The following is a 137970-nucleotide window of genomic DNA, read 5'->3' as shown; positions in this document are numbered from 1 at the left end:
TATTGGGAGGTGGTCCCTCTTCCTCTATTTTTGGAAAGAGTTGGTATAAGATTGGTGTTACTTTCCCTTAAATGTTACACAGAATTTACCAGGCCAGCAATTTGAGCTGACCTGGAGTAATCTTTGTTAGCATGTTTTTAAATTTCAAATCGAATGTGTCTCATTGATACAGGACTATTTCAGTTTTCTATTTCTTTCTGTGTTAGTTTTGCTGAATTGTGTATTTGGAAGAATATGTCCGTTTTATCTCAGTTGTTGAATCTATTGGCATTAAGTAGTTCCTAATACTTCCTTATTGTCTTTTTATGTATAGGATCTGGAGTGATGTTCCCTTTTGCGTCCTGATATTGGTAATATTCGCTATTTTCTCTTTTCATTCTTGCTAGCAGAATGAAGAAAGAACTTTTTAAAAATATTCATTTGTTTAAGTAATCTCTACGCACAACATGGGGCTCAAACTCATGTCCCCAAGACCGAGAGTTGCATGCTTTACGGATTGAGCCAGCCAGGCACCCCAAAGAACCAACTTTGACTTTTTATGGTTCTGTATTATCTGTTTTCCATTTATTATTATTTTTTCCCACTTACTCTGGGTTTAATTTTCTCTTCTTTTTTTAGCCTTTTCATTTATTTTCACCTTTCTTCTTTCTAATATGAGCATTTAAGCCTGTAAATTTCCTTGTAAACACCACTTCAGCTGTATCACATAAATTTTGATGCATTTTGCCTTTTTTGTCCTTATCATTCAACTCAACATTTTCTAATTTCTATTCCTATTTCTTCTTTAATTTATGGCTTATTTAGCTGTCTGTTGTTTAATCTCCAAACGTTTGGTAATTTTTAAAAGTATCTCTCTTTTATGGTTTTCTAGTTTGATTGAATTTTGATCAGAAACATAATCTGTATGATTTCAATCCTTTGAAATTTGTTGAGATTTATTGTGTGATCCAGAGTAGGGTCATTTTTGGCAAATCATTCCTATGAACTTGAAAATCATGTGTATTCTGCATGTACATTCTATATGTGTCAATTGAATTTAGTTGGTTAACAACTTTGTTTAAATCTTCTATATCCTTACCAAATGTTGTGTGACTTTCTGAGAAAAGTGTGTTAAAATTTTCACTTGTGCTGGTGCATTTGTCTATTTCTGTTTTTGGTTTTTCTGTGTTAGTTGATTAGTGTATAATTTTGATTTGTGTATTTTTAAGCTGTGTCATTTTGTGCATACAAATTTAGGACCGTTACATTTTCCTGTTAAATTGACCTTTCATTATCATAAAACATCCCTCTTTATTGCTAGTAATGCTTCTTGTCTTAAGCCTATTTTATCTGATATAATATAGTGACACTAGCCTTTTAAAATTGAAATTAAGGGGTGCCTAGGTGGCTCAATCAGTTAAGTGTTTGACTCCTGGTTTTGGCTCAGGTCATGATCTCACAGTTCGTGGGTTTGAGGCCCATGTCAGGCTCTGCACTGACAGCAGGAAGCCTGCTTGGGATTCTTTCTGTCTCTTTCTCTCTGCCCTTCCCCCACTCGTTTTCTCTCTCTCTCTCTCTCTCTCTCTCTCTCTCTCTCTCCCCCCCCAACTCTCAAAATAGATAAATAAACTTAAACACTTTTTAATTAAATTAAATTTAAATTAAAATGGTGTATCTTTGGGGGGCACCTAGGTGGCTCAGTTGGTTAGGCTTCTGACTTTTAATTTGGGCTCAGGTCATGATCTCACGGTTTCGTGAGTTTGAGCCCCACTTCAGGCTCTGCGTTGTTAGCTTGGAGGTTCTGGAGATTCTCCCTCTCTCTCTGCCCCTCCCCTGCTCAAACTCTCTCGGTCTCTCTCAAAATAAATAAATAAACTTAAAAGAAAAATTTAAATGGCATATCTTTTTTCAGCCTTTTGTTTCACCTTTCTATGTTTATATATTTAAGAATATTTCTTATAAATGAAATACAGTTCAGCTTTTGAAAAATTGATTCTTTTTTTTAAAGATAATCTTTATTTTCCTTAATGTTTATTTATTTTTGAGAGAGAGAGAGAGAAAGCTGGGGAGAAGTAGAGACAGAGGGAGACAGAGGATCCAAAGCAGGCTCTGCACAGAGCCCAATGCGGGGCTCGAACTCACAAACCACAGGATCATGACCTGAGCTTAAGTGGATCTCTTAACTGACTGAGCCATCCACGCACCCCTGAAAAATCAACTCTAATGATATCTGTCTTCTAGTCACTTTGTTTAAACTGTGCACATTTAATATAATTACTGATATAATTGAATTTAGATCTGCTATTTGTTTTCTGTCTCATCAGCTCCTTGTTCATCTATTTTTCCATTACTTTCTTTTGGGGGGTAATTAATTCATTTTTATTATTCCAATCTTTCCCTTTCTTAGGTTCTAGTTATACATTTTTGCAAAATGCTTTTGGTATTTACTTTAGAGATTTAAAAATGCATCTTTGACCCATTACAATATGCTTCATTCAGTTCAGGCTGCTGTTGTAACAAAAACACCATAAACCGGTGGGTTAAAAAACAGAAACTCATTTCTCACGGTGCTGGGGGCTGGGAGTCAAGATCAGGACACCGGCATGTTCAGGTTCCGGTGAGAGCCCTGGTTTGCAGATGGCTGTCTTCTTGCTGTGTTCCCATATGGTGGAGAGAGGAAGCAAACTCATGTCTCTTCTTACAAGGTCACTAATTACACCATGAGGACTCTACCCTTGCAACCTAGTTACATCCTAAAGGCCCCATCTTCAAATACCATCCCACGGGGGACTGGAGTTTCAACATATGAATGGAGGGGGGATACAAACATTCAGTGCATATCACAGAATTACAGACTTCTTACAGTATTAAATTAATACATTAAGCACTGTTTTAAATTGTTAAAGAAACTTAGAATGATTCAACTCTATTTACAGCCTTCTAGCCTTCATGCTATTATTGTATATTTCACTTCTACATATGCTATTAACTCTGTAAGATATTTATATAATTTGTTTTAGAGACAATTATTTTATTTACTTATTTATTTATTTATTTATTTTATTAATTTAATATAATTAATTTAATTTATTTATTTTATCTTATTTTATTTTATTTTATTTTATTTTGAGAGAGAGAAAGAGAGCACAAGCAAGGGAGGGGCAGGGAGTGAGAGAGAGACAGAATCCCAAGTAGGCTCTGAACCATCAGTGCAGAGCCCGATGGGGGCTCGAACTCACAAACCGTGAGATCATGACCTGAACTGAGATCAAGAGTCAGACGCTTAACTGAGTCACTCAGGCACCCCTATAGCCAATCATTTTAGATTTACCCACATATTTGTGATTTTTTAGTTTTAGTTTTGTTTTATTTTAAAATTGATCTGTTTATTTTGAGGGAGAAAGAGAGAGAGAAACCATGAGTGGGGAAGGGACAGAGAGAGAGAGAGGGAGAGAGAGAATCCCAAGCAGGCTCCATGCCCAGCACTCCATCTCATGACCCTGAGATCATGACCTGAGCTGAAATCAAGAGTTGGACACTTAACCAGCTGAGCCACCCAGTTCCCCCACTCCACCCCGCCTTTCTGTTTGTTTTTTTCCCATGTTTCAGCTTAGCTATTTTCTATTGAACTGTCTTCAAGTTTGCTAATCCCATCCTTTGTCTTGCTTTACTCTGTCTTCTGTTAAACATATCTAATAAGTTCTTAATTTCAGGGTTGTATTTCTCAGTGTTAGAATATTTGACTATTTTTAAAAGTATCTTCCACTTCTTTGTTGACAATCTCTATTTTTTATCCACTTTGCCAATCTTTTCTTTTATGCTCTTTGACATATTATCAAAGATATTTTATTAAAAAATTTTTTTTAACATTTATTTCCTTTTGAGAGAGAGAGCGAGACAGATTGTGAATGGGCAAGGGGCAGTGAGAGGGAGACACAGAATACAAAGCAGGCTCCAGGGTCCAAGCTGTCAGCACTGAGCCTGTCGCAGGGCTCGAACCCATGAACTGCGAGATCATGACCTGAGCCAAAGTCAGACGCTCAACCGACTGAGCCACCCAAGCGCTCCTATCAAAGGTATTTTGAAGTTCTTGTCTACTAACTCCAATATGTGGATCATTGTGGTTCGGACACTGTTGTCTATTTTTTCTTTTGATTGCTAATCACGTTTTCCTGCTTCTTTGTATGTCTAGTGATCTCCAATACACGACACTGTTCAAATTGTAAATTACCGCAATAGAATGTGTCACAATGTCTTATGGTGGTCTTTATTTGCATGTCTCTGATTGCTCAGGAGGTTGAGTACTTTTTCATGTTTATTGGTCATTTGGTTTTCCTCTTTTGTAAAGTGCCTGTTTAGGTGTTTTAATCATCTTTTCATTAGGCTGTGTTTTTCTTATTGATTTGTAGGTGTATATAAATTGACATGTTCCTGATGACTCAATTCATTTATCATTATACAGTTGTCTCCTTTACTCTGGATAGTTTGTCTTAACCTTCACTTCGTCCGATATTAGTAAATACATATTTTTCATTGGTAGACTTCACCCAGAGGAGATTTCTGCTTCCTTCACCTAATTTGGAAATCACACTGTATTTATTGTTTTCCTGGTTATCGCACAGGTTATAAGCTGCACCCTTCGCTTGTTCAAGTCTAGAGTTAATCAACACGATTACTCCAAGACAATACAAAAATCTCACAATAATTTAATTACATTTACCCACCTTCCGACCTATTTATCATTTTGTCATGTATTTTAATTCTATAATGTTTTCTGTTTTAAATGTCACAAGGGGCGCCTGGGTGGCTCAGTCGGTTAAGCATCTGACTCTTGATTTCTGCTCAGGTCATGATCTCACAGTTCATGAGTTCTAGCCCCAAGCTTTTGGCACGCAACCTACTTAGGATTCTCTCTCTCTCTCTCTCCCCCTCCCCTGCACTTTCTCTGCCTTCTCTCTCTCTCAAAATAAATAAACATTTTTAAAAAGTTAAACTTAAAAATAAAAAAATAAATGTCACAAGACATTATCATTATTTTATACAATCATGGTTCATTTTCATTGCCTACATACTTTGCCATTTTATTACTCTTCATTCTTTCTAGCATTTTTTTACCCTCTATTTGGGCTCTTTTTCTTTCTACCTGACATCTGCCTGTGGGCATAATTTTTCACTTTCTCTTTGTCTGAAAATGTCTTGATTCCATCTTTGTTCTTAAAGGATTTTTCCCTGGGTATGGAATTCTAGGCTGGCTGTTGTTTTCTTTTTTTTTTTAAGTTTTAATGTTTATTATTTGAGAGATAAAGAGAGACAGAGACAGAGAGCAAGCAGGGAAGGGGCAGAGAGAGAGGGAGACACAGAATCAGAAGCAGGCTCTAGGCTCTGAGCTGTCAGCCCAGAGCCCAACGCGGGGCTCAAACCCACAGGCCGTGAGATCATGACCTGAGCCAAAGTTGGACGCTCAACCGACTGAGCCACCCAGGCGCCCCTATTGTTTCCTTTTAATATATTGAAGATAAGTCTTCTGCTGTCTTCTCTCTTCCACTGTCGCTCTTGAGAAGTCAACTCTCAGTCTACCTTGGTCCTTTAAAGTTAATCTAATATTCTTTTTCCTGGCAGCTTTTTAGATTTTATCTTTATCTTTGGTATTCTGTTGTTTTACCACAATATCTTAGGTGTAAAAATGGTTTTGAATTAATAGATTTTTTAGAGCAGTTTCACAGCAAAATTAAATGAAAGGTACAGAGTTTTCTCACATTCTCCCTTCCTTCTGCCACCACATGCCGGCTTTCGCCACTATCAACATCCCCCTTGGGTGTAGTGCATTTGTTACAATGAATCAACACTGACACACCGTTATCAACCAAAGCCCTTCGTTTACATTAGGGTTCACTCTGTATTCTCCATTCTATGGGTTTTGATAAATGTATAACGGCGTGCAAACAACATTATAATATCATACAAAATAATTTCACTGCCCTAAAAATTCCCTGTGCTCTGGCAACCACTGACAATGTTACTGTCTTTATGGTTTTACCTTTGAAGAACATCATGCAGTTGGAATAATACAGTATGTAGCCTTTCCGGGTGTAAATTTTCAAAAATTTATCCTGCTTGGGATTTGTTGGGCTTTTTGAATCTTACACCAAATCTAGTGCTTTCCGCTCCCTGGCAGCACTCTTACTGAGACTTGGTTTCTCCATATGTAATGAAGAAGTCAGGCCACATGGCTTCTGAGGGCCTATTGGACTCAGACGTTCTCAGACCAGAAATTCATGGTTTTTCTTTTTTTTTTATTTATTTATTTATTTTTGGGACAGAGAGAGACAGAGCATGAACGGGGGAGGGGCAGAGAGAGAGGGAGACACAGAATCGGAAACAGGCTCCAGGCTCCGAGCCATCAGCCCAGAGCCCGACGCGGGGCTCGAACTCACGGACCGCGAGATCGTGACCTGGCTGAAGTCGGACGCTTAACCGACTGCGCCACCCAGGCGCCCCAACCTCTGGGATGCCACTGGGCTTCCTTCCCTTCTTGGGTTCCCAGATTCCTTCTGCCTCCGCGGGACACCTGAGGCTCATCAGTGAGAGTTCCCAGATCTGCCGCAAGGGGGCAGTGGTGTGCAGAGATTGCTCAGGTTCGGACGCGAGGGCAGAGCAAGGGGCTCCTCTCCTCTTGGAGGTCTTTGCCTCTCACTCCCGGAGTAAAGGGAAAATGATTTAGCCTGGGATTCAGAGACCCATGTCCCTTCTGCTTCATTTCATTCATCAAACTCTGGCTGATGCACAGCGATAAGTCATACCCTGTCTTTACCCTTGAGGACCTCACGGTTCACTAAATCCTTCTTTCCAGCCTAGACTTCGGGTGGATTTTCCCATCACCCTGTCTTTGCTCCTGCGGTGCCTGCCCCCGCCCCCATCACTGCCATTGCATTTTCCCTCCTTCTTAAGGCTCAGGTCACAGACCAAGTCCTCCCTGGAGCATCCCACATATCCCCATCAGAATCCCCCTCCTCCTCCCCTGTGTCCTTAAGCCTTGTTCTGTATCTGAATTCTGTTCCGGCAATGTGTTTGTCTCACTCCCCAGACAAGAATTTCTTCAGGCAAAGCAGGGTCCCCCTTAACTCTGGGTGCCCTGGGCCAACCTTAGGACACAAGTGCTGGAGGGAGGAAGGTGAGAAGCTCTTCCGGCTGGGATTTCTGGCAGAGCCGAAGGAGTCAGACAGAGCCCAGCACCTAGAGGGCTCCAGCCTGGCAGCTCCTTTCTCTCTCTACCCCAAGCCCCAAGCCCTTTGGGGTCTAGCTTTGTTCTTGCTGCTGAGGAAATGAAAAGAGAAGCTTCCAATTCCAGGAACCAGTGGATTAAAAAATGAAACCATAAAAGCACCAAAAGAAAATATAGGAGGGTTTCTGATTGACTTTACAGTTAGAAAGACCTTTCTGACTCAAAACCAGAAGCAACACTGAAAAAGAAAGTGGCTTTTAAGCTTTTGAAGAGACCCTCAGCCTTATTCATAAGATAACCACAAATTTAAAATACACTTAGGTTTCATTTTTCACCGATCAAATTAGCGGAAACCCAAAAGTTGGATAACGTTTTTTTTTTTAATGTTTATTTATTTTTGAGATGGGGTAGGAGAAGAGAGAGGGAGACAGAGGATCTGAAGCAGGCTAGTGCGCTGACAGCAGAGGGCCCGATATGGGGCTTGAACTCATGCCGTGCGATCATGACCCGAGCCAATGTCAGTCGCTTAACCGACTGAGCCACCCAGGCGCCCCTACTCCATGCTTTTTTAAGCATGTGTTTGGACCTTGAAAGTGTGTCAATGAATGAAAAAAATCAAATAAAACTAATTGTTTTATTTTTTTTTTTTTTTTTTTTTTTTTTTAAACTAATTGTTTTAAAATGAATCACTGGGGCACTGTTCTCCCTGCTTCTTTCTGGGCCTGAGCCCACTCCCTCGCCTCACCCCCACAAGCTGATTCTGGGGAATGTCATCTATGGAACCCTTGACCTCTGGCATTTCTTCCTCATTCTCCCTTGGGTCCCAGGAGAACTGGAGACAAGAATTCAAATAGCTGTGTCTGAGCAAGCCATCTCTCTGGGACTCAGTTTTTCCATCTGTAAAATGGGATAGTAGCTCGGAGCGTGGGCCGGCGGTGCGATGAGATCATTCAAGTCCAGTGACCAGTCCTTAGAAGGCACCCAGCCCACGGCAGGTACTCATGGCATCCGTGCTGGCCGGAATGTAGGTAGGACCCCTCCCTACGGAGGTTTCTGTATCGAGATGGGGGAGGGGGCTCCCTCTCATTTTAGAGGTGGGTTGATGAGGCCCAGATGCATTGGTGCATGTCAGAGGAAGGCCAGGGCTGGTACTGAAGGCCCCTAACTCCCACCCGGGCCCTTAACCTGCATGCCTGTCTCTGCCCAAGCACATTTGTGTCCGAGCAGCCATGTGGTTGGGGACACTCTCCCTGGGCCTCTCCTTATCTTCTCTGCTTCTGGTTCATCCTACTGAAGGGCTGACCCATCCAGCCTTGACTTAAGAGAATCCAGCTCCCCTGCTGGCCTTGAGCCCCACCCAGGTGCCCCCCCCCCCCCCCAACCCGGGCATCTTCCCCCACCGGCGAGAGGCACAGGCACAGATTACTGGTGCTTGCTGGAGAGAGCATCCCTGGGGGTAGGGTGGAGCCAGTGGGGGGCTGGGGACCTCCGACGAGCTGGAGCACTTGTGGGCACTGATGTGAGCACTGAAATGACCACTAACTTTTGGTGTCTCTCCCTGAAACTCTCAAACTCCCAAGGATCTCCCTCATCTAATCCTGCTGGTCCCTGAGCTTCCAACCTTGAGGGCGTGCCTTCCCCTCCCAGCACCAGAGAGAGAGGGGTCTCGGGTTCTGGCAAACCCCATGGGCGTCAGCTGCACTTCTTGTCCCCGTGTCTCATGACATTCCTCGGGATCCCGGAGCGAGATATCGGTCCCTTGTCCAACTGGCGTGAGGTAGGTTCCCGATATTTGAATCTTGCCCTCAGTAATTTGCTCCTTTCAGGAGATGTTGACTGTGTTTCTGACTGGAAAGCATGCGTCCTGGCCCATCTCCGGTGTGTCGTTGGCCCTCTGCCCATGTGTCGTTGCCCACCCCTGGGAGACGCGTGGGGCTGTGACTGTCCAAGCTCATGTACACAGTGCGCGTGTAGGGATTCCAGACCTGTTCTAGTCCTGCGTGATGGATTTAATCTGGTTTCAGTGCGGGTCCACCCAAGAGGTTTGAGCGGGTTTGCATCAGTTTCACCTAGTTTGTTTTTTTTTTTAATTAAAATTTTTTTTTAACATTTATTTATTTTTGAGACAGAGAGAGAGAGACAGAGCATGAACGGGGGAGAAGCAGAGAGAGAGGGAGACACAGAATCGGAAGCAGGCTCCGGGCTCTGAGCCATCAGCCCAGAGCCCGACGCGGGGCTCGAACTCACAGACCGCGAGATCGCGAGATCGTGACCTGAGCTGAAGTCGGACGCTTAACCGACTGAGCCACCCAGGCGCCCCAGTTTCGCCTAGTTTTAACAGGCTTGAGTCACTTCATGTCTGTTTAAGCACATTTGTGTCTCCTTGACTATTCTGAGATCAGAATAGTCATCTGGCACCCGGTGGCATGTCGGCCTCGTCCATTCCAAGTGGGTTACGTATATTCAGTCCTATGATCCTCACACCTCAGGTAGAGACCGTGTCTTCGTTTAACACACGGAGAAACTGAGGCACGGAGAGTCTAAGACGTCGGCCCCAGGCTTCGTGGTTCCCGAGAGGCAGAGCCAGGATCTGAACCTCTTCCTTCTGGCTCCTGAGTCTGTGCTCTGAACTTCGATGTCGGGCTCTGGCAGTGCGGATGAGTGTTCGAACCCCCTCAAGAGGGGTTGATTCGATCCAAGCCAGTTTGTTCTGGTTTTGCCAACGCGAGCTGCTTTGGTCTGGCTCAGCTGGCAAACGTCTGGAATGTGACACGTGGCAGCTGACACACGGATCTCAGACCCCGTGGATCCTGGTGATGGAGGCCCACTGTATTGGTTCTCTAGGGCTACTGTACCAAACTGCCACAAGTTTGCCTGCTTAAAACAACAGAAATTTATTTTCTCGCAGTTCCGGGGGCCCGAAGTTCAAAGCCAAGGGCCATTCTCCCTCTGGAGGCTATAGGGGAGAACCTGCTTCTGGCCCCCCTCCAGCCTCTGGGGGCTTCAGGTGCTCCCATTTCACTCCAGTCTCTGCATCCGTGGTCACACTGCCTCCCTCCTCGTCCGTCTGTGTCCCCTGTGTGTCTCTTGTACAAGGGACACTTGCCAGTGGATTTAGGGCCCACCCAGCTATCAAGGATGATCTCATCTCAAGCTAATTACATCCGCAAGGACTTTTTTTCCAAATAAAGTAACAGTCATAGGTTCTGAGGATTAGGACATCGATATGTCTTTTTCAGGGCCTCCATTCACCCCATTATGACCACTAAGGTCACATCAAGTATTTCCCCTTCAGGACCCAGCTCTTAAAAGTGACTCTGTGTCTTCACCCAGCTGTTGGGGTTTTATCACTTTCTGCTTGGGGATGAAAGGGCAAAGTGTAAAATGTGCTGGCAGCCATGTGAGAGCCTCTTGGGCTTTTCAAGACCCACTTCATAATATTCCCGGGTGGGAAGGTCAGGGCTTCCCAGAAACGTCAAGTAAAGTGTGGAAATGTCTCTGTAAACAGGCATTCAAAGATAGTACTCGCTTTCTAATGTGTTTGCTGGCCATCTCACCAAGCTTACTATGCCTGGGGGAGCTTTCTTCCGTGAAAGTGATCCCCAACCGAAAGAGGGCAGATAATTAAGAGACGAGGGGGAGCTGTGAACCCCAGATATCCCAGGACTCCAGGCCCGGGTTTGTAAGAAGCTAGCAATTTAAATGTGGATGAAGATATGGAGCAACCGTGTCATTACTCAGCAAATAGACTCTGCAAGAAAGCAACACCCATGGGCCTTTTGCATTCAACTGGCCCCAACACCAGTGATGCAGGAATATTACACAAAAGCGAAAGCTGGGTTTCTCTGTTCTGCATTTTCCCACTTGCACTGACAGCTGAGAACCACACACACTGGCAGGTAATGAGGGTCCACTTAGCCCTTGAACACATCTGGCCTCTGCAGAGGCGTGGGTCCAGGCTTTCAGGGCTTGGGCTTGAGGTCCTGTTCTGCTCCTAACAGCTGGTGTCACCTTGGGCAGGCCGGAAAGTCTTTCTGAGTCTTGACTTTCCCATCTGTAAATTGAGATAATTGGATCACCTGGGGAAAGCCCTATGCTTGGCACATGCCACGTATGACAGAGAACAGACTGGTGGGCCAGGGCCGTCACAAGTTCATGGTCAGCAACTCCAAATGGTCACGCTGCTCTCCTGGAAATCCTGCTCTGTTTCTCCAGTGGCCTTGGTTGTGATAACGGTTTCACACCTAACCCTTAATCCTTCACCCCTTCTCTGTGCCTGTCTCACTTTGGCGGCGATTTGCTCCCATTGGAAAAAATGGAAACCATCAGAGAAGGTGCTCTGGTCTTTGCGTAGCTAATTCCACACACCTATCTCCTCTTCTCTTCCACCTCTAGGGTCGTTGCCCTGGCTCCTCTCAAAGCCAGCTGTCTTCTTGTGCTCTGGGTCCCCTCCCCTCTTACTTTATCAAGGACTTTGCTCCTAGGTAATTCCCTCTCTCTGTATCAACAGGTCCTCCCCTCCTAACAGTCACTGCTATCAGCGCAGAGACATGGTTTTGGATCCCCCATAGTTGGACAAAACCCTCCCTTGACCCTTCTTATTCCCTTCCAGCCAAACTCTGCTTCCCTTTGCACTAAAACTTCCTGAAAAGTTGCCTCTGGTGGTTCTCTCCAATTCACTGGTTCCCATTTGCTGTTGCAACCGTTCCAATCCAGCTTCCAGCCTCTCTTTTCCACTGAAGACAACTCTCGGCAAGGTCGCCCCAATTTTCCTGTTGCCAAAGCTAGCGGACGTTTCTCTCTGCTCAGCTCACTCGACCCGTGGGTAACATTCCATACAGGTCAACTCTCCCGCCATCTTGAAACACTCTCTCTAATTGGCTCCCTGACCTCTCAGACCTGGCTTTCCTCCTTCCTCCCTGGCCACACCTGCTTGGTCTACTGTACCGTTTCCTCTTCTCCAACTTCTACTATGGGAAGGTCCCCAGGCTCAGTCTCCTCCTTCTTTTCCAGTCTGAGCTGGAAACCAGCATAGGTCACATGGTAGTCTATAGGTCCAAATGTCCCTGAAGCTGCCCAGACTCTGTCTGTCGGCGTAGGAGCAGAGCATTTGTGGCCACCTTCGAGGAGCCCAGGAGTCCCGCTCGATTTCTTCTGTCTCCCACCGCTCCCATCTGCTCCTTTGGCAAGTCCTGCCAACCCCACCTCCAAAGTAGGTCTCGAATAGGTCCCTTCTCTTGTCTGCACGGCCACCAGCCTCATTCAAGCCCCCAGCGCTGCTAGCCTGGGTCCCACTGTTGCCTCCTACATGGCCCCTTGAAATCCACTCATGCCTTGTGGTCTGCTGTTCTCACCACAGCGGCCAGAGGGGGCCTTTGCTCGTGCGCCTCCCACGATCTCCCTCCCACATTTTTATCTCTTCAGCGATCAGAAGACAATTCAGGCGCGCCTCACTCCATCCTGACTGTCCCTCCGGGCCTCATCCCGCCCCTTGTCTCCATGTTTCCACTCAGTTACTGCAGTGCCACTGGCTCTGGGCTTCTGTTTCCCAAACAAACCAACTTGTGCCAGACCTCCGGGCTATTGTTGCACTCCTTGGCTCCCTGCAAAACCCTCCCAGGCTCCAGAAACGCTGGCTCCCTCTGGCCCTTCAGGTCTCAGCTGGAATATCGGCTCCTCCCGGAGATGCCCTTGACCACCGGAACCCCAGGTCCCCACGCTGTGTACATATCTACAGAGACTTCCCTCTGTGGAATGACTTACGGGTACGTTTGTTTGTCTGCTTGTTTATCTGTCCATCTTCCCATGAGGTGGAAGTCTTGACCCTCAGTCTTACCTGCCTCAAGCTCCAACGTGCCACAGCGGTGTACCATTCTGCCTGTCACAGCCCCCAAAGGCAGGGCTTTTCATTACGGAATCTAACAGGCCCCAGGAAGCCTGACATGTCACGACATGACCCAACACGCACAGCATGAGTCCTCGCTTGGATGTCCCAGATATCACTGCTCCAAGCTCTGGACATGGGCAGCTGACCACAATGGGCCACAAGGGACCCCCCGGCCCTAGCCGGAGTGTCATTTGGGACCCAAACATCTGAGTCCCCAAGCCTCAAGGAGTGGGCCCTTGGCCACAGACCTGGGTTCAGTAGAGCACAATGGTCTTCTCAGGAGGTTCTGCTCAGCCTCTGGAGGAGAACGACCCATTCTGAGCACCCAGAGCACCTGTGTGGTGGCAGCTGCGGTGCGGGGGGAGGTAAGCACTGGACTGGGGACAGGAGAGGAGGCTTGGGCCTCTGCCCTGCTGTGTGAGCTTAGGCACGTCACTGTCCCTTTTTACTTACACCTCCCTTTGTAGAAAGAGAAGAGCATGAAAGGGCCTCTAAGGAGCATTTGGGTCCAGATAGGAAACCAAGGCCGAGAAAAAGGGCAGTGTCTGCCCAGGATCATAAGTGAGGGAGGACAGAGTTATCATCAAGCCCAGGTGGCCTGCCTCCCAGAAGGCAGAAGGGCTCAGAGGGTAAGTCCTGCTGTGACTCCTCCTCACAGCATCCCATGCCTGTTGCTCTGCCCCAGTCCCTTGGACCAGAATAAGACAGACAATGAGTCCCCAGAAAGGAGGGGGGCCATGGAAAAGGAAAGTGGGGCTGGAGCCCCCACCCTAGCCCTGCCCTTTTCCTCTTCTCTTTGGCCAAGGAACCCACAGAGTCACAAGATTCCATTTGGGCTGGGCTTAGTACCAACATCAGTGATGACAAGGGACACCCCCCCCCCAAGCCCTGTTCTTGACTCTGCGATCTTCCCTTGCTCTGTGCTCCCTCTTCCTATGCACAGACAGGCAAGAACAACAGGCAGAGAGCCAAAACTTGCAAACAGACACAGATACACAGACACTTAGCGAGACAGACACCTAGGAGATAGGCGGGCAGAGACAATGACAGTCACACAGTTATACATACAGACACACAAGCCAACAAACACACAGACACTGGCAAAGAATACACTGACCGACAGATAGCCACACACATGACCGGCACAGAGGTCACATCCAGACGGACACACAGACAACAGCACACAGGTAACAGAGAGACAAGCGGACGCAGAGACGTACTCAAGCAGAACACCCGACGAACACACACACACACACACACACACACAGCAAAGGCTCACACGGGGTGGGGGGTACCTACAGGGGAGTGATTTAGGGCAGAGGACAAGCAGGTGCTCCAGGACCACGCCCCAGCCCCCAGCCCCAGAACCAAACTGAACTTGATCCACAAAGGTAAGCACTCAGGGTATGAGCTCTTCTGAAGGCAGCCTCCACCCCCACCCCGAGGATGTGGCCTTCACCAGTGCCTGCCGAGGGGCCTGCCTTGCAGTCAGATGAATGGAGGATAGACGGGAGAAGGGACTTCCCAACCAGGAGTGTGTCGGGACTTGTGGACAGTGACTAAGGGTGACTGGAGGGAAAGGGGTGAGGTGGTGACAGGTAGGGAGTCTGCATTCTGGCCGTGTGACCTCGGGCAGGTTTTCTTCTGAGCCTCAGTTTCCCACTAGGCTTTGGGAAACTGAGTCCCACTAGACTCCCAAGTCCCTGCAGGGAGCAGACAGGCCAGCTCCTGGTGTGTCCGTGCTAGTGCTGGGGCCCCAGGACATTGCTCCCTCCCCCCACCACCCCTGCAACATGGTGACTCGCTGGCCAGTGCCCCCTGGCAGGGGGTAACCCAGTCACAGATGGCCGTTGTCCTGGTCCCCCCACCCCCACCCCCAGGAGCTGGCCAGCTGAGGACATCCCCAGGCTGGGGGAGGGGTGTGGAGTGGTCAGAGAGAGGGCAAAGGGAATCCCCATGCCTGATGCTTCCCTCCCCCGCCCCCTGCCCCAGGGGCTGGTGTGAGATGCCCGTCTGGGGGTGGAGAATCTGTCCAGGTGTAGTGTAGTTTTTCATCTTTTCTGCTGTTGGAGTCCCCTGGCCCGGACCCAACTGGTTGGCAGAGGGGCTTGCGCAATAGAGAGGTAAAAGGTGAAGGCGGGCATGGCGGGACAGAAGCCCCATTGTTTGGGGCCCAGGCCGGCCCGGGCAAAGGAAGGGTTTATCCCCCGGGCAGGAAGGGGGGCTCCGCGGGGGGGCACCAGCTGCCAGGGCTCTTGCCCTTGGGCCCCGGAGGGGGGCAGGTGCCAAGCAGGATGCCCTCGGGGTTGATAGAGGGGGCAGTGGTTGGCAAGGTGCCTGGGCAGCCTGGGGAGGGCAGGCCCAAAGAAGAGTTGTGGGCAGGGAGGCGGCCCCCACACCACACCCACCCCACCCCCTGGAAGGATGAGCCTCCAAGGCCCCTAGAGCAGGGTCCTCAACCGTCCTCCTCTGGATTCCAATCATTCCTGGGAACGGAGGCGGCTTGGGGCGGTCCCAAGCCTGGGGGGCACGGGAGTGCATGGCTGTTTTTAATACTGAAGGGTCAGAGGGGTCTCAGAGATGTTTGCTGTCCCCACCCTCCCCATCATTTCCCAAAGTTGGGTCCAAAACTCGGAGCTCCGCTGCCCCCTCTCTCCCCTTCTTCGCGGCAGCCCCTCAGCCCTGCGGCGAGGCCCATTGGGAAGTCCTTATGGGTGTCAGACCAAGATCCTTTCTGCTTCGGTTGCAGTTCCGCCCCCGAAGGGCACGAACGGCTGCCGTCGGAGACCCGGGGAGGACAATCACATGCTCACTGTCCCTCTCACAGGTCCCCGCTCCCGAGTTACAGGGCTACTCCAGGTGCGGGGGCCAGCCGGGGCCCCTCCCTCCCGCCTCCTGGGCCGGGGGGCGGCGCTGCGGGCGGGGCGGTGCAAAAAGCGGTCCCGCCCCGCACTCCTCGCTTGACTTTGAGTGTCCCGTGGTGGCAGGAGCCGGGAGGCCAGAGGCGCGTGGGGCAGCCCGGGCGCAGCCCGTCACCAGGTAGGGACGCTCCCCTGCGCGGGGGGCAGGGGGTGTGGGGTGTATTCAGAAGGAAGGAACAGAGAGGAGGGGGCAGGCGGAGGGACCGCGAGGGATGGCAGAGAAGGAGAGTGGAGGGGGGCACGGGGACGGACACAGAGGAACACAAGCTCAGGGGGTACCGGCGTCAGGAATGGAGGTTGAAAAGAGGGGCAGAGGGACCCCGATAGGAAAGGAGACCTCAGTCCGAGCTGTGGGTGTTGAGCCAGGGGCACCAAGAATGCCACAATCCCCGCCTCCTGTCCTTGAAGGTCTCCGGGGCAGGTCAGGGAGGGGCTCCATTTCTTGCCCTGTCCCCTTCCTTCCCGGGTCCTGCCTGGGGACGCAGGAATCAGGGTCTCTGACCCTGCTGAACCCCCTTGGACTCACAGCCCCAGGAAGCTGGGAGATCAGTCCCTGGGGTGCCAGGGAGTCTCTGCAGCCCGCCACCTCTGACCCCTGACATCTGCCCTCCCCGGGCCCAGGAGGCACCATGTGGCGATGTCCACCGGGGCTGCTGCTGTTGCTGCTGCTGGCCAGCGAGTTGACCCTGGGTGCCCGGCGGGGTCGTGGGCGCCGGGAGCTAGCCCCGGGTCTGCACCTGCGGGGCATCCGGGATGCGGGCGGCCGGTACTGCGGGGGGCAGGACCTGTGCTGCCGGGGCCGTGCCGACGACTGCGCCCTGCCCTACCTGGGTGCCACCTGCTACTGTGACCTCTTCTGCAACCGCACCGTCTCCGACTGCTGCCCTGACTTCTGGGACTTCTGCCTCGGCGTGCCACCCCCCTTTCCCCCCATCCCAGGTGGGCACCAGACGGCCAGGAGGGTGGGTCGCCTTGTCAACCCCAGACTCAGCAAGGCTCAGGAGCGAGGCGGACGCACTGACATGTCCAGGGGAGGCTTTGTAGAATCTGGGAGAGCCCCCGCCCCGCTGTCTGTGGCTCTGGGACGTCCCCCTCTCCCCTCTGGTCTGACTTGAATCTCTCCAGCAAGACTGAAAGAGAAGATCCTTGGTCGGTGGGGTTCTAAGCTGGCCCAGGAGAAAGGCAGTCTCCTGCCCTTTCTCCCAGTCCTGTCTCCCTGCCAGACGTGGAAGGTGCTGGCCCCGCCTGCTGACTCACCCTCAGGCTGATAAAGCCTGGGGGTGGGGGGAGGTGGGGGGAGCTGGTCAGGCTCATCTCCGCCATTCCTCTGCCTTTGCTCAGGATGCCCTACCCTGAGATGGCTGGTCACACCTGGGAGGTGGGGCGAATGTCTTCCTTCCTTCAGCCCTGTCACCATCCTTTCCCACGCCCTTGCCCCTAGTCCCATAGGAGAATCACTTGAATCCCTTCCCCCAGTTCTGTGGGCCTGTGGGGGTGAGACCGAATACCTAGGTTGTCACATCCCGAAGTGCTGTGTTATCTTAGGGGAGTCGCTTGCCTTCTCTGGGCCTCGGTTTCCCCACGCCCCTCCCACTCCCCATCTCCAAGTTTCAACTCATGTAAATGGTAAAGGATCTAAGGAATGTGGTGGCTGGTATCCAAGTGAAGCAAGAGGGAGCCAAGTTGGGGGTCACTGAAGAACTTCCCAGGTAGCTGTTGGTATGTTACCCAGCGGGAGATGTCTTAGGAAGTTATAGTTTGACTTTAGTTTCAGTGAGGGCTGGGGTGTGTGTGTGTGTGTGCGTGTGTGTGTGTGTGTTGTGTGTGTGTGTGTGTGTGGGAGGATTCCCAACACCTGACTTCTGAGGACCTGGCCACCCGAGCCCATAGTCTCTGGTCTTGATTCCACTTCTCTCCTCGTCTTCCTTCCCTCCAGGATGTACCCATGGGAGTCGCATCTATCCAATCTTAGGAACCTACTGGGACAACTGTAACCGTTGGTGAGTATGCGGAGCTTGAAGGGGGTTTGCCTTGTGGGCTCTATGGCCCGCAGACTTGGTTCAGACCCGATGCCTGTGGCTCATGTGCCGGGGACAAGTCCTTTCCCTTCTCCGAGCCTCAGTTTCTTCGTCTGTAACATGAGAATTTTTACACCCATCCTATCAACTCCTAAAACAACACTCTAACAGCATTCCCCAGGGGTGGACAGCCATGGATGCCTGGCCCCAGGTGTGGCCCCTGAGCTGGGAGTGCTTCCCTGTCCCTGCTGGCTCGGGCTGGGCCACTCCCCTCCCAACCTTTCTCCATGTACGGGAGAATCTGGAGAAGGGGGCGTCAGGAAGGAAACCTCTGACTGTAGCATCCGCTGCCCTGGATGGGTTAGGATGAGGGTCAGGGACGGCTGAGCTGGTCGGCCGCCAACCTGCAGCAGGGCCTTCCCGGGAATGTGGCCCCTCCCCCGCCCTGCCTGTTCTGGTAGGAGGATGAAGGGTCAGGGGTGCTCCCCTACTCTAATCTGAGGCCTGAGGTGGGAAATGGGGAGGGGGTGGGTAGGAAGCCTTGAAGGCCTAATGGAAATGATGGGGACCCTGTGGCTCTGAGGAGGTGGCCCTGCACCCACGCCACACCACGCCCTCTTTGCCTGGGACTGCAGAGGCCCCAGGGAGGAGGACACTTTTTGGAATGCATTACGCATAAGCTGTTTCCATTGCCTCACTGGTGTGAGGGGTGCTGGGTCACAGGGGAGTGGGGACGAATAGGCTTCAGCATGTGTCCGCGTGAGAGAACGCGCGTGTGGGTATGGTGTGAGTGTGTGTGGACTGGGCGCGTGTGTTCAGAAACATGGAACGTGCCTGCGCGAGCCTGCCAGCTCCAGATAGGACGTCTCTGGGCATTGATGGGTTAACCTCTTTCCCACTCTTATCCCTGGGGCCTGGCCACCCTGGGCCCCTCTGGAATGCTGGGGCCTGCTGCCACCAGCCCAGTCTAGACCTGCTTGGGCAGCCCTGGGGGCAAAGAGGGAGGCGGCAGGAAAGGACTGACCAGCCCGAGGTCCCCTCACTGCACTTGGTGGCCCCCATTCCCTGTGCTCGGCACCTGAGTGAGGGTGTGGGGTCATGTCTGCAGGCCTTCTAGGCTGTGTGAGCCCTCGAGGAATGCTTGGAGAGTCTGAGGAGGAAGAGAAGCCTGAGAGAGCCGCCTCCTACGCAGCCTCCTCCCTCTGTCCCGAAAGTGCCCCCGCCCCTCCCGGGGCCCAGGAGCCCAGCCATACTGGGTTTGTTCCCCTTGAGGCTCCTTAAAAGGCCTCAAGTTGCCTTAAAAGGCAACAGGGGAAGGAGGCAGTTCAGCCTCCTGTAATAGCAGAGTTATGAGCTTGTAAAAGCATTATAGAATTCATAGAATGCCCTGATCCGTCGACACCTATTTGTTAAAGACCTACTATGTGCCAGGCCCTGTGTCGGGCCAGGGAGGTGCAGCCAGATGTGGTAGACCACCCTTGAGGTTGCACGGGAGCCTCCCGTCTAACAACGAAGGAGCCCACACACAAATAAACATATGACAGCCTGCGATAGGTGTGGCGGGGAAAGGGCATCATGGGGGGGGGGGGGACTCGTGTAGAGTGGTGTAGGGACAAGGGAAGATGGCTAGACAAGGAGGGAGCATGGGGGCCATAGCTCATGGGAGGCTAGGAGGTGGGACAGACCTCACTGCGGTTATGAGGTGGGGACAGAAGGCCCAAGGAGGTACAGGCCGCGCCCATGGGTCTCATAAGCCGTGCTGAGGGTTTTGTATTTTGTTCTAAGTGCTGGGGGAAGCCACTTGGAGGCACACAGCCTGATTTATGTCATTCAGAGATCTCTCGGGCTTCAGAGTGGCTAGGGAATGCACCGTGGGGGTGGGTTGGGCGGGGGTGGGGGATGTAGAGAGGCAGGGAGCCTGGGTAGGAAGGCATGGTCCGGGTGACAGGTGACAAGGGACTGGAGGAGGGTGGTAGCAGTGGGGGGGGTGGTGAGGGGCAGGTGAATTCAGAGCCGTCCACGATGTGCCATCCCAGGACCTGCTGATGCCGCCATCAGCAGGAAATGGGGGCACGCCATGGACCGCGGCGAGTTCTGGTTTGAACACCTGCGTGAATAAGGTGCCATTTCCTGAGCTGAGGATGTTAGGGAAGGAGCAGTTTGGGGGGAGGGCAGTGTGGGCCATTTTCAGTTTGAGATACACCCAGAGGAGATGTGAGGGGGCCAGGTGGATGGGAGTCTGAAACTCCAGAGACGGGGAGTCTAGGGTTCCTGGCCTGAGAACTAGAGTAGTAGGTAATGATTCTTGAGCACCTAAGATGGGCCAGGCCCTGTGCTAAATGCTTTATAAGCTTTACAAAACCCTGCCATTTAATTCCTGGAAGGTGGGACTATTCATTTCCTCGTTTTATGGACAAAAACACTGAGGGAGAGAGTTCACCTGAGGTCACATGACTCGTCAGCCAGTTGGAACCCAAGACTTGAATTTCAGGACCCCTGCTCTTAGCCTCTTCACCACAGTGCCTCATTCACTCGTTCATCCAACAAATATTTATTGGGGGCCTACCATGTGCTAGGCTTTGGTTTCTAGGCTCTGAAGATCCCACACAATCCCTCCTCTCCAGGACCTGAGCGTCTGTGAGGAAGCAGGCATAAGCTGTACACATAACTCAAGATATAGCGTGCCAGACAGTGACGACGTGCTCAGGAGAAAATAAAACCTGGAGGCAGGATAGGAAGGTGGCCAGGGCAGGTGACGTGTGAATGGAGACTTGGAAGAAGTGAGAGTGAGCGTTGGGGATATGGGGAAAAGAGCAGCTCAAAGGCCCTGGGGCAGGAGCACGGCTGTTGTTGACCAATCAGTGGACCAGCCTGGCTGGAGCCCCAGGAGCCAGGACTCAGAGGAGGGGGTCACAGAGGGGACAGGAGGACAGATCACGCAGGGCCTTGTTAACACGGCCAGGACGCCGGCTCTTTCTCTGTGATGTCAAGCCAAGGGAGGGTTTTGGGCAGGGGGATGGCATGATACCACTTGGGTTGCACAGGGTCCTCTGGCAGCTGTAGTAAAAATATACCGAAGTGTGGGTGCAGGGCAGACATGGGGAGAACAGCGGAGAAGCTGCGGCAGAATCCAGGGGAAAGGTGACTGGCCCATGATGGCTGCAGGAGAGAACGAGACGCGGTTTGGATCCTGAATGTGCTTTTAAGGGAGAGCCAACGGGATCTGCCAATGAATCAAATTAGCGTTGAGGGCAGGCGTCAAGGGTGACTCCCAGGCTCCCGGCCTGAGGTTCGGGAAGGATGGAGTGGACGTTTTCCACAGACCGTGGGGCGAGCACGCATGGGAGTGGGGGGTCAGAAATTCGGCTTGGGATGTGTTCGGGTTGAGCTGCTGTTGGACACCCCAGTGGTGAGAGTGTGTCCTTGGATCTGGAGATTAGGGAGAGATCCATCCAGGCAGCAGATACAAACAGGCAGCAGATACAAACCCGAGAGCTGTGCACTTGACGTTGACATCTGAAGCCACCAGGCTGAATGGGATCATCTAGAGGTCTTCCCATCACCGCTGGCACAGAGCCTCAGGTCCACGTTGACTTCTGAGCCCCCCTCCCTTCGGAGGATGCCCAGCCCCCCCCCCCCCCCTTCATTTCTCCTCTTCTAGCACCTGCCAGGAGCAAGGGCGGTGGGAGTGTGACCAGGAGCCATGCCTGGTGGACGAAGACATGATCAACGCCATCAACCGGGGCAACTACGGGTGAGAGGCCCTGGAAATGCCCCCAGGTGGCACAGACACACATACATTCCCCCCGAGATGTACGTGCTGCCAGGCACACCCAGATTTCACTCACGCGTAGGCTTGGCCAGGATGCGTCTCTCCTACCCATACGCACGGACCTCTAGGACCCTCAGCCCTGGCAGATCTGTGACTCCCACCCCTACTCTTTCAGATGGCGGGCTGGGAACCACAGTGCCTTCTGGGGCATGACCCTGGATGAAGGCATTCGCTACCGCCTGGGCACCATCCGCCCTTCTTCCTCTGTCACCAATATGAATGAGATTCACGTAAGTCCATCCTTGCCCACCATCCTGCCATCTCCCCATGGCCTGGGACCCCAGGAACCCTGGCACCCTGGGTCCTGTTCCTCCAAGGCCCTGGGCCTAGACCCCTCCAAGAGGCCTGGACACACATCACTCCCCTTCTGCGGGTCTTCAGTTCCTGCCCATAACAAGATGTGCTGCCCAGAGAGAACTGATGCTCGGATTCTGAGTTCTGTGGTCCCAGCCCGAGTCCCTTCGTGGCCTGCCCAGCCTGGGAAAAATGCTATTCCTCCCAGTACAGCTGGGTCAGGGCCCAAGGGGCCAGGAGGTCACCTTGGTATTTTCGGAAGGGAGGGACAGATTGTCCTCTGGCTCCGGCTAGAGAGTAGGAATTCTCGGAAACAAATGCCGACTCAGTGGAACCCCGAGGGAGGAGGGGGCTTCTCCCCTCCTGCCAGTGGGACCCCCTCCGGGCAGAAGTGGGAACCATCCCCGGAATAGTCAAAGGGTGAGGAAGGGGAACCGCAGCAGGACGGGGCTGGGGCACATGCCACAGGATCTGTCCATCAGAGGCAGGCAGGGAGGAGGCAGTTTTGGCCAGAGTACCCCTCCCTGCAGAGGGACAGCAGCTCAAGGCTGGGGTGACCAGCCCCTGCCCCTGTCCTTACTCCCCTGGGCCTCTGCTATTTTCTGCCTCCTGCTGTTTGCTTTGGCAGCCTGCCTGGTCACAGGACCTTACTGCTTCTTCCCTCCCCTGCCCTTTAGGGCCCAAAGCCCAAGGTCCTGGTGGGAAGAAGGAAGTGTCAGATCAGAAGGTGCAGAGGAAGAATGAGGGAGTGGGGGTTGAGAAGGAAAAGTGGGTGACCCTGGCCTGGCCACTTCTCTGCTGGCCTCCATTCCCTCATCCGTAAAACAGGACTGGCCACCCCCACCTGACCCTGAGAACGCATCAAATGGTGCTTGGGTCTACCCCTTGAGTCGATGTGGAGATTACTGGAATCGCTCGGCAGCAGGAATGCTCAAGATCGAACCGCAGAAGGCCCTAGACTCTTGGTGGCCCTTCAGTGCCAACGGGCCCCTGAAGGGTAGACGGGGGTAGAGGCAGGAGGCAGACGGAGTGACTTTTGCTTTGCAGACAGTTCTGGGCCCAGGGGAGGTGCTGCCCACAGCGTTCGAGGCCTCTGAGAAGTGGCCCAACCTGATCCATGGGCCTCTTGACCAGGGCAACTGTGCAGGCTCCTGGGCCTTCTCCACAGCAGGTATGTCCAAGGGTGGAGGCTGGGGCAGCAGGAAAGGAGGGCCAAGGCCTGAGCCCCCTGACGGCCCTTCTGCCTCCCCCCCCCCCCCCACCAGCCGTGGCATCCGATCGCGTCTCAATCCATTCCCTGGGGCATATGGCACCTGTCCTGTCGCCCCAGAACCTGCTGTCTTGTAACACCCACAACCAGCAGGGTTGCCGTGGTGGGCGTCTCGATGGGGCCTGGTGGTTCCTGCGACGTCGAGGGTGAGCAGCAGAGGGCGTGGGCAGGGAGGAGGATGTGCAGCGGGGGCCTCAGGAAGGCAACCCTCAGGAGGGGCCAGGGCCACACCCATCACATTCACCTCTCCTTGCTCCTTCCTCCTTCTCCAGGGTTGTGTCTGACCACTGCTACCCGTTCATGGGCAGTGAGCGGGACGAGGCTGGCCCCGCGCCCCGCTGTATGATGCACAGCCGGGCCATGGGTCGGGGCAAGCGCCAGGCCACTGCCCGATGCCCCAGTAGCCATGTCAATGCCAATGACATCTACCAGGTCACTCCTGCCTACCGCCTCGGCTCCAGCGTAAGTTTATACTTGGTTGAAGGGGCAGAGGCAGGAAGGCTGGCCAGAGGCTGGAGCCTCACGCCTGATCGACACTCTCCTCCCCACCCCCAACCCCTCCAGGAGAAGGAGATCATGAAGGAACTGATGGAGAACGGCCCTGTCCAAGGTAAACGCCCCTCATCCTGCCCCCTGGTTCCAGAAGCTCGTGCCTGCTTGAGACCGAGCACGGCACGGCAGCACAAGGGGTCTGTACAGCATTGGGTAGCAAGTCCCACTGGGGCTAGGAGTCAGTGGGACCTTGTCCCCTCCCCACGGGCAGCACCCTGGGCAGGGAGGGGGGTGGGGGGGACACTTAGAGTCTTGGTATGGGTCTGGGCATGCGTCTCCAGACCTGTGCCGATGGGCTGAGCCAGGCCTACTTGGACCTCTGCCCACAGCTCTCATGGAGGTGCACGAGGACTTCTTCCTGTACCAGGGCGGCATCTACAGCCACACCCCAGTGAGCCTTGGGAGGCCAGAGCGATACCGCCGGCACGGGACCCACTCGGTCAAGATCACAGGGTGAGGGGCTTGGGGGGCAGAGAGGGGAGGGGGCCGCAGGGCTTGCACTGGGGGGCTCCGAGCCTACCTCGAATCCGTCCCGTCTCTCTGCAAAGCCCCGCTTCGAAGAGGAGCAGACCAAGACATAAAAAGAGGAGAGGTTTGCCTCGCACCGAGAGTGGGGGCCTTTGAAGGTTTTCTAGGAACTGGTCCTCCCTTACACACTGTGATAAAATTCACTCCAGTGTAATACAGACAAGGATTCAAGGGTTGCTCAACCTCTCTCCATCTCAGCACCCACCCCAACTCTGCCTGACTCACGGACCCCCACCCCCGGTCTTCAGTTCCCCCACCTGATATACCCAAAGATGTTCCAGTCACTGATTTCAGTTGTCCAACCAATGAAATGTACTTTGCAGTGGGAGTCTGGGGCCTCCAAGGTACCCCAACCTTGCGGTCCCTGGTACCCAACCCTCCCTGGCTTCCCAAGTGAGGAGAGAGGGCAGGCAGACATGTGAGGTTGTGAGGTCCCGGAGCCCTGGTCCCCAGGATGTGGGGCCCTGGAGGAGGGAGGCCCAAGTTCTCCCCCTTTCGGCTCACCCCTCCAGTTATTCCGCTGGTGCCCAACCCCACGTGGGCGTGGACACACAGACTTTGAAAGGTGGGGACTGAGAGTAGAGAGAGGGTTAGAGCCCCGCCCAAGCCTGGAAGGGAAAGTGCCCTGGGGTTCGAGCCCCTCAAGGCAGGTGGAATCAGCGCCCTCTCCCTCCCTGGCTCTGCCGCGCCCTCCTCAGGTGGGGACAGGAGACGCTGCCCGACGGAAGAACGCTCAAATACTGGGTGAGTCCCTGCGGGGGTGCCCTGCGGGCCGCTGCCTTCTCACCGCCCCCCACTCCCCCTGCCCGCCCCCCTCACCACCGCCCCTCCTCATCCCCAGACGGCGGCCAACTCGTGGGGCCCAGCCTGGGGCGAGAGGGGCCACTTCCGCATCGTGCGCGGCGCCAACGAGTGCGACATCGAGAGCTTCGTGCTGGGCGTCTGGGGCCGCGTGGGCATGGAGGACATGGCGCACCGCTGAGGCCCTGGCACCGCGCCGGGCTGGCCGGCGGAAGAGCCCCTGGGGGGGCGACGCTGCCCACCCCGCCCCGCCCGACGGAGCTCGGGGGCGCAGGCCGGCGCCTGGGGTCTAATCCCCCTCGCGCAGGTTCCGCTGACGCAGCGCCCCGCCTGGGAGCCGCGGGCAGGCGAGGCTGGCGGAGCCCCCAGACCTCCCAGCGGGGACTGGGCAGGGCCTGGCCCGGGAGGAGCGGGCCTGCAGATCCCAGGCCCCGGGCAACCCCCCGGCTCAAGACCACGGAAGCCAGGACACCCCCAAGTCTCCAGCCCCACTACCCCATCCCACCCCTGTACTCTTATCCTCCAAAGATATTTATTTTTCTTCTCACGGTTTTAAAAATAAAAAGAGTACTGATAACTGGAGCACCTTGGAACTTTGGGGAGTGGAAAGCCAGGCAGGGGCTGGTGTGGCATACGGTCAGACAGCAGGAAGGAGGGCCTGAGGCCTTGCTGGTCAGCAGGGGTGGGGAGGCTAGAAATCTTAGTTGCCATTCGGCCCTATTTGTCAGTGGTCCTGGGCACGGACCCCTTGGAGGTGGGGCATGGATGGGATGGCCTCTGGCCCTCAGAGAGACATGGGCCCGTGGGAACCACCTTTCAGACGCTGAGTCAGCGCTGCCCGGTGGGGGGAGCCTGACCCACCAATCAGCAGAACTGGCGCCAGTGCCCAGCAGGCAAGGGGGGCACAGCCCCACAGAGGCTGGAGCCTCTGTCTCCGCAGATCAGCCTCTCCAAGCCACCCAGGCGAAGCCCCCCCCCCCCCCACTGCCTCCTCCCCCTGCCCCTGGGCCACGCTGGACCTGCCTCTCTGAGTACTCTCCCTACCCCACCTCCCCAGGATCCCCGTATTTCCAGGCCAGGAGGACCCACTCCACCAGCCTCCTCACCAAAGCTTCTTCGGCCGGTGCCCAGGCTATTCCACAGTCCTCACTGCCCCTCAGATGTCCTGTGCACAGGCAGAACCGTCAGGCATTTGCACATGCTGTGCCCCAGTCTAGATGCCCCTCCATTCCATCCTCCGCTTGTCCCTCTGCTGTTTCAAAGCCAACTCCACTGTACCCTCGTTCAGGCAGTACCTGAAGGGGCTGCTGACGTGCCAGGTATTGTGCAAGGGACCCCAGCTTTCCCAAACCACCAACCCCACCCAGCATGGCCTAGACACCTCCTGCCTGGACTCATCTACACCCTGCCCTTTCACCCAGTATTTTCACTTCTCTGGGTGTCTACCTACCTCCTCTGTTATGCTGGAAGTTCCTTGAGAGCAGGGACTGGGTCGGGTTCATTAGGGGTCCTGGCACCCACACCTGTACCCTGGTATAAGGGGGCATTACGGTTTGTGGAATGGTTGAGTGGCTAGGCCCTGTTCTTTCTCCCTCCACTTGGCTCCCAAGACCCCCGCCCAGCCGGTCCCTCTGGGCGCTGGTGTCCTTTGCTTTCCAGGAGCCCGGGAGGGCTGCGCTTGGGGAGGGGGCTCCTGGAGGCAGCAATCGTCCTGGTCCCGACCGCAGCCGACGGAAAGGCAGGGGGAGCCTGAAGGGGGACAGCGGGAGGTCCTCCTCCGGGACAGGCAGCCCCTCGGGGCCGCGTCCCGGCATCACCTGAAAGGAATGCGGGGCTCCCGATAAGCGGCCGCCTTTGTCTCATTTCCTGTTTGCCAGGACGTCCCGAGCCGGCTCCCCTGAGCGGCCCGCCCGTCCGCAAGGAGCCAAAGCCGCCTTGGGGGGGGGGGGGGGGCGGTGGCGGGCGGGACGAGGGCGGGAGGGGAGTCCCGAGCGGGGCCCGAGGGGGCGCCCGCCCACCACCGCCTCCGCGGGGCCGGGACGCGCCCGGCTGCTCCCACCCCGCTGGAAAAACCCCCAGTCCAGCGCCCGCGCGGCCGGGCGAGGCTAGAATTTTCTGCAAGGACCTTTGGCGGAAGCAGAGCGGGGTGGGGAAGGGAGGGGAACAGGGGCGCGGCCGCGTCTCGGGCCTTCTCCGGCTGTGCCAACACGGGGTGGGCAGGCGATCTGCGGACCCGTGGCGGTCGGCCCAGCCCTTCCTCAGTTCTGTCCGCAGCCAGGGAGCCCCAGGGCCTCTCGGCCGCCCTGGAGCGGGAGAGGGTGCGGGTGCCGGTGGCGGAAGGGTGCTGGGGAGGGCTGAGCGAGTACCTCAGTAACCTCCGCCAGCCAGGGTACCTGCCCTTGGGTAGTTCATAAAGAAATCCTGGCATCCCACTCCCTTGCTGTGTGTCGTCCTGAGGTTGGTCCCTTTCTCTCTCCGGGCCAAGGGCTTGGGTCTTGAGGCAGACCTGGGTTTGAACCCCTGCTCTGTTGGTTACACTCGCCATGCTTAATCTTGCCGTCTCAGAGCCTCTGGTTTTCTCTTTAGTGGGGATGATAGTATTCATCTCCTGGTGGTGTTGGTAGGATTACAGGAGACAAAACATGCCAAGCATGTAGCGCAATGCTTGGGACTTATGAAGGGCTCAACAAATGGTGACAGCTGTAATCATTTTAAGGGCACTGGACTTGATAATGCAGAGGCTTTTCATAATGAGCTAAGCATTTATTGAGTGCTTAACCACAGCTTTCTGCCAGCACACTGTTCTGAGTGCTTCACGTATACGATCTCATTTAATACTAGAAACCAACTCCTATTTCCTTATTTTGCAGATAAGGAACAGAAGCATAGAAGAATCTTGAAAGTTGGCCGATGCAGGATTCAAACCCAGGAGGGCTAAATCCTCCTACAAATCGGCTTGGCGTTAGTGGTAGTGGCTGATTGGCAGTGATGGTCCGGTGTCCCTTCCCAGTCCTTTCCCTGCTTGGGAAACTCTTACCCGTCCTTAAAACCCCAGCTCAAACGCTCCTTTCCTGGCGTCCATGGTCTAGTCCACCATTCTCGGCACAGCCGGAGTACCTGTTGACAGCCTTTGCTCCTACACAGGAATGAGGCAGGATTATTTTTTTTTTTTCTTAGTCCTGTCCTTTCCTATCCACTAAATGTTCTGCTTGGGCATTCATCCTGGTCTCCTGTGGGGCTCTGTGGGGTCCCGAGTCACCTGACTCTAGTCTCCCCGGAGCTGCTGACTTATATCGCTTCACGAGTACTGACGCCTCACATCTTCCTGGTGTCTTTGCCAAATCCTCATCCTTGCCTGGTGCCCATTAAGGGAAAGGAATCCATGCTTACCGAGCCTGCAGCAGGCCGGGCCTTGGGTTGGGCGCTTCACATGCTTTTAGCTCGTTTGTTACTACGCACATCCCTGTGAGAAAGTATATCTTTAGAAATCGATGCCAACCGGAGAGGTGACTCTCAGAATGCAAGGGAGAGGCGAACTCCTAGATTGTGAGCAGAGCTGCTGGGCCCGAGCACAGCCCAAAACAGGGGCCCAGATACTGCTGGGTCTACCGACTGTCCCTCTCTCTCCTCTGCCTTTCCCTCTGCAGACGAACTGCCATGAGGAAGGACATGTGGCCAGTGATGATAGCTCCTGAGCTTTTCAGCCCACAGCCATTTTCTCAGTTTGGGTTCCAAACAAGACCGATGGAACAGGGAAGGCTTCTGATCAGCCTGGCTGTGGTCAGATGTCCACCTGTGGGCCAATCGCTTGTGGCCAAGGGACAGGATCATAGGAGTGGGGACAGCCCTGGCTGAAACAGTGTTTGGAGCAGAGGAGATCCCCAAAAAAGGAGAGGGCTGCTGTTCCAGGGCAAGTGGGTGAAGCTGAGCAGATGGCAGAACAATGCCCACGGCAGCTAGGGACCACTGTTACTCCTACTTGACAGACAAGGAAGTCGAGGCTCAGGGAGGGGGGTGACTTGTAAGGCCACACAGCCGATAAATGGTGGAGCTGGATACGGACCACACTGTCTTCCGGTGAATTTGTAGAGATCCCCTTTGCAGGTCAAAGAGCGAGGGATTCCTCCCACTGCCCCCCCCCCCCAGCTTTTCCCCCACGACTCCCTGCTGAGCCCTGGGGGATTCCACCCACTTCCTGAAAATTCTGTGGTTCTGACCACAACCTGCAAGGCGGTCTCTTCCCAAGGTGAAGCAAGGCTGAGTCCAAGCAACCCTTGGAGGGTAGCATCCTCCTTCCTATTCCAAGGGTCGCAGCAGGGTCCACCTCTCAATGCGACGACGAGATGGTTAACGGGAGTTTGCCACTTCATAGATCAGGGAGACGGCTGCCAAATGAGCCTTACTGGACATATGCGCTATAGGATGGTTATTACCCGCCCCCCCCCCCGCCCCCTCCCCCCTGTTTTACGGGGAGGAAACGCTGGGGGAAGGGAAGGGAAAGTGAAGTGTCCTCCCCAAGGACGCATTGCTAGGAACTGGTAGAGAACTTCAACTGTCAGTCTCCAAAGCCTGGGTTTTCCCTGCCCTCTGTCCTTGTGCACATGCAGCCGCCCTTCATCTTGTACCCAAGCAGGCTCTGTGGCCTCTAACTCTGCAGGGATGACTAGGGCCTGAAGTTTGGGGGCTCACAGAAGCTGGTGGTCGCGGTGTGCCTGGAGGGAGGGGGAGTCATGTGGGTTATGAACACCCAGGACGGCTTGGCTTGGGGCTGCAAGGAGGTGTGAGAGTCTGCAGAGCAGGAGCAAATCACTGCTCATCCTGGAAAGTCAAATTCAAAAGCCGCCTCCTCAGGGGCACCTGGGTGGCTCGGTTAGAGTCAGCTCAGGTCATGATCTATGGTTCGTGAGTCTGAGCCCCAGAGCATGGTCTCTGTCGTCAGGGCAGAGTGTGTTTCAGATCCTGTTGCCCTCTCGCTCTGCTCTTCCCCACTTGTTCTCTCTGAAAAATAAACTTTTTTTTTTTTTTTTTAATTGAAAGCCTCCTCCTCTGAGAAGCCTTCCTGACTCTGTATGGTCAGCTCAGTCCTCTGAGCTCTTACCCCCACCCCACTTTGTCCAGCATAGTATGCTTTCTTGACTGTAGGCTTCTCAAACAGGGCTGTGCCTTGCCCTCTGTGCTCTTGGCATCCCTCCAACCTCTACTGGGCACAGAAGGGACACAGGAGCTGTTTGTTGGGAGAGTGGAGGAATGACTGAAGGAACAGATGACCCTGGCGGGGCCCAGATGCTTGGTCACCCTTGGCAACAGGGCCCCCTGGTGGCTGAATCCGTAGGTCGCCCTACCGCAGCCCAGAGAGATGAGGAAGAGATCCAAGCTGACTGTGTACCAATGTTAGACATACATTCCCTCATAACTGCTCTTTGAGGCCGGAGACTGGCCCAAGGGGATAAAGAAGGAAGGGGCAGAACTGGGGATGGCTCTCAGTCTGTTGGCCTTCAGAGGCTTGTGGTTGCTGTGGCCCCCACTCTGCACCTGTTACCCACATGTTGTGCCCCAGCCTGTCCGGGAGAGGTTTTGGCTTTGAGCTTTCTCTCACCTGTGGCATCATCCCCCCCTCCTGCCTCCACTCAGGCTGCCCTGTCCCCCCCCCCCCCCCATCCCCTGCCAGCATGCACACACACACACACACACACACACTTCCCTTGGAAAGCCTCTAACTCAGAGCCGGACAGACCCAGGTTCAAATTCCACCTCCTCTAAATAAATTCCCTGAATCTCACTCTCCACTCTGATCTTCAGTTTCCCAGTCTGTATAATGGGAACAGGGACCTCTGTGAGACCTAAACTGAGAACTTCCCTAAGAATGAGGATATGAGGGAAACAAGCTGGGCCCACTGAGAGTTGGACAGAAGAAATTGATATGTAATGAATCAGAGTAGAGATGTCCAAAGTCATCTCAAAGGGCCAGGCTAGTGTACTCCTGCGGAAGCTGACAGGCATTAAGTGAAAGTATTGACCCACCTAAAGTAATAAAGCATCCTCAGACAAAGGTGAGTCCCCGTGACCCCAAGATACTGAGTTTGGCCAAGGAGAGACAGCTCTGGCTATTGAACCAGTGGCCAAGCTGGACAGGTGTTGAAATGGACAAGGTGGGTGTTACTGATGGCTTTGAGTACTCCCTCCCCCACCCCACCCGCCCCTGCGCTATGACTCTCTGGAGACCTGGAGGCTGTGACTCTCTTAGCCTGGGGCTATGAACCCAGGGTCTCCGTCTCAATGGTCTTTGAGACCAGGCAGATCCAAGAGCGAGCCAGGAGTGTGAAAACAGGGAGTGGTGGCGCCTGTGTCCAGCACATGTTAGAGAGTGCGCCCTTGCCTAAAGGCATCCAGAATCAATGACTTAAACACACGATGCCAGCCTGCATCACTCAGGGTCCCAACAGGAAACGGATGGCATACTTTGATTAGGGGAATTGGGGCAGCATTTATTTTTAAAAGGACTAATGACAAAGCAGGGCGTAGGGGAGTCACAAGAGAGAGTGCAAGAGCCCGGGGCAGCATTAGCAACAGCAGCAAAGCTTTCACCCCTAAGCCTGCAGGGTCAAAGCCAGGGAGAAGTGACCCGTACTCGGATGGAAAGGGCTTCTAGAGCAGAGGAGACCTCAGAGAGAAGGAGCTGGGAAATAAACACCCCGATTCCACTCTCTTCCTTCCATCTCATCTCCTGCTGGGATCCCCATTTGCCAAACCCCACAGGATGCCCCAGCTGTGGACTTTGAAATGAACAAAAAATACACTTCTCTCTTATTTTAAGCACTGTTTTTAGAGTCTTTGTCACATTGGTCCAATCCTAAGCAATACAATCGTAGAGGAAAACACCTGCCAGGAAGTTAGAATAATCGCAAATTTATATGTATCGTGAACTTATATTTATTTTGGTGAGACATATAAAGCGAATCTGGCAGGACTATAAAGAGAAAGTAACGTATCTATAAACAAAGTGGGAAGTGTTAATTAAACTTTTGTAAAACCAATGGCCCAAGTAGCAAAGCATGAGTGAGGATACAGAAGTTTGAAGAATATAATTAAGGAGCTTCATCTACTGGGTAAACATAAACTTCTATTACAGCCCCCCAACACAGAATACTCACTGTTTTCAAGCTCAAGTGGAACATTAAAAAAAAATCACATACGTGGCATGAAGAAAGTCTACAATTTTTTCAAAAAATCAATATCACTGCCAAGTTCTCTAATCCCAATGTAATAAAATCAGAAACCAACAATAAAAGGTTGGCTAAGGAAATCCAATATGCTTTGTAACTTAAAAACTCATTTCTAAATAAGTCATGGGATAAGGAGAACATTATCATGGAAATTACAAGATATTTAAAACTAAATCACAATAAAGCTAAAGTGGAACTTGAAGGAAAAATTCTAGCCTGAAACGCATTTATTAAAGACAGGAAGGATTGACAACAATGAATTAAGTGTCTGACTTGAGACGAGGAAAAGGCCATCAGAAAACCCAAAGAGAGCAGAAGAAAGGAAATAATAAAGCAGGAAGGAACGCTATGGAAACCAACAGAAAGTTGAATTCTTTTAAAAAGACTTAGTAAATTCTTTTAAAAGCTTCAGCAAAATAAACAAATTATTTGCACAAAATATACCATATTAGGAACAAAAAGGATAGGACTAGAGACGCAGTCAAGCTTTTAAAAAATCACTTTAAAACACCATGGAGAGTTCTGACGAGATGTCAAATTAAGATAATAGATAAAACACAGGAAATAAACCCAGAAAGAAAAAGTAGCTTGCAAGAAATGGAAAGCAAAAACATGATTAAGCGTGGGAAATTCAAATAAGAGTGGACTTAAGAAAAATTCTACAGGGGCACCTGGGTGGCTCAGTCGGGTGAGCATCCAACTCTTGATTTCAGCTCAGGTCACGATCCTGGGGTCATGGGATTGAGCCCCAAGTTGGGCTCTACACTGAGCATGGAGCCTGCTTAAGATTCTCTCTCTCTCCCTCTGCCCCTCTCTCCTACTCCCGCACACACGCACTCTCTCTCTCCAAAATAAAATGTTTTAAAAAATTAAAATTTTACAGACACTTGGGGAATAAAATAAAGAACGTAAGACCAAAAAAAAAAAAAAAAAAAAAAACCTGGGAACAATCAAATTATAGGCAGGAAGCTAAGATCAGGGTTCAAAAGTATTCTGACTAAGGTCCTTGATTGTTCTAGAAGAGGACATTGATTAACTTTAGGCTTTGTTAAGTTGAAGTGGGCATGTTAAAAAATTTTAAGGATGACTAATGAAAGAACAGAAATAGAATGTATTCTAAACCTGCAGAGAGGAAACAAAGGGAATGAAGACAGCCCAGTTCGTCCACCTCCAGGCAGGAAATGACAAATAAAAGAAGAAAAGGAAAAGCTTGGTGTGGCTGTCAGTTTCCAAGATGGCCCCAATGATCCTGCCTCCTGGGACCCACACCCATGTGGAGTCCCCTCCCATAAGGTGCAGGTGGGACTTAGTGACTTGTTCCTGTGTGGTAAAATATGATAGAAGTGATGGTATGTCACTTGCAAACAGGGTTGGCCGTCTTGGGAGTATAACCCACGTTCTGACAAAGGGCACTGTCCTCACTAGGGCTCCATGCTTGGTTTAGTGCTCTGCTCTCGCTGACTTGAAATTCCTACAAATTTAACAAGGGACCCCATGAGTTATGTAGCCAGTTTTGCTTCCAAGGTCAGGTTATCAGTAAGGTTGCCAGATAAAATTCAGGAAGTCCAGTCAGATTTAAATTTCGAATAAGCAATGAGTAAGTATTTAGTATAAATATGGCCCGTGCGAATATTGAAATATTAACTGAAATTTAAATTTAACTGTGCATCCTGTATTTGTATTGGCTAAATCTGGCGACTCAAGTAGAAGAGACCCACAGCTTTCATCCTGTTGCTCTCTCTGTGTGCTCTCTGTCTCTTTCGGATCACTCACTCTGGGGAAGCCATGTTACAACCATGGAGAAGTTCATGTGGCAAGGAACGGAAGCTTCCTGTCTCTGGCCACGGGAATGAACTTGGAAGCAGATCCCCAACAGACCCTTCAGATGGCTGTAGCCCTGGCCGACAGCTTGACTGCGACCTCACAGATAGCCTGAGCCAGGATCGCGTAGCTACGTGGTTCCCAGATTCCAGGCCCTGAGAAATTAGGAGGGATAATAAATGTTTGTTGTTTTGAAATGCTCTTTTTGGGGGTCGTTTGTTACATAGCAATAGAGAACTATTGATCATACACGTGGTAAATGGAAAACACAAAAGAGGATTTAGAAATAACGTTCTAAATGCTAGTAATCACAAAAAATGTAAATGGACTGGTTTCGGCAGTTGCTAGATTATCGTAGTGCAAGAAAACACATAATCTAGCTAGATGCCGCTCCTGAGAGACATCTAAAACAAAGCTACAGAAATATTGAAAGCAAAAATATGAAAAAAGACACCTAGGGTATAACTGCCCATTGTTTGAGCAACAGTGTACCCCAAACCTTTTGCCCTTTGACACTGAATCCTGATTTGCTTTTTCTCTCAGGGAGGAGGCAGAGATCTGTTGGTCCAGGAGGAGTGTCTGTCCACCAGCCTCAGTTTATTTCCTGTGATGCCAAAGTACCAGCTGCAAAGGATGAATCACGATTTGGTCTCAGCCGATCATGGAATCTCATTTCTCTTGGTTAGCGATTAAGGAAAAGACGCTCAAGTGCCCCAGTTCTGGAAACTGGGATGTAAAGAGAAATCTGGAAGTGTTTCTTTCCTTTTCTCTTCTCCTGCCTGGCCCGTGGACACCAGTGCCTCAGAGTGCTGCAGCCTTTGTGCAATCTTGATGTGCAAAGGCGTCCAGGCTAACGCTAAAGAGAAGGAAACACAGGGGCGCCTGGGTGGCTCAGTCGGTTAAGGCGTCCGACTTCAGCTCAGGTCACGATCTCACCGTCCATGAGTTCGAGCCCCGCGTCGGGCTCTGGGCTGATGGCTCAGAGCCTGGAGCCTGCTTCTGCTTCTGTGTCTCCCTCTCTCTCTCTGCCCCCCCCCCTGTTCATGCTCTGTCTCTCTCTGTCTCAAAAATAAATAAACGTTAAAAAAAAAATAAAAAAAAAAAAAGAGAAGGAAACACAGAGCAAGCCTGGGTACTGAGGAAAACATACATCAGTTTGCTTCAGCCACTGTTGTTGGGTTTTGTTACTTGCAGCTAAAAGCATTTTTTTAACGTTTATTTTCAGAGAGAGAGAGAGAGAGAGAGAGAGAGAGAGAATGAGTGGGGGAGGGGCAGAGAGAGAAGGAGACACAGAATCTGAAGTAGGCTACAGGCTCTGAGCCATCAGCACAGAGCCCGACTCGGGGCTCAAACCCACGAACTGCAAGATCATGACTGAGCTGAAGTCAGACGTTCAACCAACAGAGCCACCCAGGTAGCCCCTAAAAGCATTTCTAATAAGCACAGGAGGCAAATACTAAGCCAAAAAAAGCTGGTGTAGCTTTATAAATCTCAGATGTAATGGACTAAAGGCATCATTATGGATAAGAGAGTCATGGTATAATGATTAACAAGAAAAAATTTTTAAAGAAAAATTCACCAGGGAGATATAATTCTGAGTTTCTTTGAAGCTAACAGCCTAGCCCTCAGATTACATAAGGCAGAGTCAACACACTTTTCTTATAAAGGGACAGATAGTAAATATTTTAGACATTGTAGACCATACAGCCTCTGTCTCAACTACTCAACTTTGCCATTGTAGTAAGAAAAAAGCCATAGATCATACATAAACAAAGGAACATGGCTGTGTTCCAATAAAACTTTATTTAAAAAAAATAAGGAGTGGGCCAAATTTGGTCCACAGACCATAGTCTGATGACCACTGATAGAAAGTGAAACTTGAGACAATTCAGAGAAAGATGGATGAATCCCTAATCCTCCTGAGGATCTTATCTTTCCTTTCTCCATAGTTACGAAGCCAAGTGGCCATAAGATTCGTAAATATGTAGAATATTTGAATAACACAATTAAGAAGTTTGGTCACAAAAATTGGCATTCTTTTCATGCAGTATGAGAATGTCTACAAAAATTGTTCCCATACTAGGTCATGAAGCAAGTCTTCCCACAAAGTGAACTGATGTCTCATAAGCCATTTTCTATGACCACAATCACTAAAATGAGAAAACTATAACAAAAAGGTAAATTTTCATTGGAAAATTAAAATCAAACCAAAGGCTCAATGGGACAAAGAAAAAATACAAAATATAAGAACTGGCTGATGATGAAAGCAACACATTTTGAAATTTAAGTGCAGCGAAAACAACCCTTGAGGGGATGTGTATCCTCTTAAATGCCTATATTAAAGATTGCACCTTGACGGGGCGCCTGGGTGGCTCAGTCGGTTGAGCGTCCGACTTCAGCGCAGGTCATGATCTCGCAGTGTGTGGGTTCGAGCCCCGTGTCGGGCTCTGTGCTGACAGCTCAGAGCCTGGAGCCTGCTTCGGATTCTGTGTCTCCCCCTCTTTCTGCCCTTCTCTGCTCATGCTCTGTCTCTCTCTGTCTCAAAGATAAATAAAAACATTAAAAAAAAAAAAAAAAAAAGATTGCACCTTGGGGCACCTGGGTGGTGCAGTCGGTTAAGCATCTGACTCTTCAGTTCGGCTCAAGTCATGATTCCAGAACCATGGGATCGAGCTCTGTGTCGGGCTCCACGTTGAGCATGAAGCCTGCTTGAGATTCTCTCTCTCTCTCTGTCTCTTTCTTTCTCTCTCTTTCTTTCTTTCCCTCTGCCCCTCCCCTGTTCATGCTTTCTCTCTCTCTCTCTCCCCCCAAAAAAAAGATTGCACCTTAATAAAGATTTCCCATTGGTGACCTAAGCATTCCACTTAGGACACCAGAAAGAGACAACATAATCATGTCTCCCCCTTCCCCCCCCCTCCCCCCACGCCCGTAGCAGGAAATAATAAAGATAAGAAAAAAACCAATGAAACAGAAAGCAAAGAACCAGCACGGATGATCGCCAAAGCAAATGACTTATAAAATAGGTACATTTGTAGTAAGCGTGGTTAAGAAAAAAGAGAGAAGGCCCAAATGAATAATGAAAAGAGGGAGTTACCTAGACAAAGATTTTTGCTGACCACGAGAAACAACTGTGCATATAAATCAGAAAATGAAGACGCGGTGTGTCTTTAAAAGATAACTTATCAAGACTGACGTAAGAAATGGAAATGAAGGGGCACCTGGGTGGCTCAGTCGGTTAGCATCCGACTTCAGCTCAGGTCATGATCTCACAGTCTGTGAGTTCGAGCCCCGCGTCGGGCTCTGTGCTGACAGCTCAGAGCCTGGAGCCTGCTTTGGATTCTGTGTCTCCCTCTCTCTCTGCCCCTCCTCTGCTCGTGCTCTGTCTCGCTCTGTCTCTCTCTGTCTCAAAAATAAATAAAAACATTTAAAATAAAACTTAAAAAAAAAAAGAAATGGAAATGAAAAAGAAAACGTCACGTTAAACGTGACACAACTACACAGTTGTGTAGACTGTTCTCTCAAATCTCCCCTGGATCTATAGTGATCACATCCTTTTCATTCTTAATATTTACTTATTTGTTCCTTTTTATATGCAAATCAGCCTCGGAGGTTTGAGTATTTTTTTAATCTTTTCAAAGAACTCACCTAATCCTCTCCGCTGTGCCTTTGTTTTCTATTTTACTCATTTTTGTTTGCTCTCATCTTCATCATTTCTTCGCCCTGCTTTCATGGGGTTTAGTCTCTGGTTCTTTTTTATTTTCTAAGTGAGAGAAAGAATTTTTCAGCATCCCTGCCGTCGTCCCAGAGGAAACCGCTATTCTCCTTCTGTCACTGTAGATTAATTCTGTCTGCTTTTGAGTTTCACGCAAATAGAGTTATGGAGTATTTACTTTTTCCGGCTTCTTTCACTCAACAGTCATTCTGCGAGTTTCCCCCGTGTCGCCTGTCACAATTGTTATGCACGTGTGCTTGTGTCCGATGCGTTTTGGGATGTGGCATCCCACTGTCCGAATCTACTGCAACCTATTTATCCATTCAACGGTTGATGAGCATTCGGGCTGTGTCCAAAAGCGTGTTTTTAAACTTCCAGACATGTGGGAATTATTTATTGTTACAGATTCTTAAGTGGATTTTGGTGGGAGAATATGGTGTGCGTGACTGGTGTGTGAGACTTGCTATGAGGCCGAGAATGTGCTCAATGTTTGTTAAACGTTCCACGTGTGCTTGGGAAGAATGAGTCTCAGTGTTGGACTCTCTTTAGGTCGGTAAGCTGGGCTTGTTCAGTGTGCGGTTCAAATCGCCCATACTTTTCATCATTCTTTTTCTGATTAGAAACAGCAGTCAATTGGCTCAGGTCACGATCTCGAGCCCCACACCATGATGGCTCAGAACCTGGAGCCTGTTTTGGATTCTGTCTTTCCCTCTCTTTCTGTCCCTCCCCTGCCTGCACTCTGTCTTTCTCTCTCTCTCTCAAAAATAAATAAACATTAAAAAAATAAAAAATAAAAAAAAGAAACAGCAATCAATAATAAAGAGAGGTGTTTTAAACTACCCCGCTTAGAACCCTGTATTGCCGACGTATTATTATTACTAACTTATTTAGCTTGTCTCTATCCTGGTACCTTTTGCTTTCTCTTTGTCTCACCTTTGCTTTGCATTTCATTCTCCTTCCTTGCTTTTTTATTTATTTTTTATTTTTATTTTATTAAAAAAAAATGTTCATTTATTTTTGAAAGAGAGAGGGAGAATCCCAAGCAGGCTCTGTGCTGTCGAGCCTTGGGGCTTGATCCCATGAACCGTGAGATCATGACCTGAGCCGAAATCGAGAGTCAAACACCTAAACGACTGAGCCACCCAGGTGCCCCCTTCCTTGCCTTTCTAAAAGTAGACTGGGTTTTTGTTTTCTTATTCCTTTTTCTGTCTGCTGGTTTGGAAGTCATTGACCCCATTCCTATTCTTAGAGTGGTTCTCTTAACATTTTGACCTTGTACCCTTAACACGGCTTATATTTAATATCCCATCCCTCTTGCCAAGCAGTACAATCACCTAGGAACACTAACCCCAGTATCTGTCCCTTCCACCTGCACCCAACTTGCATTTCAGCCTGTCCTTTTCTCAGCCCACAAATTTGCCTTCCTGCTCAATATATCGTACGACGTGTGTTTAGATCTACCTACGTGTTTATCACTGTTTTTTTTTTTCTCAACACTCCTTCTTCATCTCTGACTCGTCTTCTTCAATCATTTTTCAGCTCTCCAAGGTACATACTTGGAAGCACTTTTAATGTAGGTCTATTGGTGATTTAAAAACATTTTTGAGGGGGCACCTGGATGGCTCAGTCGGTTAAGCGTCCGACTTCGGCTCAGGTCATGATCTCGCGGTTCGTGAGTTTGAACCTTGCGTGGAGCTCTGTGCTGATAGCTTGGAGCCTAGAGCCTGCTTGGATTTCTGTGTCTCCCTCTCTCTCTGCCCCTTCCCCACTCTCACTCTGCCTGTCTCTCTCTCTCTCTCAAAATGAATAAACATTAAAGAAAAACTTAAAAAAAAATTTTTTTAATTTTGATATAATTGTATGTGGGACCTGGGGAGGATGGTGAATCTGAAACCATTTGAAGGCACTTGCAGGGTCCCCGTTCAATGCAGGAATCTCAGGCTCAGTTTCCCCAGCTTGCTCCCGGCCCCATCAGCACTCCTGTGGTGTTGAGTAGGCATCTACCTTAGGTAACACCTCCTCTGACTATGCACCCCTCAGAGCCCTGGGCTCAGCTCACAATATTGGCTTTGTCTCTTTAGAGATTTCACTTCCTAGAAATCTACCAGTAAAATTTTAAATTACACTTTTTTTTTTTTTCTCCAGCATCTGATTCTTTGGGATTGGGAGGCCTTTCAGAGCGTACCTAGCCTGCCAGGCTGCCAGATGCAGGTGTCCTTTCCATGCAAGCTTGTATAATTTTGCTCCTACCGTACATATCCGTGAACAGTTGATAGTACTGATTTGGACACAGTTTGGACAAATTCGCTCAAGTGTCAACAAATGTGCGCGTGAGGTTTTCACCGTGTGGGATGGAGGCAGAGTGGGGAGAGGACAGGGATGGGCCCCGAGCCTTGCCCTGGGCCTCGGAAATGTTAGGGGTAGCCTGTCAATCAGTACGTATCTCTCCAGCGCGCGTTCACCTTCACCGTCTACTTTGTAGCTCTGACAAGGTTGACTTGTACATTACTCTGTTGTTTCCAATCTTTCACTCTAGGCGGTGTTGTAATGAACATTCTTGTGTTTGTCAAGAGTTGCGATTTATTTCCAGAACTAAAGGGCTAGGTCAGGGAGTATGGCGCAGACACGCTGCACTTCACTAGATTTTGCCAGATTGCTCTTCAAAGTGGTTATGACTTAAACCCTTTTTGGCATTAACAAGAGTTCCCCTGTTCCACCTGTTCCCCAACACTTAATAGAGTCAGGCTGGAAATGTTGTTTGCGTTACCATCCTGGGGAGTGAAATTCCAACTCATTATTGTTTTCATTGGCATTCGAAAAATTACAAGTAGGATTCAACATCGTTTCACATATATTTGTATTGTTTGCCTATTTATGTCTTACCCTTGTTTTTCTGTTGAGTGGTTTGTAACCTTTTCATTGATCTATAGAACTTCCGTTGTTTTAATCTTTGTTTATTTTTACTTTTTAAATTTTTTTAATGTTTATTTACGTTTGAGAGAAGGAGAGAGACAGAGGCGTGAGTGGGGGAGGGGCAGAGAGAGAGGGAGACACGGAATCTGAAGCAGGCTCCAGGCTCTGAGCTGTCAGCACAGAGCCCGATGCAGGGCTCGAACTCACACACATTGAGATCATGACTTGAGGTTGAAGTCAGGCACTTAACCGATTGAGCCACCTAGGCACCCCAATCTATAGAACTTCTTTATGCAACCTGAATATTAATGCTTTGTTGTGTACATTATATGTGTATCTTCTCCCAGCCTTGTGGCTTGGATTTTAATTTTCTTTATCATGTTTTTGTTATACAATACTTTGGAATTTTAATGTAGTCAAATCTATCTGTGTTTTCTTTATTGTTTATGCTTCTTTAACTTATTTAAGAAATCTTCATACCGTGAGGTCTAGAAAAGATTTTTCAAATATTTTTTAAAATGTTTATTTCTTTCTTTGGGGTGAGGGGAGGGTCAGAGAGAGAGACTGAGACAGAATCCCAAGCAAGCTCCACACTGTTGGCGAGGAGCCCGACTTGGGGCTTGCTCTCACAAACCGTGAGATTATAACCTGAGCTGAAATCAAGAGTCGGATGCCTAATTGACTGAGCCACCCAAGCACCCTAGAAAAGTTTTTTTCTTTAGAAGTGTTAGGTTTTTTTTTCACATTTAATATCCCTCAGCATTGACTTTGGTGATCACAGGGATATAGGAGTGCAATTCTCTTTTTTCCACATGGAAAACCAAATTTCACACCACAATATATTGGAAAGAACTGTTTTAACTATCTTTTTTTTTTTAAGTTTTTTTTTAAACGTTTATGTATTTTTGAGACAGGGAGAGACAGAGCATGAACGGGGGAGGGTCAGAGAAAGAGGGAGACACAGAATCTGAAACAGGCTCCAGGCTCTGAGTTGTCAGCACAGAGCCCAACGCGAGGCTCGAACTCACAGACCGCGAGATCATGACCTGAGCCGAAGTCGGCCGCTTAACCGACTGAGCCACCCAGGCGCCCCTCTTTTTTTTTTTTTTAAGTAGGCTTCATGCCCAGCACAGACCCCAGTGCGGGGCTTGCGGGGCTTAAACTCATGACCCTGAGATCAAGACTGGGATGCACCACCCAGGTGCCCCTCTTTTTTTTTTTTTTAAGTAAACGCTACCCCTAACATGGGGCTTGAACCCATGACCCTGAGATCAAGAGTTGTATGTTCTACCAACTGAGTCAGCCAGGCACCTCATGAAAGGAACTGGTTGGAATGCCACCCCTGACATATGTCAAACCTCCAGTCTGCACACTTCTGTCTCTGAACCCTCAATCCTGCCCCATTTATTTATTTGTACATCCTTCTGTCAATATCTCCCTGTCTCAATTACTTTAGTTAGTTGTATAAGTCCTGACATCTAGAGGGTGATTCTCCTCACTGTGTTCATTTTCTTCAAAGTTGCCTGGCTACCCTTAGCTGTCCTTTCAGATGACTTTAGGATAATGTTTCCAAAAACATTAATTTAAAAGCCCCTTTATTTAATCCTTTGACAGTGAAATAAATGTATAGATTAATTTGGGGAGAATTGACATCTTTACAGTCGAGTCCCTCCTTCTACAGGCGAATTATACCTCTCCATCTATCTGTATCTTTTGAATGACCATCAATCAAGTTTTCTAATTTTCTCCATAAAAATCTTGCACATCTCTTAGATTTATTTGTAGGCACCAAAGAGTGTTTTGTGCCTTTTTAAATGGTACCATTTATAAATAACATTTTATGTCTGTTGCTGGCATTCAAAAGTGAGATGGCTGAACCATCCATCAAGAATGTAAAGGATCTGGGATTTTACCCCATCAGACTCTTAGCTACCACAGCATCAGGGATGCCACAGAAGACACGAGACTTACAGGTCAGAGACAAAGGACTTCATTACTCATGGCTCAACAAGAAGCATGTGCCTCATGTTTGAGCCAGCAGCTCTGCTCCTCTGGTTCCCCAAGTCCCACAGGGATGTTGCACATGCGCTCAGTGGGTTTGCATATTCACTGAGGAACCCTGAGCTCAGGGAACCCAACTGTCTGATCTTTGCTGCAGACGGAGACATTATCTTCACTACACTGGGTAATAAGCAAATCTGCCTTCTGCTCCGGAGGAAGAGATTTACTCTATATTCCAAAGATGGTCGACAAACAAACATCTTTGAAGAGATTGTCCAAAAAAAACCCCAAAAAACAAAAACAAAAGTCCCAAACCAAAGGTCAGTTAGTGTCTCTGTTGCAAAGCATCCAGAAATGCAACCGACCCAAGGAAACTCTCAGTATGAATCTTCTCGATAATTTTAATAGCTGGTCTGTAGAATCTCTTCCACTTTCTAGGTAAACAATCATATGATCTACAAATATATGATGACCATTTTGTTTCTTCCTAGCACGGGTTTGGGAATCCAGTATAGCTCTGAACAGAAGCTGAGGTAGTAAACATCCTTTTTAGGTTACTGACTTTAAAGGAAATGCCTTTAAGTTTTTACCATCAAGTGATACATTTACTGCAGGTTTTAGAAAGATACTCCTTATCAATGTATCACATTAAGGAAGTTCCCTCCTATTTCTAGTTTGCCAAGAATTTTTATAAACAGCTTAATTTTATCAAATGCACTTTCTCCCATCTGTTTCATGTGATTGTAGGATTTTTTATGTCTTTTAATCTGTTAATGTTGAGCCTTAAAATAATAATTTTCTAATGTTGAAATTATTCTTGCATTCCTGGAATAAACCCAACTTGGTCCTTATGCATTTTTAAATGTATTGCTGTATTTAGTTTGACAACCTTCTTTTTAGGATGTTTGAATCTATGTCCAGAATTCATTGATCTAAGATCTTCTTGTCTGAAACTTCCTAGTCTCGGTTTAATATTACGTTTTTACTAGCTGCACAAAACACAATGGGTAATTTTCACTCTTTTTCTACTTTTTAGAGCAATTTGGATAAGATATGGACTGTCTGCTCTCTGAACATGTACCTGAGCCCAAGATACTTGATTGTTCTATCCACGTGCCACTAAGAGTGGCCAGGAGAGGCATAGCTGAGCCTGTGAGCCACTCCCTGTGAAAGGAAGGCTCAACCTGCTTCCCCAGGCAGGGATGGAGGCTCAGTTAACAGTCCTTGCCCTAAGCTAAGGCCTTTACAGCCATTACCAATAACAAAAGTGATACTTTGCCTTCCATAATTACTCTTTTCCTTTATTTCCTGGCATGTCGGAAACAAGCCAAGGAGGAGAGGCACTATTGAAAGGAGACCTCTTTGGAGGGCCTTGGCAGGAATGCAAAGAAAGCTCAGGCAATTGATTAACGGGTAACCGACATGATTATTAATTAAAGAAGTATTTCCCAAAGTATGGTACATGCACCATTGCTGTGAATGCTATTTGGTAGTAAATAAAACTTTTGTTATTTTTTTAATGTTTATTTATTTTTGAGAGAGAGACAGAGTGACAGAGTATGAGTGAGGGAGGGGCAGAGAGAGAGGGAGACACAGAATCCGAAGCGGGGTCCAGGCTCTGAGCTGTCAACACAGAGCCCAACGCAGGGCTCGAACTCACGAGCCTTGAGATCATAACCTGAGCCAAAGTCAGATGTTTAACTGACTGAGCCACCCAGGTGCCCCTAAACTTCTGTTGTCTTAAGAACTGGGTGTATAGGGGGCATCTGGCTGTTAAGCAACCGACTTCAGCTCAGGTAATCATCTCCTGGTTCATGAGTTCAAGTCCCGCGTGGGGCTCTGTGCTGACAGCTCAGAGCCTGGAGCTTGCTTCGGATTCTATGTCTCCCTCTCTCTGCACCTCCCCCACTCACACTCTGTCTCTAAAAAAAAAACACACACACACATAAAAAAAAACCTAGGAATATAGATTAGAAAATACAACTATATAATTACAAACAAGAGATACAACTCTAACATGAAACATGCAATTTGACAGGTATAACTAGCAGAGTCAGTTTCAGCAAAAGTCATACCATAAGTAAATATTCTGTCTGCCGTTGGCTTGAGTGGCTGGTGTTGAGATGGACAAGTTTGTGTAACCTGAAAATGTTGGGCTGGTCCTGGCTGGACGCTACTCCAGTCATCATGAAGAACATTGGTGACGGCACCTCAGACCGTCCCTACAGCCACACTCTGGTGGCTGGAATTGCCCGTGATCCCTGCAAAGTGACAGCTGCCATGGGCAAGAAGAAAATCACCAAGAGGCCAAAGATCAAGTGTTCTGTGAAAGTTTAGAACTACAGTCACCTCATGCTCACAAGGTACTCTGTGGCTATCCCCTGGGACAAAACTGTCATCAACAAGGATGTCTTCAGAGACCCTGCTCTTAAATGCAAAGCCTGACAAGAGACCAAGGTCAAGGAGGAGAGGTACGAGAGGTACAAGGAGAGGAGAGGTACAAGACCAGCAAGAACAAATGGTTCTTCCAGAAGCTGTAGTTTTAGATCTGTTTCATTTCAGTCATTAAAAATACCAAAAAAAGAGAGAGTAAATATTAATACAGGTAGTAAGAAGATATGGCAAAAATAGAGATGCTGTTATGAGAATCACCAAAATTAGAAAATAATTCAAAGAAAGGCCTGTTTAACGAATAGCAAGCCAGCCTCGGCCACCAACAATCCCCTGCAAACACATACACATCGGGAACATACAGAGAGGGGGTAGATTAAACAGTGAGAGAGAACTCCTTTCTAAAGAAATTGAGCAATTTTTTTCAAATGGACCAGAATTCCTATTCAGAGTGTTGGCGATCTAGAATAAGTCCCTCCTTATGTTGGCCCCGGGGTGAGAACCTGGGTGCCGGCTTGCCTGTCTGCCTCCTTTCCACATGCCCTAAAGCGAAGCCTGTGGGTTGATGGCCCCACTCAGTAAGAGTAAGGACAAATTTAAAACCTTTTTCAGACATGCAAAGCTTCAGAAGACTTTCCTTCCATGCACCCCCCCCCCCTTTAAAAATGTTATTTGAAGATATCCTCCAGCAAAACAGAGGTAAACACCAAGTAAGAGGTAACAGATTCACCAAACAGTAGAATTAACCCACAAGTGCAACGAATAGAAATACCAGAGGTCCATAAAGCCATCAGTCAAAATTAGAACAGGAAGTCCGGGTTTGGAGGAAAAAGCCTTTAAGAAGAAAATGGGCTTCATTCAACAAATAATGTAATTAAGACGCTGGAAGATTTTAGTGACCTGATTAAAAAGGCATATGTTTCTTTTCTCGAGAAGAAAAGAGAGAAGCAATTAGAAATTCCAGGAGAACAAAAACTCGTATAAGAAAGTCATGGTCCAGATATGAAGTGAATTAAAATATAGCATGACTTTGAGTATCTGAGGGAGTATAGGAAAATACATTTGAACTTGAAGCCTGGAGCATTTGCCTTCAAGCAGCATTTAAATCATAAGATTACCGTTCCTTCCCTCTGGTTCCCCGGATGCTAGTTAGCTCTGCAGAGAATAATGTTTACATAATCACAATATTTTTTAAAAACACTTTATTGATTTTCAATTTTTGAAATTCAGAGACAGACAACACACAAAACCAGAACATTTTAATTATGGATACAGAACTAGATGCAAATGTAGTGGTTTAGCAAGAAGATTTAGGAGGAGGGAGGGCAGGTGTGATAAAGGATGTCTCATCTTACACAGTGGGGAGTCAAGAGATACTTCATGAAATGAATGGCATAAGAAAGAAAAGCTGGAAAATGTGTATCCAACCGAACTCTGGAGGGAAGTTACCTTTCTGAACTTCTCATCTTTCATAGTTGGGCATGGTGCCAGGCACTGTGAGTTCAGTAACCAGCTCCCCTCCTTCCCTTCACAGAACCCCTGCGTTTCCCTGGACACGTGGCTATCCAGAGAAACAGGATATTTCCCAGGCTTCCTTGCAGCGACCTGGGATCAGGTGACCAAATTCAGACCAACTGGATGCAAACAGAACTGATGTGCCTCTCCATTAGCTGGAATACGGATGTGACTGGCCATCTCTGACTCAGGCCAAGAGTTTTGGGGTAAATAATAATAGCTAACACTTAGACATATTCTATGTTTTCTAACAGGTCTTTTTTTTTTGTAATTAAAGTTTTTTTTAATGTTTATTTATTTTTGAGAGAGAGAGAGACAGAGCGGGAGCAGGGGAAGGGCAGAGAATCCAAAGCAGGGTCCAGGCTCTGAGCTGTCAGCACAGAGCCCAACCTGGGGCTTGAACTCACAAACCAGGAGATCATGATCTGAGCTGAAGTCAGATGCTTAACCAACTGAGCCACCCGGGCACCCCCTGGTCATGGTGGTTTTCTGGGTGTTTTAACCTAATGAGGATGTGTATTCATTACCTTATAGCTGCTCTAACAAAATACCACACACTTGGTGGTTCAGAACAACACAGATTTTTTTCCCTTACAGTTCTGGAGTTCTGAAGTTTAAAATCAAAGTGTCGTCTAAACTGCTTCTTTCTGGAGACTCAGGGGAGAATTTGTTCCCTTGTCTTTTCAGCTTCTAGTGGGTCACCTGCATTCCTTGGCTCCCAAGTCCTTTCTCATGTCACTATGGCCTCTCATTTCCATCATCGCATCTCCTATTACGATTTCCATTTCCTGCCCCCTTCCTTTAAGGACCCTCGTGATTGCATAGGGCCCACCGGAGCAGTCCGGGATAATATCCCCAACTCGAGAGTCTTAATCACTTCTGCCAAGTTTGTTTTTTGTTTTGTTTTTGTTTTTGTTTTGTTTTGTTTTGTTTTTTTTGCCGTATAACATAACGTTCACAATTTCTAGGGATAAGGGCATAGACATCTTTGGCAAAACATTATGCTTCCTCCCTCAGATTCGTAGATAGTATCCCCATTTTATGGATGGCGAAACCCAAGCACAAAGAAATTAAGTGGCACGCTCAGGGTGACACAGCAGCTCAGAAGTGGCAGTCCCGTCACTTAAGCCTGGACAGTCTGGCACCAGAACCTGTGCTCATGACCGTGACAACACTTCTACCCTGGCCGTACTCTGGCTTCCCGAAGACTGCAGAACCGTCTAGCCAGCGCTGGATGGCCTGCGGAGAAAAAGAAACTTCCATTTCCTAAGGCACTGTCATTTGGGAGTCTTCGTTACAGGGGCTGTATTCTAATACCAGAGTCAATAGCTACTGTAGGTAATTGAAGATAATGATTTTCCTTGATCTCATTCCTAGTGATTTGAGCCTATGATGAGAAAAATGGGCTTTGTATTCATTGCAAATGTGTTTAAGTTGGAGGGCCCGGGTGTGGATCAATTCACATCACAACCTTGCTTAAACCCTTCAGGGACCCCGCTGCCTTTGGGATGGAGCCCAAGCCCCTCAGCCTAGATTCAGGTCAGCTTTTCTTTCGTCCATCTTTCTGTTTCTTGCTGCTCTTCTTTTAGGGAGAACCCTTGGACCCCACTGGCATTGACAGTGGACCCAGAACAGACCTTTGGCCGTGTCTACCCCTCACTTTTGCTCATCTTACCCCCTCTCCCTGGAATCCCATCTTTCTTTCTCTCCCCCTCCTTTTTTTTTTTTTTTTTAATGTTTATTTATTTTTGAGAGAGAGAGAGAGAGCAGGGGAGGGGCAGAAAGAGACAGGCACAGAATCCGAAGCAGGCTCCAGGCTCTGTGCTGGTAGCACAGAACCTGACGCGGGGCTCGAACTCACAAGCTGTGAGGTCATGCTCACCGACTGAGCCACCCAGGCACCCCTTCCTCTCCCCGTCCCGCTCAGCATGTCCTACTCAAAGCCCATCTGTGAACTCCTAGTCATCCCTCAAGACCCAGCCCAAGTTGCCTCTGGAATATTTTTCTGTTTATCTTGGTCTTTCTCCTGTTAAAGATTTTCTTCAAATGTCTGGCAGTTCAGATCATGGTTAAACAAAACAAAGCAAAACAAAACAACTCAGTCTACACACACACACACACACACACACACACACACACACACACACATATGTACACACACCCTCCCAGAAAGATCAGGCTTCTCCTTTTCTTTTCCTTGTGCGTTCCTGGGTCAAAATAACCACATCAGCACACATTCACCATGATCATTGTTTGTAACTAATATTATTTATAATTTTAGGATTTAAGATCACTAGGAGGGTCCTGCACCAGTATGTGACTCAAAATAAAAGCAATACCAAATGACAAGAGAGCCATAAGGACATCTGACAAAACCCTGATTTGTCCCATGATGACCACTCTGATTTTTTTAAAATATTAAACTATTTAAAAAAATTTTTTTAACATTTATTTATTGTTGAGAGCCAGAGAGAGACAAAGTGCGAGCAGGGGAGGGGCAGAGAGAGAGGGAGACCCAGAATCCAAAGCGGGCTCCAGGCTCTGAGCTGTCAGCACAAAGCCTGACACGGGGCTCGAACCCATGGACCTCAAGATCATGACCTGAGCCACAGTCGGACGCTTAACCAACTGAGCCACCCAGGTGCCCCGATATTAAATTATTTTTAGATACTGTGTGTATGGAAGTATGAGTCTCTGTCTTGCCCGGCCACGGCTGCTCTGCCCCCCTGCCTGTCCGCAGCGAATCCTTACGTGACTCTATACGGAAAACCTTCCTGTTTTTGCCCTTAGAACCCGTGAAACGAGGCCCAGAGAAGCAGCGTTAGTTTCCTGGGGCTGCTATAACAGATTACTGCCGACCGAGCGGCTTAAAACAACACAGCTTTTTTTCTTGCCACATTTCTTTCTGGGGGCGAGAAGTCCAAATTGGGTCTAATGGGGCTAAAAGTAAGGGCTGAATTCCTTCTGGAGGCTCTAGGGGAGAATCTGTTCCTTGCCTTTGACAGCATCCAGAGGCCGCCCGCCTTCCTCGGCTTGCGGCCCCTCCCAGCGCTGGTATCACCCCAACCTCTGTTCTGTCACCACATCTGCTCCTTCTAACCCTCCCGCCTCCTATTACAAGGACACTTGTTATTCTCTTGGGCCCACCTGGATAACCCAGGCTAATTTCCCCATCTCAAGATCCTGAATTTAGTCCCATCTGGAAAGTCCCTTTTGCCTTGTAATGTGTCACAGGTGCCTGGGATCAGGATGCGGACATCTTTGGGGGCCACTACCCAGCCTGTCATAGAAGTGAAGTGACTAGTCCCGGATCACACAGCAGTAAGCAGCAGAGCTAGGAGTCTGACCCAAGTCTTTCTGGCCCAGCCCCTTCCCTCTTTGCCCCTGCCCTAGCCTGAAGATGCTCTGTAGCTTGTGAAGTCACCAAGGATGCCTGGCTCTGGGTGGGCCTTGGGGCTCCTGCTCTCTCAGTGGATGTCCACCCCCTTCAAGCCACCCAAACCCTGAAGGAGGGCCAGCCCTTCCTGTGAAGAAGGGGCACAACTGAGCATCTGGCCTGGAGACATGAGCTCCCTGGGTCCTTCCCGTTGGCATGGCACTTTGCCAGGAGCTCCCAGAGGCCAGTGCTGTTGGGCCCGAGGACCGAACCCCACAGCCTCCTCAGTGGCCTGCCAGGCTCAGCGCTCAGAATGCCCCACTTGGGACCCACGGCCCCGCCCCTGCTGGCCCACCCCTCATCCCTGCACACACCTCTGCCTGTTTTCTGATTTCTGGTCTCCTAAGAGGCACCTCTGCCCTGCCCTGAGTGTTCCCATGCACAACCCAGGCCTCTGGCAGCATCAGCAAGTCAAAAACCCAATTACATTCCGATTATTCTAGTCCTAGCCCGACAGAGGTTACTGTAAGTCACGCTGGAATTGAGAGGGACGGGGAGGCAGACCTGGGGCCGGTGCCCGGGGATAGCACTTAAAGATGGATGTGACAGGGACCTGTGGCTCAGAGGTTCGGGATTAGATCAACAAGGCCGGGGATGGCTGGTTCCAGGAAAGAGGTCATGTGGCCGCCAGTTTGACAGACAGCTCAGGCAAAGCAAAGGCTTCAGGCCGGTCCTTCCTGGTCAGAGCGGGTGCCAGGGCTGAGTGCCCAGCCTGGAGATGGAGGGCATGAGGTCCCTGGATGCCTCCCCTGGGCACTGGTGCTTGGCCAGGAGTTGCCAGAGGCCAGTGCTATTGGGCCTGAGGACCAAAGCACCACAGCCCCTTGTGGGTCCTCCAGAGCGTCACTGGCCCCTCTGGGTATCGCAGGATTTTCTCTGAGCATCTGCCCAGGGGTCTCTCCCTCGTGCCCACCTTGGCCAAACAACTGGCCTCTCTCCTCAGGCCATGGCTGAGGGAGCCAGACTCAGGACCAGAGGGACCTGGGGGCTCAAAGCCTCCTCCCTGACCAGGGTCTGATAGGGAGAAATATTGCTGCCTGGGGGGTCAGCTTCACTTCTCCTCCTGTTCTGGGGAGGTGAAGGTCACTGACCTGTCCCCTGTGTTCCTCCAGCTCCCTTCCCACACACTCCTGATCCTTCCTCCTGGAAAGCAGCCATCTCTGGGGTCCCCAAGGGGGAACAGAGGATTGGCCTTTGGGATCCCTTTTAAGGGGAGCTGAGACTGGCTCTGTGAAGCTGAATTCTCAGCCACGAGTCCTTCCCCACGCCGACACGTGCACCCCATGTATAATGGTTTGGGGCACCTGGGGAGCCCCGTGCTCACTCCAGCCCAGGGGGTATGGGAGGTCCCGGACTATGGCATCCCAAGCTCTGGGCTGGGCTCTAAGCCTGGGCTGTGCTGGACTCCGCTGGGGCCCACTGCCTGGGTGGGTGTCTGCATGGGTCTCTACCTGTCGCATTACCAGCTGCACCTTGTCGTTGCTGCTGGTGTTTGAGTGTCCCCGCACGATCTGGCTCCCACCCCACGTCGTAGCCCCTCCCCAGTCCTTCCACAGCAAGCAATCACAGCTCTAGATGGGCGGGGGGGGGGGGGTAGCGTGGGGGATGAGATGAGTCATCGCTGTGGGGGCAGACATACCAAGCCCCACAAACACACAGTCGCGGTGCTGCGGACACAAAGGCATGCGCACACTCACGTTCCCACGCTCACAGGGGCACATGCCGGGAGGCCCGTGCTCCCCAGAGCCACAACTGCACATTCAGACACACAGAGAGACAGACACCCCCTCCACACACACACACACACACACACATTCCTTATGGACACAACTGCACAAAGTGAAGCCCCATACAGAAACATCCCACCCAGGTGATCCCCACGTCACCACCCCAGAGCCTGTTCTCCACTCACGCACACACTCAGAGACACAAACACACACACAGTCACATGTCAGGTTCTTCAGACATACACTCACAGCCCCAACTTCTAAATACAGAAACACACACACACATACACAGGCGCACACGCAGTCACACACACACACACACACACACACACACACACACACAGACGCGTGTGCACTCGCACCAGGCACTTCTGTCTCGAGTCCCCTCATCCATTCCCCTGCCTCTGCCAGCACCCCAGGAAGGCAGGACAGAGCGCCAGAACCATAGGGATGCTATGACCTGGCACCCATCCTGCCCAGGGACAGTGCTGTGCCATGGGGTCAGCTTCACTTCTCCTCCTGTTCTGGGGAGGTGAAGGTCACTGACCTGTCCCCTGTGTTCCTCCAGCTCCCCTCTCACTCACTCTGGGCCCTAATGGTCCATCTCTAGCTCCTCTGAGAAAGGACTTTGGCTGCCACAGGGAAGATGGAGGTTACATCTCAGGAATCATCTCCAGGGAGCGAAGGAGTGTGAGTCTCCTAAGGTGACAGAGAATGGTGGGATCTGATGTGTTAGGAAGGTCCTGTCCTGAGGCAGGCACAGCCAAGGTGGCTGCCTGATGCCCAGGGGGTCACCCGTGGCCTACCTGTGGTTCCTGAAACGCCCAACCTCCATACATTTGCACCTGCTGTTTCCTCTACCTGGAACCCTCTCTGGGGCCACCACAATCCCCCTTGCAAGGCTACCTTCTCATTTTTCAGGTCCCCGTGTTCTCGCTCCAGGAAGTCTGTCCTGATACCCTGGCTGAAGCAGTCTGTCCTTCTGGGTCTCCTCACAGCAATCCTCGTGCGATAGCATATTTGCTGGCTTGGGAGCCTCCCACCCCCAGCCCGCCTGAGCGCCTCTGTCCGGCAAGGAGGTGGGTAAACCCAGAGAGAATCACAGGCCTGAACCCCACCTCTGCCTCTGCTGTGTGGCCTCGAGCAAGTCACTGAACCCAGTGAGTCCAGTGTCCTCATCCGGAAAATGGGGACAATAGCAACTACCTCCCCGGATTGGCCTGAAGAATAAGTGAGATCACGCATGGTGGGGCCCATGCAAGTGGCAGCTGTGTTTTTCTAGCTCATTGGCTGGCACACAGCTTAGTCCATGTTTGTTGAATTAGTCAGCCCCTCTGGCTTTCCTCTTCCTGCCCCCACCTACCATCCATCCATTTTGGGAGGGGGTTAAAGTAGGTACCAAGGAAAAGGATGGAGGGGGGCAGACAGAACGGGGCGGGGGGGGGGCGCGCTGGGAGATGGACGAGGAGGGCGCTCACTGCAGCAGCTGCAGCCGGAGCGTGGCCGGGGGCGGTGCAGGCACCGACTCTCACTCCTGTGACCCACCTGTGCCATCATCCTCGCGAGCTAGCTGAGGCCGCGAGGAGAGTTGGCGCTGTGGCCCTCCGAAGCTGCCCAGGGCCCGCCAGCACACAGTAGGTGCGCTCTGAACGCCCAGGGACCGGAGGCGTAAATGCCGACTGAACGCGAACGTATGAATGAACGGACGGACGCGTGAATGGAGGTGGGATGGAAGCAAGAAGTGGCAGACGAGGAGGAACGAGCGTCTCCCCCGCCCTCCCAGTCTCGGGCTGAGCGACGTGAAGCCGAGACCGGCTGGGGGCTCCCCTCCCCGCCGGCCCCTCCCGCCCGGCCGCCCCCCCCCTCCCCGCGGCGCGCAGCCCGGCGGAGCCCGCGCCCAGCCAGAGCCCGCGTTGGAGCAGCGGCTCGCACCCAGCAGAGCGAGCCCAGGCAGCGCAGCCTTGGGAGGGGGCTTCCCCGGACCCCTCCCCCGGCCCGGGCCCCTGGAGCCCGACCTTCCGGGCAGGGAGGCGGAGTCCCCGGTGCAAAGTCCGGGGACCAGCAGCCGAGGACGCCAGGGTCCCGGAGCCAACAGGTGCGGGGCTTGGGGGATCCCCAGGCCCGGGGTGGGGGTTCCAAAGGACCCTCGGCGGGAGCCAGGAGTCTCGGGGCAAAACCTGGGTGCTGGGAGGCGGGGTCCCCAGTAGGCAGTGCCCTCCTCCCGGCAGGCTTCTGCAGAACCCTTAGCGCCCTCGCTCCCCCACCTACTCCCCGCAGCCTCCCACAGCGCCCGAGGTGCAGGGAGGTCCCGCTGAGGGAGTGGGCTCGCCGGCGCTGGGAGGGGGTACGAAGGAGCCCCCCCTCGCCCTCCCCCCAGCGGTCACCGGGGCCCGGCAACCCTCCCACACACGTCCGGGGTCGTCCCTGCCCAGCCTTGGGAAGGAGGGGTCTGAGCGAAAGAGGAGGGGCGGGGAGCGAGGCCCGATTTATGAATGGAGAGAGCGGCCTGCGCGCCGGCCCAGCGACCCCTGGCGGCCGTCGGGGCGCATCGCGGCCCCGGGGGTCTGAGGGGCCTGGCCGCTGAGCCTGGGGCTCTTCTCTGGCTTCCAGGGAGGTGGTCGGTTCCTCCCTACACCTCTCCCGTGTGTGTGTGTGTGTGTGTGTGTGTGTGTGTGTGTGTGTGTTTCCTAGCCGGGAGGGTCCAGGTCTGGCGGGCGGGGGGGCGGGCCCTGGGTCTCTAACGCGTCCCTTGACCATTTTTTCAACCAAAAAATTCAGGCCTGTGAACTGACTCAGGAGAGAACATTTGCCATCGGGATGGCTTCCCCTCACAAATCTATGGTGTTTGGTGGATTCAGACAGACCTGGCATAGTAGCTTGGTGACCCTGAGCAAGGGGCTCAACCCCTCTGAGCTGCTTCTGCAAAGCAGGGTTCTCTAATGGTAGCCCCAGGCGACCCTGAAGCTGGCTCTCCCCGCCCCCCCCCCCCCCAGTGGGTAAAGCACTAGACATGCTCACCGTGGCCCTGTGAGGCAGGTGGTTATTACTCCTTTGGATAGATGGGGAAACCGAGGCTGAAAAGGGCGACGTAAGTTACCCAAGAGCAACTTGCATGGAATTGAGATGCGAGCCACATCTGTCTTTCTCCATCTATTTCGGGCTCACTGTAACCTAACAGCACTGTGAGAATTAAGAGGGAGCTTGTATGCTAATTGCCTGGCACACTCCTAATGTTCTTTCTTCTTTCCTCCCCTCCTTCCTTCAGGAGGTTTGGGGCTGGGACCCCAGAGACCTAGGTGCAAGGGAAGTGGGCTGAGGCCAGGCCAGGGCTCCCCTCCCTCTGCAGAGCCCAGGATGCCCCTCGGCTGCAGCAGCTTCTGAGTTCATGGAGCCCTCAGCCACCCCAGGGGCCCAGACGGGGACCCCCACTGGTGGTGGGGAACCGTCACCGTCACCGTCACCGGTGCCTCCTGACTATGAAGACGAGTTCCTGCGCTATCTGTGGCGCGATTATCTGTACCCGAAGCAGTACGAGTGGGTCCTCATCGCTGCCTACGTGGCTGTGTTCCTTGTGGCCCTGGTGGGCAACACGCTGGGTAGGTGTTTAGGTTCCTGTGGTGCTGCGGATTTCCCTTGGGGACTGGAAGGGGTCCTGGGCCTCACTTCTCTCTCTCCCCCTCCCCTACCTTCCCTTGGCTGGGTAGTGTGGGGGATGGTTTGGGTAGCGTGGGACGGGGGGGTTGGTGGGGGAGAGACACTGGCTAGGATGGGCGTGGCTCTGCCCCTGGCTTCACCTCCTCCTCTTCTTCCCACCTCCCCACCTGCCCTGCAGTCTGCCTGGCCGTGTGGAGGAACCACCACATGAGGACGGTCACCAACTACTTCATTGTCAACCTGTCCCTGGCTGACGTGCTGGTGACAGCCATCTGCCTGCCAGCCAGCCTGCTGGTGGACATCACTGAGTCCTGGCTCTTCGGTCATGCCCTCTGCAAGGTCATCCCCTATCTCCAGGTGAGCTCTGCCCGGGTGCTGCTCGTCACCCCTCTGTCATCCCAAGTCCAGAAACCACGGCCTTGCCTAGACCTCAGTGACCCTCAGACTTGCCTTTCAGACAGGACACGGTGGCTCGGTTTCCCTGCACTGTCATTCTCTATTATCAGCGGGGACAGGCCATGAGGCCTGACACTTGAGGACACAGACACAGCCCCACACACTCCCCCTGCAGAGATCCCTTCCTGGTCACACCCGCAGACCCCCCCCCGCCCCACACACACAGCCATGTGTGGACACATGTACAGTCACCTCCAGGCGCCTGGGACACAGTGGAGGAAAGAGGCACAAGCCTGTGGTGACAGACGCAGATGCATGCTGAGCCTGTTCTTTGATTTCAAGGGGGCTGGTTTGCGGGGGTCGCTGGAAAGTATCCCCCCTCCCCTACCATCCCCGGCCAGGGCCTTCCCTCCCCCAGAGGTGGGAATCAGGATGTCCAGATGGGGTTGGTGGGCTGGAAAGAGGGCTGACCAGAGGCCAGAATGGCCCCTCAGCTGCACCCCTCGACCCTCTCCTCATACCCCAGAGGGCAGGGGGGTGCTCTCCTGGAGGCAGTGCCCACCTTCACCTCTGGCCTAGGCTTGTGTCTGCCTCCCAGGATGAGGCTCTTTCCTAACGGCCCGGGGAAGGGATGGCATCCTGGGCAGAGAGAAATGCCTCTCGGATTTCCATCGTTTTCAGGTCTTCTGCTCAATGGATTAACCCCGGCAACCCTGAGACTAAAGACAGGGTGGGGGGTGGGGGGAGCGGTGAGGACATTCACCTCAGGCAAATTATTTAACCTTTCTGTGCCTCAGTGTCGTCATCTGTGACACGGGGGTGCGAGTACACATCACGGGGTTGTGGTGAGGATAAAGAGAACAGTGGCACGGAGTAGTTTCCATGAGCGTAAGTTATTATTCATCATAGAGGAGCACCCAGTAGGGGCCAGGTCTCGACCTGGACGTTTTCCATCCATGATTTCATGGATTCTCATAAGAATCCCTCCAGGTGGCTGACATGGTCCCGTCCTGCAGATGAGGCTCAGGGAGGGTGAGTGATCTACCCACATGCGCCCAGCCAGTGAGTGGCGCGGTCAGGACACGCACCACCCCTGGCTGCCTGGTATTTCGGGGCTCGGAGCCCCGTCTCTCACCCCGCGTCTGTGGGTGGCCCCCCAGAAGGCTGACATCCTGTCCCCATGGGGCAGGCCGTGTCTGTGTCAGTGGCAGTGCTGACTCTCAGCTTCATCGCCCTGGACCGCTGGTATGCCATCTGCCACCCGCTGTTGTTCAAGAGCACCGCCCGTCGTGCCCGTGGCTCCATCCTGGGTATCTGGGCTGTGTCACTGGCTGTCATGGTGCCCCAGGCCGCCGTCATGGAATGCCGCAGCGTGCTCCCCGAGCTAGCCAACCGCACCCGGCTCTTCTCGGTCTGTGATGAACACTGGGCAGGTAACGGCGGGAGCCTTGAGCAGGCATCGCTGAAGTGGGCACCTCTGGGGCACATACCCCTAGGGCAGGTGTCTGTCCGTGTACTTCTGGGGTGGGCTCCCCCAGGGTGGGTGTCTCCCAAAAGGACACCCTGGAGTAGCCTTCTACCGGCTACCCTCCCAGGGTGGGTATAACCCCTTCATGGATGCCATAGAACGGCCACCTACCAGGGATACCTCCAGGGTGGGTACCTCCTCGAGTCTAGACATCTGCTAGGAGTCCCTCCAGAATGGACACCCCCAGGCCGGGCAGCTGCGGGGTCTCTCTGCCACGGTGTCTGTATCAGGCCCTGCCACTTGCTTGGGCTCCATGGCTCTAGTTGGGGGAGGGTGGCATTGCTAAGCACGACAAGCTGGACGCTCCCACAGTGGGTCCAGCCCTTTTATCTCTTGACCCCTACAGATGACCTCTATCCCAAGATCTACCACAGTTGCTTCTTCATTGTCACCTACCTGGCCCCGCTGGGCCTCATGGCCATGGCCTATTTCCAGATCTTCCGCAAGCTCTGGGGCCGCCAGGTGAGGCCCACGCTGGTGTCACTGTCCGGGCTGGGAGGGGAAGGGGGTACTGGTCTAAGGGAATAGACAGTCCTGTGCTTTCAGGACATGCCATCCTGGCTGCAACCAGAGAGAGGCAAGGCCTAGGGACATGGCAAGGTCAAGGCCAAAGTGCTAGTGCCTCCCCTGGAACTGGATAGTGACTAATATCAGTTTCAGTATCTAATAGCTAATCATCGTTCTAGTAGCAGGAATGTCTTCACAACCATCTCAACTGACCAACAGCAGGTTCTGTCTGGGGTGGAGTGTGGGGGAGAGAATTGCTCAGAAGTTCCTGGCACCAGCAGGACCAAGTTCTGGGTCCCGTGCTTGGGCAATGAGAGGATACAGACCAGAACGTGACCAGCCCGCAGTCTGCCAGCACTTAACCATCCACCCCTAACAGCTTCCCAGTCAGGATGGCGAGAGTCACTGTGCTCATCTAATGGATGAGAAAACTGAGGCTCAGAGAAGGAAAGCGAGTCGATCGAGGAAGGTCACGTAACTCGCGGGTGGCTGAGCTGGCCCTAGACCCCCAGTTTCCTGAGCTGTAGCCCCGCGCCCCTCTGGTGGGGGGTGATCTAGGTGTCCAGTGGTATGAGACTTCAAGGGTATCTATGGCTGCTCCGGGAGCCTGCAACCCTCGTAGGCTTCCGGGCACTGACCTAGGCAGGGACTGTGCTCTGAGGTCCAGACCATTCCGAGCTGCCCACCTGCTCACCCCTTGCCCAGGCCTCCCCACAGTCAGGCGCAGGCCAGGGGGAGGCACAACTCACCCCCCGCCCTTACCCCCACAACAGGAGCTGATGATCTAGAGTCTTCTGCCTCTCTGAGTTTCAGTTGCGTCATTTTTAACTAAGGGCCAGTGACACCTTCCCAGAAGGCACGTTGTGGGTGGGCTCACAATGAACTAATGGAAAGTGAAAGTGCATTGTTCACCCTCCAGTCCGGAGTGTCGGTCTTTGTCGTGAATATTAGGTTTCTTCGCATGGCGGCGAGAGCATTTGTTCCCTTCGCCCACCTGCACCCTGCCCCAGGGTCCGCCCCGGGGGGGGGGGGGGGTGCGGGACCCAGCAAAGGGGAAGGACTCTCCCCGGGAGCTCCGCCCACCGCCACCATGTCTGTGTGTGCTGGACAGATCCCTGGCACCACCTCGGCCCTGGTGAGGAACTGGAAGCGGCCCTCAGACCAGTCGGAGGACCAGGGACAGGGCCCCAGCACAGAGCCCCCGCCTCGGGCCCGGGCCTTCCTGGCTGAGGTGAAGCAGGTGCGAGCTCGCAGGAAGACGGCCAAGATGCTGATGGTGGTGCTGCTGGTGTTTGCCCTCTGCTACCTGCCCATCAGTGTCCTCAATGTCCTCAAGAGGTGAGAGCACAAGGGGGGGTGGGGGTGGGCCCGGAGGAAGGGGCTCTCTCTGCTTTGCCGGAAGACCGGCTCGGGCACTCACCCACGGTGTGGCCTTGGGGTGGGTCATCTCTCTTCTCCGAGCCTCCGAACCTCAAGTTCTCACCTGTATAACGTGAATAATAACAGTCCTGGCCTGCTAGGGCTATTGTGAAGATTCTTCCGTCTAGTCACCCAGCCATCTGATCGCAGGGGCTGGGAACAGTGACCACAGGACAAAGTCCCTGCCCTCGTGGAGGCTACATCTAGCGGGAGAGAGAAATAAGTCTCTATTGCACTGGCAGGCAGTGAGACTACTATGAAGACAAATAAAATAGGGAAAGAGGATAGCGATGGTGACAGGAGTTGGTGCGCTTGTGTGTGTGTGTGTGTGTTTTAAGATATGATCTTTAAAAAAAAAAAAAGCTCATCTGAGGAAATGACATCTGGCAGAGATCTGAAGGAAGGGAGAGACCGAGGGACGAGGCCCCACAGGTGTCTGGAGGGACAGGGCTCGAAGCGGAGGGAAGATGGGGCTTGGCACGTGAGGGGCCGCAGGGTGCAGGGAAGGAGCGCGGGCTGCTCGTCAGGAGCCGATCTCGGTAGAGTTTGTGCTTGGCGGCTTCCGGGCTGTGTGACCTTGGGCAAATCACTTTCCCTTTCTGAGCCTTGGTTTTCCTGTCTTTTAGATGAGGGTAGCGACTCCTGCCCCAGCTGCACACATGCACACACATCTACCCCCCATTTCTGACTGTGGTCCCCTCGGCCCTAGGGTGTTTGGGATGTTCCGCCAAGCCAGTGACCGAGAGGCCGTCTACGCCTGCTTCACCTTCTCCCACTGGCTGGTCTATGCCAACAGCGCAGCCAATCCCATCATCTACAACTTCCTCAGTGGTGAGTGGGCTGGGGAGGCGGGGCGACCGAGGGTGGCAGCGGTGCCCAGGACAACAGGCTGCTAACCCCCAATCCAGGCTGAATAAAGGGATGGCCCCTGCTCCCTCCTGGGGATCGTCGTGAGCTTGCTCTGGGAACCCGCATCAGGAAAGACTCGGCCCTGCCCAGGAGCCCTGGTCTGAGTGGAAGGCGGGACTCACTCCCACCGGGGGCCCAGATCCAGTTGTACAGATTATGCAGACCAGTGAGGGGGTGGGAAAGGCAGGGGCTAGGCCAGCTCACCTCCACCCCCGCCTGGTGCCTGCACAGCGGGACCTCCAGTCGGCTGGTCTGGCCAACACAGGCTCCAGAAGGAGCCAGGCCTGTGGGAAGAGGTGCCGGGAGTGCCTGCCTGGGAGGGTGACTGTGTAACTGAGTCATCGGGGGAAGGGAGGGTCACCAGCAGAGACGGCCCAGGGCCAGGAAAGGGTTTCCCTATGCCCAGCTAGACAGGTACAGGTAGAGTGGCCAGAATACAGAGGGGTTTTCCCTGGATCCACCTGCCCCCAAGACCAGCCATCTTGTCCCCTCTGGAAGTCCCGGCGTCTCCACTCCCCCAGCCGTACCCCAGGCCACTCCCCTCTGCTGTCCTGCCCTCTGCACCCCTCGCTCGACCTCCCAGTCCCAGGATGGTAACACCTCCACCCTCGGACCCACCTGGGTTCAGCAGAAGAGTGGCTCACAAGACATCTGGCCCCAGAACTAGGCCTAACAAACTGGTCCAGATGGCTGTTCAAGCCTGGGCACAAGTAATCTTTGAGAAAAGGGTGAAAGGCTGAAAGAAGGAGGGGCCAGGGGTCCGTACCACAACCCTCATTGAGATTGAAGAAGTATTCCCTGAGCTCAGAGGGGAGAACAGAAGAGATAAGGGCTGCGGCAGAGGCGGCAGCAGACTTCTTGCTGGGCATTTCCTGTCTGGGTTGCATTAACTGAGCACCTACTGTGTGCCCAGCCCTCCACTGGGGCCCCACAGAAGCATGGTCAAGGAGGTTTCTGCTCCGGACATAGTCTATTTCCCTGGTGTTCCTTGGCTGACCGAGGTGGCTGAGGTAGTCCCTCCTTCCCTACTCCATCCTCCCCTTGAAGCGAAGGGCTCTGGAATGAGAACCAGGCCTGAACTCTGGCTGGGTGACCTCGGGCAAGTCTCTGCACCTCTATGCAGCTCCCCTGTGAGGTCAGGATAAAAGCTGCCAGCCTCTCAGGGAGCTGGGATGAGAGGGGGGCGGCGGGGGAGGCAGGGGTGCCCGGCACCGTGCTTTGCGCAGGCTGCTGCTGTTCTTTCCATCACCATGGGGCACAGGTAGGGAAAGCCTAGCCCCGGCTGGGGGGCCTGAGCCCCTCCACCTACTCGCCAAGGAGGGCGGAGGTGGCCCCAGGCCCCCGAGCCAGACACCACGTTTTGAGCCCGGCTCAGAGCCAGAGCGCAGTCAAGGAATCAGATGAAAATTGCATTTCTCCTTGGGAACTGCTCCAGGGCCTCTGTCCTCACTCTCCCTGGCAGTGACGAGGTCGCCTTCAGGCTTTCTCCATCCCAGCTCAGCTCCGCCCTCCCGCCCCCTCACAGGCAGCTTGGCTGGAGCTGCGTGGGTGTCCCTGGGCCCAAGGCCCTTCCTGCTTCGTCCATCTCCTTATGGCTGTGTCTTCTGTCTCCAACCAAGGCAAATTCCGGGAGCAGTTTAAGGCCGCCTTCTCCTGCTGCCTGCCTGGCCTGGGTCCCTGCGGCTCTCCGAAGGCCCCCAGCCCCCGCTCCTCTGCCAGCCACAAGTCCTTTTCCTTGCACAGCCGGTGCTCCGTCTCCAAAGTCCCTGAGCACGTGGTGCTCACCAGTGTCACCACGGTGCTGCCCTGAGCGAGGGCTGCCCTGGTGGCGGCAGGGTGTGCAAGCCTTGGGCTTGCTCCTCTGGCTCCTGGGGGACCCACCTCCTCGTGGAGACTGCTGGATGCAGGGAGGAGGCTGGGGCTCCAGACCTGGTTTTCTGCCTGTTTAACTCTGGGCAAGTGACTTCCCTTCTCTGAACCCTGTCTCCTAAGCAGGATTGATGGGAGGATTAAGCATGCTCGAGAAAGCGGAAAGCCTTTTGTAGACTGGGAAGTGTCATGGATAGGATTATCATATTCCTCTCGAGTGGCTGTGCCCCACGGTACCATCCATCCCCATCGTCCTTCCGCAGCCTGGCCTTCCTCCCAAAGATCCCCCTCCCACCCAATCACAGGCCTTCCCTGGAGTCTGCTGTAAGGGTCCCGGCAGGCATTCCCATCTGGCCGAGTGGCTCCGGCTAAAGCCCACTTGTTCTGAGGCCCGTGCGAACTAATCTGGGTCCATCCAGCCTTCTCCCAGCGGGAACAGAGCCCCGTCCTCACCAGGCGCCCGGTGCACACACCATAGACCGGACTCCGTTGGCTTTCTGGTGTGATAGAACACTCTCCATGTGGCCATTTGGCATGGAGGCCAGCAGCCTGAAGCAATTGTAATTAAAAGCCTGGCACTGAATGTTCCCTTTCCTTGTCATTGCACAAAATCTGTGCTGCCTAGGTGAGGAGAGAGAAGGTGGGGAAGCTTGGGGGAGGGGAGCAGACAGGCATTACTGGAATGCTAGTATCTGCTGACCGCTCCCACCCCCCACCCCCAACACACCGGATCCCAGAGGGGCTCCTAGCCAGGATTCGGAGCGCACGCGGTGCCGCCCCCTCAGGCGGTGCCAACCCTCCAGTGCCCAGGACCTGGATCCTTGACACATCTGTCTGCTTCTGGGCCTGGCGGCCTCTGGGAGGTAAGGGAGATGGCGGCAGCAGTGTGCGGGGCGGGGAGCGGTGGGCAGACAGCAGGGTTCACAGACTGATTTACTGCTACCTTCCCCTTCTTGGAAATCGGGCTCGCATTTACTTTCTCTGAACTCACAGGATAAAAAGAGAAAGCCGCAGACATGCTCCGTCTGCCACCAGGATGATTAGAGGGCTGCCAGAGGCCCCGATCCCCGTTGCCAGAGCAGGAAGTGGAGTGCGGTCTGAAGCACCGCTCTGCTGAGAGGGCGGGAGGCATCTGGCAGGGGCCGGCTCGGCCGTGCGCACCGCCGGCTCTGCTTAACTTGATTAATGGAGCTTCGGGCTCCCTCTGACCTCACCCGTCAAGAAATGGGGCGAAGGCACGGTCCTGCCAGGGGCCCAGCCCGGGAATGCTTTCGCACCCCTCCTCTTAGACATCACGCTTTCCAAGAGCAGGTGGAAGGTACGGCCTAAGTATGTCATCCACCCCTTGGATGTGCGCTCACCAACCTGGCGCTCGTGGCCATTTTCACAGATGTGCGGTCATTGCCAGGTGGGACGGGCTGCCCTCTCCTTCCGCACTCCTGCTGGCCTCAGGATCCAAAGCTGTGTGTGGAGTTTCGTGTAGCCGGGCTCGGAGGTCCAGTGGGCAGAGTGAGGTGTGAGGGCTGGACCCGAGCTCGGAACCACTTACCCACAGGGACCAACCCACGGGGACGAACCCAGGCCTGGGGCTCCTCGGCCCTGGCCTAGCACAAGGCTGACACTATGATTGGCACCATTCTAGAGGCAGGTTTCGGTAGACACTTGGCTCAGTGGGAGCAAAGAAACAACAGAAGCTTCCCCTAATGGCCTCATTTCTACTCTACCCTGCTGGCTGAACTCAGTCGCCCGAGGCCTCCCTTTGGGGGGATTCGGATGAGCTGGAGAAAATTCAGAGGACCAGGATACCCAGGTGAGAGCTGCTGAAGCACCCGGGACCACCCAGCCCAGGGAAGGAAGGCCCGGGGAACACATGATGGCACGTTCCAGGTATCTAGAAGCTTGGCATGCAGAAAGGGGTGATACAGGTTCTGGGTGACCCAAGACAGAAAACCATAGTCATGGGTGGTGTTTTCAAGGTGGCAGGATTTGGAATCCCATCAGGAAGAAGTGCTGCTTGTCGAAGAGGAAGCTTGTTTCCTGGAAGGGCACTGAGCTGTCCCCGGAGGATGGCAAGCAGAGGCGGGACTCAGGGTGGGGCAATGGGGGATCTGGCCCCGGGTGGAGGCTGGTCTGGTGCCAGGATTCTAGCACATGGCAGCCCAGGGGACAACAGGGCTGAACTGGCTGAGCCCGGCAAACCTACTGGGCTCACTGAGCTGCTTCCCCCAAGCACCCAGTGCAGGGACAAGAGCTTTCTTATCTTCATCACCCAAAGCAAAAGGATTATCACACTGGTGCCCGTGATAAAGTCCCCCAACAAACCAGAATGTCTGGTGTCTTAGCTTTTGATTGAAATTCTGTCAGATCACTACAGACATTTGGTGTAGACTGGTTATCATGCTGATCTAAGGATCTAGCTGGCAAGCACAGATGTCTGTGCTTAATAAAAATGGGGGGAAAGTTATGACTTAATAAATGCAGTTTGTCTGCAAGATAAAACTAAGGCTTGAGATAATGAAAAAGCCATGCTGTGAAAAGTTTAGGGCGGCTGCCCGTAGCCTACCACGCCAGCCCTAAAACTGTTATCAAACACAGCTGGCTTCTTGAAGTGAACCCGGCCAGTCCCTACATTTCAACTTCACCCTGGCAAATGGCACCAGCCCCACGTGGGCCATGTCCCCCCGAGACACTTCTTTCTGCATGGTGTGGCCTACGCTATGTACTTATATATGCGGTGAACGAGGCAGAGACGAGTGGCTGAATGGGCACGCACACGGGGGTGTGAACTGGAGCCAGGAAGTGTGACGGAAAACGTGGAACTCCAGAGTTCTGTCCTTTTATTGAGCTTACAGTTTCACTGAACTTTTGGCCCCGAAAGAAAAAACACACAACTTAAAAAAACAGCATTGGCAGTGGGAGGTGACAACTGTCCCCTGGGGATTGAAGCCGAGCAGAGAATGGCAGGCAAGTGAGGGGTCCGAGCTGCAGAGGGGTAGCCTGGCCAAGGGTGCCCAGAGAGCAGGCGGTCCAAGCCCCCGAGCAGGGCCAGCAGCCAGGCAGCTACAAGACAACACACGTGGATTTGGGGGCACGGGGGTGGTGGAATCCAAGCCACTTGGTCCCGCGGACAAACCTCCCTCGTGCTTGGTCAGCTTCCACTTCGGAGAAACTGGGTTCATCTGACAAGACGGTATGGGTGAAGGGACTCAGGTGCCAATGGCATGAGGCTGATGATCACTTACCCCTGGTGTCAGGGCGGAGAAGTGACAGCTAGAGGCTAGAGCCCAGCGGACTGGACACTAACTGGCATCTTCTGCTCCTGGCACGAGGCTGGGCCATTGAAATACTCAGGGCTCCAAGGGCATTCAACGTCCAGTCCTCTCTTTGGCCACCTCCTGTGTGGCCTCAGCCTAGGTCCCCACTATTTGGTGACTGACACAAGACTCCCAGCCCTCTTCGGGAACAGCGCTGCATCAGGCAAGGGAGAATCTTTTTCTAGGAGGGACAGGAAAAGCGGAGAGGCCCGCATGCCTCTCCCGCTCTAAGGGGCCAGGAAAGGCCCCTGGTACACTCCACTCTACAGATGGGCTGGGTCATAGCATCCGAGAAGCTGTCATGGTGACGAAGTCCTCGAAGCTGAGCCGAATGGTGCCCTGTACAGCTGTGTCCTTCTCCCGGAAAGCCTCGGTCAGCACCTGCAGCTGGGTGCACACCTGGATGAAGCGGTCTAGCTGCATGGTGGGGTTGGCAGAGCGCGGGCAATAGCGGGAGACCAGGAGCTGGGTGAACTGGGGGCTCAGGTTGTAGCCCATTTGGGACAGAGCTGCAGGGGAGGGAGGGGCACAGAGAGCAGACACAAAACCTTACCACGAGCACCACCATCCACCAGCTCCGTGGAGCACAGCAGTGCAGGGGACTTGGAGGAGATGAGCGCCAAAACGGAGAGGACAGAGGTCCCTAGGGTCTGTCCAAGATGGTGGGAGCACAAAAGGGGCTCTAGCTGGATGGTGCCCTTAGCTGGAAAGCTCCCATCCCTTTCTCCAAATCTCCACTACTGTCTGTTCAGTCGGGCCCACGGGGTCCCAGAAGGACACGGGGCTAGCTCTTCTGTGACTCATGTGCATTACAGAAGGAAGCCCGCGCCCCTGGGACCAACCTTCCCGGGGCAGACATCAGAGGCGGTACGACAGAGTAGACCTGACAAAGTCCTGCTCCGTAGTCGAGACAGCCCTTCAGCAAGTTGCTTACCCTTGCTAAGCCCCTGTCTTATCATCCCTAAAATGGGAATAATACTTACCTTGTAGGTTCTAGTAAGGATTAAAGGAGGTGATCCTATAAAGCACTTGTCGCGGTGCCTGACACATAACAACGCATTGTTATTTGTTAAAAATAATCAAATCGTCTTCCTCTCCCCAGGCGAGGCTGCTGGGCAGTTCCAAGGTCACGGCCTGCGTGCCGCTCTCTGTCCCTCCACCTGGGAGGCTTCCTTTGTTCCTCTCTGCACATCTACCAGCCCAGGCTAAAAGCTCCCCTTTTGCTATGTGGCCCTTGGGGAAGTTGCCTAAACTAAGCCTCAGTTTTCTCACCTGTAAAGGGGCAATGATAAGAGATTCCTCACCTAAGAGTGGGGAACAATAAACAGTAGCTATTGCACGGGCAGAACAAGTGATGTAACATATCAGAAGCGCTTCATACAGTGCCTGGCACACAGCAAGCGCTCCGGAAGTACCGATTTTGGTGGAAACGTCACCCTCGCCAATATCCGTGACAGGACCCGGCATGATCAGTATAGGTCATCTCTGGTTCCTTCAACCAGGGCACAGACATGGTGAGCTCACCCCCACCCAGAGCTCCTCAGTCTGACTGAAATCCACAGTCAAGCAAGGAGGGGACCAGGTTCTCAGGAAGCCCTTTCCCCCTCCCAGGTGGCAAAGCTCCCTGTCAGATTCTTATCACCCCACTAACCACCCATCTTGTAGAGTCAGAAATGGAACCAGACCTGGAGCTACGGCCTCAGGCCATCTTACCCGAATGCAACTTTTAGCGTGGTCTGGATCCCAGGGTTGGGAAGGAAACTGCCTTCTAGCAGAGCTGGTAACAAAAACCACCTTTCTGAGTCCTTTTACAGGGCTCTTTCCATTCTGCATGCTAGAAACTAGAGAGGAAAGAGCCACACAGGCCACACACACTGGTCTCAAAGTGACCTGGGCCACCGAGCTCCCATCCCCGAGGCTCCCTGCTGGCTGGTCTCTCTCATCTAGTGGTGCCAGGAGTCCAGCCCCGATCCCGGAACCAGGTGCCCTCTTGCCCTGGATCTTGGCTCACTGTCCCAGCCTGATCACAGAAGGGATGGGGAAGGGACCCATGCTGAGTTTTAGAGTGTAGGTGGACATGTGGGAGTCAGAGGCTAGAGAAAACCCCCTTCCCTGCATAGGGAGTAAATGGAAAAGTCTAGCTCTGCCTGTGCAGAGTCCCCACCGTGGCCCTCACCTTGCTGCAGCTCGGTGTAGCTGATGGAGCCCGAGCGGTCCCGGTCATACTGCTGAAAGAGGTTCTTCCACTGCTGGATGAACTTCCACAGAGCCGAGAAACCATAGATGTCGATGCGGCCTGACTTCGTCTTGTCAAACATGTCTTGGGTGGAGACGGGGTGGAGGGAAGAAAAGCTTCAAGACTGAGGGCCGAGGGTCCGCGGGTACAACCCAGGCCGGAGTAGGAGACTCCACAGAGCCACGGGCCCGAGGCCCAGATGCTTGCACCTGAGACATACTCTCATCAAGTGTTGCCACCCTCAGCTCTAGCCCTTCCAGAACTGCGTATTCTCTGTACGCTTGGCAGCTGACCCCCTCTGTGCCATCTGCTACCAGGGCAGGGGGTCCCACTCTGCAGAACGGAAAACGGCATGTGACTCAGCGGGGTCCGGAACTTGAGAAAAGATCTCAGGGAAGGAGCTCTCAGTCTAGAGGATCTCACCTTGAACCCAACTTCCTGCCTGAAATCCTCCCTGGCAGGAAGATTTCTCCTCAGAATGGCTGCCCAGCCACCATCAGGTCTCAGGTGGCACTGCCCCAGCTCGAGCCCACGGGGAAGGGCTAGGACTCACTTATCATCATGAGGCACGTCTCGTCGTTGAACGAGGACCAGTTGGAGTTGACCAGAGCCTGCTTCAGCTCCTTGATGGAGATGTAGCCACTGTGATCAGAGTCTACGGACTGGAACCAGGAGTAAGCCTCAGGATCCACGTTGGGAGGAACACCACCTGCGGGAAGGGGTGCAAGCCAGAGGAATTAGTCACAGGTCTCAAGGCCAGTGTGAAGAAATACTGGGGAGGGCCGGCCTCGGTGCCTCGCTGGTGATGGGTTTTCCTTACCCACAAAGCCTCACAGGTCCACCGACCCCATCTCCCCTTAAGCCAACAGCCTTGTTCTCATGGAAGAGGACCTTCGGTGCAGACTCAACGAGTATTTGCAGCCGGCTTCTACTCTGTGAACCTGCTGGGCTTTTCCTACAGTGTTCCAGTCATTTCTCTCTTTGATCTTAAGTTTCTAAGGAACAGGGACTTTCCGGCTGACTGAGAATTCTCTGCAAAGAAGGATTATCTCTTCCCCAAAGACCGGCAACCCAAAAACATTTGCTGAGCAGCTACCAGGCACAGCCCAGGGATGAATATTTTGACAGTCACAGCAGCAAGGGGCCCTCTGGTGTGGGAATCAGGTCCGATCCAGGTCTGATCTTCCTGGCACGGTGACAGCTGACATATTCTATCAGGAGTCACCAGAGTGTGCGTGGCCACAGAACTCTACCTCTTCTTGTTCCCCATCACCTCCAACGCGAGGACCCATCCCCAAACCTCCCTGGAGACATCTCTGACACCTCCTCACCCCCACACACCCAGAGAGAGCTGCCCGGTTCTGTAAGATCCACACACAGGTGCCTCCTCCCCGTTCCGACGCACCTGCACTGGTTCAGACACCTCTCACGTGGATTGTTGTAACAAACCAAAATGCCTAACCAACCCATCCTTACAGCTACTCTCCGCCACCCTGTCCCTTTAGAGTAATCTCCAAAATTAACTCAGTTCTAACCCATTACCCCTCGCCTCAACTCAAACCTCTTTCAAGGCTCCCCACCGCCTGCAAAATAAAGTCCAGCATCCTTAACACAGCATGCCAGGCCCTCCCGCAACGTGGTCCCAAATAAAATGCCGTTCCTTCCATAAAGCCTTCCCTGTTCTTCCAACTCTGGACCGGCTTCCTTCCCCTCTCCTTTGTACTCCTTCTCTCTTGTTTTATTTTATTAGTTTTTAAAAACTTTATTTTTTTGAGAGACAGAGTGTGCACGAGTGGGAGAGGGACAGGGAGAGAGGGAGACAGAATCCCAAGCAGGCTCCGCACCATCAGCACAGAAGCTTGGATGCATGAACCGTGAGGTCATGACCTGAGCCAAAACCAAGAGTCGGATGCTTAACCGGCTGAGCCACCCAGGCGCCCCTGGATCAGGCTTTAGGAAGCGCTGTTCCAGGGAGTCACTAGCCGCACTGGAAAGGAGACAAAGGTGGCCACACGAGGGGAAGCCGCAGATGGCGAGCAGCGAAAGGTATGAGGCACATTTCTCCTCTCTCTGCGGCCCTAGAGATGATCTCTGGCCTCAGGCCCTATGGGGATAAGCCTCCCAGAGAGGGGTTCCTTCCCCTGCAGTGACCTCATGTGGGCTCACAGACGAGATTTCAAAAGGACGAGGGACTCCGCCATGAAGCTGCTGGGCTGAAAGCAAACAGCCAGAAGCTCTGAGCTCTGACAAGATAAATGCCACTGCCTCGGTGTTTAGAACCCCCAAGGTGTGAGCATCTCCCTCGGGGCCGCCCGCCTGGGAACGAGCGCGAAGATGCTGCAGCCGCCCAGCGGGGCCGCTCCCTGGAGGCCGTGCAGGTGTGCCAGGGCGGTTCTAGATGCCGTGCTGCTGGCTTGGTCTCCCGGGGGTAAGCGTTCTGTGAAGAGGCTGAGTCCGTGAGGACACAGGGACCCAGGCACTCCCCCTCCCTGACCCCCTGTCTGCGGCCACTTGGAAATTTGCACTGAGCCTGAGGCCGCCCACCAGGATTCTCTGCTTCCACTGGATCTCCAAGCCCCCCTCCCCCCGCCGCCCACCTTGTCCAGTACCTCACCTTCACTATCTTTGATCTTTATTCTCCCTGCGGCATTCTCCTGCCTGTCTCAGTACCTCCCAGTGGTAAGGCCCTCGTCACACGTGCTACCCCATTACATGCGGAATACCTCCTTGCTGAGATGTCCCCGAACGAGTCCTGTCACAGCACAGTGGGTACTAAGGCCTTCCCGCCGTGCCCAGCGTTCACCTGCACCTTCTCATCGAATCCTCGTTAATAATCTCGTCAGGTCATGGCATTCACCCATTTTACGCGTGTGGACAAGGAGGCACAAACTTCACAATGAGGTGAAGTGATCTGGTCAGGTCAGTACGTGGTCTGGTATCAAAAGCCCGGGTTTTCAACAACTTCACTACCTTGCCTTTCTACACATAAGGGCCAATCTCCCTCCCCCAGAAATGGGTCCTCCCCGCGGTGCACTGCCTCCAGTTGTTTGGCGACTCCCCCGCCCCTCCCCTGTAAGAGTGCCGTACGCCCTCTCCACTGCCTGGTGGCTTGTGGAGCCCCTCCGGGAGAGGACTATCCGTTCCCATCCTACAGATGGTAGGTCAGGCTTGACCAGGGGCTGTGGTGGGGCCAACAGAACGCGGGTGGAAGAAGATGTGAAGAACTTCAGCGCAGGAACTTTAAGGGGCACTGTGCTTTCCTGCCAGCCCTCCCCATCTTTCCTGCCACATCCGCAACATATCTCAGGGGCTGCTCCTTCAGCCTGGACGTGGAAAGCACAGACATGTGGCTCAGAACCTCGGCAGCCAAATCCTCAGCCGCTGACACGTAAGCAAGAGTAAGTGAGTGCGAGCGAGCGATAGAAATACACGTCTGCTGTTGTCAGCCGAAGTGATTTTGGAGTTGTTGTTACCACAGCAAGTTAACTAACACGTTCCTTGTTCTGCTGTTGCAAGCTGGAGCCAGAAGCAAGATGCTAGGGAGCCAGAGACGAGACTGCCCGCACACCCACAGGAAGGGCAAGGACGGGCCCCAGATAACTCAGAACAAGGTCAGAGGCACCTGGAGTCCAAGATCCCTACTCACCTGGAGGAGGTCCCTGTCCGTAAGGCCCGGGATGCTGGGCACCGTAGGAATTCGGAGGTGGCTGGCCATAGGGACCCCCCGGGGCCGCACTACCATATAGTCCTCCTGGAGTCCCAGGATTGGGGTGTCCATAGGGCCCTCCACCAGCCGGCGGTCCATAAGGGCCCCCGGGGGCAGGACCCCCGCCGTAACTGCCACCAGGGGGTACCCCACCGCCATACTGCCCTCCACCGTGGGGGGGTCCGGGGTAGTAGCTACCCGGAGGGGCTCCGGGTGCTTGTCCTCCAGCTCCTGGGCAGCCCTGTAACAAGAGCAAAATATCCATCAGAATGATAAGGCCGGAAACCAGCCACAGTCTGGCACTTTACAGTTACAAAGCACTGCCAATGCCACCGCCCTCTTGCAGCTGACCCCATAGGCAGGGCTGGAATTATGATCTCGCTGCTCAGACGGGCAACCTGAGGCTTCCAGAGAAGATAAAACTTAGCCAAGATCATACTGTCCACGACCTGTGAAGTCAGGGCTTGCCCTCCTGGCTCCCCTTCCTATCACGCCGAGGGGCTCCGTGGGGGCTGGGATCGTGTCTGGTTTGCCACTCGTATCCCCAGCCCCCAGTGCCAAATGGATGGATGCTCGGTAAATATTTACTGAACAAATGAGGAGGTGAATGAATCAAAATCCCAAATCCTCATCCTGTGCTACCTCCAGCCCTATGTGGCGAATTCACGGCGCAAATGTGATTTGCACCACACACCCCGACCCTCTTCGATCACAGACGCTGTATCGGCAGCATGGCTTCCTTATTCTAGAAGAGCCTGAGACACAAAAGCATCTCACTCGTGACTCTGGGAGACAGGCAGGGGAGACCCTACTCCTCAGGCACCATAGTGCGATCGGTAAGAGGCAAAAAAGACCAGTCTGACTTCAGGCTCTGCCATTTATGAACTGGACTCATGACTTACCCTCTCTAAGCCTCAATATCCTCTGCTCTAAGTGGAAATAAAAATAGCGCCTATCCCAGGTTGGTATGTGAACGAAATGACACCGATCATGTGAAGTGCCCGACACAGGCCCTGGCACTCAAAACACATTAACCATTAATAACAGCACCGTGCTAGGCAGGAGGAAAGCCAGGTCCAGAAAAATCACGCATAGACCACGTGGAGGGGCTGGGACCAGGACCTGGGTCTCCTGGCTGTTGAGCCCAGGCCACGTGTATGGTAGCACACATACAAGGGGGTGCTCCCTCTCTTGTCCACGTCCCCACACCACTAGCCAGGGACCCGCAAACTCCGAGTGTTCAGCTACAGCTCCCTAAATGACAGAGGGCAGCCCCAGCACATCTGCAGACAGGCTGGGCTCAAAGGCATAGGGAGCGGCTGGGCCCAGCTCTGACGAGGGTACCATCTGGACGTGTTCTAGATAAACCTGTAACGCACACCAGCGGACTAGCTGCTGAGAGCCTGGACTTCCTCTTTTTATTGTGTTTGGTAGCTTCTGGGGCACCTTTCCTCAAGGCTAAGGCCAAATTCACACTTCATCTAAAGGAGGTCGGATTGCTCAAGGAAGGGAGGCTTCTTGAGGGAGGGCAGGAAGAGGTCCTTCCACCTTCCCCACTCGGCATCGTGGGGGCTTTTCCACCCTGGAAACTGCCAGAGCTAGCAGCAAGGCTCCTTCACGGTGAAGTCACAGACCAATCTCAATTCCAAACTCTGCACTCACCAGCTGAGTTCTCACCGTGGGCCACTGGCTTAATCTCCCCGTGCCTGTTTCCTCACAAGTAAAATATAATAATCTCTCCCTCACTGGAAGGTTCTGCTGATTACAAGAAATACATGCAGCAGAATTTTGTCGTTTAACTCTTAGCTAAAGACTCTTCTGATAAAATGTAATTTTAACAGATAAAAGAAAGTTGCTTTGGTAGAAGCGAGGTGGGGGTTTCAGAGCCCCGACCATGCTGGCCCCCTCTCTTGTCAGATCCTGAGGGAGCTCTGTAGAAACCTTATGGTGACTCGAAAGACAGTTTGAAAACCACTAAAGGGGGGCGCATGGGTGGCTCAGTCGGTTGAGCGTCCAACTTTGGCTTAGGTCTCACGGTTCAAGGGTTCGAGCCCCGCACCAGGCTCTATGCTGACAGCTCAGAGCCTTCGGATTCTGAGTCTCCCTCTCTCTCTGTCCCTCCCCTGCTCTCACTCTGTCTCTCTCTCTCTCAAAACTAAACATTAAAAAAAAGAAAAAAAGAAAAAAAAGAAAACCACCAATGTAAGAAAAAAAGTTCTCACAATAGTGCCTGGCAAAAGCAAACGATCTATAAATCTTGGCTGTTGTTATTATTATATTAATTATCATCGGCAAAGCCCTGGACCAGATAAATTCTTGGGGGGCGTGTATAAAGAAGCAGAACAGTCTGAAGGAGCAGTTAACTGAACAGTTAACTGAAGAGGCATGGAAACATTCTCCAACATCTAACAAAACAGCAGAAGGAAACGGGTGCTGCGAATGGATGCATAAGCCATGCGTCATGGGACCAGAAAGGAAAGAGGGTGAGATCAGGGGAGTTTCCAGGAGAAAGCCGCATTTGAGCTGGGACAAAAAGGGAGTTGGAGCAGTGTGATGGCAGGGGTGCCAGGAGGTGGTCATCTAACCTAACCCCTTCAGTTTATGGATGGGGTAACTAAGGAGAGGGGAAGGGAACCGCTCGAATCACACAAATCACAAGGAGCTGGAGGCAGAGGTGGAGGCAGACCACTCCCCACGACACCCATGCCCAGTGACTCCCAATGCCTCCTGCTACAGTGCTCTTTCCTTAAACAATAGGGCACAGGATTCCGGCGTAGGATGAGAAAAGGGGTGGGGGCCCTGCAGAGACTGGGCGCACCCAAAGAACAGGCCAGACCAAGGCAGGAAGTAGCTGCTCCGCAACAAGCCCTGTGAGCAAAGCCATAAACTGGACCTGGCCTAGGGCACCTGAGGCACAGGCCTTCCCCCTGGGAAATGCCCCCAGACCGCCAAAGCAGGTGTCGCCAGGCAGGTCTTCTGACCCTCCTGCTGTCACATTTCAGGGGCCTGCTGGGTCTGGTGCAGTCTGGCAGCAGCTAAACCCTTTCTGGTCTGCCCTGTGTTAGAGCCTTTACCTGTGCAGTTTATAGAGCACTTAGAGAGAGAGAGAGAGAGAGAGAGAGAGAGAGAGAGACACACACACACACACACGAGTGCTCCTGGAAGAATCCTGCCAACAGTCCTCCAACAGAAAAAGGAAGATTTTTCACACCTGTGAAATGACTTCATTCAGCAAGTATTTATAGAGTGACCACACCGTACTAGGTATGGGGTGGGGCAAAACTAAATAGGGCCTATCCCACTGTGGCCCATAGTGGTTATGATACAGTTTGATCCGTGCCATCAGAAAAGTCTACTTAACTGCTATCAAGGAGACATAAACAGAGTAATTTGTTCTGTTCATTGAATGACGGATGAGCAATCAAATGAAGAAATGCATGAAGTGGATCAAGGAAGGCTTCCTGGAGGAGGCAGGAGTGATACTGGAGGCGGCCTTGAAGGATGCACGCGCATTCCCTAAAAGGAAAGCAGGAAAGGACATTCCAGACAGGAGGGAGAAGATTGATGAAGGCACACATCTATGAGTGAGCACAGAGAGGTGGGGGAATGGCCTGAAAAGCAGGGGCGGGGACAAGAATGCAAAGTGAACTCAGAAAGGCTGGCTCTTTACAGGCTCCTTGACCAAGCTCCCCTCCTGCTGCATTTCTGTTAGCTGGTGAGTTACTGGTGTCTTAAGGTATTTTCTGTCTGTCTCTGCCTCCTCCATGCAACAGTGGGCTCCCCAAGGCCAGACACTGGGCCTCATTCATCATGGTACCCAGGGTCCAGCACAGTGCCTGGCACCTGCAAGCCTCCATAAATATTTGAACAGATGAATACCACTCTAAAGAGTTTGGGCTCTATGCCTGAGGAAACAGAGCGCCATAGAAGGGTTTCCAATGGAGGAGGAACGTGATCAGAGCGTTGTTTAGAGAATTAACCAGCAGCGGGGTGGAGGATGAGCTAGCGGGGGAGGCAGCAGCCCAGGTGCTAGGCAGGCAGGGCTTGAACCAGACAGCGGACTTAGACATGGAGCGAGCAGGATGGATTCTGAAGCTATTTCGGAGATAGGCTAGACATGACTTGACGACTAATTCGATTAGGGAGTAGATGGAGGGGGAAGGAAAGGGAAGTGTTTAGAATGACTCAGGTTTCCAGCGTGTACCCACGAAGGAACTGGAGCCTCCAGGCTGCGGAGGAAGTTTGGGGAAGATGGTTTCCAGGGTCACGGAGTTGTTAGTGAAGGTCTGAACCAGACATGAAAACCAGAGTCCCTGACTCCCTGTTCTTTCATGCTACTCCATGCTGCCAACCCTTTTGAGGCTTTTTCCGAGAGCATTTCATGCTGGTCAACACAAGACTGTGAAAGAAAGAAAAAGACGGGAGAAGTCCTGCAACCACGGTTCCCAAAGCATCACAGAAAACTATCCCTGGGTCTTTACTAAATGCAAATAAACATTTGATATACTGGGGCAGGGAAGGGGCAATTCACATTGTACTGAGGTTCTGCTAGGTGCTTCCAGTTCAACTGACCCTCACTGATCCTCAGTCCTGTGAGGAAGGGCTATTGCCCCCATTTTACAGATGAGAAAATTAAGGTACAGAGTTCACTAATGTGCCTGGGACAAACAACTAGAACAGATGAGCTGGGATTCAAAACGGGGCCTCTACTCTACCACCCTCTGCTGTGTTCACTCAATTGTGACTGAACAGGGACTGTCCTCAATGTAGCTGTCAAATATGAGGGATTTCTACAGTGGACAGGGCTGAAGCGGGAAGGTGGACTGGGTGATCTTTCAGACGCTTCAAGCCCGGAAATCAGGACTCAGAAGACTCTTACTCTTTTTCCAGCCCAGTGCCCAGACCTGATTTGAGAAGCACAGGACTGTAAGAGACCCCAAAGGCCCTCCAGTCCAACCTCTCAGTAGGTGATGGAATCTCTGCTGCACCATCTTGAACCTCTGTTTGCATTCATGCAAGTAGTGGGGAGCTCAGCTCCCCCTACAGGACCTACTCAAGAAGCTCTGTGTTTTCCTTCGGCTCTGAGCATTCATTCATTCTTCTACCCCCAAGACCCTCGTGGAGTTCAGAGATATCAAAGGCGGGTGCATGCCGAGTCCTGAGGGGGAAGGGAGTAGGCAGGCTGCCTTGCAAAGGGAGGCCTGTGCTCTGGGGCTGTCCCTCAAGTGTCTGCTGGAGGAGGCGACAGCCCATTCTAAGGGGTTAAACAATCAAGAAGACAGGAGTGGTCTGGGCATTCACCAGCAGAGCCTCCTAAAATATTTAAAAGGCCAGAAACCTGCAGCCAATAGACAGTGGGCCAAGAACTGTCCCAAGACTTCAATTACTGCCTCGGTGCTGACACTCCAAAATCGTCTGTCCAGTTCCATCTCTCCTGAGCTGCAGACCCACATATCCAACAACCTCCTGGATCTACTCTCCAAATGTATCCCTCCCTCTCGTCTCAGCGAACAGTACCTCCCACCCAGTCACCCAAACCTGAAACCTGAAACCCCAGTGCCCTCCTGGGCACCTCCTCTTTCCTCCCCTCCATCACCCCAATTAGGCACTGAGTTTTCTCAATTCTACCTCCCAAAGGCTTCTCAAATCCATTTCCACCAGGTCGCTGTTCTCTGTAATCAAGTTTACTTCAACAACTTTGAAACTGGTCTCCCTGCCTCGTCTCTCCTGCTTCAGTCCATTTTCACAGTGCCCCATGGTGCCAGCTCCAAAGCACAAAGGAGAGAAGACTCTTCAACAGCTCCCCTCATTAGTCAGGATGAAGTCCGCACTCCCTCGAAAGGCATACAAAGTCCTTTAGGATCTGGTCCTTGCTTACCTTTCTGGTCTCATTTCTTAGCCTTTCCCCCCTCTTCACTACATATTGATCTCCTGAAATTCCTCCAAGATATCGGGCTCTCTTTTCCCGACCTTTGTGCACGCTAGTCCCTTCGTTTTCTTCACTCAGCTAATGCCGATTGGTGATTCAGCTTTTGGCTTAAATGTCACCCCCTCTAAGATTTCCTCACCCCCAGACTTACTTAGATGTCCCTCCTGTGCTGTCCTAGTGCCTTACACTTACTCCCATTTAATATTTATCACACCGATTCTACAATTTATCCATCTGTATCACTCTTTCCTTGGAGTATTTATTACATGCCAAACACGACGCCAAGCACTTTACGTGGATTATCTCCTTTAATCTCTACAGTATCTCTTGAGGTAGGCTCTCTTATGACCCCATTTTAAAGAAGGGAAAACTGAGCCTTGGACTTTTTGCAAGAAACTTCTGCAAGGAAATGGCAGAGCAGGGATGTGCAGCCAAATCTCTCAGCCTCAGAGACCAAGCTCTCACCAAAACCCATCAAGGCTGCCCCCCTCCCACCCAGGACCAAAGAAAGCATACTTGATTTTATGATTTTATGACTCCCAACACCCAGTCCATGCTTGAGGACCCCACGGCTGGAGGCAGTGGAAAATGAGAGGAGTTTTGACTCCCAACAATAGGATGGAATCCTCCAGGGCCATGTACTTACTGGGTGAAGCGGGGCTGGTGTTAACTAAGCCTTTGGATGCTCTAAAACAACCAGGCACTTTCTTGGAATACCCTGGACCAGGAGGGACAGGCAGAGAAGGGTATAATGGGGGGATAAAAGCATTTCTTCTTCTATTCTAGACACATTTCTCTTCGGGCTCCTCTTCAGTATTTCACTCTGAGCATAAGCCCAAGCAGCATGGTAACAGCCACTGCGGGAGCAAGAGCCATCACCAGGCCCTGCACACCCTTGGTATCAGCAACGTGCCAAGCTCCCTGCAGGCTTCATCGTATTTTGTCTTGATTTCAGCCCTATGAAGGCAGAATCCTCCCTTTTATCATTCTTCCCTTTCTAAAGGTGAGGAAACTGAGGCTCAGAGCCCTCAGATGGTTTGTCCAAAGGCACATAACTGTTAAGTGCTAGAATTAGGATTCTAGCCCAGTTGTATCTAACCTGGAAGTTCAGGCTCTTAATTTCTATGTCATTGCCTCTAGGATGCATACAAATGAACTCCAGATGCTTATTAAGATGTAGATTCTTGGTTCCTTCCTGGGCACAGAATAGGTCTGAGGTGGAACCCAAAGGTGTGCTTTTTAAACAAGTTCCTAGGTGATCGTGACACAAACCATCCACCGAGAAACAAGGCGTGATGGCAATGTTTTCTCAAACTGTGTTTCTCCAGAATACTAGTGTTACCAAAAAAAAAATGACCAGACATTCAAAAAGCGGCCAGTTGAGGTGGGGGGGTGGGGGGGTGGTGGTGGCAGGGAGCTCCATGGTTAAGTAAGTTTAAGAAATACTGCATATTCTGGGGCGCCTGGGTGGCTCAGTTGTGTCGAGCATCTGACTTCAGCTCAGGTCATGATCTCACACCTTGTGAGTTCGAGCCCCGCATCGGGCTCTGTGCTAACAGCTCAGAGCCTGGGTCTCCCTCTCCCTCTACCCTTCCTCCACTCATGCTTGGTCTCTGTCTCAAAAATAAATAAACATTAAAAAAAAAAATACTGCATATCCCAGTCCTCTCTGGCAGATTTACAAAGCATATTAACAAATTAAGAATTCAGAGATGCCCCATGTTGAATAAACTTATTCAGTTGTATTTAACAGACTATTTCCCAAACCTACCTAAACCACAGAATCTTCCTCTATTAGCAATACCTATTAACATTTCATAAGATCCAACAAATGGAATGGAACTTCAGAAACCCTGCTAGGTTATACTTCCTCCTGACCTCGGCCCATGCCAGCCTTTTTTTTTTTTTTTCTACCTCTGCTAGATACGCAATGAAAGGAGTTCTAAGTTCTAGCCCTCACTTGCTACATGTGACCTTGAGCAAGCCACTTAACTTCTTTGGGCTCCTTCCTCAGCTATAAATTGGGGATAATAATCTCTGCTAGAGATTCGGCCTACAGGACCTTCATCACTGAGATAATAAAGGTCCAAATACTGTGTACAAAAGCCAGAGTGCCACACTTCCTCACCACTCTTTTGGCACGTGACTATACTCAGCGGAATGCTAATATCCCATATATTTGTTTTCCAATTTTCCCTGCATGGGTTTTATCTCCTAAATTAGTATGACCTTGGGCAACTCGAGAGCCCTCCCTGGGCTTTGGTTTCTTAAAATGAGGGTATTTGAGGAACCCCGCCCCACCACTGGCTTTCTAGGAGTGTAGAAAAAAATCAAAATAGTTACACTTTTAGAAGTACCAAATGCTTTACAAGCATGACTTCATTACTCTTCCTAGCAGCTCTATGAAGTAGACCCTATTACTGGGCCCTATTTTACTAAGGGGGAAACAGGCTCACAAAGGCAATACACCCTTGCCTAGCTGCTCAAAACTATTTACGTGATGGAGTCAAGGTGTGAGCTTTCCTCTGACTCCAAGCTGAACTTTAACCACTCTACCAATCTGTCGTCCAACAAAGGATTACGGCGACAGAATCCCCTTGCTGTGATGTTCTTGGCTGGATCAAAATGGGCTGGAGGTGGGCAAGGGCATGTTGCTGAGGCTTCCGGGTTCTGCTGCCTGCCTAGAGACTTCAGATGAGTTCTGCCTTCTCTGGGATTCACTTTTCCTATGCGTGAAACGGAAGTGTTAGACTAAGTAAGCAAGGTCACTCGTGGAACCCGCGAAAACCACAGATTCTCCTGATTGTTCGCATGCAGTATGTCAGGGTGTGTTTTTCTCCGACGCCCCCAACGATGCCGACGAAACCAGTGCTCTCAATGTTCTGTTGGCGTTGGTGAGGCCGCAGGGAGCCCCCGCGGGACTCCTGAGAAGGTGTGGGGCCCAAGCGGAGCCCAGCCTGATTACGTGGGGTCCAAGGTCCCCAAATCCTCGCCGGCGCGACGTCAGAGGGGGCGCGACGCGACCTCCCAGACCTGTAGCACTGCGTGACGTGAGACGGGCGCGACCGACCAGCCCTTTTGCCTTCTCTCCCGCGCGAGACCTCACTGAAGCCAGCTTCAGCGTGGGAAGGGCGCGGAGAAAGCCGGGAGAAAGCAAAGCAGGGCCGGGGCCTGGATTCGGCGAGGCCCCTCCTGGAATCGCCCGCCCCCGACACTCACCTGCCCGTACGGATAGCTGGCCATGGCGACTCGACGTCACACGCCGGCGGTGGGCGGAGCTTCCCGGTCCTAAACCTGCCCCGCCTGGGCCTGGGGGCGGGCACGCTTCTAATTGGGTGCCCGTCGCTGTCTATCCTGGGCGCACGGGCCGTCGGGAGTGACGCTACAGGGCGATGGTCGGGTGCCTCGCGGAGAGGCCCGAGGAGCTAAGGGCTGGGTAGAGGTTTCCGGAAATCTTGTTCGCTGTGTTCGCGGTGCTGTTGCTCCCTTTCCTGACCTAGCCTAGGCCCCAGGGCTGCTCAGACCCGGGTATTTGGTGAGAAGCTTGGGTCGGTTGTTGCAGTGGTGGCCATGTTTTAACCTGGCAAATGGGACGCGTGATAGTGGTGTAGTTTCAGTTGTCAGTCACTCTTAAGTTTCCGCCCGCCGGAGGAGGGCCCAGGCGGTTGCCGTGACAACGGGAAACAGCCCCAGGCCTCCTGGAAAGGACGGAGGCAACAGCGAAGTACTTCGCTCTAATGTCAGGACAGCATGTGCCAATTAGTAGGTTTGGAGTGAGATTTGTGGTCTTTGGAGAGGAAAATCCCCCGCTGTCAGAGGAGGAAAATTAGATCACGTAGGGTCTCTTCTTTCCTAAAATGGGGATCCTAAGGCCCAGAGAGACAGTGACTTGCCCTAGTTCACAGTAGGTTGGGGCAGAGGTGGCCTAGAACTGGTGTCCATGGATGCCCATTTCTCAGCAGCTCCTGTACCTAGTACAGTGCCTGTCATAGCTCCTGTACCTGTCATAGCTCCTGTACCTAGTACAGTGCCTGGCACTGTAGTTTTTAAAAACTCAATAAAGGAAGTGTTACGAAGTGCTATCCATTCCAGCCCACCTATCTAACCATCTAGCCAGGCATTTTCCAAAATCATTGTGCTGATCATGCTATTTGCCCACTGAACAGCCTACAATGGTTCCTCTTCATCTGCACCTACAAAAAAGGCCCAGCCTCTTCATTCTGGCACCCCAGGCCCTTCACAATGTGACCCAGTCTCATTGGCACTTGGTCTCACTGTCACTGTGCTGTAGTCCAGCCTGTCTCATGTAAGAGTTCTCTTTGATGTTTTCCCCTAAAACTCATTCCTCTCCTTCATCTCAGAAAATTCACCAAGACTCCCAGGCCAGAAACCTAGGATTGTTCTAGTGTGGCCTCTGTTTCTCCACATATTTTCCCATTTCCATTTGCTCTACTTCCAAAGTAAACCCACATCTACTCTTTTCTCCCTGTTTGCACTATCACTTTAATCCAAGACTCCGTCATCTGTGGCCTGCGTCACTGCAGTAGCCTCATGGTCAATGTCCTTGCTTTCACTCTTTCCCCACACTCTATTCTTCGCGGAGCAGCCACAGTGTTTGTCTTATATGTAAATTAGATCGTGTTATTCCTGGGCTTACATTCCTCCAGAGGCTTCCCATACCTCTTAAAATAAAAGCTAAACACAGCCTTATGAACTTCATGGCCCCGTGTGACCAACACCTTGCCTGTGTCTCCAGCCTCACTTCCTGCTCCTGCTGTCCCCCTCTGTTCCAGCCATGCTGACCTGGTCTTCACCCATGGAACTGAGCTCATTCCTACCTCCGGATTTTTGGATTAGCTCTTCCCTCTGTCTGGAATGCTCCTGCCTTGACTCTTCACAGGCTGGCCCCTACCTTGCCAACCAGGTTTTGGTTCAAATATCCCCTTGTGGGGATAGGGACATTCCTTGACACCACATCTAAAGTAGCACTGTTCCCCCACATTCTAGTCATCTGTCATCTCACACTGTTTTAGTTTTTCATACCACTTGTCACTGTTTGAATGTCCTATTTAAAGTTTACATGCATATTGCAGGATTGTTCTTTTCTTATTCACTCCCGTATCCCCAGTGCCTAGAATAGTGCCTGGCATGAATTTAATAAATGTTATTAGACATCACCATCATCACCGTCATCCTGTATTGAATGCTAACTATGTGCCCATTGTTGTGCTAAGTACAATGTGTTGTTTTATTTCCACTACGGCACTTTGAGATAGATATTTCTGCTCGTTTATAATGAGGAACTGAGGCTGAAAAGAGGCTACGTGACTTCCTTACTATCAAAAAGGTAAATGGAGAGGTCAGGATTTAAACCCAGGTGCACATCTTTTAACTACTCAGTACTTAGTAGTCTTGTCTTAATCTTATAAGCCGCCTCCCTTTCACCCAGTCCCCCCAAAAATGGGTAGAATCAAATTGCAAAATCTCAGAAAGGAAGAAGTCCTGCAGTGTGGGCTGAAGGTCAAGGGGTATTTGCTGGGAGAGAAAATAGGTGATACCTGGGCGGCAAGATGCACACTCATTTCATTCCACAAAAATATTAAACCTATTGCATTCCCACCCCTTGCCAGGCTCTGTTCTAGGTGCTGAGGATTAAATGTCTATGAAAATCTCAAACCCCTAACCCCCTCTGCCCGGCAAAGTGTTCCTAGGAGAACATTCTGCTGGCTGTCTTTGCTTTTTAGGTTCCTAGGAGAACGTTCTGTTGGATGTCTGTGCTTTTTAGGTTCCTAGGAGAACGTTCTGTTGGATGTCTGTGCTTTTTAGGTTCCTAGGAGAACGTTCTGTTGGATGTCTGTGCTTTTTAGGTTCCTAGGAGAACGTTCTGTTGGATGTCTGTGCTTTTTTAGGGGCAAGAGTATCCAAGTTCTCTCTCGGGTACTGAGACCAGCCAACGCCAACATCCAGGGCTGTGCCTCGGAGGACGTGGGGCAGGCCCAGGTGTGTTTATTTTGGAGCACGCTGGATAAAAGGGGGATCAGGATCTTCCAAAGATCGAAAAACAATCAGCTCATTTCCAAAACCTCAACTACCTGAGGCAGACAGAGGTGGGTGGGGAAGTTCCTGTTATTGTTTCAGCTTCAGCCAAAGGGGAACACTTGGATTCCAGTCCTTTTGTAAAGCACGGAGCACTTTGCTGAGTTCGTGGGGGCTCTGTGGTTGACCAGTTAGAGGTGAGGCAGAGCTTGGTAATGGAAGGGCCATCCGCTGGAAAATATCACCTCCTCTAGGGACACATCATACGCCCCCCCTCCCCCCCCCCCCCCCCCCCCCGGCATCCTGGCTCAGCTCCAAGCTCCGGTATTGCTTACTGAGAAGGAATACCGACGGTCACCTAATTATTGTGGAATTAATTCTCTTTGATTCCAACGAGAGCCAGTCCTGAAATTTAAATTGCAGTCGGATGCTGTGGAGGAGAGGTTGATATGCAGCTTTCCGCAGAACCAACAGAAAAATGAGAACAGCAGACGTGGCATTTTGGCCACACTTCTTTTCCATTATGGGATCATATAGAGACTACATTGATATATTCTATTCCCGTAAATTATTCAGGACAACAACAAAAAAGCTAGTCTCGTAATGGGGCTCACAGACCACATGTGAAGAAAGCGTCTAGATTCTGTTGAATTCTGGTGACAGGGGAAACTATTAATGACAAAAAAGGAAGGTTTAAATTCCAGAAGGCATCAAATTGGGGATTTTTCTCTGCGGAAAGAGTGTGCAGCAGCCTTTTCTCCCTCTCGCAGAGCGGAGCGTTTCTCACATTCTCACTTTTCAATTTGCTGCCAGTGAAGTCCCCAGCAGGCAAACCTGACCCAGCGGCCCCCTGCATAAAACCCTTGTCTCCCACTGCCTGTGCTGCCCACCATCCGCATTCCAACCACAAGACACGGTCCCCCTGTCACTCAGCACGCTGTGCTTAGCCACCTCTGGACCTTGGCGCATGGTGTTCCCTCTGCTTGAGGTCCCTCAGCCCTGCGCTCCCCTGGCGCCTGGTACTGCCCCACCCTTCCACTTTGTTGTAATTGCTTGTTTTCCGTGGGTGCGGGGGCCACATCTCTCCTGTTTGCCCCGGACTCCCTGTGACAGTTCCTGGCACAAAAATAGTGAGAGAAAACAGGCTCACCAAGTTAGATGTTACCAATTTGAATGATCTGTATGCTACCTTTATTTTTTTTTTTAAGTTTATTTATTTATTTTGAGAGAGAGAGAGAGTGCATGTGAGCAGGGGAGTGGCAGAGAGAGGGGGAGGGAGAGAATCCCAAGCAGGGTCCCTGCTGTCGGTGCAGAGTCTGACATGGGGCTGGATCCTACAAACCCGTGAGATCATGACCTGAGCCAAAATCAAAAGTCAGACACTTTACCCACTGAGCCACCCAGGCGTCTCTGTATGCTGCCTTTAAAGCCTGGAATATACTGAGAAATGAAGACCAAAGAATAACAGGGCAGGAATGTGAGAGAGCCACCTAAAAGGAGTGGAAATCTTACGCCCCTCCTTCCTTTCTCTTCAGCTTACCCAGCTCCCAAACTTATGAGCAAAATCCATGGATTTTTTTTTTTTTTTTTTTTTTTTTTTTTTTTTTTTGCTGACCACAGTAACAGAAGAGACTATAAAATCCAGCTTTCCATCTGGTTCTTCATGGTCCAAGAAAATAGAGCAATTCCAAACTCCAGGGAGACAAGCACTCAAATCACGACAGCTTAAACCAGCCTGTTATGGACTCCCCTAAAGAGTAGCATGAATTTGACTCTGGAAGAAAAGGAAAGAAAGCCTCATTCACTATGTAAGGATGGATTCCCTGGGGGCCCTCAAAGGGGGATGCGTGTGATGTTTCCCCATAGTAATATTCCCCTCTGGCCTTCAAAGCCAATGCGCTCAACCCAACAGCTGGTCCTGCTTTTCTCTCTCTACTCACGCCAATGTCCTTATCACGAGGCCAGTCATCAGTTAGCGCTTCGCAGACTGGGCCGAAAGTGGAAGCGGGCCTTCCAATGGGAACGCTTTAACATCTGTCCTCATCCACTGTCCAATGCTGGCTGCTACTTCAATGCAAATATGATGCGTTTGCTTTTTCATGTTTTATGTTAGAACCAGGGTTAGCTGGGAATTGCTGATGAGGGACGAAGTAAGAATCGGCACCTCGTTAATCTAAAAGCATCACGGGAGACACCGAGGCGTGCTCCAGAGCCTGCCGGATATCATTCCCCTGGCCACGGGCACACCTCTGCTCCTGGCAGGAGGAAAATAGGGCAAAGGTTCAGAAAAGCCATCAGTGGGCTGGTCTCCCGGCATTTGGGGCCCTACCGGAGGAGGGAGTTTTCAGAACTATGCTGGACATGCCAGCTCCGGAGAGATGACAGCCAGTTTGAAGGCTTCAGGCAGTTTGGATAAGCATCTAGACTCTGGGTGCATTTCTGAGCCTGCTCTGTGATCCCTTTGAAGTCTATCCAACTTAAATAAACCCTCCAGAAAGCTGGGACCAGTAAAAAGGCTTTCTTTAGAAGTCCCTCTGGACGTGCCCTGTTGCTTTCTCACAGGGCAGTCAGCCCATCAGCACAAGAGATGTGAAAAAGACAGAAGGAAGAGGCTTGAGATGGAATGTTTCCATAATATTCAACTTGCTCTCTCTCTCTCTCTTTTTTTTTTTTTGGTCTTCTTTTCTTCCTGGCCTTTTTATATATTGAGAAGGAGACGGCAGATAGATCACCAAATTCCCAGCGGACTTTGAAGACCCTGCGCTTAGATCTGATCATGGCTTGCCCATGACCCCTGTGCCCTTTCCGCCGATGCAGCCTGTTTCTGAAGGCCTCGGCTGAGACGTGTGGGAAAAGCACCACACGCGTTAGATGAACAAGGTTTAACAAAAGATGCCATTTGGGGTCCAGGAGAGCTGGTGACAGGGCCATGCACCGGTACAGGCAGAAGGTTCCATTTCATTTCCCGGAGAAGCGGTCCCTGGTTGCCTAGGCCGGGCGCTGAAGCCTAGCTTTCCTCGCTGGGTGGCATTTCCCCAGGTGCAACGTGGATTGGCTCTGGGCCGCGCTCAAGAAGTCAGAAGGGTGGGCAGAGGGTGGGTGGGGAACTGAGCACTGGTTTCTCTCGGAAGCAAACAGGGAGGGGCCTTTATGAGCCATAAGTTGGGCCTTCATACCTGCTTTTAGCTCATTGGTGAGGACAGGCTGAGTGATGCCCCCACTCTGACTTTGAGAGGCGCGCCACGAAGGGCAGGACCCGAAGTCCACAGAGGACCGAAGCATGACTCGAAGCATCTAGAGAGGATTGCTGAGCTGGGGGCACCTTATACAGCAGCATCCCACAACTCCACAACTCCACTCGTTGGCCACAAACACGTGGGAAATGCCCTTTTTTGACCCCGGGACCACACGACAGAAGGGGGATGACAGAGAGGCAGGGGCAGCACCAGAGAACCCCACTGGAAGTGGGGTTGCATGTAGTTTTATTTATTTATTGGTAAAAAAATATTAATAGCAATTAAGAAACACAAAACATTCACAACCCATCACAGAGTCCTGTACGTGTCGGCCATTTATTCCCAATGGAATCCTTCATCTGACGGAGGCCGTGATTTCAGCCGAAAGGCCCCTTCATGTTTTTCATGGGCGGGTACTGCTGCTCCATCGGCATGGCCCCAAAGCAGTCAGAGGGGTTACAGTGGCCAGCCTTGCCTGGCTGGCCCATGGGACCCGGAGGGCCAGGGATGCCCGGAATGCCTTGCTGGCCCATGGGTCCGGTCGCGCCCATCTTACCATACCCTGGAGGGCCTTGAGGACCTAGGGAGGGAAGAGTCAGAGAGGGGAGGTCAGGAGACCCAGGCGACAAAGAAGAAATCATGGTCACGGTACCTAACACCTTACGTCTGATAAATATTTGTCAGGCTGTAACAGGTTTTCACGGACACCTGATCTGATCCTTCCGTTAATTTAACAGTAACAACATTACTGGCTGGTTTTATTGGGAGCTTCCACGTGCCAGGCACCAGGCGAGTGCTTCTGATGCATAATTCGATGAATCTTCACGACCATTCCGTGAGAAAGAAACGATTACCTCATTTTGTAGATGAGGACACAGGCTCAGAGAGATCGCACACTCGGGAGTTCGAGTGTTCAGTGAGGCCGGGTCTCAGAGCCAGGCCGTCGGGCTTTGGTCACTTCTCTTTTAGGCTATGCAGCCTGACTTAGCGACCTTCTCAAGGTTCGACAGCCAGCGTGGCGCCGAGCAGGACATGAACTCTCATTCGCTGGCCCCACCATATCTGGCTGTCTTCCCCTGTGTCCTGCTCGCCCAGTTTAGGACCTGGGGACGGGCCCTGGGCCTTCTGCTCCACCCCCACCCCCCCCCCCCCGCCCCCGGCACACACTGGCATTACCGTGATAGACCTGTAGTTATTTGAGGTTCTACACAACTATATTGTGCTGTAGAAGGAACATAAGGAAAGCAGATACCAGCTGCTTGAGATTCATGCTCTCAGATTCTGGCTCTTCCTACCTGGGGGGCCGGGGAGACCATTTTCGCCAGCCATGCCAATACCAATGTCCCCCTTTTCACCTTTGGTACCGGGCAATCCTGAGACAAAAGGAATAAAATAAGTCCTATTCCTGAGCGGAGAAATGACACCCCAGTGAGATTATTTGAAACACACACATACACACAAATATCTTATTCGCAATGGACCTCATGCAATGCTCTTGTCTGCCCCAAAGAGTCACATGTGCACCTCGGGGGCACCGGAGGGCAGAGCTACCTCTCATTCCTGGCACACCCTGGCGTCCTTCTCTGCCGATCTGACCAGGAAGTCCTGGTGATCCCGGAGCGCCTGGCCGGCCCGGAGCCCCATCCTTTCCTGGGGGTCCTGGTCGTCCCGGAGCTGCGGCCATCTCCATGGGGAACTGCATCCTGGAGGTGTAATAAGCCATCCTCTCTGTAAGAAAGCACAGGGACAGGTCCCAGGGTGTCCCAGGGACTCAGACGGATGCAGACGGGCCACCAGCATGGAGTCCAAAGCCGCCTTTCTTCAAAGGGCAGTCAGAGCAAGGAACACGCCTCCCGTGCCCTCGCCTTCACCATCCTTTGCACGCTGGTCTTTCGACAGCACGGACCTGATCAGGGCCTCCCTCTTCTCCAACACCCTCATTAGTCTACCGCTGGCTTCACAAGAAGGTCCGGACTCCTTGCTTTGCATTCAAGGTCTGCTTCCCAAGCAAGATGGCTAGCACCATCAGGACAGGGGCCACGTTCTCCCCAGGCCCTAGCACGGCCCTGCCGGATGAACAAGTGCACGGGAAAAAAGCGTAGAAGCGAAACCACACCAGCTAGCTTATGGCTGCTGCTTGCCCCTCTATTTAGAGCTCGCTTCATGCAGACTCGTTTGATTTCAGCTTCCCTGTCTGTCTCCTCTGCTGCAGTGGGGGCTCGGGGAGGGCAGGGAGATTCATTGTATCTCAGGGCAGAGCAGGTGATAAGGAAGGTCTGAAGTCTGATTGAACATATGCCTGTAAGTGGGCGAGGAGGGGTCTGGGGCGGAGGATTGGGCTCTAAAGGAAAAGGAGGCCAAGGCAGGGCAGAGAAACAGTGGGGAAAAGCCAGCAGCACCCACTGCCGCCCAGCCAGCTGCCAATTACCATCAAACATTTTAATGATCTCTTGTCTGATAAACCTCTTGATTTCATCATAATTCACCATGTCTCCCTGAGGAAAAAAAAAAAAGAAAAGAAAAGAAAACCTGCCTCAATTATCCTTCCAAGCCTGATACTCTCCCCCTGGGAATAGACTTTGTGGAAAGAAAGGATAAGGAAGGGAACAAAGCTTCTAGGAGCGTCCCACAGATACTTAATCCAAGGTCCTAACCACCACCCCCCCCCCCCGCCCCGAATTGGTGCATGACATTTTGTGGATCAGTGCATTTTCCTGGGGAGAGGGTTCCCACGCCTCCCAGCTCTCCCAAGCAAGGTTAAGAACCACCTATGTGGGAGTCATGCTCTTTCCCTCGGGGGCTTCTACAATGGTCTCTGCTCCACCCTGGATGCCTGCTCTGTGCGGCGGTGCCCCTGGCTGCCAGCCGTTCCCCTTACCATGGAGCCAGGCACCCCAGGCAATCCAGGGCTTCCCGCAGGCCCCGGAGATCCAGGGTGGCCTCTCTCTCCTGCAGGACCCGGTGGCCCAACGGGCCCCATGGAGCCACTCTTGCCGGGCCCACCAGGCATGCCAGCTCTTCCCTTCTCTCCTGCCTGGCCCTTCTGTCCGGAAGGTCCCGGATCACCCTACAAGGACAGGAAAGCCATAACCAGCATTGCCAAGGACTATCAAGTCCACCTTATTATGTCTCAGCAATCAGCCTCTCTCTCTGTCTCTCACCCTCTCTCTCTCTCTCTCTCCCCATCCCCCCCACCCGGCCCCTGGCATCTTCTTCTGACTGTGGTCACAGCATCCAACAAGCTTGCCTGGCCTCACAGCTCCCAGAGCAGTCTGGGTCCTTCGAAAAGACAGTTCTTCATGCTGTTACTCCCTGTTTAGAAATTCTGATGCCTCCCAGCTGCCTTCAGGCTAAAGAGTTGATTCCTTGGCCAGGCATTCAAGATCATTCACGATGTGGTTCCCATCACCTCTTTTCCAGGTTCATCTCCCTGCCCTCGAACCTACAGCCATGCCTCATTGCTTATAAGTCTCTGCTTCAGCCACGCTGTCTTAGCCTTCCTTTCGTGGAATGCCCTCTCCCTCCTTCTACCCGGCTCACTCCTCCTGCTCAGCTGAAATACTCCTGTCCTATGCACAGCCTCCCTGACTCCCCGGGCTGACTTGGGTGCTGTGTCTAATCTTCTGTAAAGCTTGCCATGCCCTAGCATAAGTGTGGCTGGACGAAGTGAGTGGCTACTGTTCAGAGACTTCTGTTTAGCCAAAGCTGGGACAGAGGACCTGGAACATGAGAGGGAGCAGGTGCCAGCAGCATGAATGAATCAATCAACTGGTCAATGAGTGAATGAACTTGAGATTTCCACCCTCCCAATCGTAGCTAAGAAATAGGCCCCCGTGAGAAACTTTCAGAGATGAGGTTGCTGCAAATTCTGAGTTCTGCCCACTTTTTTCTTCCTGCCCGCTGGCCTTCCTGTGTCTCTTCTCCATGGCTAAAGTCATAGCTTGGAGCTGGCCTTAATCACTTGTGAGTTTTTCATCTCAAAACCAGCCAGTGCCCACTCACCTTTGGACCAGGGGGTCCATAAAGTCCCTGTTTTCCAGGGGGTCCCTAGAGAAAAGCAAAAGTCGGGGGTCAAGTCTAGGCAGCATCTCTGAGCCGTCCTGGGGAGGCAGGTGTCATGAAAGGACCACCTTCCACAACCCTAGGGCCCGGGCTGTGTCCAGCTGGGCTCTGGGTGAGGAAGGGCGACAGCCTCCCTTCTGTTGGCTGACAGCTAGAAGGGAGAATGATGTCCCCTAGGGCATCATCGTGTTGGTTGGGTCCCTTGTCACAGACAAAAAGAGGTGAGAAGTCAGAATGAAAGGGCCAGCGCATGGCATATTGGAAGGCGTTCAGGGAGTGATTACTGAGCGAAGGAAGCAGGGTGGGGGCAAGGCGAGGGGCAAGCAGCAGCATCCCCAAGGGAAGGAGAAACCCAACACAACAGTACCTCTTTGCCAGCTGCACCGTCCGCACCAGGCTCACCCTGTGGAGTAGAGAGTGGTAAAAAGCCATCAGCACCACCCCAGCATGGCATCTGGCTCCCCTTACCCGCTACGCGTGCCCAGCCCCTGTGCCACGAAGGAACCATGATCCTCTAGCCCTCACCCTCAGCCGCTCTGGACACAGGCCATGGAAACTTAGAACCCCACCCCACACTCCAGCCTGTCCCGGAGCCCCACGCTGGCAGCCCGGGCCGCCTCCCTGACTGCGCTATGCAAGGGACAAGCAGACTGCGCCTGCCTGGCTCCTGGCTTGAGGTCCCAGCATCTCGCGGGATCCCTAGCTGTGAGTTTCTGTTACATGTTTGCCAAACAAAGGCAGTAATTGTGAACCTTTGTCCTCAGTGAGGTCCCGGAGACAGGCCAGGGTGGCCTGAGCCTGCTCCCTCCCCAGGACAGGACAGGCCACACACCCTGGGCCCAGCCTGCTTCTGGAATGATTGTGGGGAAGAGGAATCTGGGATCGCAAGGCAACTGGCAGATTCAGCTAGGGACCCTGGAGGCTCCTGAGCCTACAGGCAGGGAGGGACAGAGGCTTGGAGGGACCCGCCTGCCCCAGGGCCCTGGCGAGAATCCGAGTGAGTAGGTGAGACTCGGCCCTCTTGGCGGATGCACCAACCATCACCCCCGCACGGGCAGGAGTCGTCCACCTCATTGAGGCCACCAGCTCCAGGGTCATGGCCACTGCTCCCAGAAGAAAATCTCCCGACCCGGGGGCTAGGAGACCTGGGCTCCTGCCTCAATTTCCCCAGGAGAGTTCATCCCTGAGACTGGCAATCCATCCACCTGATGTGGGTCAATTGTCTGGAACCTTGGAAAGAGGGAGTATTGTAGAGTGGCTAAGGACGACGAAAGTTCAGGAATCTGGCAGGCTTTTCCACTCGCTAGCTATGTGACGGTGGGCAACCTATTTAACCTTGCTGAGCTTCGGTTTTCTCATCTGTAAAATGGGAACGATCAGACCTACTAAACGGGATTGCGGTACGGATTAAATGACAAAATGTCAAGCACTTAGCTCACCATTCAGTGCGTTGTCAGTGACCAATATGTCATAGGTCTTAGTACTAAACACTAGCTGAGACCAAGGACCAGTTTGCGAGTTGCCAAGAGGGCTGTGGTAACGGCTCTGCATTTCTGGTTCCTGACATTCACAGATTCTCTGTGGTTACCGGAGAGCTCCCCCAGGGAGGGGGCAGGGCAGGGGCAGAACAGGCGCCAAGTGTCCCCTGCCTGACCCCTAGGGTGGTGCATGGTCAGAGGCAGAGGCCTGGAGTGCGCTTGGCAAGCACTGGCTTGCAGAACTTGTCCTTTCTTCCAGATTCGATGTGATCTCGTTGGGCACAAGTTCCACGCTGCCATCTTCCCTGCTAACCGCCTCTCCTCCCCTGGAGACCCCAGATGCGTGGGGCTGTGCTCGACTGACAAAGCCAAATGTCCCTTTCCCTCGGGGCTGTGCAGTAAGATGTGGGGTCTTACCGGGGGGCCAGGGTGTCCGGGGGTCCCAGGCTGGCCTGGAAGGCCTAGCAGGCCCCTTTCTCCAGGGGCTCCCCGGTCTCCTTTTAGGCCCTGGAGAGAAGGGAGGTGGGTGGTGAGAGGGGACGGGAGAGACAGCAGTGAACCCCACAGAGCAGAGAGGCAGGCGTGATTGTATGCCAGGGACCATGCACCCACCCCCCAGGCCCTGTGGGGCAGGGTGGCGTGGCCTGAACCTGAGGCCGGGGCCTGTGATGGCCTCCAGCCCTCTCCAAAGGCCTTTACTGAATGCCACCTGGGGAGACCCAGGAGGTGGGAGAGGCTGAAGGCAGGGAAGGAGGGGGACAGGCACAAATTGTTCTCACCACCCCCCTCTGTGAAAGAAGCCCCAGCCAGAGTCCTGGGAGGGAGGGAGGGACGAGGGGAGTAGATCACTCACCACTGCAGAGATCCCAGCTGGGCCCGGCTGGCCTGGAGGTCCCGGTGGCCCCTAAAGAAACATGAAGACAGCGGGATGGAAAGAGTCTCCAATAATAAGGGCCCCCCAAGAGGCAGCGAGGGACCAAAGGCAGGAACAGGCCCAGAACTTCAGCAACTCCATCCCTCTTCCCTCAACCCTCCTTCCCTTCTGGTCTCGCACTTGAGCTTCTCCCAAAAAACTTGTGCCAGAGCTGACACCCAGGGGGGGTCCCCGAGCTCACAGGACCTTCACGCCTGCCGTGCACTGAATGGTTCATCTTGGGCTGTGCCAAAGGGATGATCTGGAAACCACAGCCAGAGCCGAGGGCAGGGGGCAAAGGCCTGAAGGTTAACTACGTGGGCCTGGGGACTTCTGAGGCCCTCCTAGCTCCTCTCCTCCTGTTCTGTAGGAGAAGCAGGGGCTCAACTCGAACCCCAGAGACCCAGTGGATAAGCCTGGCCTCAGGCCTTGGGTCTCCCACTCTGCTGTCCCTGGAGAGCGGTGGGACTCAACACACAGAGTGCTGTCACCCTCCTGGGCTGGGGCAGGGCTGGAATGCCATCCCCATCTCTGAGTCAAGTTCAAGTTCAAGTCAAGTTGAGCTCTGAGTCAGCTCAAGTGCCAGCTCCCTGGCCAGAGCTACCCCTCTGAAGCCCAGGGCACAGCTCTCTCTCCCAGCATGTCCCTCCACACTCCCAGATGGAAAGTTCTGGAGGCACGGACTCTGTTCCACTCATCACAAGTCTTCTGGGGGCGGGAATGCCCGGCACTGGGACTGGCACGGAGCAGGGGCTGAAGCTGGGCAGACGGAGGTGAGAGGAGGAAACTTGTGCCCCCTCCCCCCAGCCCCCCGATGAGTCCTCAATGGGATCACAAATCAGTGTGTGGCTCCTTTCATCTGCAGTGTGAACAGGGACTAGGCTGGACCTGGGGTCCCTAATCCGGGGCCGCTAGACCCCTTGAGATCCATACACGCACTGATGAGGACCCGAGAGTTCCTCTTTTTGATCATGAGCTATTTTTAACACTTCCAGAAGCCTCCTGGAAACTGTACATCTGCCACAACAGGGCTGCAATCAAACGCCAGAGTGTTTCCTTTGCTCAGGAACCCCATCAGCTCTAGCTGTCACACTGATCAAAGGCGCCCATAGGCAGCCATCTATGTTACTGAGGAGTAAATTCAGATGGGAAACTCATTATTGCTTAATAACTGTCCTCTCCAAGTCGTCTTACCTTTGTAAGTGCACCACCCATGCACCCAGCCGCCCACCCACGCGCAGGAGTCATCCCTGGTTCCTCTCCCTCCACCGCTCCCCGCACCCCCCCATCCAAGTCGGCAGCAAGTACTCCAAACACAGCCCATCTGCCACCCCAGCTCCACCCGACCATCCACCATCCAGGGACACCTCGGCTGCCACCCGTGCCCCTCGCCTCCTGAGGTCCTCCAAGGTCCGAGGTCGTCACCAGGTCCTCTGGAAGCATAGCTTTCTGGCTCCCACTCATGTCTTTCTCAAACTCCATTCCAGCCATGCTGACCTTGGAGCTCCCCGGACACACCGGGCCCCTCCCTGCCTCGGGCTCCTTGCGTCAGCTGCCTTCCCCCACCCCCCGCCCCCCCGACTCCTGCCTGGACGTTCTCCCCCCAGACTGCTGGACAGATGGCTCCTTCTTGTCATTCAGGCCTCGGCTCAAATGCCACTTCTGCAGTAAAGGTTCCTCTAAAGGCGCCTCCCAGGCCCTCCCGGTGACATCACATGGCTGCCTGAAGCTTTCGCATTAATTTGTTTGTTTGTTGGGCCTGCGTGGAAGCTCTGGGATCAGGGGACCTTGTCTGTCTCGCTCCCTGTCACAGCCCAATGCTTGGAACAGTGCCTGGCATGGAGCAGGTGCTCAATTATTGTTTGTCGAATAACTGAATGATCTCTGTTTGATCAGTAAGCTCAAATGTGCCCAGAAAATAAGAAAATGGCAGAAAGCCTGGGGACCACTGGATTAGGTGAGCCCAAGGCCCCTTATTGCTCTGTAGGGCTGCCCCTGTGGTCAGTTCTTTCAGGCCATCACCGGCTTGCCCACCCCAGCCCCAAGAGGATCCTAACTCTAATAGAGGCAGAGGCAAAAATGGTTTAACTCACAATATGGCCAGGGGGGCCGGGTCTTCCCTGAGGTCCCATGGCACCAGGCTCACCCTATAGGAGCCAGAAAAAAAAAAAAAAAGCAATACAGAAACAGACTTACACACACGGGGTGGTTAGTGGGAAGGAGGCTGAGCAGAGCAGGTAGGACACCGATAGAGGAGCTGAGCTGAGTCCTGGCCTCCAGGCCCATGCTTTCTGGGGCCTGAGAGACCAGCCCTGCCCATGAGTATTGTTGGAGACAGATGTCAGAGCCCCCAGCCTGAGAAGGCCAGGCCTTGCTTTTTAGGTGAGTGATCCAACAACCTGCAGGGAGGGGAACCAGTTGCAGGAGGAAGGAGGAGGTGAAGGTGTGTATCTTGGGGCAACACCTCCCCCAGAAGGCCCAGGAGAGAAGGCAGCCCCTTGGCCAGTAAGTCTTGGACTCAGCAGAGCCCCAAAGGCTGCCTGAAGGTAGCACGTATGGACCTCAGCCCTTACCTCTGCTCCTGGCCGGCCACTGCTGCCTGGGGGCCCTGGTTTCCCACAGTCACCCTGCAAGAGAGAGGGCCAGCTGGAACTCGACAGACCTCTATTTGGCTCCCCCAGCCCCAAGGCGACCCCACATCCGAGGAGTCCTGCCCCCTGCCCAGACTCTGGCCAGCAGCCCTCGGATGCTCTCGGGCTGGTGGACGGCAGAGCCTGACCCGATCCGCTAGGCCCCGGTGGTCTCAGGAGGCTTGGATGCTGGGACGGCGTCTCAGCCAAGCCTCAGGTGGCACGTCCACTGGTGCCAGGCTGCCATGTCTGCCTGGGGTCAGGCCTTGGGTATGGCCGAGAAAACCTGCTTGGCAGAAGTCGCCAGGCCCTTCCTTACCTTTGGTCCTGGGAGGCCAGGGTGTCCCGTTTTTCCCTTGAAGCCCTGGAAGGAAAAGTGGGAGGCTGCCTCGGGCCCTCGCCTCAAGCAGAGGCGACTTCCCTTGCCTCCTTCCTCAGGTTGAAGGAATCAGACCCATCCAAAGTCACAACCTGGTCCTCAGCGGATCTGGATTCGGGCTGCCCACCCTCTAAGGCAGAGCCCGCACCCGTCAGCTTTGGGACCTCCCCGCTCCCGACTCCTTCCTGCAGCTCAACTTACCGGGGGTCCCATGAGTCCAGGAGGGCCAGCGGGGCCAGGGTCCCCCTGTGGAAGAGACCAGGGGCATTGAGACAGGATGAGCACTCATTTCCCACTGTCTTCCCTCTCGGCAGCCCCTCCCCCGGCTATCCCAGGATGGAGGGAATGTCATGGGAGGCAGAGGGAAGAATCCAAGCTGGGCTTGGTCTCTGACTGGCTGTGGACCCTGAGTGAATCCCAGCCCTCTCTGAGCCCCGATTTTCCTTCTTTTGGGTACAGAAGGGGGTTGACTCTGATGCTCTGCCCTTTGCCATGTCGCATCCCTTTCACATTCCCCAGCAGCACCAGACCCAGGGATCCGGGGCTGCTCAGGTCCTGCCAGGTCTGCGGCCTGTTTTTCTGACACCCGGCCTAGTTTCTTTAGTATCCTGAATTTCTGGATATAAATCCACCCCCTTCACTGCCTGCCTTTGGTGAGACCCGGCTCATCCAACCTGGTTAAGGCTACCAGAAGAACCAAGGAACCAAGGCCTCCGGTGCCATCAGAGAAGGGGGTGTGTGGCCAGGAGCAGGTGGAGGGAAGGCAGGGGTGTGGGGGAGGGGATTCCGTTTCCTTCATCGGGGTTCCATTGGCTTTGGCTCTTGGAGGAGGAAAGAGAAGGGAAGGGGTGCCCATCCTCTCACCCTCAAGCCAGGCTTGCCGTCCTTCCCATCCAGACCATCCAGGCCAGCAGGGCCCTAGAAACAGGAAAAAGGAATGTGTGCATGCCTGCCGGAGCCCCAGCACACGTACGCACGCATGCACACTGCACGTACCTGGCAGGCTAAGAGGACACACACTCACCTGGATCCCAGGTGATCCTGGTGGCCCAGGGGGACCAGGCATGCCTGGTGGGCCTCGGATGCCTTCACTGCCCTGGAAAGGAGCCGACCCCCACAACACAGTCAGCAGGGCCTTGCCCACCACCACCCCCCAAGCCCCCACCCCCGGGGGATGAGGCCCTAGGCGCCGGGTTCTGATGATTACTGGAAGTCAGGACCGCTGGTTTCCAGCCCCAGTTCTGCTGGATGTATTCCACACCACTCCCCCAGAAGGATCTGTCTTTGTCTGCAAAGCATCCCTCTTTCTGCACTGTGATATGAGGAAGGGACAGAGCCTGTTCGGTCTAGCACCTTCTTCAGGGTTGACCCAGGGACTGGCACAGTGGGTGTGCAGTAACGTGTACAGACTGAAGGCATACATTCAGCGCGCGTCGGTCCCCACAAAGTGCCAAGCACTATATAGCCTCTGATTCTTCCCTGTCCTCAAGGAGCTCACGGTCCAGCTCGGAAGAGGGGGCCGCTCACTCTGGCCAGGGGTCAGGGAGAGTGTCACAGAAGCGTCACCAGATGCTAGACTCTGAAGGATAGGTGGGATTCAGGCAAGTGGACAAGTAGAAAAGAGCCTGCCGGAGGGAACTTCAGAGAACGATACAGATTTGGAAGTGGTCACATGCCTGGCCTGGCCAGCATGTCTGGGGAGCCAGTGTGACAGGAGGGGTGGGAGGCAAGCCTGGAGGCTCTAGGTAGAGCCTGACAGGGGGTGTGCCCGGAACACCGTGCTAGAGTCTATCCGACAGACCAGTGCTTTTCCCACTGTACTCCTCAGAGCCCTGGGGGTTCCTGGAGGAGCGTCAGAGATGGGGGCACAAAGTGGGAGCCCAGAGGGTGGGACCCAAGACCCTTGCTCCCGCCTCAGTCAGAGCAGCTCCACTCATATCTGATTGAGAGTTCACGGGAGCTTCTGTGTGATGACAGGGCTCAGGAACTTCAACATAATGTCTGGGAACCACTGCAACAGGCACTGGGGAGCCACTGATGGTTCAAAGCAGGGGAGTGATGAGGACCAAGGTGTGAGCTAGAATGTTCACCGGAGAAGGGAGGAGGCAAGCAGCTTGGTGTGGAGGGCTGCTGGGTACCCCAGGGGAGAGAGGGTAGCTGCCCTGGGGCAGTGGCTGTGGAGCTGGCCAAGGGGAAATGATCTAGCTAGAGACACCCCTCACCCTCCCATGGGGGGGTGGGGAGGAAAGCCCCCCGTGGCATTGCAATGCCATCAGCTACCAGGAGGGGTCAGCACAGCCCCAGAAAATGTCAGTCCCACAGGGAGTCGGGACAGAGAACCACTGGCCAGAGGTTTGGGATTCTCTGCAGTGACCAGCCTAAGGAGAGCAGGCAGTGCTGGGGGTACAGAGCCAGCACGGAGGGCTCTGGCAGGGGCTCCCACTGAGAAGGGAGGTGACACCCACCACCACCTCAGCCGCGCTGGCTCTGGGGAGGCAGGGAGGCGCCTGGGGGCTCACCTGGGCTGGGAGAGAAGTCTCAGCTCTGTTGCTATTTTGCTGTGTGCCCCTGGGACGCCCCTAACCTCTCTGAGCCTCGTTTCCTCACCGGGACAGTGAGAAGTTAGACCAAGGTGGCCCTTTCAGTAGTCCCTTCTAGCTCTGAGAGCTGTGCGGCGTGTGTTTTCAGAGGAAAGAGGCTCTGTCCAAGGTTGTAGGCCTCTTACCTCTCCCTTTGGGTCATAAACGCCCCCTCCCACCCCAAGCTTACAAGTCAATTTGGGGCCTCATTACACTACCCAGCCATCACATTTGGGGAGCCCAAGTGTTGGGAAGAGACAGGAGTGACAGCCCCCAGACCACGGCAGAGCTAGTCTCCAAACCCAGGGCAGCCAGCGCAGGGGCTTCCCAGGCTGCTGTCCTTCTGACCCTTGTCATCAGCTCACAGGCCATGCCTGCCCCCCTTGGGCCCCTGGGGACAATCTGAGCACGCTTCCTTCCTGCCGTTTTCAGACCCAGAAGGCAAATGGCCAAGCTGCTCTGGCTTCAGGACTGTGGGGTTTCCAGTCTGGATGTGCTCCCCTCCTTCGCTCAGCTCCTCCCTCTCCCCCTTGAGTCCCCGCCTCTGACTACGCTCCCTGCCTCATCCCCACCAGGCGGGGACTCTGGCAGCACAAAGACCAGCGGGTATCCTGGGCTTGGGGGCCACTGGTCTGTTGCCCAGAGGCAGTTGATGAGCCAAGGCTGGAGATCTCTCTCCCCACCCTTGACGTAACTGAGCCACTCCTTGAATTTCCAAAGGGCTGGTAGTGGGGGTGGATCGGGGTGTGGGAACTGCATGGCTCAGATCTGCGGCTGCGGCCACCTCACCTTGGGGTCCTGCTCACCTTCTCCGCTTGTGGGCCGGGGGGGCCAGGTGCTCCAGCTTTGCCCGGGAATCCAGGAGGACCCTGTATCAACAAAGGAGCAGGCGAGGATGAGAGCGGGGCCTGGGGGGGAGCTCTCCTTCCTTCTTCCACCTGGGTCTGCTTCACTGTGGTTAATGCGATGCATTCTGACTTCCTAGAAACACCACCCAGGAGCATTACTGCTGTCTGGCCTGCTGGTCCGGGGCCCACCCAGGAGGCTCTGCCCTCCAGGTCCCGGCTCCTGGAATCAGGCCTGGCCACCCAGGCCGTTCCTCCCGTGCCTCTTCCCTCCCCTCCCCAGGCCCATCCTCGCCCAGCCTGGCCTGGTCAGGCCTACCCCTCCCAAACAGGATCACATCAGACAGAACTGGCTTTGTGTCTCCACTCACCGGTGGGCCGGGAAAGCCTGGCTGGCCTTGAAATCCCTAGAGGAAGAAGCGAGGGACAGTTTGCTGAGCCACCCACTCCCTCCCGCCTGGCTGCCCAAATGGAAAGAGTGACAGGGTGAGGCTGCCTCGAGCCATGGGGCCTTGCCCTCCACTCTGCCCAAGATGACCAGCAGGTGAAACTCGAGCCATGAGCTGGGAGGTTGCAACACAAGGGCGGGTGAGGGCTGGAGGCTAGAGCTGGTCACCCCTCCACACATGAGGGTGGCCATCAGGGAGAGGACCCAGCCTCTGGGACCCCTTCCCTGTGCCCACCCCCACCCCCCAAGCCATCCCTCATGGTCAGGACAGCCAACCAGGTCCTGTGGTCACTCACCTGGTCGCCCTTCTCTCCCGAATTCCCTTGGGGTCCTCGCTCTCCTCGGGGACCCTGTCGCCACAGAGAACAATGAAGCTAGAACCCAATCTTTCTGCCCTTAGACCCCAGGGCTGGACCAGGACCAGGGGGCCCCATGTCCACTCTCTCGTCTCCTCCTTTACTCACTGCTGGGCCTGGGGGACCTGGGAGGCCTTCAGATCCTGGTGGGCCCTGGGGACACAAAGGAGCGGAATCAGTCACTGACTAAGGTAACTGGGAGATCAGGGGACGGGGCAGGGGACAGGGCAGAGAGTAGATGCAGGGGATGTGGTGGGAGGCCCCTCCAAGCTGTCAGGACACTTCCCCCTGGTTCGCCCCGACTTCCTTTCTCTTGCCTGAGCTATTGAACCAGCCTTCTAACTAGTCCTGCCACCTCCTGGCTCATGTCAATCCAGCCAGCAACTGGCTGCCATCTTTTCTTCTCCAACATAGTTCTGATTATAACACTCTTCTTGCTCCAAAACCTTCCATGGCTCCCCTCTGTCCCACTGAATGAAGTGCCCAATTTCCACCAGTGCTGGGTTTTGAGGCATCCCGTGATCTGGCACCAACCACCCTTTCCTGCTTCACTTCCCTCTCCCTGTCTTATTTTCTGCCTTGCTTGGTCGGACCGCTATTCCCTAAACATACTCTATACATTCATACCCCTGGGCCTTTGCACAGCTGTCTCCTCTACCTAGAATGCCTACCATTACCCCCATTCTTTCCAGGGCCCTTAAAACCTTACCCAGGGATTAGATGGCTCCAATCTCTTTCCAACGTGCCCCCACCCAGGGCCTCCCACTGTGGGATTCTCCGAGACAGATAGCCACGTGTCTTCCCCGCCCTCAACTCTATTCAGGGCTCCGCTCAAACACCACCTCCTCAGACAGATCTCCCAATCCTCTGCCTACTGGCACCCCATACACCAGTCCAGCCCCCTGCCCTGCTCTATCTTCTCTATTGTTTTCTCATAATTTATGTGTATTGGCTTATTCACCGGTTATCTGCCTCCCTCGCTGGAATGTGAGCTCCCTGCGGTGAAGGGACACAAGTCCCTGTTTTGTTCACGGCAGCACCCTCACAGCAGAGCCTAGCACCCAGGAGGCCCATGAGAAATGTCCGTTATTGCATAAATGCACGTGGGGTTTGCTGTATCCCACCGGGGCCCGATGTGTGAACAGAAGACAAGACTAAGGTTTGGCAGGTTGGCCACAAACAGACTTGGGTTCCAGTCCAGGCTCTGCCCTAACTCGCTAACTAGCTGCAGCATGCTGGGTGAGCCATGCCACTTCCTGAGCCTCAGGGATAACCTCACGGATGTGATGTCCTCGCCTGATAACAGCCCCAGCTCCTGCCCTCACCCAGGCTGGGAAGGGTCGCTCAGGGCTTGTGGGGTCAGGCTAGGCTCCACGCTGGATCTAGGGTTCCAGGCCTGCCTCTCCCCAGGCTGTCCTGCCCGCCTGCCTGCCTTTGCGGGGCGGGGCGGGGTGGGAGGGAAGGAGATTCTCCTGCCCACCGACTCCAGGCTCCCTGCCCCTTCCTTGGCAGCTGCGGCCAGCCAGCCCCCAGCCCGTCTCCGCGAAACCTGCTGGGATCGTCCTTCCAGCCTCCCCTCCGCCTCCGCAGCAACCAGCCTGCGTTGCCTGCTTGAGCTGCAGCTGGAGGGACTCAGGGGGGCAGGGAAGCAGGGGTCCTGTCTCCCCCTTCACAGGCTGCTGGGAAAGTCTCCTCGGGTGGAGGTGGAGGCGGGGCAGGGACTGCTCCCTTTGGATCCCTTCCTCCTGCCCTGAGCTGAGACTCACCGATTCTCCTTTCTCTCCCGGGGGCCCGACATAGCCCCGCTCCCCCTTGATGCCCTGACAAGCAAGCAGAGAGAGAGCTGAATTAGCCCCGTGGCCCGCCCGTCATGGCGCTAATGTGAGGGGTGGAGACTGCAGCTGGCACAGGCTGGCACTTACAGGCAGATGGCACCAATGATGACGGCAGGGGGAGGAGGAGGGGGGCTGCTTCCCACCCGCCGCTGTGGCCCCCAGTGGAAAGCGGGACCCGCCCACCCAGCAGCCTCCTGCATGGGTTTGGCCTCCCCAGCTCTCCTGCCCCACCCCCCGCCCCCCCCAGGGGCAGATCTCAGGGCTGGGGTCTGTGTGCTCTGAGAATCTGGCCTTCTGTGTGCGACGGCTGCAGCAGACTCGCAAAGTGGAGGGGCAGGGCCAAGCTGCACTACCAAAGGGACTTTGGGGACCTCTGCAGGGACAGCCTGGCAGGGGGACAGGCTGGTATGCTTGGAAGGGAGGGAGCTGCTGGGGGATGCCCCAGCCTGGTCCTGTCCTGACCACCATCCCCAGGCTCTGCTACCTCCAGAGCCAGCATCCCCTTACTCACAGGCAGTCCTGGGGGGCCCATGGCACCTGGGTAACCAGGCTGCCCTGGAGGACCCTACAAAGAAAGGTAGACATTATGAACCCCTCCCCGGGCAAAAAGCGTAGCCGCAGCCGGGATGCCTGATCTGCCAATTCGGGAGGCACACACACCCACCCCAGGACAGCCACCACCTCAGACCAGTTCCCAAAGGCCCAGGTTTCTTTGGTCGAGACCGCCACTGCAAGGCTGGGGCTGGATGACAGGTGCCAGCCTGGCCAGGACCCTGGGAGCTGAGGCGGAGGAAAAGGCCCAGAGCAGGGAGGATGAGGACAGGGTGGTGGGGGGGAGGGGGGGAGTAGGGTGTGGAAGGAGCAGCTAAATGCTGCAGGAGGAGGGAGGGAGAAGAGCCCCCAGGATGCTGCTAGAAGCCAGGGGGCAAGTCTGTTTGCCCCTTCCGGGGGGAGTCAAGGTACATGGAGATCAGCCTCCTTTGATCCTGGGGTGGGGGGTGTGAAAACCCCCCAATGTGAGGGATCAGGGGCAGAGAGTTTCAAAAGGAGCCCCCTCCCATCTTCCACTCATCCCTGGGGGCCCAACTTCTGTCTCCCCAGGGTTCCTGATCCGTCTCCTTCCCCTGCCAGCCCCCTCTTACCGGTTCCCCCTTCTCTCCTGTCAGGCCCCTGAGGCCTCGCTCTCCTTGAAGACCCTTGGGGAGAAAAATCATGAGAACCTACAGGGGAGGGCAGTCCCCACCCAGCCCCCGACTCCTTCTCCTTGCCCTGCAGCCTTCTGTCCCCGGTCCGGGCAGAGTTGGGCTTTCCTGATGCCCTTCCTAGGGTCCCTGGCAAGGTGACCATGGGGTGTACCCCAGAAGGGTAATTGTGAGATGTGTAAACTCCCACCTAGGGGTGCCTCTCAAGAGCATACCCCCAAGACAGGTAACTACAGAGATATGCCCCCCCCCAGGTAGGTGACCCTCAGAGGGTACCTGTCAGGCAGGTGACTGTCATCAGTGTGCCCTATTTTGGTAACCGGCTGGGGTGTACCTTTAGGAGGCTGACACGTGTGTGCTCCCCGTGAGGGGCAGCTGTCGGGAGTGGCGTCCCTACAGTGACGTTCCTCTGCCAAAATGTATCACTGCATGCCCAACACTTACCTGTACGCCCCCCAGCCCCAGCCCCAAATCACCTTCTTTGAGGGGTACAGGGGAGAGGCACGGGAAGGCCCCCCGAGCACACTGCTCCCTCCAGAGCAGTCCCTGTCACTTTTTAGGGTGGAAAGGGATGTCACTTTCAGTCAAAGCCAGAGTCCCCACCCCGACCCTTGTGGGTTCGCCACAGCATTAAGGGGCTGCGTCTGCCCCTTCTCCCTCACGCCCTCGAGAGACGGTGCCCAAACCTTTCCACAACACAAGACAGATGGCTAGACGGACAGATGGCCCCTTCACCCAAGCAAGCAGAAACAGACAAGGTCCGGCCAGGATGAGGACATGGGGACAGATGGAGCTGTGACAGGAGGGGCCCCGCTCCCTGAGCCTCCATCACCAGGCCTGGGAGGAGAGGAGCCAGGCCCCAGGAACACCAAATCTGACAAACAGGAGGTTAGTTTCCGTGACCCAGGAGGGAGCAACAGTGACGATGGGGACGATTTAAACACACTCGTGACGATGACGGAGGCAGGGCAATTAACGACACCTGGCGGGAGGGGCAGGCCAACGCACCGGGCACAGAGGGGCAGGGCCCCACGACACCCAGAAACCCAACCGGCTGGCGTCACCTGCCCAGCCTTGGAGCAGACCGGGCCCGGAGCCAAGGGAGAGGAAAGGAAGAGGAGGAAGCTGAGAGTTTCCTCTAGGACGCTGGGCGAGGTGAGAGCGTGGTTGCCTTCGGATCCCCGGGGCGCCTCTGGACGGCCCTGCCAAGCAGCGGGGTGGCAACCTGTGCCAGCCTGCGATGTGAAGCCCTAAAGCTTTGGCATCTCTGCCGGGCTCTGTGCCAGGCGCCTGGCAGGGCCCCAAGAACTACTTCCAGCAAATCTTCAGCCAACAGCAAAGGTGGGAGAAGCAGGAGGCAGAAGTGGGAAGGGAGGCGTAAAGAGGCCCCTGGAGGCATCGGCTTCAAATAAGAAGGTAAAGCAGGCCTGGGAGTGGGGGGTGGGGGGGCAGTGACGTGGGACTAAGGGAGAGAAAACGGAGACTGCAGGGGAGGCGGGTGGAAGAGAGAAGATGAAAGAAAGCAGGAGCAGGGGGAGAAGGGAAGAGGGAAAGGAGTCAGAGACTTGGGAGGATGTCCAAGCCGCTGGGACCTCGGGGGGAACCTGTGTCGTTATGTGCCTGCAGGGGACGGAGACAAACATGGAGGAGGGGCAAGGGCTCAACAGGAAGGGACACAAGCAAAAGCCACAGAGACCTGGCTGGCGGGGGAAGGGGAGGTCGAGCAGCGCTAGGTTCTTACAGGCAATCCGGGGGAGCCAACAGCACCAGGAAAACCTGGGGGGCCCTGGTGGGAGAAACAGGCAGGTCACAACTCACAAGCACGGTAACCCTGGACATAGTCGGGGGCAGGGGGTCATGAGGAGAGGAGGTCACAGGAATATTTCCAAGGCAGCTGGAAAAGAGACTCAGTGAAGGCAGCCGCTCCTCCCCTCGGCTCCAGGAAGAATGGCTCCGCCATCGGCAGAGATAAGAAACAGCCCCCAGAGTCCCCCCTGAGTCTAGCTGGACACCCTTGCTGGAGAGCAAGCCCATCATGCCTGCCACCTGACCTCCATAGGCCCCCGGCTGGGTGGCTCCCTGGTTCTAAGGTGGCTCCCACCAGCCACTTGTTCTCCAAAGAAAGCATTTTCGGTTCTTCCAGACTTTTCCTGGTCACTTCTATTTTCCTGCCATAGCGACACCAGACATCCCTGGTCTGGCCTTCGTAGACCTGTCCTAGAGATGGCCCCACAGAGCAATGCAGCGATGCTGGCCCCTGTAGTGACCGGTGTCACGGAGGCATGAAGAGATCTGGCCAGGTTGCCATATACTTTCCTGGCAGCCGAGACCAGGAGCCAGAAGCCTAGGCCTTCCTGCCAGGGCAGCCTGGGTCTGTGGTGCAGGACACTGCGGGGACGGGGACAGGGAGACAAGAGTGTGCCCTTGAGGGCCTCCCCTAAGCAGGACCACAGCCAAAGTGGGACGGAGCAGGCCAGTTCCAGGGGATTCGATGGTGGGGGGGGGGGGGGGGGCGGCACAGTCCCCACAGATGCTCTGATGAGGGAAAGGAGTGGGCAGCAGAATCCCCCTCTTTCTGCCCTGCCCAGTTTCCTGGATACAAGGCAGTAGAATGGTGTCTGGGCGTTGTGACCCCTTTGAGAGCTTCTCAAGTGGGCCAGGAAACCACGGATACTTACAATAGGGCCTGGAGGACCCGGGGAGCCCCTCATGCCAGGCGGACCCTGCAAAGGAAGCCAAGGGAAATGGATGGAGAGGCCCAGGCCCCACAGAGCCCCAGGGTCTCTGCAGCCTTCCTCCCAGCTCACCACGGCCAGAGTCAACAGAGGCTGGTAGATTTCAAAGTGGGGCCATTCAGCTGACGTTAAACCTTTCGTTCAGTTCATTCAATCATCCAACAAACACTTACTGAGCAGCTATTATGTCCCAGGCACTAGTCCAGGTGCTGGGGACCCAGCAATAAAAGGAACATAAAAATCCCTGCCTTGTGGCACTGACAACTCCAGGGAAGAGGTAGGCAAGAACAAATAGAACAGGGGCTGACTCGTGCTCAGTGGATACGTGTGGACTGTTCCTAAACGAATGAAATACACGGTATTCTGAGGGTGACACGTGCACTGCATGAAGGGGACTAGGGTTTCTAGGGACGGTGTGGGGCATGGTCAGCTTTTTGAGAGGGTGGTCAGGGAAGGTCTCCCTGCGAAAGTGATAGTTGAGCAGAGGGGGTCGGGGGGGGAAGGGACGAGCCCTGGAGAAGAGCTGCGGGCACAGGAAGTGGCTGGCAGGGGCGGAAGGGTGTCCTACGGGCCAAGAGCAGCCAGCGTGCCACCAGGGCCAGGGGCTCAGAGCCGCAAGAGGCACCGGATGACCTGACGCTCGGAGACCCCTGAAGGAGCCACCGGAGGGCCCAGGAGGACATCTGGCAGGAATGAAACTGCCCCTAGGAACTGAGGGCCACTTACGTGGAGACGCCAGCCCCCTTGGGGCCCTGCCCAGATGAGGGCCTGGTCCTACCTCTTCTCCTCTCTGGCCGGGCAGTCCTGGAGGACCGGGCAGGCCAGGACTTCCAGCACAGCCAGGATCCCCCTCGCCGTTGTCTCCCTGGAGTGGGATGGGGACGGTGAGCTGAGCGGCCAGGGCCCTCCCTGTGGGGCCCGGGGCCCGGGCAGGAAGCGGGCACGGGTGCACTCACCCGGGCCTCCTCGGCTCTGGGGCGCTCCCGCTCTGTGAAGCACTGAGGACAACAGGAAACCCTCCGTCAGGTGAGGTGGCCGGGCGCTCTCCCCTCACCAGGCCGCCCCTGAACCCGGCCTCCTACCCGGGCACAGCTGTCCAGGCCTGGCACGCCAGGAATGCCCTGGTCTCCCTTCTCCCCTTTTTCCAGGAGCGCCACCGGGTGGGCCGTCCGCCCCTGGACACAGTCCCCGCAGAGGCTCTGACAAGAGAGAGGAGAGGGCAGTGGGGCGTGGGTCCCAGAAGGCCAGGGCGGGCCGAACGGGGGAACCCCACCCTGAACTCAGCCAAGGCACCCTGCCCGGCAGTCGTCCCCCCCCCCCCCCCGCCCCGCCCACACTCTCTCTTTCCCCAGCCACATCCCTGTGGCGGCTGTGTTCCATCCTCAGGGGACCCAATCCCAACACTGGCTTTGAGTTTTCTCCAGGAAGCAGCTCTGTGGGGCCAAGCCAAAGCCACTTTCCAGACAGGCGTGTGGGAGGAGGCGGAGGGGCCCGCAGAGGGACCATCTGTCCCGGCTGTTCCTGCAACCTGCACCCACTGTGAGGACACGCCGTGAGGATTCAGGCTGAAAAGGCCGGCCCCAAACACCAGCCTCTCTGCCCAAGGGAGCAAAGGAGCGGCTGCAGGAGCCAGGCCCTCTGCAGACGCCCCGCGGGATGGGGTCTGCCCTCCTGCCCCAGCAGATCCCGACTGGCACGGGCTCCCCAGTTCGCCCACCCCTGGGGGGGGGGTGTCCCTGGACCCGTCGTCAGGAGCCCCCCGCTCCACCTTCACTGTTCGCTGCAAAGCCCAGGGATAATGGTTGTCACTGACTCAGCGCCCGTGATGCCAGCCATCGAAATAGGCCTGTGCACATTATCACATTCAACCCTGACAGTGCAATGAGGCAGGTAATCTTATAAGCATTCCGGAGATGAGGAAGCCGACGCTCAAAGAGACAGTGTGACTTGTCTCAGGTAAGTGGGAGCCTGTACTGGGCACTGCTGTGCTGAGGCCAGAGCTGGCACTCTGTCCACGGGCCCGGGTTTCCTCCGGGGTGGCATCTGAGCACCTTCTCCAGACCACACGCGGTTCCGGTTTGGGGTCCTCCACAGAGCACGTTGACTAAGAAGCCGTCAGGTGACATGTTACACAGAGTCGTGCAATCACTTGCCCGGGGGCAGGACTCGGGGGAACCCTGGGCTTGCCAGGAGCCTAAGGGAGAAGAACTGGGGTTTCGGTGCCACACTCCCCTGTGATCAACCTATAGCTGCTGTCAGGAGGTTAACCTGAGTTAACCTGTCAGGAGGTTAACTGCAAGCTGCTTCTGGAGACATCTGCTGTCCAGAGCAAGGGCCGGCCAGGCAGTCCTCATGCTGTGGTCTGACCAGGACCCACGGGGGGAAGTGGGAGGTCCAGGGCACTGGGTAGTCAGTGCTAGAAGGGAGGGGCCCCAGAAGTTGCTGGGCTGGAGGAGAAAAGAGACCAGCCCTCATCTCCAAAGGTGACTGAGCGAGGGAGGCCCGCGTCACCCTCGGTCCAGCCCAGCTTGGGAGGCCAGGCCAGAGCCCCCAGTGAGATCTTGATGGCCTGGCACAGGCCAACCCTGCCAAGACCCCAAGTCCCCTCTCTTGTGCCACTGGAATTGTTCCTGAAATCCCATCACCTCCCTGAATTCTTTCTGCATTGACCAGAGGACAGCTGAAGCCTTCTTCCAGGCCCTCAACCCAGTCCCGTCCAAACATATGCGACCTTTGCAGCTCGCTGCCTGATGACCCTTATAACTGCACTTGCACCCTCCTGCTGTGCTCTAGAAGCTGCTGGACCCTGCCCCGGTATGACCAGGGTGGCACAGGACCTCACTGGTGGCTCCTGTGGGCAGGCTTTGGGGCAGGAACTACCCACAACATCCCTCACGTGGGTACCTTCGCGGGATTCCTTCACGCACTCATCCAGCAAGTAAAATGGAGGGTCTGGCAGCAGCCAGGCGCCGTGCTAGGCCCTCGGAGACGGGTGCTTGGAATGCACATTCCCTACAAACAGCTCCGTCTGTAGCTCCCCTGTGCTGTGCTGAGACTTCCTACGATAATCCCCTCAGGAGACTTCCCTGCCAATTCCTACCCCTCCCCGCCTACCCTCTTACCTTAAGGAGGTGCTGTTCAATTGGTAAGGATCCCTGCAAGAGAGGAGACAGGAGGGCTCCAGGGCTCAGGCAGGTGTGGGGAAGGGGGATGGAGACTTATGGGATCAGGTAGAACCTTGGGAAGCCCCGTACCACCCCGGCTTCTCCCTGCTTTGCACAAGGGAGAGAAGAGGGTCCCCCTACATCTAAGGGAGCTGGCATGACAAGTCAGCCCCGGGAGGGGCAGGGAAGGGCAGGGAGGGGGCTGCCCAGTGACGCCTGGCTGGTACCTACCAGTTCGGCCGTTAGCCCAGGCTGTCCGGGCAAACCGGTGTTTCCAGGCACTCCCTGCAGCCAAGAAGAGACACGAGTGAGCGGGCTCTTCTTTTGAGCCGAAGGCCACCCTGCTTCGTGCCCGCCACCCCCACTGCCTCTTCTCTTCCTGCAGAACCAGAGGCCTGGCTGGCATAAGGCTGGCACCCATTCTTAGCTCAAAACCTCCAGACTGTTTGCAGGGAGAGCCGAGGAGGCCCAGAAGGGTGACCCCCAAAACCAGTCCGATGGGAGTTTTTCCTACATGTTAGAGGGGCATCAGAAATCAGGCAAAGGGGCTTCTGCACAGTAAGTAACGACGTTTCTTTCTTTCTTGCACACGTGTCCTCTGTATTCTCTTTAATCACGGTCTTCCTGGCCAGCTAGGTGCTATCACCTCCAACTTGAAACCAGAGCAGCGAATTCAGAGAGGGCAAGTAACTTGCCAAAGGCCACGAGACGAGCAAAATGCAGAGGTGAGGCTCAGAGTCAGGACCACTGGCCTCAACCCCTCCCTTAACCGTGATTCCAGCACCTTCCTCAAATGACATTCCCTGGAACACAGCAAGGTGGAGGCTCGGGAGCCAGTTGGTGTGAACCCCAACTACCTGGGTAATTTCTGGAGGGCTACTTGGAAGAAAGAAATCTCTGTGCCTCAGTTTCCTTATCTGTGACACAGGGACAGTTTATGGTGAGGCATAAAGAAGCTCACACAAGAGGTTTGCCGCCCAGACTCCCTGTCGCCCCTGCAGGCTCGCGGTGCACATTTGCATATTAAATACCCCGTGGAGGCCAGGAGAATGTTCCCTTTTCAATCCCCAGTGCCCGGCACAGAGGAGGCATGCATTAAATACGTGTCGAGTGAACGCACTGCTGCTCGCCCTGCTCTCCCCACACCGGGATTTCCTTGGCCCGTCCTGAGAGCTGGCCTGTCTTTAAGTCCCGGCTTCCGGTGACAGAATGCACCGCCTTCCCCGGCGAGCCCGCCCTATTTCAGCCCAGGCTCTAGCGAGGCCCGAGGCAGACTGGGGTCGGCCTACCTCCGGCAACCCCTGTGCCACTCGTTCTGCTTCCTGAGTGAGTTACCAGGGTCATGTGCTTAGGACAGGGCCTGGCGCGGGGAAAACACCTCGAACCCATTCGTGATCATTATGCACCTAAATCATTCACCCCTGCTCCCCTCCCCACTGCCCGTGTGTTACTTCAAGCCGGATACTTGGTGATTTTCTTTCCTTGCCCTCCTGGAACCAAATGTCCCACCTGTTGTCCTAGTGTTAGAAGCCAGAAGCTACGCACTCACTAGCTACTAACTGTATGGCCTCGGGCACATTGCTTGACCTCCCTGCCTCAGTTTCCCCCGCTGGGAAACGGATGGGGATTACATGGGATTACATTACTTGGGCAAATACATGCTGTCTATCTCTGGGCCTGCTTCTGAGCCTGAAGACAGGAGCTGCCGGGCCTCCCTTCCCTGAAAGGGCTGCAGGGCCAACCTGGCCAGGAAGACTTGCACCTTGCCTGGCACGGGGCAGGTGCCTATTAGTGGCAGCTTGGCTTGGTCTACGGCACTGGCACCAGACGAGGACTCCAGTGCCTGGGACCAGACTCTGCAGTCACTCTTTCTGCCTTGTTCCCCCAGCGTGGCTTGGCAGGGTTCACACTCCATCAGCGTGTTAATGGGTCACTTTGAAATGACTCTCATGCTTCCCCAAGCAAACTGCAAAAGACCCCTGCAGACAGATTCCTGTCTCCTGGTGGTGCGGCAGGATGCGGGGACACTTGGCAAATGTGTGGCTGGCCCATGGGGGACTGAGAGTTGGCTCTGGTGCTGAGCTCTTGATGAGACAGAGAAAATTGGATCCCGGCAGAGACTCCCATCAGCCATGGGGACTCACCAGAACAGATTCTCACCCCAGGGTGGCAGCGGGGGATGTATAAAATCTCCAGGGCAGGGGGAGTCATTTGTAAGAAGCTTCCATGGGATTCTGCTCTGCTTCCTCAGGAGCTGGGGGCCAGACCTGCAGAAGCCTAGGACCTTCAGGAAATGTGACCTGGTGTGCAAACCCTTGGGGAACCGTCCTGCGGGGCAGCGGCAGGGGGAAGCAAATGTTCTGTCCTGGGAAGCCCTGTCCAGTGCGGCCGGTTCCTAGCTGGATGACCTCAGACAAGATATTTCACCTCTTGGAACCTGTTTGCCTCGCTGTGACTTGGGGATAACACCACCTGCCTGTTGGAGTTGACGTAAGACTCAAATGAACGAGAGTACGGACGTAAAATAATAATAGAAGTCATGGTCCTAATGATGGCTAATGCCTTCTAAGCATTTACTATGTGCTAGGACATATGGTCCCACACATTTCGCGTGCATTAACTTGCTTCACATTCACAAAAGCCCCATGAGGTACTTGCTGTAATTATCTCCACTTAACAGATGAAGGAACCGAGACACAGAGAGGGTAAGGAATTTGCCCAGCATCACACCACAACTAGCACAGAGCAGGGCTGGCTTTCAAGGTCAGGTTCATTGGCTCTGGAATGCACGCTCTCATCACAGTGCCACACGGATCTCCACTCCCACTGCTCTCCCCTCACTGTCTCTGGCCTCCACGCGATTGTCAGGCACAGTCCCGCCTCCGAGCCTTTGCACCTGCTGCTCTCCGCTGTCAGGAACACTCTCTCTCGCTCATTTCCGCTCAGTCTGGATGCCTTCCAACACGCCTCTCCAACATCTTCCTTGCCCTCCTCCCATTTTCTGACCCCACTCCCTGCTTTATCTTTCTCCTTAGCACACACCGCTTTTTAACATGCTATGTTGTGTTTTATTTTTATCTTGCTTATTGTCTGTGTCTCTTACTAGAATGCACACTCTAAAAGGGGAGGGGTTTTTATTTTTGCCCACTGCTGTAGCACCAGCACCTAAAATAGTGTCTGGAAAACAGCAGAGGTGCAAAAAGATTTGTTGCATGAATGAATGTTGGACACCGTTCCAAAACAGGGGAGCTTCACACGGTGTACGGAACTATTTGACCCAGATCCTGGGTTCCTGACAGCTGACCAAGGCCTGAGGTTGGCCCGGGTGTCCATAGGGTGTCTGGGCCAGCACACAGCAGGGTATTCCCTGCTCAAGGAAGGTCCAGGACTGCCCACAGCCCGTGCTAAGGGCTCAGAGCCTCACCCCCCCACCCCATGCTGCACTGGGAAACAGGAACACAGAGGAGCGAGGATGGCACGCGTCGGTGTTGGGCGGAGATGCGGCCCACTCAGGGGCCCACACAGACCCCGAGCCCTGCCACCCTGCCACCCTGCCACCGCGCCTCCCAAACTCCCATTCTCTTCTCCCCCTTTACCTGCAGCCCCGGCATTCCAGGGGGTCCAGGGGGTCCAGGAACACCCGGGGGACCCTGAGGGAGAGGAGAAGCAATCAGACCCAAAAGAAAGCTCTGCCCCACCGCTGGGGGCAGCGGCATCACGGTGGGCAAGCCACAGGGCGCTGGCGGACAAGTGGAGACACAGAGGAGACAAGCGACACACACCTGCGGGCCCGGCTGCCAGGAGCTGCCCATCCAAAGTCCCGGAGCACCCTGGGTGGGAGTGGGGGTCGCAAAAGAAGGGAGAGGTTATAGGCAACGTTCACACCAAGCGCAGGGCTGCGTGGGGAGGCAGCTGGCTGGGGCGCAAAGCCCTGCGGGGCCCTCGCACGTTGAGCCAACACAGGAAGCCAGGCCTCTCCCCCCCGGCCGGGGGGGAGAGCTCTCAGCACCACTTACCGGCATGCCAGAGAAGATGGGGTCCCCTCGAGAAGGGCAGGAGCACTCCCCTGGCTCGCCCTGAAAAGATAAGAGCCTTTGTCAAAGGGGGGCAAGGATGGGGGACCTTTTGGAAACCAACATCCGGGAGGCAGCACAGGCTCTAAGATGGAGAGGCCAGGGTTTAAATCCAGAATCTGCCTCTTACGACTGTGCCCTTGGGCACCCTGTTCAACCTCTCAAGCCTCAGTCTCCTCATCTGTAAAATGGGCAGCATAGCACCAAACGCATAGGCCATCAGGAGGATGGAATGGATGAACCCATACAGAGTTCCTGCCCCACGGAAAGCACTCAGCCCTCAAGTTCTAAGCGCTACTGTTATTCCTGTTGGAATAGCAGCAAGGAGGCCAGAATGACTCCTCCGTGTGCATACATTCCCCCGGGGGTGGGGGGGTGGGGCTATAGGGGTTGTTTATTTCTCCACGGTATTGGCCACAGGGCCTGGGGACTTACCTTCTCTCCCTGAGGTCCCTTTTCACCCTGCAGGGAAGAAACACAGTGAGGTGAGTAGATAGGGGTGTGGAGGCGAGACCTGCTGGGGCTTCCTGCCGCCCTGAGGCACTGTACTCACTGGAATCCCTCTGGCTCCTGGAAGTCCTTGCTGCCCATCAGGGCCCTGAGGGGAGAGAGCCCATGGTCAGTGGCGAGCCAGGACAGCAGCCGGCCATGTGGCCCACCGGCAGGGGAGGGCAATGGGACAAGCAGAAGCCTGCACCCCAGTGCCTGTGTCCTAGAGGAGGGGACTCTGGCGTAGGAGACAAGGAGAGAAAGAAGGAGAAAGACTGGCATTTCCTGAGCACCTTCGGGGGGTCAGACACGGGGCCCAGCACCGGTCGGAGAACAGAGTGGGATCCCCACTCCCATCCCTGCAGGACGGTGCCGTTCTGTTTTCCAGGTGAGAAAACTGAGGTTTAAAGAAACTTTGTAATAGACCCACCCAGAATCACTGCACCCAGCTATATGCGGCCCAAAGTCCCTGCTGACGCCCTCTCTCTCCCCCTTTAGTGCTTGCCACACGTTCCATCACCAAGGTCATCTCAGATGACTTAGCAGGAGATGGGAATTTCTGCCCTTAGTTTGTCACCAAGGATTTGAAGACTCTGAAAGGCTGTCACTGGCCTAAGGTCACACAACTTGCACGGTGTGTGGGGCTGGGACTGGGGGGGCCTCCCGGCTGGGGTTCAGCCCGAGGGAAGAAGATCTGGAGAAGTCTGCCTGGCTGTTCAGGGGCATTCTGATGGCTGCCTTCCTGTGGGACATGCCACCTTCACACACGGGACTCGCAACTCCACGAGAATCGGGACTGCCTTCACTTTCACCTCCGCCTTTACCCAGGGGCTCCCTGGAACAGCCAGGGACCCTGTGTCTGGGCGACACAGACTGGTTGCACGGATGTGGGCGAGTCCCTGGCCCCTCTGGGCTTCAGGGCACCCTCTAGAGGACCCCATCAGTGATATTGCCAAACCGGAACTGGAATTTCTCTGGGGATCCATAAACATAGAAGAGATATCTTTCACTGGGCTGTTTTCTTTTTTTTTTTTTTTTTTTTTCACTGGGCTGTTTTCAACATTCCCAGAGACCCAAGAGAAATTACACATTTGCCCACGACCTGGCATGGCACAGCCTGGCTGAAAGGTAGCACTGCTTTGATTTAGGCTAGAATTATACCATCTCGTAAAATTCTAGTGGGTTCATGTGGAGTAGACGCTGACTATTATACGGGTATTTGACAAATGAAAATAAGGAAAGGCATTTATTATTACTTAATCTGTGCAATTTGTTCAATAGGCACATCTTTTAAAACATGGGAATGAGGGGCGCCTGGGTGGCTCAGTCAGTTAAGCGTCCGACTTCGGCTCAGGTCGTGATCTCATGGTTCGTGAGTTCGAGCCCCGCATGGGGTTCTGGGCTGACAGCTCGGAGCCTGGATCCTGCCTCGAATTCTGTGTCTCCCTCTTTCTCTGCCCCTCCCCTGCTCACACTCTGTCTCTCTCTCTCTCAGAAATAAATAAGCATTAAAAAAATAAATAAATAAAACATGGGAATCGTGGGTGGGACAGGAATAAAGAGAGGTCTTTGAGGGTAATGAGGTTGGTCTAGACAGATCTGTGCTAGCCAGTATGGTAGCCAATAGCCACATGTGCTTATTTAAAATTTAAATGAATTGAAATGAAATGAAATGTAAAATTTAACTCTTCGGTCACACTAGCCACATTTCGAGCGCTTGAAAACCACGTGGCTACCGGCTACCCTCTCAGGCAGTGCAGAATAGAACATTTCTATCATTGTGGACAGCTCAATGGGGCAGCACCCATTTAGATGAGCCCCCAAGGACCAGGCTTTGAAGTGGGGTGGGTGAGTTAACATATGGGCTTTGAGTCAGACAGACCTGGGTTCAAGTCCTGACTCTGCCTGCTCATTCTCTGGCCTTCCGGGGGACAATGATAGCCAGTCCCTCATAGGGCTGTTGTGAGGTTTAAGTGAATCTCTCTTGCTTTAGAGCTCAGCACAAGGCCTCAGCGCAGTCACTGCTCCAGAAATGGTGGTGATCAGTGATGTCATTCAGGTGCCCTCCCCTCTAGACAGTGTGGTTTTCCTTCTCGGAGGCTGGGCCTCTCTCCTCCCCTTCCCCACGCTGTGGGGCCCGGTCAGTCAGCCCTGTGCCCTCTTCCCAGCAGCACCAGCCCGGCCCCAACAGGGCCTCCAGCAAAGAGCACAGACAGGACCCTTACCGGAGGCCCAGAGATACTGGCACCAGGGGGCCCCATCGGCCCGGCAGCTCCTTTCAGCCCCGGAGACCCCTGCAGAAGAGAGAGCACAGAGGCTAACAGCGGCAATCGGGCAGGTGAGACGCATCAGACCAGGTGTTGGGTGGCCCACCGTTGGGCATCACTCACTCCCATGTCCCCGTCCCCCCTGCCAGGGCACTCAGAAGCACCGCAGGTCTAGCGCCCTACAAAGCAGAGGCTCACCTTGGCACCTTTCTCTCCGGTGGGGCCAGGTAGTCCCCGAGGTCCCGGAAGCCCCTGCAGACAGAGGGAAGCACAGTTCCTTAACCCCTGGCCCGAAGTGGCCCCTTTCCCCGGCCAGACTCCTCTAGGCCAAAAGCAGACGTACCTGAATGCCAGGCAAACCCTGGACTCCAGGTTCCCCCTGCAATTTAGAAAAGACAGACTGGGCCACTGGCCCTTCCCCACTGGCAGACCTGGTCTGGGGTGGGGTATCTGCCAGCCCAAATTCAAGAGAGCTCCCCGGCAAGACCATGAGGGTCAGAGAGGCGGGGGTCAAAGCCAAGGTCCCCCGCAGGAGTGATGACAGGCCAGGGCTACAGCCCAGTTCTTCTTCCCAAAGCTGTGCCCTTGAGCACTGGAGGCCAGGCAGAGCCTCATAGTTTGGGGGACAGATAGGAGTGGGCAGATGGTTAATAGAAGTGTTGGGAGGCTGGGGGCAGGCAGGCCAAGGGAAGGCTAGAGACTCACCTGCGGCCCCTGGATTCCCCTTCCCGGGGGTCCAGGCTCTCCCTGAAGAGACAGAAGGACAAACCCTGGCTTGGGATTCCCCACTCACCCAATAGCCTCTTCCCCAGCCTCTTCTCCTTTACCCCCGCACCTCCACCTTCTCCCTTCTCTGGGGCTGATCTTCCCCACTCCAGGCCCATGCCACACCCCCCAGCCCTCACCACACATACCTGCAGCCCAGGCTCCCCGTACACACACCTACCTGGGTGCCCTTCAGTCCTGGGGGCCCTTGAACTCCAGGTAGACCGGGCTGGCCCTAAAAGATACAGGTGGCCCATGGGTCCCACAGGGAAAAGGGTGCAGGTGGGAGAGAAGGCAAAGCTCAGGCAGGGAAAGACCAGAGGGCAGGTAGCCGGAACTCACCGGTTTCCCAGGCCGGCCCACACCTTCTGGGCCCGGCTCTCCTTTGGGGCCGGGCTTCCCAGGCAGTGCTGCCGTGCTCGGCACCGCCCCCTGCAGGCTGGGGCAGGCAGTGCAGCCATCACCCTGGTCAGAGAGAGGCGCCCCCAGCAGTCCTTGAGCCAGGGCTGACAGGCAGGCCAGAAAGAGGCACCGGAAAGAGGGGGGGTCCCTGCGCCCCTCTGAGAGCTCTGCCCCCCCACTGCCCCCACCTCGGTCTGGGAAATCAAAACACGCCCCGACCCTCCCTGCTCTTCCCCTCCCTGCCTTGCAGAAGAGCTGAGGCATCACCCAGCGATTCCGGTACCCCGCGAGGCTCGCAGCCTGACTCTGCAGTCCTTCACCTCATTAGCTCTCAGCCCCATTTCTTTTTGTCCGGGCAACAAAGTCCCCCCTACCCGACTGACCTTTTCTCCTTTCGGGCCCATGGGGCCCCTCACGCCAGGTTCTCCCGACAGTCCCGGCCGCCCCGTGGTGCCTGGCACTCCAGGATCTCCAGGGTTCCCAGCATCACCCTGCAAGGAGTAGGCTTCAAGGAGGGCAGAGGTGGCCCAGCTGGGGGCAGACTGCCTCTTGGGAACTAAAGGCACTCAGAGCCCTTTGCTGGCGCCTGGGGGCTGCCCAGGGAGTGGAGAGCGGGCACAGGGCGATCAGGAAAAGGAGGTGGAAAGCGCCTCAGAGAGGTGGTGCCCACCCGTGCCCACGAGGCTCTCTCACCTTGTTCCCCTTCGGTCCACGCTCTCCAGCCTTGCCCTGGGGAGAAAGCATTTCTAGTACCCACTCACTCATAGCGGACACCCCTAAGCGTCTGGCACCGTGTTAGACCCAGGGAACTCAACAGGGCACAAAACAGTCCGAAATCTCCTCTCTCGTCCTAGCAAAGCAATGCTGGATAGATTAAGAGAGGAGCCGAGCCAGAGTCCTGTCTGGGTGACCCCCGGCAAGCTGCCTAGCCTCTCTGTGACTCGGTTTCCTTACCTGTCGATGGGAAATGCTAAGAATGGCGTTGGCTTCTACCCTGTAGAGTCCTTGTGACATTAGATGAGCTAACGTGTGTGAAGCAGTGTGTGGCACCCAGCATACGCTATGGCAGTGCTCGCTGTGACCAGTAGAGCGAGGACAATAATAATCAGTCCCGTGGTAGCCATGGGTCATCCTGAACACCTATCGTATGCCGCGAAGTGCTTCACACACGCGATTCCTAGGCCCTAGGTGTTGGTGATTGCAACACCACCACGCAGAGGAAACAGAGGCACAGAGAGGAGAACAGTAACTTGTTCAAGTCAAAGCGTGAGTGAAAGGCAGAGCTAGAATCTGAACCCAGGCCCGCCTGGTCCCAAGTTGGTGCTCTTTCTTTCGTACGCCCTGCCAGGCCGGGTCCCAGGATGAAGGGCTGAGGCATCCTCTGGGGACAGAAGCACCGACCCTTCCATCGACTCCCACCTACTCCCCACCATCCAGGGAGCCAAAAGACCCGGGCAGGGTTCGTCCCTTCTTTTGCGCCTCTCCTGCAGCAACCTGGGAGCTCACCTGTTTCCCTGGCAAGCCAAAGCCCGGGGGCCCAGGCTCTCCCTTCTCTCCAGGAGGGCCAGGCAAGGCCACCGCGTAGCTGTCCCCATCCTGAGGCTCGGACAGGGCTGGGCATGGCTCACAAGGCTCCCCCTGCCAAGTGAGGACACAGGGTTGGGGGACACCAGGCCGGGCCTGGAATCGGGGGCTGGGGAACGGAGCCGGGCCTGACACAGCGTCCCTGCTGAGCGAGGGATATCTCGGGAGAGATCGCGGGAGGACAGGCAAGAAATGAAGGTGGGGCCAAGTCATCAAGAGTCTTGAATGCCATGCTAAGGAGTAAGATGTTACCCTCAGGCAGTGGGGAGCCTTGTGGGGATTGAATTAGAGCAAGATAAGTGTGTGTTTAGGAAGTTCACCCTGGCTGCAGAGGGGAGAGTGTCGCCAGACTCACCTTCTCCCCTTTGATGCCTGTGGATCCCACTGGCCCTGGTGGACCCTGTGTGATTAAAAAAAAAAAAAAAAGAGGCCATGTGTGAGGCCCAGCACCTGCCTGGGCTATGCTGGGGCACAGTCCAGGTCTGTCTTCCCCCCCAGTAGTAGGTAGCACCTCCCGTCTTGCCCTTTTCCCAAGAGCCGTCGTATCTAGAGCACTTACCGGCCGGCCAGCTGGCCCTGCCTCCCCAAAATTACCCTGTGCAAAGCAGAGAGCAAAGGGTCAAAGAGAGGGTGCTGGGTCAGTCCCCAGCCACAAACCACAAAAGTTGCCTCTTAGGACCTCTAGACTACCCCTCTCATCTCCTGGCTAGGGAAACTGAGGCCAGGGATTTCCCCAAGGTCCCCAGGAGAGTCTGCGGCATGCTCCCCAGGCTCACTTCACAGAATCCTAGCCCCGCACGCAGCCCTCACCCAGCACACGAAGATCATTAGCTCATTCATTTGTTCACTGGATGCCTACATGGCTGTGCCCCGGGCAAGGTGCTGGTGGGTCGCAGTGAACAGCACGCCCAAACACCTTGTGCAATTTACACACTTGTGGGGGACAAGAAGTAGTTTTTGAGTCACAGTAAGTGTAAACAGCCAGGAGGGCTATGAAGGGCACAGACACAAGGGAGGCCATTTTGGACAGGGTGGTCGGAGAAGTGTTGACCACAATTATTATCAGAAAGACGAGAAGAAGGCCATCCAGTGAAAGAATAGGGGGAGGGGGGAAGAGAGGGAGAACGTACGAGAGTACAGAATCTAAGAGGTGGGGACATTCCTGATTCCAGAGCGGAAGGAGGCCAGCACATCCACAGCCCTGGAAACGGAGGAGAGGAGAGCCGGAAGAACCGGAAAGGCAGGCAGGGTCCGGCCAGGGTCTTGTTAAGCATAGCAGGACTTTGCTACAGAGTCAATCATGAAGGATTTTAAGCAGGGAAATAATGAAACCCGAGTTCTTTTTGCAAGGGCACGTTATGTTAGCTGCTGGGTGGCAAACGGGCTGTGGATGAGCTACGGTGGCCACAGGCAGGCCAGACTGGGGGGCTGCCGCCAGAGTCCAGGTGAGACTGGTCGGGACTCAGATGGCGGTGGCGCTCACAGAGGTGGAGAGGAGCGGGGGAAGCTGACAGAGATGCCTGTTGGCAGGACTGGGGGAGATGATGTGGGGGAAGGCAGGGATCCAGGCTGCTGCAGGTTTGGGATCTGAGGAGCTGGGGACGTGCCATTTACTGGGACAGAGAAATCTAGAAGAGGAGGCAGCTGTGAAGTGAGGGTACAGGGGCCCCGTCTTGAGAAATGATGGGTGTGGCTTGCCTGACAGAGCAGAGTCCGAACATATATTTTGGTATTTCTCGCGCTTGGACACGCATCCACCCGTGGAAGCCCTCATTTGGGTAACACTGCATTATAAGTTCAACGCTGTCATTTGTCCCCAACGCAATCATAAATACAAATGTGAACACGGGCACTGAAATCGAGTAACCCAGCCGAGCAGCAAAGATTACAGACTCTGGAGCCAGATTCCTAGGCTCGGATCCCAGTTCTACACCCGAACACCCATGTGACCTTGGGTAACTGACTTGGCCTTCTATGCCTCTGATTCTTCATCCGTAAAATGACAATAATGGAGTAGCTCCCCCGAAAGGTTTTAGGGGGATGAAACAAGTTAATACGTGCCTAAGCACTTGGAACGGTGCCCGGCACATCGTAAGTGGTAAAGGAGAGGCAAATATTGTTATTTTATTAAAAGGTAGTCTTAAACGTGCTTAATTGTTTTAGATTATCAATAAAATAAACACACAGCACTAAGGAGTTCTCTTGGAGAAGGCAAGGGCTCTTCCAAATAAGCTCATTGGCTCCAGTCTGCAAAGCACGGATGAATTTATTTCACTGTGGGTTTACAGTTTGATCTCTCGTCTGTATCGTCCCTATTCCTTGCCTCCCTGCCAAGAAACCGTGGCGTCACTGACAGCTAACCCAGAGCTCACCTTCTCTCCTTTCAGCCCTGTTGGCCCTGGAGCCCCAACTTTCCCCTGAAAAACAACCAAGTCACAGTTAGAGCACCTTCCCACTCCCACCCCTGCAAAACCCCATGGTTCCAGTGTCCCCCCAGAAAGAGAAAGGCCAGCTTGGAATTACGAATGCCACAACTCCACCGGTAGCTGGGCAGTTACTTCTGTTATGCAGCCGGGCACTTGGAGATTCTAAGAGGGAACTCCGGGGCAAGCAACCCGGGGCGGCATAGGGGTGGAGGGAGAGACCAGGCTGCAGGCCTGGGACACCTGCCTCAGGGCCTCCTTCCTGGTCTCTGCCTTGAGACTCGGGGCCTGTGGAGCCAGGGAAGCCACCAGTGTGGCAAAGATGGGCTGGACTGAGCTGGGCTGGTCACTCACCGGAAGGCCGGGCAAACCGAAGCCAGGGAGGCCCATGTCTCCTTTGGCCCCTGTAGGGGCCCCAAGATGCTGGGCCCCTACCGCTAAGCTGCAGGACAAGCAGGAGTCCCCCTGGGGAAGGAAGTGAAAGAATTGGAAAGGTTCCCAGGAGTCAGAGGGGGGCAGCCAGGGGACCAGTGTTCCTTTACCTTCTCTCCTTTGGGACCTTGGATGCCAGGGTCTCCCTGCAGGGGAAAAAAGGTTTATTGGCTGAGACTGGGCACGTCGGGGCACCCCAAACTTCCTAGCCATATGCGAGGACAGCAATGGTACATACCACAAACCCTTCAAATACCCAGGGGTCCTATGGGGTTCAAGATTAGCACCCAGAGCCGGGGCTCATCAACCCATGTAATAGATGGAGGAAATCAGGCCAGGCTAAGCTACCTCACTGGAAAGTTCCTGTACCTACCCTATCACCTTTCCATCCAGCAGATCTCAGGCCCTCCTGAAAGAAAGTGTGAGGGAGTGGGGTGGGGAGTCAAGGCCAGGACCCAAACCCCCCCCAGCCCACTCCCTTCCTCCACCCCCAACCAATCCCCAATTGCCAGGAGGAGGGCCAGCCTCACTCACTATAAGGGTGGGCTCCACCCCAGCTTGCCCAAAGGGCATCTTAGAGCCTCCTCAAGAACCCTAGGAGGTAGCTGTGGAGACGTGGGTGACCTTCTAGCCCAGCCCTAAACTCTATGGTTCAGCCCCCCTCCCCTCAAGCTAAGAGCAGGGACCCTCTGCCCACAATCTCTCTATGGCCAAGAGATGTACCCAGTCCCTCTGCCAAGTACCCAACTCCTCTTCATAACCACGCCTGCAGGTTTTTGTGGTGCCCCTCAATGGTGCCCCCCCTTGGGCACTCACCTTGGCTGGTGTAGGATCACCTGGTTCCCCCTTGGGCCCTGGTTTTCCAGGGAGCCCTACGAAACTCTGGAACCCTTCAGGCAGCGTTGGGCACACCTCACAGGGGTCACCCTAACAGAAGGGAGAGACCGTGAGCAGACAAGTTGAGGACAAGACCCCGAGGAAGACAAGGAGCCCTAGACATTGGATGTGCCGGCACCCTACCCCCAACATCAAGGTGGACAGTGGGATCACTGGAGGGGCCTTCTGTTCAACTGACTCATTCACTCCACTTACGGTTCCTGGACATCACAAAACGATATCCTCACAATAAGCCACGAGAAGCCACTGTGTCCCATTTACAGATGTGGAAACTTAGGCGCAGAGGAGCTAATTGACTTGCCACATTCATAAACCATGTGAGCGGCCGAGGCAGGATTCAAACTCTGCTGTCTAACTCCCAAGCCAGGCTCTTGATTTAGTAATTATGCACACACCATAGGAACAAAGATGGGGTCTGCTAGAGAAGGTCCAGTACCCCTGATGCTCAGAGTGTCGCCTTCAGAGAGGAGATCCCTCTCCCACCATACCCTGGTGCAACCCGGCCTGGGACTCACCTTCTCTCCCTTCAGCCCTGGCACCCCTGGCTTCCCCTGTTGGAGAAGAAGCAATGAACATCAGTGCTGGGCAGAGGGACTGATAGGCCAAGAGAGGGCCCAAGGACCTAGCTCCCCTCTCTCTGGAGGCCTTTGTAGAGCAGCCCTGGGCATGGTGGGCAACAGCACCCCTTCCCCACCGGACTGGGCTTACTTACAGGTTTCCCACCGGGACCTTCCTTTCCTGGCACCCCCGCGCTGCCCTGCGGTCAGAAGAAGTATTAAGGGGGAGGCTCCTGGCCATGACCTCAGCCCATTCACCCCTCCCCCACTTAGTCCTTTCTCAGACTCCCTCTGTATACCCCTGTATACCCCTTCACTGGTACAGCAGGTCAAGAGGAATCTAGGTGACGCCAGAGGAACCATAGCAGACAAGACAGTCAGACATTTCCAGGGCACAAGATCCTAAAATAAGCCCGGGCCCTCTAGTTAAGGCCTCTCTGGTCATTACTAGACTTAGGCCTATCTGTCCCCATGTCTGGAACCCAGGCCAGGGCTCCCATGTCAGCAAGCACTGGGATGGGGACACTCCCCACCGAGGGGCCTGGCTGAGTTGAGCCAGCCTCAGCTGAACGCCTGGCTCCTGCCCTCCATGGATGCCTGCTGCCCCTGGACCACTCTCCTCTCTCCTTCCATCATGCAGGGAGCTCCCCCAAGCACCTCTGACCCTGCCTGTGCTTACCTTGTCTCCCTTAGGGCCTGGCGGGCCACCCGGGTCCCCCTGAGGGCAGAAAGAGCATCAGCCAGAGGCTTCCTAGGGAGCCCCCACATCACAGTAAGACCAACTCTAGCCCCCTCCTTTCAACCAGGACCCCCAGACCGAGCCTTATCTCCCCAGCCCTGGCCAGGCAGCAGAAGGGTCTCCGAGGAAAGAATAGCAGAAGGGGCAGGAAGTACTCACCGGGGTCCCAGGAAGTCCTATCCCAGGGGCCCCAGGGAGGCCAGGGGGCCCAGGCTCTCCTGCCAGTCCCTCAGGCCCAACAAAGCCAGGGTCTCCCTGGCACAGACACAAGGCAGGTATGAGAGAGCCGCCGCCCCAGCCCCACCTCCCACTCTCCATCCCACAGATACCCACAACTCACCTTCTGCCCTTTGGGCCCCATGACGCAGATCTCCCCTGGCCGGCCCTGTGGGGTCGGGGAAGGTGGAAGAAAAGCCTGAGGCCCTGAGGCAGCAGCCCTGCTGAGAAGAGGCCACACCTACCTGCCCACCCTCAGTGTCCCTCTCCAAAGCCAGACTCCATCCCTGTGTCCCAAGGTCATCAGAGGTCAACCTCTGGGCATTAGAGATCAGGGGCTGTTAGGCTGGGAGCCAGGGCTCCTGGGTTCAGGTCCTTTTCTCCCCTCTTTGCTCTGCTTCCTGGGGCACAGCCTCCCCCTTTCTGGGGAGCAAGGCTAGCAGGCTGGGTTCTGATGGCAAAATCCAGCATTTCACTGAGAGACACGGGGTTGTGGTGAGGAAGGGTCCCCAGCATCGTACATCTCGGCCTGGCTTTCCCGGCGAGCCCTTAACGCCTCCGTCTCCCTTCTCGCCTTTCTGGCCCTAGGGAAGGAAAAGGCAAAGTGACTGGGGTTGAAAGAAGGGGCCAGAAGAACCAGAGCAGCTCTAGCTGGAGGAAGGACAGTTGCCTTCTAGGCCCCTGGTCTCTGCCTCCCCTGAGACGGAATGGCTTCAGTCACTACAGGAAAGTAGACGACAGAAAGAACTTTCGAACCAGCCAGGCCACTCTCGGGGAGTCTGTGGCATTGCCCTCTGGGTCTGGTGGGAACTTGGACAGGACAGGGTGACTGGGAGGGAGAGTGAGTAGTGCCAGCTCTGTGCCTTCCATAGGGATGGTGCCCTCCCTCCTCTGAGAAGATTCCAGACATCTCTTTCCTCAAGTCTACAAGGCCCACGCACCTCCCTGCCACCCACCCCTCCAAATCCACGCCTATTACCTTCTGGCCTGTAGAGCCCGGAAGTCCTGAGGGTCCCTGAGATAAGGCGGGGTCACAAAAGAACGGGTGAGGGAAGGCGGGCGAGGCTGGGCCAGAACCCCACTGCCCTGCCCTATCCCTGGTCCCACACTCACCAAGGCTCCTGACTCTCCCTTCTCTCCCTTCGGGCCTTCTGCACACTGAGCAGGGAGATAAGGTGTTGAGAGGGTCCCAGGGTCACCCTGTGGCCTTCCCCGGGGGCTGACCCCATAGTGGTCTTGAAGTAGGCCTTGCCTCCAGGTCTTACCTGAAGCGGGGCATCCGGGGAGATCCGGACACAGTCACTGCCCTGTGGGTAGGGAACAAGGGATCAGGGGTGGGACCCTGTTCTGAGAAGGATGGGCTCAAGAATCCCGCAGTCCCAGCAGTCATTTTCTAAAGACCCCTAAAAACTAGACGTTTCCGCATACTAACTCCTAGAAAGACCCTACCCCTCAGTCCCCGTGTGGGCTGGGCTGCAGGGTTTTTTGGCTGAGCCGTTGGGACGGTTCACACGCCAGCCCAGCCTCAGGGCCCGGCTGGGGCACTTACCCGGGCTCCCTTCTCTCCCTTGGGGCCTGATGGGCCAGGAAGGCCTCGCTCACCTCTCCCTCCCTGTGGACGAGATCAAATCGGGGGCTGGGACCAGAGGGACCACACGGGAGACTTGAGGAAGCTCTCCCAGTCTGAATTCTCTACACATCGACCACACAAGGGTGTGTAAGTGAGCACACTACCCCCCAACCCCCAACCGTGCACGCAGCATATGGATTCCATATGCATTCGTCCATATGGCCCTCCCACCCCAAGAGGCTATATTTGGCAAATCTAGAGTCTCACACAGAGGGTACTCCCCCCACGCCCCTACTCAAGCATGCAAGCTCGCACGCAGCCCGCCCGGGGCCACGTGGACGCATGTGCGTGGACACGCACACGTAGAGTGACAGAGCCGGTGATGGCAAGAGTCAGGCCCCCTCGGTTCAAGTCCTGCCCCCGCCACCTGCTGGCACGTGACTCAGGGCAAGTCGCAAGTCACCTCTCTGAGCCTTAGGGTCTTTAACGACAAAAAGGGATTCAGGGGGCCGTGGCAAGGACGGAACATGACACCACAGGCCAGGTGCTCAGCGCGGGGCCTGGCACTCACTGGGCCCTCACACGAAGGCGGCCCCCGGAAGTTGTGCGACATACTCTCCGGCTCGCACCAGCACGCTGTCGCACCTTCACGCGTGCACGGCCTGTCCCGTCGCTCACAAGCCGCACAGGGCTGTCGGGCCCACGGGCACACGGGCTCACTCTGACGATCACCCTGACACCCCCAGTCCCACACAGGGGCACAGCTGGGTCTCACTCAGTGTTTTCTGAAGCAAAATGACAGGACCTGTCCCCACTGGATGCTTGAGGAGGCAGGGAGGCAACGTGTGCACAAGTGAGGCCCAAAGCCTGATGCCAGGAGGAGCCAGAAAAGGGGAGCTCATCACATCCTTACACACGTGCACAACCCCCTACTCTCTCCAACACACACACACACACACACACACACACACACACACTCACCTCCCACACACATAGGGTTGGGTAGCCCTAATATAAACACACAGCCACAGGGTCACATGCTGTGAGACAGGCTGGGACCGCCAAAGAGGGCAAGAGTGTCCTGTTCTCCATCTTGGACTCACCTTGGGTCCAGAAGGACCAGTTGTGACCTGGATGGGGGGTGGGGAGGCAAAGAGAACATTATACCGCAGCGATGGAAAGAAGACCGAGGGCACAGAGAAGGCAAGCAATGAAGCAAGGGCCACAGAGCATTGAGGCTGGACCAACAACAGCCTGAATTCCAGCCCCTGCTCTGCCTCCCAGGCCAAGCACCATGCCGACTTTATATCCCAAGGCTGTCAGACTTGCAGAGGGGTCTAACCTACCTTCTCTAAACTGCCTGACTTTGGCTAGCTCCACCCCCTAGTTGTTAGGATTGCACAGCTGCGCGGTTGCCATGGTAACTCCTGCATACCTGGGGACCATCAGCCTCACCAGATTTGGTGGGGGGCTAGATGGAAAGAAGGCCAGGCAGCAGAGGGGGTACTTCCTGATGTCCCCCGAGGTCAGGGGGCTTGGAGCCAAGGGCAGCCGGGATTATGCCATTCGTGGACCAACGTGGTACGTCAATTCAGGATGTCAGGCCGTGGGAAAGTAATGACTCACGCTACCCACAGAGGAAGCACAGTTGGGTACCAGCTGTGCTCTCACTGAGCCCCTCTCCCTTGTCTTTCTAGACCCCCAGAGGGAGGCTGGACCAGAGCCAGCTAGAGAGGGATAGGAGGGGGGTCCGGAGTCAACATGTGTTTGGGCACCAGTGCTGGGCTGTGTCACCCTGAATCAGCCTTCCCCTTCTCCAGGCCTCCAAGGTGATGTGGGAAGCCTTCAAGCAGAACGGCCCTGAGTCCTCGTGGGGGAACGGAAAGCTGGGATCATCAACCAAGGTCCTGATCCCACCAGTCACCACCCTGTCCCCAGTGCATTGCCCAGATCACAAGCCGTGAGGCTTCCTTCCGTGCAGCCCTTGGTGGGGCTGGGGTGGGCGTCAAGGCCAGCTCTGGGGGATGGGCAGGGAGGCGGTGTGATAAGAGCACAAAGACCCCCTTGTGCTTAACCAGGAAGCTACCAGGCCAACCTCTAACCCACTCCCGGCCCCCGCCCACCCCACCCTGCACACGCTCTATTCACTCACATTGCTCTCCCGGGTACCATGGACACAGGGTGGGCACTGCAAGGGAAGAATGGGCCAGGAGGTCAGTTCTGAGAGCCTGGGACCAGCCCTCACCACCCCATTCCCCTGCTTACACACAGCAAGCACACAGAACATCACGTGTGTCCTGTGTGAAGTCCAAGGGAGCAGGAAGATGGGAATCCTACCAAACAAGCCTCATCTCCCAACTCCCAGCAACCCAGAGCCATTTCTCACTGTAGCCCAGAGAGGAAGAGCAGTGCGATCTGGGTCACACCACGTGTGGGGGGCAGGGTGAGGCCCAGATCTGGGGTCCCGTAGCCAAGGCCCGGACTCTTCCCGCGATGCATATGGCCACTTGCTGCCCACACAGCAGGAGTGTCCAGGACTAAGCCCACCCCCCACCCAAGGAGAGAGGCAGCAGGCGGACAGGGCCCAGCATTGAGCCCCGAAGGAATGCTGGGAGCTATGTAGTCCTCCCAAACCCCTACGCCCAGCCTCCAGTGCCCCAGCGCCTTGTCCAAAGGGTTCATGCTGGCACCTCCTCTTTGCCAGTGTAGATGGGAGGCTTACCTCATCGGCCGCTGTCTCCTGACGGGCCTGGGAAGAGGGAGGGCATGGTAATGGGCAGGAAGCAGAGGGTACGAAGCACTGCTTCCAACACTCCTACCCAAGAACTGCCAGGAGTGGGTGCCCTACACAGTGCCAGTTACTGTCTGTCTCGCCCCCAGTCATCCTTCCTTCCCAGAGCTGGCTCCTATACATCCTAAGCTCTGTCCAGGAGTGGGGGCAGGTGGAAAGAATGTGGGAGTAGAGTGGCTTAGTCAAGGGGTTTACAGAGGGCGCGGAGAGCAGACCGAGGACACCGTGAACTCCTCCCCCTATACCCACTGTCTCTACCTTTGTTCCCCTTTCTGCCTTCTGGCTGATGCTTCCTGTCAGCTGGGCATCCACCTGGGCAGAGAGAGCAAACAGGAACTGTTGAAGAGGGGGCAGCGCAGGGGCCCATGCTGGAAAGGGGCACCCAGGTAGGGGCATGGGCCCCAGGTACCCCCTCAGCGGGCACGTCCCAAGGCATCAAGAGCCTGCTCAGGCCCCTGGCACTCCCACAGGCCCCCCCCCTCCTTTTCCCCCCACCCACGTGATGTCGGAGAAAACAAGACCATGAATCAATGGGATCCTGTGTTCCTGCAGCCAAAGGCTGGGCACGATGCCCAGCGGGCAGGGAGGCTGCCCAGCCTGGGGGTGGGGCTAAGGGAGGAACTGGGCTTCCCTGCCACCCTAAAGAACCTGAGAGTGGTAGGGCAGCTGGCCATGGTGCTGGGGTGTAGAACCAGCGTGGCAGTGGCTGGGGCTGGGCCCAGGACAGCGAGCAAGCCCCAAGGGAAGCAGTATGGCCGGGCCTCTGATCCCGGGTACCCCTGTCCTGGAGAAACTGCCTCTGGGTGCAAGCCTGGTCCTGACCTCACCAGGAGGGTCTGGGGTGGCATCAGTGAGGGGTTGGGTAGTGGCAGAGCTAGATGGATACATCCCTCAATGCCAAAAGGCAGGTAGGCTCAGGTTCACGCAGTGGGCTCTCTGCTTCCTTGAATCCTATAGGGGTAGTTCATAGATAGGCGGGACTTCCGGTGCCCTCCCTACCCTGGGAACAACTGAACCCAGTTCTGGACCTCAGTCAGGTCAGGGGAGGAGAGTCCCACTTGTACCTACCTGTGGTAGGTGCCACAGGTACCTGTCCACCTACCTTGCTGTTTTGAGGCTCCTCCAGGCAGAAGCAGCGAGTGTAGACCTTGCCTTCGGTCTGTGGATTGATCTCAATGAGCTCATTACTCTGGGTATCCCGGCGGGCCTTGGAGGTCTCTGGGGGACACTGTCCAGCACAGGGGAAGGGCTGGGGTCAGTACAGAAGTCAGATTGCCCCTCACCCTCTCATCCTAAGATTTCAACGCATCCCCTCCCTGGTTCCCCATCTGTAGCACACTAGCCCCTGGGAAGTGCCCCAAACCCTCCCAGCTGGGCTGGAGCTGGGCCACTCACCCCTCCGGGTAAAATCTCACAGCATCCCTCCTCCAGCACAAGCTCTGGGTCGCAGTAGATGTGTGCCTGCTGAAGGTCAAACTGCAGGGGACACACAAGTCAGTTTCACTTCATTTTACCAAATAGCTCAGTGTCCTGGCTGCCAGGGAGGCACAGAGATGGCTCCACCCCAGGATTAGCCCTCAGAGACCTTCCGGTCTCACCTGGGGAGACCATCAAGAATATGGCGGTCACCAAAAGCAAAATGGAACCACACACGCAGGAAAGAGGGAGAGGAAGGAGGAAAGTTCACTTTGGCCCAGAGGAACAAGGCGGAGGAGGTTCCATTTAAGCTGGGCCTTGAAGGACCAGTAGATATTCCGCAGATGGGTCTGCACGGAAAAGCATTCCGGGGGGAGGTGACAGCAAAGACAAAGATGTGGGGGTGGGGAAGTAATAGGTGAGATGTCCAGCTAGGAAGGAACTGACCAGAGCAAACAGTATGGAGAGATGTAAAGGAAGATAATACCATAGACATTTCTAGGGACCAGATCATGAAGGGCCTTGCATGCGAGGTTAATATGTTTAGGCTGCATCTGGAGGGCAGTGGGGAACCACGAGAGGATTCTGAGCAAGGGAAGGACCTGGTCAGATGCGGATTCCCGGGAGCTCACTCAGGCTCCCAGAAGGCAGGAGCAGAGGCCAGAGCCCGACCTCGCACTCACCGAAATGGGTTTCCCCTGTTCGGCATCCAAGCCCAGAAAGACATGGCCCACAGGCCGCATGGGTCGCCGGGGCCCCAGAGGCCGAGAGGAGGCTGAGGTGCAGTCCACATGCACGGAGGCCACGCGTCCAGCCACACTCAGCACCAGCTTGTGCCAGCGCAGGTCAAAGAGCTGGGGCACCGGGAAGATGCAGGACACAAAGTCACCATCTTGGCCGCGGGCCCGGAGCTCCAGGCTCCGCTCTTGGCTGTTGACTTCCAGGGAAATCTGTGTAGAATTGAACAAGGAAAGGACAGAGAATCAGAGCCCCAGAGCCCCCAGTATGGCAAAGTTCGGGGCCCTCAAGGTCATTTCACGGGAGGGGAAACTGAAGCCCAGAGAGAGAAGGAAGCTGGTGGGGGTCACAGAGCAGTTCACCCTGAAAGAAAGGCATAGGTGTCGCTGGGGCAGGGCTAGCCTGGAGGGTGGGCGCCGGGATGGAGCAGAGAGGCCCCAGAATTCACAAGCTGGGTCAGAGGCTGGGCCGGACTGGCATGCTAGATGCCCCAAGATCCATGGGGGGGGGGGGGGGGGAGGCGGGGCGGGGGGTCCGGCTCACCTGTGGGTACCCGTCTCCATCGGTCACTTGAAATAAATACCACGTGTTCTGGCGGGTGTGTTTCTTCAGCAATAGTGTCAGCACCAGGGCAAACTCATCAGGGAGGCCCCGAGGGAATACTCGTCTGGGGGTAGAGCAGGGAGGGGACCCTGAGGCTCAGGTGAGAGGCCAGCTGCTGCCCACCCTGGGCCCTCAGGACCGCCGAACCTGTGTGGGACACGCACCGGCCCCCTCCTCCAAACCGACACAGCCATGGGCATGTCACTCTACCGACAGCTATTGGGTGCCTACTATGTGCCAGGTGGGTCTGGCTGCCGGGGATAACAGTGGTGAAAACACAGAGAAGGTGCCTGCCCTCGTGGAGCCTTCAAGTCTGATGACGGGGTGGGGAGAGGTAGGGCCCTAAACACAGACTCCCCAGGATGGCCATGTCACCATTTCATTACAGTTGTACTTAAGTTCTTCCAAAGAATCCAGGATGCCCTGGAATCCAGAATAACCGGGGCTGGCCTAGGAGAAGAGGTTTTGGAGAAAGCTAAAAAGCATGCAGCCCGACGAGAGCAGGAAGAAAGAAAGAGGGCCATTTTGGAAGATAAGGCTGGAGAGGGAAGGAGGGGCCAGACCTCCCTGAGACTTGTAGGAATTTGAACTTCACATGTGGGCACATGTAGGTGTGTGTGGGCACACACACACACACACACACACAGCTCTTGCCAGGTTCCCACACACATCCTGGAGTCCTCACAGTGCCCTTAGGGTACAGACCTGTCCCCCGACTGCTAGCCAGAAAGAGGGGAGGGACAGAGGAGAGGGTGGGCCTGCCAGGCATCTCCTCTGTGCCTATCTTGTAAGCCCCCGGGGGGTGGAGACCAGGTCGACCCCTGGCAAAGGGTGGGATAAAATGACCCACAGGGGCCTCTGGGTTCAGGCCCCCATGTCCAGAGTTGCTGGGGAGCATTGATTCCCAGTGGTCACACTGGGGCCTTTACCGCATGGGCTGGGTGAGGGGGGCTGCCCCCAGTCGCAGGATGAGGGGCCCCTTGGGGTTGCGGATCTTCTTGATGGCAGATGTTTTCATGAGGTTGAGTCGGCGGATGAGATTAAAGCCTTTGGGGGGAGACACCAGATGAAGAGCTCAGCTGGGCAGGTGAGGAAGGGGTAACAGCCACTCCAGGAAGACGTAGAGGAGGGACGGCTGAACGAGATGGGCACTCACCAGTCACGTTGGTCGATACATGGCTTCTGTGTTCTAACCTGAGTCCTTCCTGGTATGAAGGTGGGCACTGCTCACCTGGAAGACAGTTGGCAGTGGGGCACTCATCAAGTTCTGGCTGAGGTGGCTGTACAGCCAGGCCCTTGGGAAAGCTGGAGAGAAGCAAGTCCCCATTCTGGACCTTTAACCAGGCCCTGCCTCGGGGCTGTTTTTACCTCTTGCCTTCTGACCCTGGCTATCCCGGGAGCCAGGAGGACCCCCAGTATACAGATGGGAAGACCGAGGCCCAGAGATTGAGGCTGGGCTCAGGGCCACTGATTTCACAGCAGAGCAGGACGAGAACTCCCGGAACCCAAACCCCCGAGATTTCAGGAGGCAGGTCAGCAAGAGAAAGAGCAAAAGAAGCTCGGGGAAGCCCTAGAACTCAGACGGAATGGGGGCTGGATATATACATGTGCTCCCTCCTTGATACACCTTAGTCGGTGTGCGTGGAGTGGGGGTGCAGAGAAACACTTCGGGGGTAAAGAAAGCTCACATTATGCATGCCTGTGTTATATACAAGTACATTTGCATGTCTGCACACGTGTGACTTGGGGATACCCGTGCTACCAGAGATGCCACGTGCAGCTGGTACACGTGTTCTCAGCAATGGCTGGGGTTTGCTTCCTACATCTAAAGCAGAAAGGCAGGCCAGACAGAAGACTTGAGTCAACAGAATGACTTTTCACCTAGAGAACTACCTTATGAAACAGTAAGAAGAGACTGAGGGCCTCAAGAGACCACAAGCTAAAGGGAACCACTAGGACCTTGGGGGTCCAGACGGGGTATGGTAAGTGGGTAGAGGCTCCTAGAGAAGGAGATAGCTTAATTAGGGTCTTCAGAACCCTGAAGGGACCGATGGGCAACGATGGGGCTGCCTCCTCTCCAGGCTGACTGAGCAAAATGTTAAGAAAGGTGCTATAACAGGAGTTAGAGGCGAGACTCCAAAAGGCCTTCCCATCAGTGCAGTTGCGGTAGCTGGGACAGGATAATGAGGACAACTCCTAGAAGCTGGGCACTGGACTCCCTGGCTGCCTAACTGGAGGAAGGAATCCTGCATCTCTAGGCCCAGTGACCCCACTGGAGTCTCCCTCCCCCAGGTCTGGCCAGAAAGACTATCACTGTCTTCAGCATCGGCAGCAGCAATGGGTGACTCACCCTTGGCCATGGGCCCAGATTCCTTACAGATGTTGAAACTCTCTGCCCCATCCCCCAGGCGACCCGGTAAGGGAGAGAGCAAGGCACTCGCGCATACATGCAGGAACACACATGTACGCACACAGCCCTGCAGGCAGTCACGTGCACCCTGGGGGCACACCCCTCTCACATCTGCACCTTGGTTTTTCTGCCGCCCTCAGCTAGATGAGGGTTCTAGGAGTTCTATTTCTGCTCAGCGAGGCAGCTAAGCTACGAAGCCCAGAGGGCACCCAGCAGGGCAGGGCAAGTTGCCCGGTCAACTTCCTCTGGCTTTGGGCCCTGGAAAGCTGCACCCTCTGTCCCATCCAGCGTCTGGGCCTCGAGGCGGGCTCTTTATCCAGGATCCGGGGCCAGCCGTGTGGAGGAGGAACACGTGGGCTGGAGGATGGATTCTCCTCCATGAAACAGACTGGAAGGGCTTGGGCCTCTCTCAAGATGCAGCTTCCTTCTGCAGGAACCTCACCGGCCCTGCCAACACTCTGTGCACACGGTGAGTTTACGTGCCGGGAGGAGAGTTGTTCTCTCGTACACGGAGACAGAGGGATATGTACAGATGCACAGAGAGACTCTGCGATGCTCAGAGATACACAAACATGCAGACAGAAACACACATACATACATTCTAGCTCACACCGCACAGGCTCACGGGTACAAACACCTCAGACCACCCTGAGCCCAGCCTGGGACGCTTATAAATGCCCACGTGATCGAGGCACGGGGTCACATATGTACACAGGGCTCCTGTATCTCAAGGAGCCGGTCATAGGCCTATGGCACCCTGAGCCTCCTGTGTCATCTCACCTGTATCTGCCCCATGGCTGCAGGCGGCCCAGAGACTGAGCAGCCACAAGCCAGAAACCCAAGGTGCCCACATCCTGATCCAGAGAGGTCGGCCACAGCTGCAGCACCTGAAAACCACAGAGACTGTGAACACGGATTCCTGAGTTCACGCAGCATCATACATAGGCGAGTAGCAGCTGGCCCATGGGGCCCAGGCCCTAGTACTGGGGTGGCAGGAGGTCTGGCCAGGCATCCGTCCCTCTCAGAGGCCCGACCACAGGCCTTGGGCTAGGATTTTCGCCAGGGTGATATTCAAAATATTTAACCACCGGTATGGCACGGACACCGACCAGCCAGAGCAGAATGCTGGCGGGAGCATTGAGACTGGGTCCAGGCGGTATCTGATGGCGCCAGTGGATAGTTGCTGCATGAAGGAGAAATCTAGAGGGTCCTAGAAGGCCAGGTGAGTTGGGATAGGGAGGGGCCTCGAGACAGAGACTATTTGCCAAGACACTCGGAAGTATTTCAAGATCTTAACCGCCTGTGCATTGTCTCGGTGTATACTAGCCTGGTACCTGGCTAGCTGCACCCAGCTCAGCCTGGCAACCCTGCCAGGCACCCACAAGGTCAGAGGCCAAGTCTCCTGGCAGGTATCACAGAGTTGTGTGCGGGCCAAGGAAGCTTCCCCCCTGGGTACAGTGGGTGGGAGAGCAGGTCGCCGGGCTCAGGACCTTGTTGCCAACCTCCCCTGCTGATGGATGCTTGTCTTTTAGTTTTATTAAACCCTGATGGATGGGCCCAGATAAATCAATGCAGGCTCAGCGAGCGGCCAGGAGAGCCATACATCATCCGGCCTCCCCTGAGACGGGCAGCTCGCGCGGGCACACCCGGAGTCATTCGTGTGTCAGCATGACACATGCCGGCACACGGGCACGCACACACACACACACACACACACACACACACACACACCTGTGCCAGTGCATGCATGCATCCAAACCTACCTGCACACCGGCATCCTCCCCGAGACACATGTTCACGGATACACCCTGACATACGCACGTGCCCATAGCCAGCCTGTGACCGTCCCTCCGGTCGGCCCTCCTGCCGGGAAGTTCTTGTGCAAGTCTGACCTCGTTCCCCCCCCCCCCCCAGCTGTTACGGAATTCTATCACCCTTCCTGAATAGGGAGTGAGCACAGGAAGAACCCCTCACCTCAATACTTTTGGAGATAGGACCCCAGACCCCTTGTTCCTGGGGCAGAACTGTTTCTCCGCCCTACTCATCCTTCCTCCTAGTGGGGTGCACATCCCATCACTGAACCCTGTTCTGGCCTCCTAGTCGCGCCAGTCAGTGGAAGAGCTACCAACCGCGGGAGGCATGTGGACGCATGTGGAGGCGGGAATATCAGTGTGCCTGTGTCCCCTTCCGACTCCTCCTCTCTAGCCTCCACTCCCCTGGGCCCCAGCCACGGCAGGGGCTGCGAGGACAGGAGAGAAGCTTCCTGAGGATGTGATCCCATCCCAATACAGAGGCGCAGGTTTGGGGGCAGGGAGCGAGCAAGCGAATGCAGACCTGGGATGGAGTTTAGAGCTCCCCTACAGAGAAGGCAGGACTGAGGTCCAGAGAGGGGATGGCATTTGGCCCAGGTCACACAGCACGTTGGGGGCCGCCGAGTCCCCAGCCCCCCACGGGAGGCAGCCCACTCCACCCCCACTTACCGTGGCTGGGGATCCCCCACCTCACTGAGTAATGCAGGCAGCCCAGGGCAGCCAGCCAGGGGAAAAAGGGCCTGGGATCCTCAGGCCCGCTGCGAGGGTCCTCGGTCACTTCTGGCGGCGCGGGGCCCCAGCTTCCCAGGTCGCAAGCTCCTGGGGCTGAAGGCTGCCCCGCGAGCCAGCGCGCGCCTGTCTGCCGGGGACCGCCGGCCACTCCGGGTGGGGGAAGAGGGGCGGTTCCAGGGGGCTGGTGACTTGCCAGGGCCGCTAATGGAACACAGCTGGACCCGCCCGCCGCGCGGGAGGCGGGAGGGAGGCCGGGAGGGGGCTCCGGCGGTGGCAGAGGCGGCCGGCGGGACGCAGAGCCCCGCTCCCGGCCTGGCCCCGCGCCCAGGCCCGCCCCGCCCGCCTCCCCGCCAGGTGAGCGAGCGGGCCAGCGAGCGAGCGGGGCGGGGACCCTGCGTGCCCGGAGCTGCCCGGCGAGGGGGGCTCCGCAGCTGGCGGGGGCTGGCGGGTGGGCGGGGAGTCCGGCCCTTTAAGGGCCCGGCTGGACGTGAAGGTCCTCCCCGGTGCCACCCCCTTCGCCTCTCCTGGCCTGGCCTTCAGAAGGCTGGGGCGGGCGGGGGGTGGGGGGGGGGGGTGGGGAGGGGGCGGGGGGAGGGGAGGAGTGTTGCGGGAGGGGGGGGTGTTGAAGACCCTCCTCCCCAGTTCCGTGGCAGCGGTGACGTGGCTGCTGCCCATGCCTCCTCGGTCAGCTGTTTCCAGCTTCTCAGCCTCACAGTCCCAGTTAGTCGGTTTCTCTCGGTTGGAACTGGGGGGAGGGCCCCTTCGGGTGTGGGAGTGGGCGCTTCATTAACCCCTTCTGCTCTAGCCTCGTCCCCGTCCCCGGGGAGGTGGGACCCAGCCAGCTCCCTTATTCTTCCTGACTCCGTGAGGTTAGAAGGGCTCCAGTCTCTGTCCTCAGCTCTAGCTTTGTGGCTTGGAACTTACTATTTGACTCCCTTTTTTCGTCTGTATGATGAGATAATGATCCGTATACCGTTAGTCTGTAAAAGTGCTTATACAGGGTCTGGCACAAAAGAGCCCAGTATAGGGCGCCTGGCTGGCTGCGTCGGTGGAGCATGGGACTCTTGATCTTGGGGTGGTGAGTTCGAGCCCCACCTTGGGGGTAGAGTTTACTTAAAAATAATAAAAAAATAAACAAACATGCAAGAATAGCTATAAACCCCCCCAAAAAGAAGAGCTATAAGAAACTAGGTTTGTCAGGTAATAAAATGGTATCATACAAAAAAAAAAAAAAAAAAAAAAAAAAAAGAGGAACTCAATGAATAATTCACTGTTATTATGACTGTGAACACCAGCCAGGGGTGGGGGTAGCAGGAGAGAAGGAGGTCGGGATTCAAGCATCTACACAAGCGATGGGACTTCTGAGCAGAAAGGAGCAGGTACAGTGTCCCTTTCCATCCAGAGGCAGGGATGATCAAACCCTCCCAAGGGTCCCCTGCCCAAGGCAGCAACCAAATTTCTGGGCACCAAGGCTGAGGAACTACCCAGAATTGGGTTCAAAAGACTCATGAGTGGGGCACCTGGGTGGCTCAGTTGGTTATGGCCAGCTCTTGATTTTGGCTCAAGTCATGATCTCACGGTTTGTAAGGTCGAGCCCCCGCATCGGGCTCTTGGGCTCCGTGCTGACAGTGCAAAGCCTGCTTGGGA

At 54.4% G+C, this 137970-nt stretch overlaps 4 protein-coding genes and 1 pseudogene across 11 annotated transcripts; 3 read left to right on the top strand and 2 right to left on the bottom strand.

The window, feature by feature from the left end:
- Window positions 1-15367: 15367 nt before the first annotated feature.
- On the top strand, window positions 15368-25881 carry TINAGL1 (tubulointerstitial nephritis antigen like 1). Of its 3 annotated transcripts, none has more exons than XM_060625196.3 (12): window positions 15710-16127; window positions 16631-16948; window positions 17946-18009; window positions 21689-21781; window positions 21975-22089; window positions 23201-23324; window positions 23419-23569; window positions 23696-23885; window positions 23988-24033; window positions 24305-24428; window positions 25202-25247; window positions 25345-25881. In XM_060625196.3, the coding sequence occupies exons 2-12, from the start codon at window positions 16639-16641 to the stop codon at window positions 25483-25485; spliced, it is 1404 nt and encodes a 467-aa protein (XP_060481179.1). In that variant the 5' UTR covers window positions 15710-16127; window positions 16631-16638; the 3' UTR covers window positions 25486-25881. The 3 variants fall into 3 exon arrangements, with proteins under 3 accessions (XP_078308261.2, XP_060481179.1, XP_060481178.1); XM_060625195.2 differs by having other exon boundaries at window positions 16018-16127; window positions 16538-16948; XM_078452135.2 differs by lacking the exon at window positions 16631-16948 and having other exon boundaries at window positions 15368-16127.
- A 19216-nt stretch (window positions 25882-45097) lies between these two features.
- On the top strand, window positions 45098-45514 carry LOC132673479 (large ribosomal subunit protein eL27 pseudogene; annotated as a pseudogene).
- An 8427-nt stretch (window positions 45515-53941) lies between these two features.
- HCRTR1 (hypocretin receptor 1) lies at window positions 53942-62908 on the top strand. The gene is made up of 8 exons (XM_060625131.2): window positions 53942-54138; window positions 55309-55639; window positions 55876-56054; window positions 57283-57526; window positions 57968-58083; window positions 59240-59466; window positions 60257-60378; window positions 62076-62908. Exons 2-8 carry the CDS (start codon window positions 55429-55431, stop codon window positions 62264-62266), a joined length of 1290 nt encoding a protein of 429 aa, XP_060481114.1. The 5' UTR covers window positions 53942-54138; window positions 55309-55428; the 3' UTR covers window positions 62267-62908.
- A 2237-nt stretch (window positions 62909-65145) lies between these two features.
- Window positions 65146-80978, bottom strand: PEF1 (penta-EF-hand domain containing 1). Of its 3 annotated transcripts, none has more exons than XM_060625132.3 (6): window positions 80730-80855; window positions 71522-71822; window positions 68429-68584; window positions 67816-67959; window positions 67353-67416; window positions 65146-66148 (listed from the first exon to the last, which is right to left on the bottom strand). In XM_060625132.3, exons 1-6 carry the CDS (start codon window positions 80751-80753, stop codon window positions 65821-65823), a joined length of 1017 nt encoding a protein of 338 aa, XP_060481115.2. In that variant the 5' UTR covers window positions 80754-80855; the 3' UTR covers window positions 65146-65820. The 3 variants fall into 3 exon arrangements, with proteins under 3 accessions (XP_060481115.2, XP_060481116.2, XP_081652570.1); XM_081796444.1 differs by having other exon boundaries at window positions 66010-66148; window positions 67353-67480; window positions 80730-80978; XM_060625133.3 differs by lacking the exon at window positions 67353-67416.
- Window positions 80979-87023: 6045 nt separating this feature from the next.
- On the bottom strand, window positions 87024-136675 carry COL16A1 (collagen type XVI alpha 1 chain). Of its 4 annotated transcripts, XM_060624955.3 has the most exons (72): window positions 136261-136674; window positions 134561-134667; window positions 132527-132601; window positions 132300-132417; window positions 131311-131434; window positions 130713-130979; window positions 130009-130089; window positions 129716-129841; window positions 128872-128925; window positions 128545-128571; window positions 127975-128010; window positions 126926-126952; window positions 125802-125864; window positions 125518-125559; window positions 125366-125410; window positions 125232-125267; window positions 124774-124836; window positions 124377-124421; window positions 124196-124291; window positions 123977-124015; window positions 123453-123497; window positions 123256-123291; window positions 122660-122770; window positions 122217-122252; window positions 121954-121989; window positions 121766-121876; window positions 121361-121405; window positions 119548-119583; window positions 119344-119388; window positions 118911-119042; window positions 118098-118133; window positions 117788-117895; window positions 117345-117467; window positions 117184-117237; window positions 116943-116984; window positions 116581-116616; window positions 116436-116489; window positions 116196-116264; window positions 114035-114079; window positions 113917-113943; window positions 113425-113484; window positions 113191-113238; window positions 113005-113058; window positions 109640-109693; window positions 109367-109399; window positions 107327-107443; window positions 107201-107242; window positions 107023-107109; window positions 106188-106232; window positions 105251-105295; window positions 103450-103503; window positions 102819-102872; window positions 102239-102292; window positions 100581-100625; window positions 100413-100466; window positions 100040-100075; window positions 99630-99692; window positions 97269-97340; window positions 97109-97162; window positions 96446-96490; window positions 96185-96229; window positions 95809-95862; window positions 95329-95382; window positions 93176-93226; window positions 92740-92829; window positions 91212-91247; window positions 90785-90829; window positions 89661-89849; window positions 89211-89277; window positions 88334-88510; window positions 88078-88155; window positions 87024-87362 (listed from the first exon to the last, which is right to left on the bottom strand). In XM_060624955.3, exons 2-72 carry the CDS (start codon window positions 134631-134633, stop codon window positions 87160-87162), a joined length of 4869 nt encoding a protein of 1622 aa, XP_060480938.2. In that variant the 5' UTR covers window positions 134634-134667; window positions 136261-136674; the 3' UTR covers window positions 87024-87159. The 4 variants fall into 4 exon arrangements, with proteins under 4 accessions (XP_060480938.2, XP_060480940.2, XP_060480939.2 ...); XM_060624957.3 differs by lacking the exon at window positions 105251-105295 and having other exon boundaries at window positions 136261-136675; XM_060624956.3 differs by lacking the exon at window positions 122217-122252 and having other exon boundaries at window positions 136261-136675.
- Between the last annotated feature and the right edge of the window lie 1295 nt (window positions 136676-137970).

Source organism: Panthera onca, chromosome C1 (genome assembly GCF_046562875.1).
Source record: "Panthera onca isolate mPanOnc1 chromosome C1, mPanOnc1 haplotype 2, whole genome shotgun sequence".
Classification (NCBI taxonomy): domain Eukaryota; kingdom Metazoa; phylum Chordata; class Mammalia; order Carnivora; family Felidae; genus Panthera; species Panthera onca.
Note: the sequence above shows the minus strand (reverse complement) of the source record. Positions and strands in the feature narration are given on the sequence as shown.

Coding starts and splice junctions, on each gene's coding strand:
- TINAGL1 (XM_078452135.2), top strand. CDS start 15,383: ATGCCCTCGGGGTTGATAGAGGGGGCAGTGGTTGGCAAGGTGCCTGGG. Junction 18,010..21,688: donor TGGGACAACTGTAACCGTTG/GTGAGTATGCGG, acceptor CTCCTCTTCTAG/CACCTGCCAGGAGCAAGGGC. Junction 23,570..23,695: donor TGGTTCCTGCGACGTCGAGG/GTGAGCAGCAGA, acceptor CTCCTTCTCCAG/GGTTGTGTCTGACCACTGCT.
- HCRTR1 (XM_060625131.2), top strand. CDS start 55,429: ATGGAGCCCTCAGCCACCCCAGGGGCCCAGACGGGGACCCCCACTGGT. Junction 56,055..57,282: donor AGGTCATCCCCTATCTCCAG/GTGAGCTCTGCC, acceptor CCCATGGGGCAG/GCCGTGTCTGTGTCAGTGGC. Junction 57,527..57,967: donor CTGTGATGAACACTGGGCAG/GTAACGGCGGGA, acceptor TGACCCCTACAG/ATGACCTCTATCCCAAGATC.
- PEF1 (XM_060625132.3), bottom strand. CDS start 80,753: ATGGCCAGCTATCCGTACGGGCAG. Junction 71,823..80,729: donor CCAGCTATCCGTACGGGCAG/GTGAGTGTCGGG, acceptor CTCTTGTTACAG/GGCTGCCCAGGAGCTGGAGG. Junction 67,417..67,815: donor CTACACCGAGCTGCAGCAAG/GTGAGGGCCACG, acceptor TTTTGTTACCAG/CTCTGCTAGAAGGCAGTTTC.
- COL16A1 (XM_060624955.3), bottom strand. CDS start 134,633: ATGTGGGCACCTTGGGTTTCTGGCTTGTGGCTGCTCAGTCTCTGGGCC. Junction 130,980..131,310: donor ATGGAGACGGGTACCCACAG/GTGAGCCGGACC, acceptor AATTCTACACAG/ATTTCCCTGGAAGTCAACAG. Junction 119,584..121,360: donor CAGGGCTGAAAGGAGAGAAG/GTGAGCTCTGGG, acceptor TGCTTTGCACAG/GGTAATTTTGGGGAGGCAGG.